The sequence below is a fragment of the Balaenoptera borealis genome (assembly GCF_965194805.1).
Source record: "Balaenoptera borealis genome assembly, chromosome: 1".
In the NCBI taxonomy this organism is placed as follows: Eukaryota; Metazoa; Chordata; class Mammalia; order Artiodactyla; family Balaenopteridae; genus Balaenoptera; species Balaenoptera borealis.
In genome coordinates this window covers 193,517,569-193,634,121 of record NC_138860.1, presented here as the reverse complement: position 1 = coordinate 193,634,121, position 116,553 = coordinate 193,517,569, and the positions used below count along the sequence as shown (strand labels likewise).

Here is a 116,553-nt window from a genome sequence, read left to right as displayed (position 1 = left end):
GTGGGGATGTGGTGTATGATATGGGGCCACCACATACTGGAAAAGGATGGATTGTTTCTGCAGACTGGATTGGGGAAATTGGCTCAGTGTGCTGATATAAAAAGTTGGATCCCTACCTCACACCATATACAATGTGACCTCTGGACAATTAAATATGAAAAGTAAAGTCATAAAGCCAGTTGAAAAAAATATTCTCGTGGGGAATATTTATGTATTCTCTGGATGTGCAAGGATTGCTTGAGACCAAAAAAAAAAAAAAATGCATACAACATATAGGAAAAAAAGGATAGGTCTGATGATGTCATCAAAATTAAGTATTTGTTTTCAACAAAGGACACTGTTAACAATTTTCACAGTATAGGAGAAAATATTTGCAACATCTAGACAGTCAAAGAGGGGCTTCCCTGGTGGCGCAGTGATTAAGAATCCGCCTGCCAGTGCAGGGGACATGGGTTCGAGTCCTGGTCTGGGAAGATCCCATATGCTGCGGAGCACCTAAGCCCGTGTGCCACAACTACTGAGCCTGCACTCTAGAGCCCATGAGCCACAACTACTGAGCCCGCGTGCCTAGAGCCCGTGCTCTGCAGCAAGAGAAGCCACCGCAACGAGAAGCCCACACACCACAATGAAGAGTAGCCCCCACTAGCCGCAACTAGAGAAAGCCCGTGCACAGCAATGAAGACCCAGCGCAGCCATAAATTAATTAATTAAAAAATAAATAGTCAAAGGTATGTATCTAGAACTGTGCTGTTCAGTACAGCCCCACTAAATATATACGGCTACTTAAACTTACGTTTAAATTAATTAAAACTTAAGATGTGGTTTCTTGGTTACACTAGTCACATTTCAAGTCCTCAATAGCCACAATGACTAGTAGCTACTGACTAGACTAGTGACTACTGTGAATCGTGTTCCTCAAAAGAATATGTTGATACCCTAACCCCTGGTACCTGTGGATGTGCCCTTATTTGAAAATAGGGGTCTTTGCAGATGGAATAAAATTAAATTATAATGGATTAGGGGACTTCCCTGGTGGTGCAGTGGTTAGGACTCTGTGCTCCCAATGCAGGGGGCCCGGGCTTGGTCCCTGGTCAGGGAACTAGATCCCACATACATGCCGCAACTAAGAGTTCACATGCCACAACTAAGGAGCTGGTGAGCCACAACTAAGACCTGGTGCAACCAAATAAATACATAAGTAAATGAAATACTTAAAAATTATAATGGATTAGAGTGGGCAATAATACAGTGAGTGGTGTCTTTATAAGAGAAAGGAGACGGAAATTCTGACACAGAGGCTCAGAGGAGACAGACAGACAGGAGGAGGCCATGACGGGTGTCCCTGGAGATTGGAGTGATGTGTCCACTAGCCAGGGAGCCCCAAAGATTGCCGGCCACACCAGACACTGGAGAGAGGCATGAAACGGGCGTGAAACGTTCCCTCAGAGCCTCTGGAAGGAGCCACCTCTGGCAAAACCTTGATTTCGGACCTCCAGCCTCCAGAACCATGAGAGAATAAATTTCTGTTGTTCTAAGACACCCAGTTTGTGGTTTTGTTACAGCAGCCCCAGGAAACTAATACAGCACAGATACCATTTTCATAATTTCAGGAAGTCCTATTGGACAGCACTGAGTATTTGTGGACCTCTTGAAAATCAAGAGGAAAAAGCCACAGCAATGGGAAAACGTACAAAAATTATGAATAAGCAGTTATTCCGCAGGGAAATTCAAATGGGTAACAGGAATAGTAAGTGGTGTGCAGCCTCTCCAGTGATCAGAAGAAAGCAAATTAAAATCAAATCTAGTTACTGCTACACAGCCAACAGATGGGCAAAGGCTACAAAACTGAACAATACACAGTATTTGTGAGAAGTTGCGGAAGTAGAAACCTACCTGCCCTGCTGGTGGGAGTGTTGACTGCTTTGGCCGTTAAGGACAAACTGATAATATTGGTGCAGTTAGGTACACACACCCCTAAGATCCATTGCCCCTCACCTAGAGAAATCCTCACACGGGTCCCTGAGGAGTGTGGATGAGCGTTTTCATGGTGACGTTGTGATTAGCAATGGCAGCTACCTGTGTTCCCTCAGGGCTGAGGACAAGTCAGCCTGGTGGACACACACTAGAAATTGCATGCAATGAACAGAAACAATTAAAAATTTGTGCATTCTGCAACATGGATAAATCTCAAAGACACGGTGTTGAGTAAAAAATAAAAACAAGATCAGCAGCACAACATCGGAGTGGTTGCTATGAGGGAAGAAGGGAATGGGCATGGGGAGAATTTGTCGCACTGGAATCCAAACTGAGCAGGACAGAGACACCCAGGACAAAGGAAGGAGAGAGTCCAGATAAAAGTTGGGGAGGGAAGGAAAGGCAGATCCCAGACGTGTGAGGCCACGTAATGAACGCAGTGGTTAACAGCAGAGCTGGGAAGTTCTGAACGCTATCCCAGCCCACCCACTCCCCACCTAAGAGCGAGGGAAACCCAGCTTCGTTACACGTGACCAAGGAGAGAGAGCAGCGAGTGACTCCCACCCAGACTGCATAAGAAAAAAGAGAAAAGAAGCGTGCTGACATCCCTGTAGGCAGAGAAGACAAGCCAGAAAGGCATGCCCCAAAAACAAGTAGACTTTTTTTTTTTTTTTATAGCTACTTTATTTATTTATTTATTTATTTTTGGCTGTGTTGGGTCTTCGGTTCGTGCGAGGGCTCTCTCCAGTTGCGGCAAGCGGGGGCCACTCTTCACCGCGGTGCGGGGACCGCTCTTCATCGCGGTGTGCGGGCCTCTCACTACCGCGGCCCCTCCCGTTGCGGAGCACAGGCTCCAGACGCGCAGGCTCAGCAGCCGTGGCTCACGGGCCTAGTTGCTCCGCGGCATGTGGGATATTCCCAGACCAGGGCTCGAACCCGTGTCCCCTGCATTGGCAGGCAGATTCCCAACCACTGCGCCACCAGGGAAGCCCACAAGTAGACATTTTAACTGAATATTTCATCATGCTAAACAGAGTTAGGAAAACTATGAAAGTTATGAAAGAACACCCTGCATCAGAAATGGAGGGAACATTTTACTGAGGTCATTAGAAAAAATGAAAGTTTGAAAAGACAGCCGATACAGCATAGAAATGAAATAACAGATCTCTAAAGGAGGGGGGATATCTGGGACCTTGAAAGAAAGAGGTAGTGTGTGTGGCCCTTGGGCTCCTGACTTCAGAAGGTGCAGCCTGACCCCACCCTGGGATGTGGACGCTTCCTACCCTCCTGGCTGGTGCTTGCTGGGGTCACGCTTCCAGTACCCAGAGAGATGCGGCTGGAGGAGGCTCTGGGTGTCAGGGACCCAGGACTCTCTAGACTCAGGCTGAAGTGGCCAAACTGTCCATCCCCCAGGCCAGGGTCTCCAGCAGCTCCCTGGCTGTCCCTGTAGACCAGCTCCAACAGCCCAGACCCCCAATCCTGAGATCACCAGGGAAATGCCAGCCCCACAGCCCTGCCCCAGTGGAGAAATGTTTCCTCCATTGCCCCTGATCCTGCTTGCGCGTTTGTGTGTCCGCCCCCACCCCCTGGCTTAGCGGCCCCTGGGAGTGTGAGGTCCTCACGAGCCAGCACTGATGAAACCAGCTTCTCCTAGGAGGCCGGAGGCCTGAATGTCCGGGGGACCGGGGGAGTTAGCAGCTGCCCTGGGGGCCGTGGGAGGGGCCTGAGCAGGCCGGCCGGCCCGCATCTTACCTGTGGTGTCACTGCTGGGGCCCCAGAGCCTGCCACACAGGGCATTGGGCATGCATCCACAGAATGACCGTGAATCCCTCCTGCTGGCTGAGTGAGGAACACAAGCTGTGGGTCAGCTTTGGGGAGTGAGCAGGGAGTGTGTTTGGTGGTGGAATTTCAAGGACCTCAGGATTCCGAGCAGGGTCAGGCTAGGGATGCAGCCGTGGGCAGGCGGAGCGGGGGTTGTCTCGGCCTGGATGCACATCAAGTTGTGGCATAGACAGGAACAAGCACGGACCACTTACTCTTCTCCGCCTGGCTGATCTCACATAAGCCTCCAATCAGGCCTCTGAGTTAGGTCCTGTGACTGTTCCCACTTCACAGACAAGGAGACTGAGGCACTGAAAGGCTGCGTGGCTCTTAAAAGGCAGGGCCAGGCCAACAGCCCAGGCAACCCTTCAGTGTTTCAGAATCAGAGCAGTTCTTTCTACTCCACGTCAGAAAATCATAAGCTTAAGGAAGTTACCTTCAGGCACCATAAGAAAGACGAAGTCTTGACTGAGGAACAAGGCATCCGGACCCCCACCTCCAGGGCACAGGGAAGCTGCACGTCTACCCACCAGCCACGAGTCAGAGAGAGAGCGACCTGGGGGGTCGGGGGGTGCTCCTCCAGGACGTGGTGGGGACGGAGGACTGGGGGCTCAGTAGGGGAGGAGCCTGGGTGTCCCCTGCACCCCCAGGAGAATGGAAGGGCCACCTGGGGAAGGAGCAGTGCTCAGGGGTGACAGTGGTTCAGAGGCAGAAGTGCTCCTCGTGGACCCCAGCTCCATGCCGTCTCCCAGGCCAGGACTCCTCCGCTGGACCCTGCTGAGCTGGACACTGGGCCTCCGAGAAGCCCTTGAAGGGAGCCCTTGAAGAGGCATCTCCGGAGCAGAGGACTGCGGGTCGGTGCTGAGCAGCCTCAGGAATCGGCTGGTAGGACAGGCCTGTGGCTCTAGCTGGCGGGAGCCCAATCAGGGCCACAGACAGGGCCCCAAATCAGGCGCAGGGCTGGGGGAAGGGCCCAGGGCAGGCCTCCAAGAACTTCACCGTGGCCCGCTGTGAACCCAGCTGCACACAGGAGCTAGAGGATGGACAGCAGGGCACCAGGGCCTGGGACCAGGGCTGCCAGCCCCACCCTTGTGGAAGACACCTGAGCACCTGTCACGGGTGGCCTAGGGCTGCAGGAGGAAAAGGTCCCCCAGGGAGCTAGGCTGCAGGAATTGGAACCCCTTCCACTCCCGCTGGCTGTCTAGACACTTCACTGCACCCCGCCCCCTTGGCGGGAGGGGAGGGATGAGTCACTCCTCAGAGCATGGCCCGCCCCCAGCTGTTTGCTCCTCAGGGTCACAGCCAGCTCCAGGATCTCAAGGACGGCCTAGCCCAGGTGGGGGAGGCCCAGCAGGGAATGCAGGGGGTGACGCAGTGTGTGCCACACACAGGGGCCCCAGGTCCGTCCTCTGGCCCCCACCCCCCAGCTCTAGCACCGCACGGGGAGGCCCAGGCCGGGGAGGGGGCCCTTCTGGAGCCGCTTCACTGCTGCCTGTCACAGCTCAAGCGGGCCATCCCTGAGGCGGGGCTATTTCCAACTGCAGCAGGTGCCGCTCCCTACCCCCGCCCCACAGAGCAGGCCCAGGAGAAGACGCTTGTCCAAGCTCTGAAGGCAGACAGGCCAGCTGGGAGACACCCTGCCTGTCCCTCTGCCACAAGCCGCAAGGGCAGGGTGCCTGTGCTCCCGGCCTGGGCTCACCCCACGTGACCTGGCAAAGGGTCCAGGGCCAACCACTGGGCTGATGCCTGAGGAGCTGGGAAAAAGGGGTTCAACTCTCCCCCTCACCCTTCTCTCCCCCCCTCCCAAATAAGTACACAAGACAGTGGTTTTGGTCTAAGAATGATGGACATTTAGACACTGGCACCAGGCTCACGCCTGACCAGTGCCACGCCAGGGACGGGCAGAGCAAGGGCAGAGAGGTAGGGAGTGGGCGCTGCGGGGGCACCAGCCAGGCTGCTGGTGTGAGGGTCGCTGGTGGCTGCTGGGGGAGGGGGAGTTAGCCACAGCGACTCCAGATGTGCCGGGTCCAGGACAGCCACAGTCAGGGGCTCACGCAGAGCCGGGCGAGCCATGCTTCGCCCCTCCCAGTGCCCAGCATCGTCAGGTGGCTGGCATAGGAGGGAACCTCGGCCAAGACGCTCAGGTCTGCCCGGAGAGGGGCAAGGCCGGCCTTCAGTCCACAGCGAGTGGGTAGGTGGGCAGGGGGCAGCACCCAGCCAGATCCGGGGCAGCTGGCCACTGGCTCAGGGATGGGGTGGCGTGGTGCTGTCCGTCATGCCGTGGTTGAGGCTTGGGATCCAGATCACAGTGGAAGGTCCAGCTGGGCAAGTTGGCATCTATCCTTCACCCTCTGGATACGGCACTGCTCTTTCAGACCAGGCCCCGTGTTCCCAGCCACCTGCCCCCAGTCACCATGGAAAGTCCTCACCAGACACACAAAAGGAAGGGGAGGGAGCCCAGCCCTGGTGAACTACCAGCTTCCCCCGAGGTCAGGGAACACTCACCCCCGGAAACAACAGCTGGACGCTGGGCTGCCTGCTGAGCTAAGTCATGGCTCCCAATTTGTCAGATGCCCACATAGGGAAACACCGCAGGACGCTTCTTACCCAAACTGGATGCTCCTGCAAAGCTTGAAGGGAGGGTCCCCAGGGGGGCTCTGGCCAGAAGCACGCACAAGCTGCCAGTCTCGGGGCCACAGACCCTCTTGGACAGCACTGGAAGGGTGGCGGGCTCCCGCAGTGGGCCCGAGGTACTAAGGCACGAAGCTACCTAAGCCCATTGGGGTGGGGCGGGGAGAGGACAGGCTCCAAGTGGCCCCCTTGAGTTGGCAAAGCACACAGTGACCAAGCCATGACGACAGCCTAGTTTTTTCCAACTCGGCACAGGCTGGAGGCGCAGGGTGACGGCCCGGGGGTGCCAATGGCTCTTGCAAGAAGGGTCTCTGTGTTCTGACGGTCCCCCCCAAGGGCTCTGGAGAGAGGGGAGAGCCCTGCACGTGGCTGGCATCTCCGCTCAGGCCCAAGGGCCAGTCCTGAGCTGGAGTTTCAGAGGCGGCTGCTCAGCTGGAAAGGTCGTGCGGTGATTCCAAGGCCCTGGGAAGGGCCGGCCGGTGCCCCATCTATCTCCAGCAAGCCCTGCGTGGAGATCCTAAGGAGGGAGCAGAAGCGGGGAGGGGAGAGCGGGCCAAGGGCCTGGGGCCTCCCGCACCCTAGTCGGGCAGGCAGAGCCCGGGCTGGCGGGCGCCTCGCGCTTCAGGGCTGCCTGCGCAGGCCCGGGCGCCCGAAGGCCGGGTGCATGAGGTTCTCCGTGATGTAGGCCACGAGCAGGCAGATGACCACGAGCATGACGCAGATGGAGCCGCCCACCGCCGTCATGGCCACAACGATCTCCCGCATGCCGGCCGGCTCGGCGGCGAACTCCACGCACTCGGCGGACGCGACGGGCTCCGGGGCGACGGCGGGTTCGGCGCGCAGCGGCAGCGACTGCAGGCACAGGCGGTAGCGCACGCCGTCGTGCACGTCGGGCAGCAGGTAGTCGCGGCAGGAGGCGCCGAGCAGCACGCGCTCGCACGGGAAGCGCGTGTAGGCGCCGCGCCACGAGCAGTTGAGCGCGAAGGCGCGCACGCGGTGCGCCTCGGCCGGCGCCAGGCGCCACTGCAGCAGCACGCTGCGGTTGCGCAGGACGTTGGCGCGCAGCGAGCGACCGGCCGAGGCGTGCGCCGCGCAGCCGGGCGCCTGGCAGCGGAAGCCGCGCGCCGGGCTGCGAAAGCACAGGCGCCCGCCGCCCGCCTCGGGGCCCTCGGGCAGCACCTTGTAGGGGCACCAGGGCGCGTCGGCCGACGGCTCCCAGCCCGGCGGCGTCGGGGCGGCCGCGGCGCAGGGCGGCGGCGCGCAGGCGGCCAGCAGCAGCAGCAACAGTGGAGCGCGCATCCTGCGGCTGGGCCGGGCGGCGGCGGGGCGCGGGCTCGAGGGCGCACGGGCGCGGGCAGTGGGTCGCGCCGGCCGCACCGCCGCTCCCCGCGCTCGCCCGGCTCGCCGCGCCCTCCGCCGCCGCCCGCTCCGACCCGCCCCCGCGCCCCGTGCGCGCTCGGACCCGGCGCGGCGGCGGAGGCGGGGCCACTCAGCGCCCCGCCCCCCTTAACCCTCGCCGGGCCGCGGCCCCTGCGGTGGGCGGATCTCAAAGGAGAGGGGGTGGCCGCGTGGGTGGGGAGGGGGCTGGCGCCGCCCAGGCGGCTGTGCCCCTCGGCCTGTCGCCGTGTGAGCGCCCTTCGGAGCCCTGCCCTTTCCCTGCTCCTGCCAGGCTTTTCCCGGGCTTTCCCGTGGGCCGCGGCGGGCTGGGGTCTCGAGTCGTGGCGCCCGGGGACAGCTCCGCGACTCTCCTTGGCCACACCTGGCAAGGATGCCGTGCCTCCGGATGGTGGGGAGCAGCGGCCTGGAGCGAGCGCGCGCGGCTCCACGCCGCCCCATCCCAGACCCGCGGTGGGGACCGGCAAAGAAAGGGTCCCATCTGCCGTGACCTGGAGCGGGTGAGGACGGAAACTCCTTCGCCCTCAGGGCTTCTGCTCCTTTAGAGGTGGACAGCGCCGACCTGGGAGGGGCGCCAGAGAGATGAGACTTCCTCTGCTGAAACTATTCACTCCGCACCGAAGAGGCAGCTAGCTACAGGGTGGACCACTCTCGGCTCTAATTAATCCTTCCCCCGCCTCCCCGCAGATATGGCCCTGGGGCAACCCTCCGGATCGCCCGGGAAGAGGGCCAGGGCTGGACAAAGGGAACAGCCCCGCCACAAGCCCACCTGGTGCAGCGGGTGGGCATCACTACCCGGGGAAGGAGGGACACATACCTTCCCGCACTCTGGTGTCCAGGAGGTCTGAGACCGTAGGCCCTCCATCCCCTCCAACCTAACCGTCCCGTGCTCAAGACACCTCTCCAGGACCAGGGGACACCTAGCCAGGCCTGCCTGATGTGACTGGATGTGAAGTAGGAGCACATCATGTGCAGGCAGCACACCTCTGAGCCCTGGGCAGGGAGGCGAGGAGGGGTCCCTGGCAACTGTCCTGTGGGCTGTAGTCTCCCGGCAGCCACTTCCAGGTGCTGTTCTCATCTGGGGGAGAGAGAGGAGGGACTAGGTGGGCTGCAGCACTCACTGAGTCCTTGGTCCCCATACACCCACCCAAGGAGCACCCCACCTCCACCCCCGCCTCACTATTTCCGGGTCATCCCGCCAAATTCCGGGTCAGCACCAGATCGCAAGCCCTGTACCAGAGCCTGAAGCCAAGGGTCAGCGGTCCCCTACCCAGACCCAGCACACCAGCCAGAAAACCCTGCCCCCAACACCAGGCCTCTCCAGCTCCTTGAGACCCCAAGCAGGGTCTCCCCAGGCCGCTGCACCTAGTTGGGGAGGGCTGCGGGCGAAGGTTTGGAGAGAGGCACCCCTGGCCCTGCCCCTGGCTTCTACCCCCTCCCCAGGCAGGGAGGGCCCTGGGCTCAGACTCCTGCCCAGCTTTGTGGGGAACTCAGGGGGCAGAAAGTGACAGTGATCCAGGGACCCCGCGTCCTCACCCCGAGCTCCCTGGGGCCTCGACCAGCTTGCTCACACCGGTTTCCTGGGGAAGCTGAGGTCGCCGCGGCCGCTCTGCCCGAGGGGTAGGGACGGGACAGTGCTCAGAGGGGGCCATGCTCTATGGTGGCCCAGGTCTCCACTGCCAGGTCTTCTGGGCCAGAGAGCAGCCAGGTGACCATTCCACCTGCCCACTCCAGAGAGGAGCTGGGCAGAAACGGGACTGTTCAGAGCTTTTGCAGCTGGTGGGGGGTAGGGGAGAGAATCCAGTTAGATCCAGCCTGAGGCCTCCCTGCGGAGCCTGGTGCCCATGCCCTTAGCCTGTTCTGGGGCTGGGGGCTCACCAGTGCTGAGCTTTTCCTGGTCTGGCAGCTCCTGGCTAGGTGGAAGGGCCAGGCATGGAGTTGCCAGCTCTGCTGTTCCCCCACCTGGGCATTTTCTCTGTGCAGGGCATCTTTGGGCAAAGAGCAGGGGAGGGGAGAGGGGAGGGGGAGGGCTGTGCCCTACGTGTCCCCGTGCAGGATTGGGGAGGGCGGATGTGAGGAAGCTCTGCTTCCCAGCTGAGGGTGCTGGGCTGGTGTAGCAAACTAACTGTCCCCAGAGATCACGGGGGACCCCACCCTTCACCCCACATCAGGCCCCATACCCACCTCTGCAGCTGCCCCTGCCAGTGGCCAGCGGGGTCACCGTCTGTTGTCCTCCGAAGGCCCAGTACCAGGGCTTAGCTCTGTGGAGGGGCTGGAGCCCCCTGTGCCACCAGCCACAGCCTCTGAGGAACGTGGATGGATTCTGGGCCCCTTCCCCTGGCCCCATAGAGACAGCCCATCCCAGATCCTGGATCTACCAGCCCTGAGATCCCCCAGCCAGAGCCCCCTGACAGCTCCCTGCCCAGAAGTAGGAGCTAATGGGGTTTGCAGGAGCATCCAGGGCTGCTGTCATTCCTGCCCCATTAAGGGAAGGTGAGGAGGAAGTCAAGGTCAGTACCCACCTACCCCAGGTAGCCGAGCGTGGCACCAGTGGCCTCCCTCCCACCAGAAAGGGCACGTGGGCAAGACCGCAAAGACCAGATGGCCCACCTTTAAGCTGCTCCCCACCCATCAGGGTAGCTCCCTCACTGCACAGAGACCCTCCTTCTGGCTGGAGCCAGCTTCCTAGGCAATTGCACTGGAAACCAGAGGATGGAGCCCCGGCTGTGCAGACACGGGAGCCGGTGCTGGGCACAGCCAGGCTGGAGTGAAGACAGGGGAGGGGCAGCAGACAGAGAGGGACCAACACGTGAGTTGAAGGCAAACCCAATGCCCCCACACCCCACACCATGTCGCGGGCAGGTGGCACCTTCCTGCCCCACGCTTGTCCTGACTCCCAGTACTAGCGCCTCCATTTCCCTTTGCGGGCCTCTATTCTCTGCTCTCAGGCTTTGGGGCTTTGGGTGGGCTCATCCACCTCGCCCAGGGGCTGGTGGAGCACCAGGCCTGGCCAGTCAGACCGTCCCCTTGGCCTCAAGGCCTTTGCCGAAGCTTACGGGAAAGTGTGGTTGCTCTACTGGCAGAGGTAGACGTCCAGCTGCTGACCGAAAGGTATATCAGGGGAAGAGCTGGTCTGAGGATGAAGCCACCCCCTGAGAGAGGCAAGAAACCTGCCAGAGGGACTTCCCTGGTGGTCCAGTGGTTAAGAATCCGACTTCCAATGCAGGGGACACGGGTTCGATCCCTGGTCGGGAAACTAAGATCCCACATGCCACGGGGCAACTAAGCCTGCACACCGCAACTACTGAGCCTGCGAGCCACAACTAGAGAGATGCCCACGCGCCGCAACGAAAGATCCCGCATGCCACAACTAAGACCCAACACAGCCAAATAAATAAATAAGTATTTTTTTTAAAAAAAAGAAAGAAAGGAAGAAAAGAAACCTGCCAGAGTATTTGCACCAAGTGTCTGGATCCAACCTTGCCTAAAGCAAGCCCACCCCTGGACTTCAAAAGCACAGGGGCCAGGAAAGCCCCTCTGTGCAGACACTGGAACACCAGCTTTCTGACCATTGCAACTCAGAGTCCCACCGAATGCGTGGCCTGCAGGCCCTGCTGACCTTGCCAACTCCACCTCCCATCCCTCCACCCTGACCCCTTCCCTTTCCTAGAACCCCCAGGTCACTCCCTCTGCCTGACGTCCCCTCCCTGAAGACCGGAGCATCTTCCCCCAGCCCCACCCGCCCCCCACCCTGGCTGGGGTCCAGAGGCCCGCCCCCTTCCCCAGCTGTGGACTGTGGACACAGACCGAACCCCAGGGCTGAGCTTCCTGCGAGGGGCCAGCGAGGTGAGGCAGAGACCACAAGGAAGGAGAAACCATTTCTGTGCAAGGAAAACGTGGTTTCCCGGGTCTCCTGTTGGGTGAGCAAGCGGGGGCTCGACGTTGGGAGGTCCAGCTGGGGCTGGCCCTGAGGATGGGGCGGGCAAGGAGGGGAGAGGCCTCCATCCAGCTCCCACAGGGCCAGCTCGGACACACTTCCCTGTCTGAAGGGCTGCTTTCCGGAGGTCACCAGCTGTGTGGTTATTTCCTGGACATTTTCTTTAAATCCATTTACAGGATACATCATATCACAACCACAAATAAAAGAAAAGTCAATGTCAGACGGTGTTGGCTTCTGGGCTTCCTGCTTGGAGGCTTCAGACTGACTGTCAAAGGTTGTCCGCGGAAGCCTCCACGGCCTTCATCCTCTCCGAACCCCGCCTGCCGCCCGAGCCCAGAAGGCTGCTGGCCGCCCCCGGCATCCCTGTAGTCCCCCCCACTCGGGGAGGGGGCGTACAGGTGACTTCACCCAGGTCGCACCTCGCTGGCGGGGGTCCGAGCTCCAGGACCTGTGGGAAATGGTTCCACCCAGCAGGGGAGGTTGGACCAGCCTGAAGCAACAACAGCAACTTCCGGGGAACCCCCTGCCTCCAGACAAGGTGATCCCCCCCAGCCCATCTGGCTGGGAGAAAGAAGCTGGTGTTGGGCCGCTCGGACCCTGAGCACGGAGGTCACGGGGACACGCGGGTGACCGCTGTGTGGGTTGTATGAAAAGGAGAGGGTTCGGGGCGGCAGCTCGTCCTCGGCCCCTCCCGGCCTCGGCGTTCACGGTGTCCTCAGGGGCCAGGAACCACCCCCTCTGCTGCCTTTGCATCTCCGGCTGCCGAAGGTCCTCTCTTCCCTCAGGCCAGCCTTGCTCACACCCCAGAGGACCAGGGGGCTTGGGGGTGCGGCCTGACATCCGGGGAAGGGGGCCTTTTCGGGGCGCAGTGCTCCCCTCTTGGCAGAGCTGGGCTCTGAGAAGCAGGTCGACAAGCTCGGGTTGGTCTCCGTGGGGCTGCGTTTCTCACCTGCGGGACCTGAAGTTGCCTCCAACCACTGGCTGGATGGCCCAGACTGCTGTGTGGCCTCAGGGCTCCAGTGCCCCGTCCCCGGTAGGTGAACCTGGGGGGGGACGACCCACACCCCATGCCCTGTGAGGGGAGGGAGAGCGGAGGGGACACTAGACAGAGGCTGCCTGGGTCCCCGGGTGCCCCAGGCCCCCCTCCCAGTGCACGCTGAGAGCCTTCGTACAACTCACCGCCTGCTTTGCATCTGCAGTGAGGCGGCCGGGGCAGAGGGGACAGGTGGGCACCCAGCCCCCACTGTTTTCCTGCCCAGACATCCCTGCTTCTCTGCTCCCTGAGGACAGAGATGCCCTGGGCGTTTGCAGGCATGTCCCCAGGGCAGAGTGGGCAGGGGGCTGGCACCTGTTTTCTCACCTGCAGAGTCAGGAGAGGAAGGTCCTGGTCTCCAGGGCCCCCGCCAGGGATCCTGCCTGCGCAGCTCGGAGCTCGGGGTGGCTGGCTTCTCCGGGCCCCCAGCAGCTCTGTCAGAGCACAGCATGCTGGGGGCCGTAAGGGGCAGACCCTGTGCCCGAGGCTCCCAGGACACGCAGGACAGGACCTGGCCTGGGACCTGGCTCCCTTCCCTCCCTAGTGTGGATGAGCCAGGAACCGGCAGTACCAGGGGACAGCAGTTGGGCCCAAAGGGACGCCTGACCATGAGCTGGGCAGCAGGCAGGGGCGGAAACTGAGGCTCAGGGGGTCCACGAGGCTGGGACATGGGGCAGGTCCCAGCCGGGGGTCTTCCCTGTGGAGGGACCTACAGGGCTCTCGGTGGGTCCCTCCCTCCCTTCCCGCCCTCCTCACAGTACAGATCAGCACAGGCCTCGGCAACATGATAGCTTTTGCTGAAAATGCATTGAATTGAGCAAAAAAAAGTGGTGAGCAGAGAGTAGAATCTGCTGTGTTGTTTCCAAGGACCGGAGAGGAGGCCCATGTGTGAGGTCACTCAGATCCCCTCTGGCCCGTTTCTGCTTTTGTACAGATGCCCTCATGGAGCCAGTGGTGGCCGAGGGCCTCAAGAAGGCTGGATGAGGGCTGGGCCTTGCTGATCAGCCTGGGCTCAGGGCATCTGCGGCTCTGCTGGCCCTCATCAGCCCGGCCCCTGCCCACCTCGTCTCAGGCCACTTTACTGACTGAAAGCTACCCAGACGCCCTAGGAAATTGCCCATCTTGTTTACATTTTCAAATGTATCGGCATAAAAACGTCCACAGTGCTCTCGTTCTCGCTGCATATGTAATCATCTTTTTCATTCTTAACGTGGAAGAAAAATGTATCGCTCACCACGCCCCATTTGTGTTTAGAAAGGATCTATTTTGCCCTTCCCTAATCTCTGCAGGCCTGTCTTTCTGGAAGGTGAACCGGGGCGTTCCAGCCTCCGGCCCTGCTTAGTTCCCAGCTGCTGCAGGAGATGTATCCGGAGGGACAGTGAGAGGGCGTCTCAGCCGCCCCTGCTCGGCTGTGTCCTCAGAAATTCGGGCTCTGGGAATGTACACGTCTCTCCTCTCCAGTTAGTGTGGAGAATGGGAATAAACTTCTCCTGTTCTCCTTCCAATGCTATAAAGCTGCCCCCGGGCCTGCAGTTGGCACAAAGATGCCTCCTCTGACCCCTGGACTTCCGAGAGTGGACCCGTCTCCCCCCAGATCCAGCCTTCTGATTGGGTCTTTGCCCTGATAACACTGAACTGACATCTCTCAGTGTGAAGCGTCCACGCGGTCTTCGTGGGCACCCCCCACGCTGCTCTGTGACCACAGGGCCAGGACGGTGACAGTGCAGGCCTCAACCTTAGCTTCACTCTGGCAGGATAGACCTTGGCTTCAGGAGCAAGTGAATATGCCGGTAGAGGGCTGACCTGTTTTTTTTTTAAGTTAATTAATTAATTTTTGGCTGCGTTGGGTCTTCGTTGCTACACGCGGGCTTTCTCTAGCTGCGGCGAGCGGGGGCTACTCTTCCTTGCGGTGCGCGGGCTTCTCATTGCGGTGGCTTCTCTTGTTGCGGAGCACGGGCTCTAGGCACATGGGCCTCAGTAGTCGTGGCGCACGGGCTTAGTTGCTCCGCGGCATGTGGGAGCTTCCCGGACGAGGGCTCGAACCCATGTCCCTTGCACTGGCAGGCAGATTCTTAACCACTGCACCACCAGGGAAGTCCCTGACCTGTTTATTTATTTATTTTTGGCTGCATTGGGTCTTCATTGCTGCACATGGGCTTTCTCAAGTTGTGGCCAGTGGGGGCTACTCTTTGTTGCGGTGCGTGGGCTTCTCATTGCGGTGGCTTCTCTTGTTGCAGAGCACGGGCTCTAGGCACGTGGGCTTCAGTAGTTGTGGCACGTGGGCTCAGTAGTTGTGGCTGGTGGGCTCTAGAGCGCAGGATCAGTAGTTGTGGCACACAGGCTTAGTTGCTCCGTGGCATGTGGGATCTTCCTGGACCAGGGCTTGAACCCGTGACCCCTGCATTGACAGGCTAACCACTGCAGCACCAGGGAAGCCCCTGACCTGTTGGTTTTGAAGAGTGTATGAACCTCGTATTACGTGATGCAGAAGAAATTCATTCGAAAACAAAGTCAAGGAAACAACAGGGTGGATCATGCTAGAAGAAGATAATATCACTCTGCTCCAAAGTGTCTCCAACCAGAATTTATCAGCGAAGTGAGAAATTGTTGGGGAGGCCACACAGTTTTTTTAGGTGTCTGAAACATTGATTCATATTGTTTATTTTATTGCTGCATAGTTGATTTGCAATATTATATTAGTTTCAGGTGTACAACATAGCGATTCAACGTTTTTATAGATTATACTCCACTTAAAGTTATTACTGGGACTTCCCTGGTGGTCCAGTGGGTAAGACTCCACATTTCACACTCCCAATGCAGGAGGCCCGGGTTTCATCCCCGGTCAGGGAACTAGATCCCACATGCCACAACTAAGAGTTCGCATGCTGCAACTAAAGATCCCACGTGCTGCAACTAAGACCTGGCACAGCCAAATAAGTAAATAAATAAATATATTTTTTAAAATTAAGTAAAGTTATTACCAAATAATGGCTATATTTCCCTGTGCTAAACAGTAAATCCTTGTTGCTTATCTATTTTATACATAGGAGTTTGCGTCTGTTAATCCCATACCCCTATCTTGTCCTTCTCCCTCTCCTCTCCCCACTGGTAAACATTAGTTTGTTCTCGTATATGTGAGTCTGATTCTATTTTGTTATATTCACTAGTTTGTTTTATTTTTAAGATTCCACATATAGGGAATTCCCTGGCGGTCCAGTGGTTAGGACTTGCCACTTTCACTGCCAGGGCCTGGGTTCGATCCCTGGTGGGGGAACTAAGATCCCGCAAGACGCGTGATGTGGCCAAAAAAATGATTCCATATATAAGTGATAACATACAGTATTTGTCTTTTCCTGTCTGACTTATTTCACTAAGCATAATAATCTCTAGGTCCATCCATGTTGTTGCAAATGGCAGAATTTCAGTCGTTTTTATGGCTGAGTAATATTCCATTGTGTATATATACCACATCTTCTTTATCCATTCCTCTGGCAATGGACACTTAGGTTTGAAACATTTATTCATATTGTTTTGATCACCCTTATGTCAGATGACAACAAATGCTGTGGGATTTTAAAAAATCAAAAAACAAAACTAATAAGTCAACATCTCTCTTTTCAGAAGGGCACCTGTGCGATTTCTTTGTGAAACCAGAAGAAAGCTCTGGAATTCCTTCTCCCTTTGTGCAAAAAGTTATGCTAAATCTCATAATTTTGTTGGTTGCCTCACTTGGAGTCGAAAGTCAATTTCCTTTCACACTAATGTGCTGTTTTTTCCTTGAAATCATTATCGTTAACATTACTCTCCCAGGACGCACTTCTAGGTTGGCTCGGGCTGTCTGTTATGTTCACTCTGTGTCCCCAGCTCCTTCTTCTGTAAACCTGCAGCCACGCCGGCTACACAGGCAGAATCCACTCACTTGTGACGTAGTTATTTTAAAGTGTTGGGCCCGCTGGGCTGGGAGAAATGGGAAAGAATACAGAATGCCCCCCGCCCCCGCCCCCATGCTAAGCCCAGCAGTGTCCTCAGCTGCACCCCTCCCCGACCGGCAGCTGACCACGCCCCCTCCTCCGGCCCACTCCTCCCTGCCTGCCCCCCGCCCCTGCCCACCTCCCCTCCACGCGGCACGTCCTGGGGCTCAGCCCCCCCTTATGCTCCCGGTTTTTCTGCATTTGGGGTTGCTGTTTCCCTCCTGACCTTTCTCTGAGCTCGGTCATGCATTCAAAATGACGCTTTATGTATTTTACATCGTTTTCCATTCCAAAATTCAAACGATTTTCCATCGTTTCACTGAGAAGGCCTTTCGAGTGATCGAAAACACCTCGTTGCTGAAAATGAGGCTCTTCCTTCCTAATCGTTGATTTATTTTTGTCAGGGGCCGACCTGGCTATAACTCGCTATAACAGTGTGTTGGGTGAACCGGCTCCCTCCTGCCCCAGCCCCAGGCCCCGCCGTGGTCCGCGGCGCTGGTTCCCTGCACAGGCATCTTCGCGCCCCGGGAGATGGGGGTGTACCCGCCCCCCGCGTTCACAGTTGCAGCCTAGTAAATGCTCCCCCTCTGGCCTGAGGGGTGCACGTGGAGGTTGTGTGGCAGCGCCCGTGGATGGAGAACCAGCCTTGGGTTCGGCGTCTAGCGTCTTCAGCAACCGCAGGCATCGCCGGGGAGGGGCGCCTCCCTCCGGCACCTGCAGGAGCCCCGGCCCCGCGCCCCGGCCCGGTGCCTCCGGGCGCGTCCGGCAGGGGGCGCGCGGCTGCGGCCCGGCGGGCCCGGCGGCACCGCCACCTGCCGGCCGCGCGGTGAACTGCGGCCCCGCGGCCCCGGCGCTTCCCGCGTCCGGGAGGTGTCGGGGTCCTGGCCTAAAGAAGTACATGGACTGTCACCTTTTTTTTTTTTTTTTAAAGAAATTCACGTTCTTTTATTTATTTATTTATTTATTTATGACTGTGTTGAGTCTTCGTTTCTGTGCGAGGGCTTTCTCTAGTTGTGGCAAGCGGGGGCCACTCTTCATCGCGGTGCGCGGGCCTCTCACCATCGCGGCCTCTCTTGTTGCGGAGCACAGGCTCCGCTGTCACCTTTTTAACCTCCTCTTTTTCTGTCCCTTTGTGTCCTGGGCCCATGTTCTCTCCGTCTTCCCAATGTGTGTTGCTCAGCCTTTCGTCTATAATGTAAGTTGCGCATAGCTTCTCCCAGTTTGGGGCCTTCTGGCCTTGCTTGTGAGGCAAAAATGCTTGATTTTTACGTGGAAAAACTAGCACCCTTTATTTATCAGCTCTGGCTCTGGGGTCATGTTGACAAAAATCTTCCCAGGCCTGAGGTTAAGGAGGGATTCTCCTTTGGTTCCCGCAGTCCTTCCATGGTTCTGCTTATTCTGTGTCTAATTTTGGTCAAACTGGGACTTGCTCGGGATTCAGCCGCATTCCTCACATGGTCCCCTTTCCCCGGGGACTTAGCCGCTCTGTGCACGAGAGTTCCACAGCGTGTCCTGCTCTGTTCCGCTCTCAGACTGCCCCACCCTGTTCTAATTATCCGGGTCTGAATACGCTCTACCCGCTGGCAAGGCGAGTACCCCTTCAGGACTTTCATTTTCCAGAAGTCTTCTGGGTGTTCTTGCTTGTTTTTAAAATTTATTTTATTCAAGTACAGTTTATTGACAATGTTGTGTTAATTTTTTTTTTTTTTTTCTTTTTGGCCACACCATTTGGCATGCCTGCGGGATCTTAGTTCCCAGTCCAGTGATCGAACCCGCGCCCCCTGCAGAGGAAGCTCAGAGTCTTAACCACTGGACCACCAGGGAAGCCCTGTTCTTGCTCTTTTAATGTATGAACTTTACCTACCTTAAGAAAAATGTTATTGAGGTATGGTTTTTTAAGTAAAGTGCCTCCATTTTTAGAGTACAGTTGGATGAATCTCGACAAATGGGCAGCTGCACCACCCACCTCCCACAAAGCCCTGGCAAGCCCTCCCTGCCCACTCCACTCACTGGAGTCTTGCCAGTTCTTGGACTTCACGTGAATGGAATCGCACTGTCCGTCCTCCTCTGTGTCGGGCTCGTTCACTCAGCGTGAGGATGTCCAGACCCTTCAGCTGTTCACTGCCTTGGGTCACCAGGCAGCATCCCGCCACACAGCTCGTGAGTCATCCCCTCCTGCTGCACGCCTGGCAGGGTTGGCCACTCTTGGAAGAGCTGCTTGCTACCAACATGCATGTTCAGGTTTGTGTGGCTCTGTATCTTTATTTTAGGTGAAGACTTGGGTGCGGTGGAATTTAGGGGACATGGGGTAAGGAATATGATTGACGCTGTCACGTCTGCCAGGTCATTTTCCTCAGTGGCTGTTTTATAGTTTATATATTTTATATTTCTACCAGCAAGGTGTGAAACCTCCAGTTGCTCCACATCCTGGCCAACACTAGGTATTTTCGGTCTTTTTAAAGCTAGTGAGTGGGTAGTGATATCCCATTGTGTGTGTGCAACTTTTTATTTTGAAATACTTTAGAATTTCAGAAAAGTTGAAAAATTAGTACAGAGAGTTCCCATATACCCTCCATCCAGGTCCTCCTAATGTTCACAACTAACACAGCCTTAGAACAATTCTGAAAAGCAGGCAGCTACCTTTGACACAACACTAGTAACTATAGGACTTATTCAGATGTTGGCCACTTTCCCACTATGCCCTTTGCCTCCGGACCCACGTTGCGTTTGGTTGTCATGGCTCCTTTGTCCACTCCCGTCAGTTCTGGGTCTTCAGTGTTTGCCTGTTTACTGTGACCTTGACACTTTTGCAGGGCACCGGTCAGCTCTTTTGTTGAATGCCCCTTAATTTGGACATGTCTGATGTTTTCTCCGGATGAGAATGAGCTCATACATTTTGGCAAGGAGCGATGTGTCCTCCGGCATCGTAACGGGGACAACACGGCGTCCATCCGTCTCATGGCCAGTGACGTTAACCTTGATGCCAGGATAAGGTGGATTTCTCCATGGTAAAGTCACTGTTTTTCTCTTAGTCATCAGTAAATATCTAGTGGGGAGATGCTGAGAGATTCTGAAAGCATCCTCTTTCTCATCACACGCCCTCAACACTAATTTCAGCATCTACCCATGGGTCTCGCCTACAGTGATCACTGTGGTGTCTGTCTAATGGTGTTTTCAATTTCTCTCATTCCTTCCATATTTATTAGTTAGAGTTTTTCAGTTAAGGAAGAGCTGTGCCTTCTCCCTCATTTACTTATTTATTCAATTATTTATATCAGTATAGAATCTTAGATATTTAACTTATTCTATGACTTATAGTCCTATATTATCATTATTTATTTTCTTGCTCAAATTGTCCAAGCTCGGCCTTTGGGAGCTATTTCAATCAGCCCCTGTGTCCTTTTAACATACCTCCACTGGGGCTTCCCTGGTGGCGCAGTAGTTAAGAATCCACCTGCCAATGCAGGGGGCACAGGTTCGAGCCCTGGTCCGGGAAGATCCCACATGCTGTGGAGCAACTAAGCCCGTGCACCACAACTACTGAGCCTGCACTCTAGAGCCCGCGAGCCACAACTACTGAGCCCACAAGCCACAACTACTGAGCCCACAAGCCACAACTACTGAAGCCAGTGCGCCTAGAGCCCATGCTCCACAACAAGAGAAGCCACCGCAATGAGAAGCCCACGCGCCGCAACGAAGAGTAGCCCCCGCTCGCCGCAACTAGAGAAAGCCCGTGCACAGCAATGAAGACCCAACGCAGCCAAAAATAAAATAAATAAATTTATTTTTAAAAATACCTCCAAAAAAAAAATACCTCCATTATTTATTGTTAATTTAGGTGAAATTCACAGGACATAAAATTACCATTTTAATGTGTATGATCCAGTGGTGTTTCGCACATTCACAATGATGTCCAATGCCACCAGTAACTAGTTCACAAATGTCATCTCCCCAAAAGGAGACCCCACACCCATTAGCAGTTGCCAGTTGCTCTCCCTCTAGGCCCTTGGATTTATCTGTTCTAGATATTTCATTTCATATACATGGCATCATCAATATGTATTATTTTGTGTCTGGCTCTTTCACTCAGACGAATGTGTTAGAGTCTCCTCCTTGGTGTGGCCTGTGTCGGGGCTGCATCCCTATGTGGCTGAATAATACTCCACTGGATAGATGGACCACACTTTGATTATCCTTCATCTGCTGATGGGCATTTGGGTTGCTTCCACCTTTTGGCTCTTGTGAGTAGTGCTGCCGCGAACATGTGTGCACAAGTATTTGTTTGAGTGCCTGTTTTCAACTGAGTATTTCCCTAAGAGTGGAATTGCTGGTCATTCTATGTTTAAGGATTTGAGGAAGAGCCAAACTGTTTGCCACATCAACTGCACCATGTTACTTTCCCACCAGCAATGGATGAGGGTACCAATTTCTGCAAATCCTCACCAATACTTGTTATTATTAGTTTTTAAAAAGTACTGTAGGGCTTCCCTGGTGGCACGGTGGTTGAGAGTCTGCCTGCCAATGCAGGGGACACGGGTTCGAGCCCTGGTCTGGGAGGATCCCACATGCCGCGGAGCGACTGGGCCCGTGAGCCACAATTGCTGAGCCTGCGCGTCTGGAGCCTGTGCTCCGCAACCAGAGAGGCCGCGATAGTGAGAGGCCCACGCACCGCGATGAAGAGTGGCCCCCGTTCGCCGCAACTGGAGAAAGCCCTCGCACAGAAACGAAGACCCAACGCAGCTAAAATGAATAAATAAATAAATTAAAAAAAAAAAAAAGTACTGTATAGTTATCCTAGTGGGTGTGAACTGGTGCCTCCTTGTGGTTTTGATTTGCATTTCTTTTTTTTTTTAACATCTTTAATGGCGTATAATTGCTTTACAATGGTGTGTTAGTCTCTACTTTACAACAAAGTGAATCACTTATACATATACACATGTTCCCATATCTCTTCCCTCTTGCATCTCCCTTCCTCCCACCCTCCCTATCCCACCCCTCTAGATGGTCACAAAGCACCAAGCTAATCTCCCTGTGCTATGCGGTTGCTTCCCACTAGCTATCTATTTTACGTTTGGAAGTGTATATATGTCCATGCCACTCTCTCACTTTGTCACAACTTACCCTTCCCCTCCCCATATCCTCAAGTCCATTCTCTAGTAGGTCTGTGTCTTTATTCCCGTCTTGCCACTAGGTTCTTCATGACCTTTTTTTTTTTCCTTAGATTCCATATATATGTGTTAGCATACTATATTTGTTTTTCTCTTTCTGACTTACTTCACTCTGTATGACAGACTCTAACTCCATCCACCGCACTACAAATAACTCCATTTCGTTTCTTTTTATGGCTGAGTAATATTCCATTGTATATATGTGCCACATCTTCTTTATCCATTCATCCGATGATGGACACTTAGGTTGCTTCCATGTCCTGGCTATTGTAAATAGAGCTGCAATGAACATTTTGGTACATGACTCTTTTTGAATTATGGTTTTCTCAGGGTATATGCCCAGTAGTGGGATGGCTGGGTCATATGGTAGTTCTATTTTTAGTTTTTTAAGGAACCTCCATACTGTTCTCCATAGTGGCTGTATCAATTTACATTCCCAACTGATTTGCATTTCTGTAATTACTAATGATGTTGAGCATCGTTTCATGTGCTGTTGGTCATCTGTATGTGTTCTTTGGAAAAATGTCTGTTCACCCGGTCTACTCCTCTGTGCATTTTTTAGTTGGGTTGTTTGTCTTTCTGTTAGGTAAGAGTTCTGTATATATTCTGATTAGTAGACCTTTATCAGATATATGATTTGTAAATATTTCCTCCCATTCTGTGGGTTGTCTCTTCACTTTTTTGGATAATATCCTTTAATGCACAAAAGCTTATTTTTTAAAATTTAATTTAATTAATTAATTTTTTTGGCGTCACTGCCTGGCATGTGGGATTTTAGTTCCCTGACCAGTGGTCGAACCCAAGACCCCTGCAGTGGAAGCTCAGAGTCCTAACCACTGGACTGCCAGGGAATTTCCAAATGTACAAAAGCTTTTAATTTTGATGAAGTCCAATTTACCAATTTTTTTCTTTTATTGATTATTCTTTTGGTATCATATTTGTGCAGACTCTTGGTCCTACCCCATTGATCTCTATGTCTGTTCTATGCTGTAACCACACTTTTTTTGTTGTTGTTTTTCTCTCTCTCTTTTTATTTTTAATTTATTTTTTATTTTTGGCTGTGTTGGGTCTTCGTTGCTGTGTGCGGGCTTTCTCTAGTTGCGGCGAGTGGGGGCTACTCTTCGTTGTGGTGCGTGGGCTTCTCATTGTGGTGGCTTCTTTTGTTGCAGAGCACGGGCTCTAGGCGCGCGGGCTTCAGTAGTTGTGGCTTGTGGGCTCTAGAGCGCAGGCTCAGTAGTTGTGGCGCACAGGCTTAGTTGCTCCGCGGCACGTGGGATCTTCCTGGATCAGGGCTCGAACCCGTGTCCCCTGCATTGGCAGGCGGATTCTTAACCACTGCACCACCAGGGAAGCCCCTATAACCAATTTTTCTGTGTTGATCTTGTATCCTGCAATTTGTTAAATATGCTTATTAGCTGTGGTCATTATGGTAGAATTATTTAGGATTTTCTATATATAAGATCAAGTCACCTGTGCATACGGGTAGTTTTACTTCTGCCTTTCCAATTTAGATGCCCTTTCTTTCTTTCTTTTTTTTCTAACTGCTTTGGCTAGAATTTCCAGTACAATGTAGAATAGAAGTGGTGAAAGTACAGTTTACCTGTCTGTATTCATGTTTTAAGTTTTACTACAAAGAACAAGGAAAGGACATCTGAAAGGCCACTGGCTGTTCAGAAAAGTTGGAAAATTATTGGAAAAGAGACAGAGAAAGCAAAAATACTCTATCATGGGACAGAGAGAAACGTGTCGTTGTGATTTTTATTAAATCTGTAAACATCTGTTTAATAAAAATTACGACATGTTTCTCTCTGTCCCTATTTTATTTATGTCCTCTTTTGTAAAAGTCTTACATTTATGGGGGCTTCCCTGGTGACACAATGGTTGAGAATCTGCCTGCCAGTGCAGGGGACACGGGTTCGAGCCCTGGTCTGGGAGGATCCCACATGCCGCGGAGCAACTGGGTCCGTGAGCCACAATTACTGAGCCTGCGCGTCTGGAGCCTGTGCTCCACAACAAGAGAGGCCACGATAGTGAGAGGCCCGCGCACCGCGATGAAGAGTGGCCTCCACTTGCCGCAACTAGAGAAAGCCCTCGCACAGAAACGAAGACCCAACACAGCCACAAAAATAATTAATTAATTAATTAATTAATTTTTTAAAAAAAGTTGTATGTTTAAAAAAAAAAAGTCTTACATTTATGTATATTAAGAGTACAAAATATTATTATTTTTGATATAAAGAGTTAAGAGACAAGATAAATCACTGTATCACAAAACAAAAAGAAACATCATAAAAATATTGTTATATGTTTAGCACACATATTGTTTGTTTAATTAGTCCTACTGTTATTACTAATGCCATGTTAGTCATTGTTATTTTGTTTAAAAATAGCATTTATGTAACAGAAAAGTAAATAACACAGAAGAACATATAGTTTCAAAAAGTCCTGTTTCTCATTTTTTATGTTAAAGTAACAACAGTTGTTAGGGGACTTCCCTGGAAGTCCAGTGGGTAAGACTCCCAATGCAGGGGGCCCAGGTTCGATCCCTGGTCGGGGAACTAGATTCCGCATGCATGCCGCAACTAAGAGTTCTCATGCCACAACTAAGAAGTCCGCATGCCGCAACTAAGAGATCGTGCATGCTGCAACTAAGACCTGGTGCAGCCAAAATAAATAAATAAATAAATGAATGTTTTTTAGACAGTAACAGCAGGTGTTACACTGTGCTGTGTAATTGTTTATTACACGTGGTGTTTCTCACATACGCTGTTTTATGCGTTGTGCACAGTAGTAAACACCGGCAGGGCTGTGTTTCTGGCTGGATGGCTGAAGGTTGGTCGGGAGCAAACCTCAAAGGCACCGCCGCTGGGGGAGCACAGATCTCGGCAGGTGGGCTTCTCTCTGACCCGAGGGCGGACACGCAGGGGCCCCTGAGAGAGGAGCAGGAGAGAAGATGGGAGGGCTAGCCGGGGAGCCCCACAAGGCTCGGGACAGGGAGCAGTGCCCTCATCTGGGGACCGTGGCCTGAGCAGGTCACAACTGGTGCCTCACACTCCAGGGTGCCTGCCCCTCCCTGGTAGGCAGGGTTCGCCCCCCCTCCCCCCTTCTGTTCCTGGAAGGAAGAGGCCCAGGCTTCACTCAAGGGGAGAAATGGAACAGTCCCAGAAGAAACAGGAAAGATGGTCAGCTCTGGAGGGTGGAGGATTCTCCAGCTCCGCTGGGAGGCCTCTGGAGGGGTCTCCAGCCCAGGTACGCAGGGCTTCCATCAGCTTCCGAGGTCGGAGACGCTAGTTCTCCCTGATCTCTGAGTAACTCCACCTCGGGCTGACCTGGGTCCTCCCCAGCAGCTGGACCAACAAGTTCTGGCCAAGGGGATGCCAGCCGGCGGGGCGGCCCTCCTCCCGCTCCCTCCCGGGCTCACAGGTGGGACCTGAGCCTGGGCAGGAGACCCCGTCGAGGAAGCCGGAGCCGCCAAGCAGAGTCAGGCGGGGTCCCTGAGTCCTGGGGACCCCGCACCCAGCCCTAGACCACCTCTACTAAAGGGGGAACCGTCCTCTGCCCTTTTAAAAAAAACATTTATTTATTTATTTGGTTGCATCAGGTCTTAGTTTCGGCAGGCGGGCTCCTTAGTTGTGGCATGAGAACTCTTAGTTGTGGCATGCATGTGGGATCTAGTTCCCTCTTCAGGGATCGAACCCAGGCCCCCTGCATTGGGAGTATGGAGTCTTATCCACTGCACCACCAGGGAAGTCCCCCGTCCTCTGCCTTTTCAAGCCACTTTTATTTGGAGGTGTCCCGACACTCTCAGTTGAGCTGGATCCCAGCTGGTACAGCGGCCCCCTGACGAAGGCTCCAGAGACAGCAGGGAGTGGGGAGACCAACGCAGACAGAGGAGAGGGACCTGGATGAAAGGGGTCAGTACAGAAAGCAGAAGACAGGCCTTTAGAAATCTGTAATTGAACTAAAATGAGAAAAAAGCTGCACTTAGGAAAGAGTACTATCTATGAGGAGAATCAGAAAAAAAAACAACACGAACTCAGAAAGGTAAATAACCCAGCAATTCTCCACGTCTGTGTGGACACTGACCCGTGTCCTACAATTTAACTCAATTTTTTAAAACCAAATGAACTAAAAGGCTTTATTGACATCACAGTATATTCGAGAATAATTTTAAGAGCATCACAGCTGAAAGAGAATGGCATGTTTACCGTCTTGTCATGCACTATTTTTTTGGAAAAAAAAATAGAAAGTAATACAAAGAAATCCTATTAAGTAACTTGGAGCAGCATTTGGAAAAAGTACACCTATTTACAGATTTTTTAAAAATATGGTTTTACCTACATAGTCATAATGTGCCTCCATAATGAGACAAGCCCTTAAAGCTCATGGGATTTTGTAAACATCGTGGCATTCTCACCGCGTCATTTCTCAGCATTTTCCATGGGGAGGGTTGATCATCGTGCACGGGACTGATCCCATCAGGGTTTCCACACAGCTCGTCAGTTCGCTCCCATCCGGACTCCTTCTGTGCTGGACCATTGGTCCATTTGTCCCTCCAGCATCTGTCCCGCTCTGTGTGCCTCAGGGAAACCTGTGATTTCCTGCTTTTTCTCTTTCAAGGCCGCTTCCCTTAGACCTCCTCAAACCTCTGACCCTTGCTCCAGACAGCTTGCTCTCACTGTACAAACAATAAATGTTGGAGAGGGTGTGGAGGAAAGGGACCCTCTGACGCTGTTGCTGGGAATGTAAGTTGGTGCGACCACTGTGGAAAACAGTATGGAGGTTCCTCGGAAAACTAAAAATAGAGCTACCAACAATCCCACTCCTGGACATCTATCCAGAGAAAACTCTAATCCAAAACCATACATGCACCCCTATGTTCATAGCAGTACTATTCACAATAGCTGAGACATGAAAACAGCCTAATGTCCGTCAACAAATGAACGGATAAAGAAGACATGGTACATGTGTACAACAGAATATTACTCAACCACAAAAATGAATGAAGTAATGCCGTTTGCAGCAACATGGATAGACGTAGAGATTATCATACTAAGCAAAGTAAGTCAGAGGAAAAACAAATACCATATGATATCACTTATATGTGGATTCTAAAATATGGCACAAATGAACTTATCTATGAAACAGAAACAGACCCACAGACACAGAGAACAGACCTGTGGTTGCCAAAGGGGAGGGGGTTGGGGGAGGGGTGGAGTGGAAGGCTGGGATTAGCAGATGAAACCTATTATATACAGGGTGGATAAACCACAAGGTCCTACTGTAGAGCACAGGGAACTATATTCACTATCCTGTGATAAACCATAATGGAAAAGAATATTGAAAAAAGAATGCATATATAGATATAAAACTGAATCACTTTGCTGTACAGCAGAAATTAACAAAACATTGGAAATCAACTACACTTCAATTTTTGAAAATGTAAAAAAGTAGGCAATTTGCTCTTGAAACCGGGAGGGGGGCGGTCCCTGTAGGCTCCAGGGCACAGAAGCCTTTTTTTGTCCCCCGTTTCTTGTAGGCAAGACTCCAGTCCATGACCTTCCCTGAGTTCCAAAGGGTGGATTCGAACAGTTGCTAATCAAGGGCGGAGCAGCCAGGAAACCACCTGAGGCAAGATTAAAGGGACCTGAGAAGCTCATCAAGATTCGGAGAGCAACCACCTGAGATGAGATGAGTACAAGCCTTGCACACACCCTGATCTTGTCAGCAACCCCTCCCTTGAAGTATTGAGTATTGATGAGTACCTCCTCATCAAATCCTGCCGGGTAGGGACACATAGATTTTCAAGGCAAGTGTTCCCCTGTGTCTGGCAAAGCAATAAAGCTATTCTTTTCCTACTTCACCCGAAACTCTGTCTCCGAGATTCCATTTGGCACCGATGCACAGAGGCCGAGCTTTCGGCATCACTCTCGATTTTCATTCTGTGAGAGTAACTTCTCCTCCTACTGTGTCCAGCTTTAGTGGTTGGGGATCTTCTCCTATTCTGCCTCATTTTCCTCTTAGGAGATGACACAGTGTGGCGGCTGCTGGCTTTAGAACCGCGCGCAGAACTGGGGGTGCCCAGCTGGTCCTGCGGGAACCACCGCCCCAGGACTGCCTCACCTACTCCTTGTCTGTTTCTTTTTCTCTCTTTCTTTTCTTTAAATTTATTCATTTATTTATTTATTTTTGGCTGCGTTGGGTCTTCGTTGCTGCACATGGGCTTTCCCTAGTTGCAGCGAGCGGGGGCTACTCTTCGTTGTGGTGCGCGGGCTTCTCATTGTGATGGCTTCTCTCTTGTTGTGGAGCATGGGCTCTAGGTGCGCGGGCTTCAGTAGTTGTGGCACGTGGGCTCAGTAGTTGTGGCTGGTGGGCTCTAGAGCGCAGGATCAATAGTTGTGGCGCAAGGGATTAATTGCTCCGAGGCATGTGGGAGCTTCCTGGACCAGGGCTCGAACCGTGTTCCCTGCATAGGCAGGCGGATTCTCAACCACTGCACCACCAGGTAATCCCTGTTTCTTTTTCTTTATGCTCTTCTTTTTTTTGGTTCTAAAGCTGATGTTGTTTCATTTAGGGTTCTTTTCTTTAACCTCATCACCGCCTGCTTCTCTTGTTTCTGTCAGATCAGGGATTTTGCTCTGTATGGATGAATTCATTCACCTCTTTGGTAACCGACAATCCAGGTTGTCACCTGTGTTCCTAACCCACAGACTATATATCGGAGCTTCCTACAGCCCCCTCCTCAGGTTTGATGGATTTGCTAGAGCAGCACGCAGAACACAGGAAACCAGTTTGCTTAGTAGTTCACCACTTTATTATAAAAGGATATAACTCAGGGATGACCAGATGGAAGAGCTGTGTAGGGCAAGGTGTGTGGCAAAGGGCATGGAGCTTCCATGCTCTCTCGGGGCACAACACTCTTCCTGCATGTTCACCAACCCAGAAGCGCTCCCAACCCCATCCTTTTGGGTTTTTATGGGCATGACTGGTTAAATTATTGGCCAGTGGTGATTGAGCTCAATATCCAGCCCCTCCCCCCTCCCCAGAGGTCAGAGGGTGAGGTTGAGTCCCAACCCTCTAATCACTTGGTTGGTTCCCCTGGCAACCAGCCCCCACTCCTAGGAGCTTTCCAAAGACCACCTTGTTAACATAAACTCAAGTGTGATTGAAAGAGGCTTGATATGAATATCAAAATGCACCTTTATGACTTTTTTTTTTAACTTTAACAGACAGAATTATTATTTGTAGTATTTACACACAGTCTTCCATGGTAATGTTAAAGTTACCATTTTCTTCAAATGCCCCTCAAAATAACACACTTTGCCTTCCTAAGTGAATCTTGGACAAGGAAATTCAGTGAAAGTGATCTACTTACGACTGTGTCCCATGTCTCTCTCTCTCTTTTTTTTTTAACATCTTTATTGGAGTATAATGCTTTACAATGGTGTGTTTGTTTTTGCTGTATAACAAAGTGAATCAGCTATATGTGTACATATATCCCCATATCTCCTCCCTCTTGCGTCTCCTTTATGACTCTTCTGACTTAGCAAATTCAAGGGTTTTAGGAGCTCTGTGCCAGAAGCTAGGGACAAAGACCAAAGGTCTATTTCTTATTATAAATAACAATATCAAAGAGCTTAACTAACGAAAAGAAGGGATGGAAGGTAAATTTAAGAGTATCTACCAGAAAAAGAGGTAAACACTAGGTGAGAAAAGAAAATTAGAGGTCCAATCCAAATGTGAGTAATAGGAATTTCATCAAGAGATAACACAGAATATGGAAGAGTCTTGTTCTTTACAAAGTTCCAAAACTAAGGACATGAGCCTGTAGGATGGAGAGAACCACTGTGTGCACAGTCCAATGAGCAAGGCCCACATCAAGGTATATTGTTGTGTCAGTTGAGAACACCAAGGATAAAGAGAAGATCCTAAAAGCTTTGAGAGAGAACAAACAGATCACACACAAATGGACAGGAATCAGGACGGCTTTGGACTTTTTAACAGCAGCCCTGGAAGCTGGGAGCTAAAAACTATGACTTGAAAAGTTTTGAAGGAAAAGTATTTCCAATCTAGAATTCTATATATAGCCTACCATCAGAGACGAGAGTAGAATAAACACATTTCAGACGCACACCCTTCCCAGGAAGCTACTCGTGGACTGACTTCAGCAAAATAAGAGAGTAAACCACAAAGGGGTCCCAGGAAACAGGGAACCAACACAGGAAAAAGGCAACAAATCACAGGGATGACAGCAGAGGAAAGGTCAAGACAGCAGAGCTGTGCGGTGGGTTGAGAAAGCCATCAGTCTGGAGCGAACACGGGCCAGGGGGCTCTGGGAGAGGGACCTCCAGGAATTAAACAGCTCTAAGGTGTTTGAGCCTTCGGAAAATGTTATTGATAGGCAAGTGGCAAGGAAAACTAGCCACGTAAAAATCTAGGCACAAGAGAAATACTAGGTAAGTATGAAGGGAAAAAAAGGTGGTACAAGATGGAGGCGTGCTTTTACACCGTCACCGTGAACAGTCGTGAAAATGTGGGGGTGGGGCGGGCGGGGAGTTGCTTGGAGAGCCTGCTTCCTCCCTTACTTCGGGAAGTCCATAGAAATGTCTATATTTAATACATCAAAAACTAGCAGTCTCTGGTTGAGAAACGTGGAGGTTTCTGCCAGAGGAAAAGCTACAAGGGTTGGAAGTATTTGCCTCTGGGGAGACTGGCACGGGACCGCTGTTGTTCACTACGTCTTAAGTTCTGCGTGAATAAAAAACCATGCACTGGCGTGACTTTGATTTTATTTTTTTTAATTTTTTTAAATTTATTTTTTCATACAGCAGGTTATTAGTTATCCATTTTATACATATTAGTATATACATGTCAATCACCATCTCCCAATTCATCCCACCACCACCCCCGCCACTTTCCCCCCCTTGGTGTCCATACGTTTTTTCTCTACATCTGTGTCTCTATTTCTGCCCTGCAAACCGGTTCATCTGTACCATTTTTCTAGGTTCCACATATATGCGTTAATATACGATATTTGTTTTTCTCTTTCTGACTTACTTCACTCTGTATGACAGTCTCTAGATCCATCCACGTCCCTACAAATGACCCAACCTCGCTCCTTTTTACAGCTGAGTAATATTCCATTGTATATATGTGCCACATCTTCTTTATCCATTCGTCTGTCCATGGGCATCTAGGTAGCTTCCATGACCTGGCTATTGTAAATAGTGCTGCAATGAACATTGGGGTGCATGTGTCTTTTTGAATTATGTGACTTTGATTTTAAGATAACTCAAGTCAAAAGGAGTTGGCTGTGACAACTTCTCATTTCTACGCCCTGGGGGCCCGGCCTAGCGGGTCTCCACAGCAACCGAACGCGTCTCCGAACCCAGGGGCGCCACGTAGGGCAGGGCAAGGGTGACGCACTTCCGCCTCAGGCCCCGCCCCTCCACAGCGGAGGCAAGGCCTCCTGGTTCGCGCATCCCGGGCCCGCGCGTGCGCAGTCTTCGGTAGCCCGGGCGGCTCGGGGTGGCAGTGTACCCGCGCCCTCCGGGCCGCGGCCCCGGGTGGTGAGAGGCCCTAGAGTCGCCACAGCCTGCAGTCCGCATCCCCCTGACGACCTGCGCACACGTTGTCAGACACGAGCCCATCCCCAGTCAGGCGACGCACAGCCGACCCGAACCCTTCCCAGGAAAGCAGAGCTGGACACCCCCACCCTCCCAATCGGGGCGGGACTGGAGCCGTAGCTCACGCCCTCAACCCCGTTACGTCACGGCGCTGCCGGGCCTCCTGGGAGTTGTGGTTCGGTCCCGCCCCCCGGCCACGGTCTCAGCGGGCTGCGGACTACAAGTCCCGGCAGGCCTCGCGGCGGCCCCAGAGCCCCGAGCGCCGGGGGCTTCGGGCGGCCTTGGCCGGTGGGCTCTGGTGCTGCGCTGTGCGGCGCGGCGGGGCGGCCTGGCTGGTTGGCTGGCTCTGAGTAGCCTAGCTTGCGGGCGGGCCGCCGCACACACTGAGGCCGCAGTCGGCCGGCTGACAGACTCGGCTCTTCTTAGGCCCCCGGAGCCCCCGCGCGAAGCAGGCGGGACGCAAACTTCGGGGCAAGTGGAGGGGTAGACAAGGGCACCGGGGCCGGGGACTGGCAGCGGCGGGGGCCCGGGGCGGCTTCCCGAGGAAGGTGACGAATGACAGGGGCGGGGCGGACCCCAGGGAGTGAGGGGAGGGTCAGTTTCGGGGCGGGCACCCTGCCCAGCCTGTCCAGCCCCGCCCCCCCGCAGGCCAGCTGCTCGAGTCCAAGGCTCAGCGCAGGGCCTTGCCGTTCGCCAGCCCTCCGACCCCATCCCCGGCGGCCCCAGACCCCAGGGAGCCCTGCAGGGCAGGAGCCAGGCCCCTGGGGCAGCTCTGGGGTCGTGGTCGTGGGCCCGGGAATGAGCCTGTAGACAGCGGGCGTGTAGATTGTGCGTCTTGGCATCTCCCCGCCGCCGCAGGGTCGGATGGCACAGGGCTTGCGGTGAAGCTCAGGAAGGCTCGAGGCCAGTCCGCAGGTCTCCAGACGTCAGGGCTGCATCCCACCAGTCTCTGGGCGGGCGGGGGGCGTCGGAACAGCTAGACAGGTGAGCTCTTGAGGGGCTCGGATTCTGTCTGATGCTATGTCAGAGGGGCTTTGCTTGTTTTTGAGTGTGTCTCTGGGGTGGTGGGGTGGTAAATAATCCTGCCTCTCTCTCTGAGCTCAGAACCAATAGAGGCAATAAGCAAAGGTGTCAGACAGGGTTCTGGGGGGCCCAACGGGGCTGGGGATGAGGCAGCGTGAGAGTGGGAGCCCTGGCAAAGCTGGTCCTTCCTGGCAGGTGCCCTCGTCTTGCCTTCTCACTCTGGCCTGTTGCTGCAGGTGCAACAAGTATGTGAAGGTTGTGCCCCCGCCCAAGGTTGGCCCTGTGCAGTGGCTGGGTCATGACGCCGCGGTCTGCAGGGTGCCTGAGGGCTTCCATCTGGGTGGCCAAGATTTGGGTGATGACCTCCCTCTGCTTCCTGCGGGCCTTCCCCCAGCTGGTGTGTTTGTACTGGGCCAAGTCGGGTCTCAAGGCTTCACCTGGCCTCTGAGGGGCCAGACTCCCTGGGCACCCAGGATGGCCACCTCTGCCTTAGCCAGAGCTGCCGCGTGACCGGAGACTGTGATTCACCAAGTCTTGCCAGTTGACTGTGCCACACATGGTGTGGATTTAAACAGCATCATCAGCCCAGCCGGAGGTGCCAGGGAAGGAGTGGCAGCCTCTGGTCGCGAGCAGTCAGCACGCAACTTTATTCTTCTCAATAAAGGCAGTTTGCCAACTTCCTAGCTAAATGGGATTTCATCTTTGCAGCTTGCTGAAGTTTTTCCAATGAAATTGTCCAAATAGGGCAAACACCTTATTTCTATACTGTTCCAACATGTGCTTTAGAAATAGTTTTGCATTCCAAGAGCTGGAAGTTTCTTGTGAAAAGAGAAACTAGTAAACCAACAGAGCAGATCCAGGTGTCCACCTGTTTGGTTGAGATGGTAAATGCTAAAAGTGTAAAACTGCCTTTTAAAAACCATGTTTCCCCAGACTTGCTGGCTGGCTACCTGTTTGGTTTGCTGTGTTCTGCGTCGGCAATCGCTTCTAGTTTCCAACAGGAAATCTTGGTGTCTGAGCAAACCCGTGACCCGGGAAAGAGCAGCTAAGCATCCGGGATGTTGACGAGAGGCTGGTGTGTGCTGTAAGGTAAGTGCCGACTGCTCGCACCTGGAGCGCTTCAGGGTCATCGTAAACCCTCATAGTGACGGCCTCGGGGTGTTCTGGTGCCAGCCAGGGGTGGCCTGTGAGCTCTGAGGAAGACGTTAGAGTACGGCATTTCTGGCGAAGGAAGAAAAAGGAAGAACTCTTTGGGTGAATTTCGCACTGAAACGGGGGTCCCCTTCCTCCCTAGCCCCTCAGGGTTTCTTCGCTGCCCCCCTGCTCCTGACCCCGGTCCATTCCCTGCTGGCCACCCCCTCCCCTCACACCTGGGTGGTGAGGTAGTGACCCCTGACACTGGGCAGGCTGGGGACCTGAGGTCACATGGAGCACGAGCGGCCATCTGCTGGGTCCTGGTGACAACAGCGACAAATACCAGGCACGTGGGGGGAGGAAAGTGGCAGAGAGGCCTGGAAAGCCACCTGGCCTGCTTCACCAGGGTCCTACTATGCTGTGCCCAAGCGCTGAGGTCCGGGAGCCAGGAGGGCGAGCAGGGAGGCGTCTCTGGGGGCCCTGCTCAGGCCCCAGGTCGGGCGACGCCAGGCTGGGCGCAGGTGCTGCGGCCGAGGGCCAGCCCCGGGCCCCCCAGGGATGGAGTGTGGAGGGGAGGTGAAGAGAGGCTCCCCAGGCTGTGGGCGCCGCAGGGCGGGATGCTCCTCTCTTCTCACTGTCCTCCTCAAGGGCCACTGGTCTGCGTGGGAGGAACCCCGAGGCTCAGCGTGTCCATTTGGCTCTGTTCCCTGTGGGCCAGTGGGCTCCCAGGAGGGACATCCTTGGGGAGCAGGGAGGTTGCTGGCCAGCTCTGGAGAACTGTCTGGCTGTGCTCAAAATAGGGGTGTGAAGGCAGCAGGTGCTGGTCAGAGGCGCTTCTCGTGACAGGCTGGACTTCCCTGGTGCCCTGGTGGAGCCGCTGCTGGCTGGGACTTGGTCCTGTTTTCCCACGGGCCCTGCTGGGCCTCCTCCACCCCCTGTTCGTTCTCTGCGCATTCCCCTGAGGGCAGAGCCAGGCACGGGCCACGCCTGCTATCCTGCTCAGGGTGTCCACTCCCCGCCCCCTGTCTTGGTGGAGATGGTTCTGCAGCCCGTGGCCAGTGGGTCTGTAGGCCGCCAGGAGGGTGGGTGTGACAGCTGGCCAGGCAGGCTGAGGGGCTGGGCTCACAGGCAGAGGGCGTGCCACTGTGGCTGCAGAAGGACCACAGTGCCAGCTTGTGGGACTGGCGTCCTTTCCTGCCCCTTTCTCTCAGCATAGGGCCAGTTTCTGGCCCTGCAGATGGCGTGCCCCTTGCTAGCAGGGGTCTCTCGTTGGGCCTGTCTCCCCACACTTGTTTGGGTCTGTGCTTGCCTGGAACGAGGTCCAGTCTGACTGGCTCAACAGGAGCGCCTGGGAAGGGCAAGAGGCAGCTCGACACTGCCCACGGGCCACGGCCAATTCTGGAGGCTCCCGGCGGGGAGGAGGGCATGTGCGATCTGGCTGAGGTTGGCAGCCTGGCGTGACAGGGCCTGTGCCCTAAGGGGCAGCGCCACCACTAAGCCACTGGGCCACTGGCTCAGGCTGCGCTGCTCTGCCTGAGTCAGACACGTGTGGCAGCTGCTGACGGAGAGACACCAAGCAGGAGGCCGAGGCCACACGTGAACGGCCTGCCCTGCGAGGTGGTGGCCCACAGGCCCTCAGCCCTCGTCTGGGGCTCACTGGCAGTGAAGAGCCACAGGCAGTCTTGTGTGGCCTTCTTGCTGTGGCAGGAAGCACGGAGAAGCCCTGGTGCCCCATCTTCGCAGGGGCCAGAGACCACAGAGGGGAGGGTGGCTGGAGGGCGGCAGGAGACGGAGGCAGCGTGGCCCCGGGGGGCGCAGCCGGCCAGGTGAACGAGCAGCGAGTGGTTTCCCTGAGGAGACTGGCCATCGGGTCGGGAAGGCACGTCCTTTTAGATCGTCCACCTGCGTCTGGAAGCCCTGGCGGTCCTGGGAGGGGTGAGGCAGGAGCGGTCACAGGCGTGTGCCCGGGAGGCGGGGGGACTTGCAGAAGCCGAGCTGGCTGAGCAGTCCATGCTGCTGAGGATCTGAGGGTCCTTCACTCGGACCCTGGGCTGGGCATGGACCAGGAGCCTCGCCCTGTGGGCAGCCCCCCTCCCCTGCACACGCTGTGCTGGCGCACACCTCGAGGTGGGGCTGGGCAGAGGGTGGCCATCAGATGACCTGTGGGCTCAGGCCCGGGATTCTGAGTTTGGGGCTGGGGGGGGCGGGGTCCAGCTGGAGGGGTGCCGTGTGGTTTTCCTTCCTTGTTGCTGGCTAAGCTCTGGGCTGGCCTGGTGGCCTGTGGCTTCACTGGGCCACTGGGCGCTAACAGGAGCCAGCTGCACCCCAGCCAGCCTCAGGGTCTCCCTCTGGCATTCCAAGTGAGACTGCTGGGTGCCCCAGGCTAGTGTCTCCCCAGCCTCGGGGTCCCATTGCTACCTGAGAGCCCGCTCCACTGCAGAGGCTCAGTCTCCAGAGATGGAGCGGCGACTGCCCCCTCCAGCCCTGGAGCCCTGAGCTCTCTCCCGCATCAGGTCCTGTTGATTTAACATCTTAGGCGTTGTCCAAATCCATTCATGTCATAAAAAAAATTTATTGAGGAATCACATATACAGGGAGGCCCAGGTCATAAATGATCCAAGTTAGCAAAGCGAACACAGGTATAATTGGCACCCAGATCAGGAAGTAGCATGTTCCCTCCGGGCCCAAGCCCCCCATGACCGCTTCCGCCGCTGTCTCGCTGACTCTAGTGCCCTGGATTTGTCTGTCCCGTTGGTGAACTTTCTGTTGGTGGAGTCAGGCACGTGGCTTCTTTCCTTTAACATGCGTTCGTGAGCTTTGCTGTGAACAATGCCCCCTCCGTCAGGGCCTGCCTGGGGTGGCCGGGCCACGCTTCTCTGGAGAAGGACCACGCAGCACTGCCCACTGGGCTGTGGTGGCATCAGACCCTGTGTGTGGTAGCTGCTGGGGGCACCTGTTCCAGCGTTTTCCTGTTTTCTCTTGGGCTGTCTGCTTTGTGCATGAGATCTGCAGGCCCTCCTTCCACACTCCAGGTACAGGGCCTTTGTGGCGTATGTGTGCTGCCTCTGCAGGCTTAAGTGCCGTCCAGCTTCTCAGTTGGCTACACAAAGAAAGTCTGCTTGCTTCGGAAAGTTTTGTTGTCTTACCTTTCATGTTGATGTGTGCCATCCTGGTGGCCCCCTGTACGCCAGCCACTCAGAACCGGATCGGCTAGTGCGGGCAGACCCTCCTCCCAGCCGGGTCTTGTCCCCTGGTTCCCTGGGGACCTGCAGTCCTGTCACCAGGATGGCCCCCACACTTCTGCTCCAACTCCCCACAGCGGCTGGCAGGCCCTTTCCAAAGAGGTGTCCCATCCTCCCTCCAGGACGGGCCCACCTCCGCTTTTGCAGCTGGTCTGCCGTGCTGCTGGCGGGTGGCCACGTGGGCCCCCTTTGGTCCCTACTGCACAGGCCCCCCTCCAGCCCCAGGGCATTCCCCGTGTTCCACCCCACCCCCGTCCCCATCCATCTCTCCCTGGCAGCCCTCTCAGAGCTGGTGCGAGCCCGTGTGGCCTCCTCGGTGTGGCCTGAGGGTGCCCTCTGCCCGCAGGTCTCGCACCATGGAGCCAGACCCCCAGGCGGGCGTGCAGGTGGGCATGCGCGTGGTGCGCGGCGTGGACTGGAAATGGGGCCAGCAGGACGGCGGCGAGGGCGGCGTGGGCACGGTGGTGGAGCTCGGCCGCCACGGCAGCCCTTCGACCCCCGACCGCACGGTGGTCGTGCAGTGGGACCACGGCACCCGCACCAACTACCGCGCGGGCTACCAGGGCGCGCATGACCTGCTGCTCTTCGACAACGCCCAGATCGGTGCGCGTGGTGCCCCGGGGGCGGGGCCGGGCAGAGGGGCGGGGCCGCGCGGCGCCCCCTGACGCTGCCCGCCCGCCCGCAGGCGTTCGCCACCCCAACATCATCTGCGACTGCTGCAAGAAGCACGGGCTTCGGGGCATGCGCTGGAAGTGCCGCGTCTGCTTCGACTACGACCTCTGCACGCAGTGCTACATGCAGAACAAGCACGAGCTGGCCCACGCCTTCGAGCGCCACGAGACGGCCCACTCGCGCCCGTGAGTTCCCCCGCCGCCCCGGGTGTGGGCGCGGCCCCCTGCGTCCTCCCCGCTCATGTCCAGGGCCTCGCAAGCGCACCTCTGACACCCGAGCAGCCTTGGTCCCAGAGGACTGGAGCTGCCTCCTGCTGGCCACTCCCCAGGGTACAGGTCGAGTCCTTCCTGAGCCATTTCCTTGAGGAGTGGCCAGGGTCCTGGTCACGCCGTGGGGCCTGGGCTTTGACACCAGTCCCTATCCCTTGCAGAAGGCAACCGTGTCCACTGAGCAGGTCTGTGGAGGTGGGTGCTGTGGCTGGGGCCTTCTCCGGTGTCCTGGTCCCCTCCTAGAGCCAGGCTCCCCAGGGGTCCCCCAGTGCCGCTGTGGCCGGGGCGCTGAGGGTGGCGTGCCTGGGGCGTGCTGGCGGCGTCCGCGCCTGTGGAGGTGCCGTTGGTCTGGCTGGCAAGCTCCTTTGCTGTCGTCGGGGGGGACCAGGCTGGGCAGGAGTCCACTGGGCTGGGTGGGTGCCCAGAGGTGCACCCCTGTCCCCCGCACTGTTGCCCTCGCCTTCTTGACACCCCCCACACACGGAGGGGAGGGGCTCCACGTCCCAGCCGCCCCCAGCCAGTGTGGCAGCCAGGATGAGCTGTCTGGGCGCCTCTGGCCAAGCCTGCCTTGCTCTCTCCTCTGCTTCCCACGTGCTGAGCTCCCCTGGGCCAGGCCGTGCGCTGAGCTCTGGGGTCAGCTCTAACGGGAGGCAGCAGGTTTGGCGTGACTGTACGTAGAGGGTGTGTGGTGAGGGTGGGCCTGGGGCGCCCTTCTCGCCTGACATCATGAAAGGTCCCCCAGGGACTTTCCTGGCGGTCCGGTGGTTAGGACTCTGCACTCTCATTGCCGAGGGTGCCAGTTCAATCCCTGGTCGGGGAACTAAGATCCCACAAGCTGCCTGGTGTGGCCAAATTGGAAAAAAAAAAAAAAAAGAAATAAGAACGGTCTCCTGGAGGGACCTGGGCCGCAGCCCCACTCTAGGCCCAGTGTGTGGAGGGCACTGACCTGTGGGCCTGGGAGCCGGCGGCGCCCCATCCTCTAGATTCCAGGGGTGGGAGTGGAGGAGCAAGGCCGGCAGAGCAGGGGGCCTGCTCCATCGCGTGGGTGTCCCTCATGGCCTGGGACCCACTCTCTCTCTCTCGTAGGGTCACGCTGAGTCCCCGCCAGGGCCTCCCAAGGATCCCGTTAAGGGGCATCTTCCAGGGAGCGAAGGTGGTTCGGGGCCCCGACTGGGAGTGGGGTTCGCAGGATGGTGAGTGGGGGCCCAGGGTGGGCAGGTGGGCGCTGGGCTGCCACCGGCTATGGCTCGTCCTCTGGCGCAGGCTCAGTCTGCCGGTGGGGCCGCTGTCTCCCAGGAGGGGAAGGGAAGCCCGGCCGAGTGGCGGACATCCGTGGCTGGGATGTGGAGACGGGCCGGAGCGTGGCCAGCGTGACCTGGGCCGACGGCACTACCAACGTGTACCGCGTGGGCCACAAGGGCAAGGTGGACCTCAAGTGTGTGGGCGAGGCAGCCGGTGGCTTCTACTACAGGGAGCATCTGCCGAGGCTCGGTACGGGCGGGCCCCACTGACGCCCACCCAGTTGCTTTCTGTCCTGGCTGAGCCTCACCAGGGGTGGCCCGTGAAGTCACGGAGGGGAGGGGAGGCGTGGGGGCGGAGGGACCCGCGTGAGCTGGGCCTGCCACCTCGCCCCCAGGCAAGCCCGCAGAGCTGCAGCGCAGGGTGAGTGCTGATGGCCAGCCCTTCCAGCACGGGGACAAGGTCAAGTGTCTGCTGGATGCGGACATCCTGAGGGACATGCAGGAAGGCCACGGCGGATGGAACCCCCGGATGGCCAAGGTGAGCCGCCCCACCTGCCGAGTCCCCGTGCCGCCCCTCCCCACATCCTCTGGACCCCCGCCCTCCTGCTCCACCTGGCCACAGCCTCCGTGACCCGCCGCAGTGTATCGGACAGATGGGCACCGTACACCGCATCACGGACCGTGGGGACGTGCGTGTGCAGTTCAGCCACAAGACCCGCTGGACCTTCCACCCTGGGGCTCTCACCAAGGTGCATGGGGGGCCGGGCTGAGCCCCTCTGCTCGCTTCCGTACCCCCTTTAACGTGCTGGCTTGGCCCTGGGAGTGCCTCCCTCGGGCCCTGAAGGAAGAGGGGAGGGCATGGTGGGGTCCAGAGGGGACTAGGTCCAGGGAGAGGGGACCCTGGTGTGAGGCACGGGGGTGGGGGCTGCGGGGAGCTGTTGGAAGCTGGGGCGGCAGGCCGGGCGCGAACATCTGTTCTGAGGGCCAGAGGGGCCTCTGCAGCCTCACAGGCAGGAGGTGGTGGGTTGGGCGTACTTTCTTAGGAGGACAGGGGGACGGGGTGGACCTTGGCCGGGGCTGGGGGCGGGGTGGGCGTGGTGAGAGCTGTCTGGGAAGCAGTATCCCTCGGATGAGGGATGGGGGGGGGGTGGGAGGCAGTGGCGTGTCCAGTGATGGCACCTGGGCTGGGGCAGCGCCAGCACTCAGCTCTGGGACTGCTGGGGCACATCTGCCTTCAAGGGTGGGGGATGGTGGGGTCATAGGACAGGTGGCTTGTAGCGTGAGCTCTGTCTGTACCCATGAGGGCAAGGGCGAGGAGGGAGCTGCTAGGAAAGGTTTGGGGGTGGGGGAGGAGCAGCCCTGATCGCCTCCGTGCTGTTCCAGCCTGGCTCCCGGTCGTCCTGTGGGCCCCCCTCCCCCGAGCCAGGCTAGTCTGGTCTTGGCTGTGCTGCCCGCTCCCCCGCCAGTGTGCAGGGACAGGCCCACCCTGGCCTGCACACCCCCCCAGCTGGCTTCTGTCCCGTCTGGATGCTGATGTCCGCTGCCTCTCTGGCTGTCACCCGCATGGCTCTGAGGCTAGGCCACCAAGGGCTGCCCTGGTCACCTGTCGCCTTTATCGGGCCAGATCCTCTGGTTGTGCTTTCGGGCAGGGGCTGGGGTCCTGTCCCGGCCAGCCTGTCCCGTGGAGCTGGATGGGGGCGCCTTCCTGCTCTACGACCCCAGGCAGCCACACCTGCCCGGGGCCCCTCACATGCTTCTCTGTCACTCAGCACAACTCCTGCTCGGTGGGTGAAGTTGTGCGGGTCATTGACGACCTTGACACGGTGAAGCGGCTGCAGGCTGGGCATGGCGAGTGGACAGATGACATGGCCCCCGTGAGTCCCTCACCCCTACCCCCCCACCCCCAGCTCCCTCACCCCTGGGAGGCCCACCTGAGACCCCGCCCTCTCCCCACCCAGGCTCTGGGCCACATTGGGAGAGTACTGAAGGTTTTCGGAGATGGGAACCTGGGTGTGCTGGTCAACGGTAAGCTGTGGACCTTCAGCCCCTCCTGCCTGGTGGCCTACCGACCTGAGGAGGACGCCAACCTGGACGTGGCCGAGCGCGCCCGGGAGAACAAAAGTGAGGGCGTCCAGCGCGGGCGGCTGGGGGGGTGCGGGGCCGCCCCTGGCCACCACCGAACCTCAGCCCTGCCCTCCCCAGGCTCCCTGAGTGTCGTCCTGGACAAGCTTCGAGCCCAGAAGAGTGACCTGGAGCATCCGGGGAGGCTGGTGGTGGAGGTGGCCCTGGGCAACGTGGCCCGGGCTCTGGACCTGCTGCGGCGGCACCCGGAGCAGGCGAGCTCCTGAGACCAGCCCCCGCCACCCCCCACCCCTGCCCCGGCCCCACCAGCCCCAGCGGGAGGGGCCGGGGCCGGGGGCTAACCCTCTGTCCTCCTGGCAGGTGGACACCAAGAACCATGGCAGGACCGCCCTGCAGGTGGCTGCCTACCTAGGCCAGGTGGAGCTGGTGCGGCTGCTGCTGCAGGCTCGGGCGGGCGCGGACCTGCCGGACGACGAGGGCAGCACGGCGCTGCACTACGCGGCGCTGGGGTGAGGCCTGGCCGGGGCGTGGGGGGCCGGGCCCGCAGGTCCAGCCAGTGGGCACAGCGCCCCTCCTGCTTCCTCTCCCGCCAGGAACCAGCCCGAGGCCGCCCGGGTGCTCCTGAGCTCGGGTTGCGGGGCCAACACTCTTAACGGCACCCGGAGCTCGGCTCTGCACGTGGCCGTGCAGAGGGGCTTCCTGGAGGTGGTGAGGGTCCTCTGTGAGCGCGGCTGTGACGTCAACCTGCCCGTGAGTGCTGGGTCCCCTGGCCTTATCCCTGGGGTCAAGGAGGCAGTGGCCAAGACCTTTTTGGCAAGTGACCACTGGCCCACCACCGGCAGGACGCCCATGCTGACACGCCCCTGCACTGTGCCATCTCGGCGGGCACTGGCGCCAGCGGCATCGTGGAGGTCCTCACTGAGGTGCCGGGCATCGACGTCACTGCCACCAACAGCCAAGGCTTCACCCTGCTGCACCATGCATCCCTCAAAGGCCACACGCTGTGAGTTTGGGGTGGACGCGTGGCCAGCAGCCAGCTCCTGCTGTGCTGCTGGGCCACTCTGGGGTCGCCCCTGACCCCAGACGCGTCTCCCTGCTCCCACAGAGCCGTCAGAAGGATCCTGGCGCGGGCCCGGCAGCTGGTGGACGCCAAGAAGGAGGATGGGTTCACAGCGCTGCACCTGGCCGCCCTGAACGACCACAGGGAGGTGGCCCAGGTTCTCATCCGAGAGGTGTGGATGCAGGGTCCTGGGCGGGCCCGGGGACCGGGGTGTCAGGGCCCACCGGGGTCCCTGGGCTGAGCCTGTGCCCCCCCCCGCCCGCCCCCCAGGGCCATTGTGATGTGAATGTTCGCAACCGTAAGCTCCAGTCTCCGCTGCACCTGGCTGTGCAGCAGGCCCACGTGGGGCTGGTGCCGCTGCTGGTGGACGCTGGCTGCAGCGTCAACGCCGAGGACGAAGAGGGGGACACAGCTCTGCATGTGGCACTGCAGCGTCACCAGCTGCTGCCCCTGGCGACTGATGGGGCCGGGGGGGACCCAGGGGCCTTGCAGCTGCTGTCAAGGGTGAGGAGGCGTGACTCTGGGTGCTTGAGAGGTGGGCCGTGGCACCTGGCTGCAGACCCCTGTGTCCTCTGCCCACCTCCACCTTCGGGGACAGCCCTGAACAGGTCCTCTCAGGGTGGGACAGCCCGGGCCGCAGTGGTTTGCAGGAGGTGTCTTCTGCGACCCCAGTCACTGCTGTGTGGCCAGTGTTCCTGACATTCTGTGCTTCAGACCAGCCTGGGAAAGGGGGCGGGGCGCCGTGTGGGCGGGGGTCGTGTGTCAGGACCCGGCCCCACTGCCGGCAGGGGCCTTTACCCGCCTGCCTCCGGCGGCTCCGGGGGTCTCGGGCGGGGCCCAGGCCTCTGAAGCCCGGTGCCAGACAGGCTTCCTCCAGGCCGGCGTTCCCAGGCGCCCGCCCTCACGGCGTCTGTCCTGCCACCCAGCTACAGGCCTCGGGCCTTCCGGGCAGCGCGGAGCTGACGGCTGGCGCGGCGGTCGCCTGCTTCTTGGCGCTGGAGGGCGCCGACCTGAGCTACGCCAACCACCGCGGCCGGAGCCCGCTGGACCTGGCAGCTGAGGGCCGCCTGCTCAAAGCCCTGCAGGGCTGTGCCCAGCGCTTCCGGTGAGCGGCCGGGGGCCGGGGGCCGGGGGCCGGGGGCCAGCGGCGGGCCCGCCCGCAGCCCTGGGCCCTTTCAAGCCCCCTCTAACCACGCAGGGAGCGGCAGGCTGGCGGGGGCGGGGGCGCGGCCCAGGGCCCAAGGCTGGCGCTCAGTGCCCCAAACACTGTGACCAACCTGCACGTCGCTGCGCCGTCCGGGCCCGAGGCCGCCGAGTGCCTGGTGTGCTCGGAGCTGGCGCTGTTGGTGCTGTTCTCGCCTTGCCAGCACCGCACGGTGTGTGAGGGTGAGTGCAGGGGGCAGGGGCGGGGCGGGGGTGCGGCGACCGGGATGGGGGGCCTCACTCAGCCGTGCGATCCCCCGCAGAGTGCGCCCGCAGGATGAAGAAGTGCATCAGGTGCCAGGCGGTCATCGGCAAGAAGCTGCGCCCAGGTGGGGCTCGGCGCCCACCCCACCCCACCCCACCCCCCGGTGTGGGCCGCTGCACCTCGCCCCGCGGTTCACGGCTCCGTCCCCTGTCGTGGCTCACGCTCCTGCCCGCGGTTCTCCCCCAAGCCTCGGGCCTCCACAGCCCTTGCCTCTGACCGGGACCCCTTCCCGCAGACGGCACGGAGGTGGTCAGCGCCGCCTCCGCCCCCGGCCCACCGCGGCAACTGGTGGAGGAGCTGCAGAGCCGCTACCGGCAGATGGAGGAGCGCATCACCTGCCCCATCTGCATCGACAGCCACATCCGCCTCGTGTTCCAGTGCGGTCACGGCGCCTGCGCGCCCTGCGGCGCTGCGCTCAGCGCCTGCCCCATCTGCCGCCAGCCCATCCGCGACCGCATCCAGATCTTCGTGTAGCTCGCGTCCCCTGCCTCGTTCCGGGGCCACGCCCCGCGACCGCCCTCGCAAGCCCCTCTTCTGTATTTTATAAAAAGATTAACGGACTTTGCGCCTGGTTGCCTGCCTGGGGCGGGGCCGTGGGTCCCCCACCCCGGACCATCCCGACCTGGCCCCCTTCCGCCATTGGCCCAGCGCTGGCCAGAGGCCCCGCCTGGCCCCTCCCGACCTGCGTGTCCTGCTCTTCTTCCCAGGACTCACGGGTCCAGAGTCCTGCCAGGATCCCGGTCTCTGGGCCAGAAAGGATGGGGCCCGGGCTCGCGGTGTCGTCCAAGAGCACTGGTTGGACCGAAACCCCAGCAGCGCCTCCTCCCTGCGCCTGGGGCGGGCTGTGGAGACGACAGACTGGCCAAAGCAGAACCCGGTCTCGTGGCGGGCTGTGCGGTCCTGGCTAAGCGGGGAGTTGGGCGAGGCCTCTGATTCAAGCCAGAAGCCCCGGCAGGGTTTCAGGACCACTGAGTGTGGGAGGTGGAACACGGACCTGGGGAGTAGGGCAGAGCACAGGACGGAGAAGGTCGGTTTGTCGGCGCAAACGTTTAGCCATGGGGGCGGCGGGCACTGCCCTGGTCTGGGCCCCGCGGCCGGGCGCTTTCCAAGAACCACCGAAATGCTCCCCCGGAGTCTCAAGGCTGCCAGCCAGCCACTTGGCGCTGACCCCGCTGGCCCGGCGCACCACTGTCACTCTGGGCTCAAGGCCTGGGTGGAGAACGGGGAGGGCCAGCCCCCCCCCCCCACCTCCCCTCCACCCCCCGCGCCTCCTCTGACTCGGCCCAGCCCCCACCCCGTCTCCCCTCCCCCCGGCCGCTCCGCACCGGCGGGAGTCCCGCCCCGCCCTGGATCCCGGTTCCCCAAGCCCAGAGGCGCCCTCGCCTACATCCCGCCTGGCTCAGCTCCTCTGCCAGGCATGACCTGAAAGCCGTCCCGTCGAGTCTTCCGCCCCCAGGACACCCGGTCCCCCAGCCCCAACCCAGGACCGTTCAGACTTCGGCCCTGCGCGCGCTCGGCAGGCAGCGCCTGGTGGGGATTCCTGCGGCGCCCCCCCCGCCCCTTGTGCGCTGTCCCTATCGCCCTCCATGGGTCCTTCCGCTGGCCCCTGCAGGGCCCCCTCCCTCCTGGCACCCCAAGCCTTGCTCCGCAGGCGCCTCCTTCTCCCTCTTCCTCAGCCCGATACTCACTTGCCACGTCCCCTCCCGTCGCATCCCTCCCCTCTCGCGGGGTCCCTGTCAGCCAACGCCTGCAGGGGACGTGTCCCGAGCTGGCCAGGATGGAGGTCCCACTGCCGGGTCTCATCCGGTGTCCTGGGGGACTCCGTTTGGGAGAAAAGCTGCCAAGTCAGTCAACTCCCAGCGAGTTTGGGGACCCGGCTGACCACTCCTGCCTAAGCCAGAGCCCCCGGTGTCCGTCTCTTCCCTGGCGTCCGGGGCCCTCCTCGCAACCCCCACCCCACCCCCGCCAAGTGACCCCGCCCAGTCGGCCCTGCCCAGGCCACCGCCAGCGACCCACAGGCCCGGGTCCCCGCACCCCAGGCTGGAGGTGTCGGGGGTGCTCCCGACAGCAGGCGGCCAGCTGGTTCCCTTCGGGGCAGCCGCGCGCCCTCCCCCTCAGGGCTGTAACCCGAGCCGCCGCCGCCGCGCTGCCCCGCCGCCTGAGCCTCGACAGCGAGTCCGCCGGCGCCATGGGCCGCGGGGCCTGCGTCCCCTCAGCGGCGTCGGGGGCCCACGACCGGGCCCGCCTGCTCGGAGCCGTGCTGGGCGCGCTGTGCCTCCTCCCCACGCTCGTGCTGCTGGCCCGGCCGGGGGCCCTGGGGAACCGGCCCGTGGCGAGCGCAGCGCAGGTGAGAGCGGGCGCGGGAGCGGGCGGGTCGGCCCCGGCTGCGCGTCCGGGCCTGAGTCGGCGAGTCCGTGTCCGTTGATGGGGGGGCGGGGGGCAGCATCTGCCGGCAGCTCCGCCCACTCCGACCTGGCCTGTTTTTAGTAACGTTTTTCTTTCTGGCTGTTAAGTAACCCTGGCTCGGGGTGGAAAACCAGAAAATGCCGAAAGACAAAAAGAGAGCCCCTCCCTGGAGCGCGCGCCCTCCCAGCCTTCGAGGCCCTTTTCCTCGCGGCTTGGGGCTTGGGGACAGTCCCTGCTGCCTCCCCACGGGGCACTTGCTTCCCTCGAAGGGAGACGCTGTGCCCGCGACCGCGGGTGTGCTCGCCACCCCAAGCCTTGGCCCGCCGCACCCCCCGGCGCCCCGCAGACGCCGCTACACGCTGACCCCGACCCGGCTGCGCTGGGACCACTTCAACCTCACATACAGGTGCGACCCTGGCCCTGGAGGGGGGGCCGGTGCTGCCTGGCTGCCACCCCTGACCATGACTCCCACCCCAGGATCCTCTCTTTCCCGAGGAACCTGCTCAGCCCCAGCGAGACCCGGCGGGGCCTGGCCGCCGCCTTCCGCATGTGGAGTGACGTGTCCCCCTTCAGCTTCCGCGAGGTGGCCCCTGAGCAGCCCAGCGACTTCCGCATAGGTGGGCGCCGTGCCCCCGCCCCCGCCCCGCCCCAAGGCCCCCTTTCAGCCCCGTGCTCCTGCAGGCTTCTACCCGGTCAACCACACGGACTGCCTGGTCTCCCCGACGCACCACTGCTTCGACGGCCCCACGGGCGAGCTGGCCCACGCCTTCTTCCCCCCGCACGGCGGCATCCACTTTGACGACAGCGAGTACTGGGTCCTGGGCCCCACACGCTACAGCTGGAAGAAAGGTGACGCCGGCCTGGCCTCCCGTGGGGCCCCCGCACCACGGCGGGCGCAGCGGGAGGGCTTTGGGGGGGTCATGGCTGGGATTTGGGATCAGGGAGGCGGGCAGGGGCAGGCTGGGAGGAGGTCGTAAGCCTGGGTTCCGGGAGCCCTGAAGCCCCCTCCCCCCACACCGCTGGAGCCGGAGCTGGAGCTGCATTCCTGGGGGCCAGCTCACCGCCTCGCCAGCCTGGAACACTCTTATCTTCCCACGGCTGCCCGAGGGAGGCTCCCGGCACTGCAGCAGCTGTTCGGGCCTCTGGGGCAAGGCCGGCGGGCGGGCGGGGGGATGGGGGGCGGCGGAGGGCTGGGCCGGGTCCCGGGCGCTGACCGGCGGGGCCCGCAGGCGTGTGGCTCACCGACCTGGTGCACGTGGCGGCCCACGAGATCGGCCACGCGCTGGGCCTGATGCACTCCCAGCACGGCCGGGCGCTCATGCACCTCAACGCCACGCTGCGTGGCTGGAAGGCGCTGTCGCAGGACGAGCTGTGGGGGCTGCACCGGCTCTACGGTGAGTGCGGGGTCGAAGCGGGCGGGGTCAGGGGCCGGGGTGGGCGGGGCCAGGGACCGGGGCGGGCGGGCCCTGAGGCCAGGCTGCCCCTCCTGCAGGCTGCCTGGACCGGCTGTTCGTGTGCGCGTCCTGGGCGCGGAGGGGTTTCTGCGACGCCCGCCAGAGGCTCATGAAGAGGCTGTGTCCCAGCAGCTGCGACTTCTGCTACGGTGAGCTTGGGCCTCTCCGGCCTGCGTCCGGCCAGGGCGCCGGGTACTGATGTGGCCTCCGCCCCCCACCCCGTACGAGCAGAGTTCCCCTTCCCCACCGTGGCTGCCACCGCGCCGCCCCCCAGGACCAAAACCCGGCTGGTGCCCGAGGGCAGGAATGTGACCTTCCGCTGCGGCCAGAAGATCCTCCACAAGAAAGGCAAAGTGTAGTGAGTGACCCTGCCTGGGCGCCGAGGGTGGGCGGGGGGACTCGGGACCCTGGCCAGCCCTCCGCCCTCCCCGCAGCTGGTACAAGGACCAGGAGCCCCTGGAGTTCTCCTACCCCGGCTACCTGGCGCTGGGCGGCGCGCACCTGAGCATCATCGCCAACGCCATCAACGAGGGCACCTACACGTGCGTGGTGCGCCGGCGGCAGCGCGTGCTCAGCACCTACTCCTGGCGCGTCCGCCTGCGGAGCTGAGCGCCGCCCGCAGGGCTGAGGATGCTGATAAAGCACTTTCTCTCTCAAGTCTCCTGGCCCTTTCTTGGGAGGGTGGGCGGCCAGTCTTGGCCCACGGGGTGGGGAAGCCTGCAGCCACTTCCTTGCAGGGAGGATGCCGTCCACAGAGACAGGCCGAGAGGGGCTTCTCCAGGCCGGGCCTGGAACGGTGGGTAACCCGAGGCCCAGGTGCCCGCAGCATCACCAGGGCCAGCGCGCTGAGTCAGTGGGGCCGGGGGTCTCGCGTGGGCTCAGGGCTGGGAAGGGGGTGGGCCCTGTGGCTGCAAGGCCTCCCTGAAGGGAGTGGGGTGAGCGGGGGCGGCTGGGGGGGGGAGGCTGGGGGCGCCCGCAGGAGGAACTAGCTCGGTGCAGCTGGGGGCCCCGGGCAGTGACAAGTCCCCTTCTGCCCAAACACCACCCTGTCCAGCCAGACCGTAGCTGGAGGACTTGCGGGCTGCAAAGAGCTGAGCCCACGGAGACTGCCTTTCACCCCTCCCTCGAGTGTAGGGGCGGGGGCTCCCCACCCAGGAGGCCCAGGACCCAGCACAGGACCAGCCACTTAAAGAAGGAAATGCCAGACCCTTCCTCCAAGAATATTTTACTACATCTTAAAACACGTAACCACCTTGTACAAAAACCTGCTGTGGCTGCGAGCTCGCACGCCTGGCTCTGGGGCCCTGGGTGAGGCAGGAAGGTGCTGGAGCAGCAGCCTGAAGATTAAAAAGTACCAAACCCCCCGCAGCTCTGTTCCCAGTCACGGCCAGCACCCGACTGGCATGGCCGCTGGTGGTCACCGTGGCTGAGTGTGTGTGTGTGGGTGTACGGATGCCCGCCCTCTCCTCGCAGGGCAAGTCCGATACATCTGAAAAAGCACAGCCTTTCCTCCCACGGCAAGGAAAACGTGATTTAATTCTACAAATTTACAAGCCAAGATAAAATGAAAACATGGAAAACCCCACGAGGCCAGCAGCCAGTCCTAGACTTGAGGTCGCGTCCACGGCAGCCCCGTGGCAGTGGCGGCACCTGGTCAGGGCAGGACGGGGGTCTGGACCCAGACGCCGCCTCCAGTGTCTGCCGCTGTCCCAGCTGGGCCTCAGCGGTCGGCGCTCCCCAAGGTGGGTCTGGGGTCGGCTCTGAGCCTCAGAACTTGAGGCTGAAGCCTGGGCCCGCGGCCGAGGCCCCCTGGTTCGTGGTTGTGAGGTGGAAGCCTGTCTCCTTCAGGTCGTCGTCACCCTGTGGACACAGCGGCTTCGTGGGGCCCCGGCCGGGCCAACCCCGCCTCGGGGACCCCGCTCCCCTCGCCAGCCCGCCCCTCACCAGCTGGCTGTAGCCCAGGCCTCCCTCTGGTGGCCGGGGGCTGGTGCCCCGCTTCACCCTCTGCTGTTCGCTCTTGGCGGGCCATGTGGGGAACATGGAGGGGTCGATGGGGAGGGGGGTCTCGCGGAAATACTCGTGCTTGAGGCCGTCCTCTGCGCTGACCCTCCGTCCAGGGAAGTAGGTCAGAAACCTGGGAGAACAAGGCACTTGGCAGGGGCGGGGCGGGGCTGGGCGGGGAGGAGGCGGGCTGAGGGCGGGGCGCAGGGAGGGACGCACTTGTTCATGAGGTCGAAGCCCTGGTCTGAGAGCAGAGCCCCGAAGCGCTTGCGGAGGTTGTTATACGGGTACTCGGTGAAGGTCATCTTCTTGACGGCGGGGAGGTCGTTGTAGCCGGGCCAGATTTTCTCACTGGGGGTCCCTAGGTCCTAAAACAGGGCGGCGTCTCAAATAGCCGGGCCCTGCAGGGAAGAGGCACCTGGCCCGGGCGCCTGCACATGTCCCCAGGGGCACCCACCTTGAACACTTTGTTGATTTGATCGATTTCCGACTTCCCAGGGAACAGCGGCTTCTGAGTCAGCAGCTCCCCAAAGATGCAGCCCACCGACCACATGTCCACGGCCGTGGAGTACTCCTAGGGGTCAGGAAGCACTCAGGGGGCTGGCGGGTCAGCGCGCCCAGGGCAGGCTCCTGCACACCCACACTCACCTTGGCACCGAGCAGCAGCTCAGGGGCACGGTACCACAAGGTCACGACCACCGGGGTGTAGGCCTTCAGAGGGGACCCATACTCCCGCGCCAGCCCGAAGTCCCCCACCTGTGAGGACAGAGGGCGGGCTGTGGACGACTCCATGCCTGGGAGCCGGCCCCTCCCCCGAGCCGCCCCCAGGGCTCACCTTGAGGATGCCAGCGTGGCTCAGCAGCAGGTTGGACGTCTTGAGGTCTCGGTGCAGGATCCAGTTGTCGTGCAGGTGCTTCACTCCACGCAGCAGCTGGATCATCAGGGTCTTCACCTCCCCTGGATGGCGACAGGTCAGCACGCGGCTGGTCCCCCGGGTCATCGGCTGCCTCAGCAGCCACCAAGCTTCCAGGCACCCGGCACCGGGGCACTCACACACACCCAGTGCGACAGGGTCAGAGTTCAAGGTCAGCACTCCCGCCCCCAGGCGACCTGAGTGTAGGATGTCCCTCAGGGGGATCTGGGTCTAGGGCCACAGCAACGGGACTGAGTCAGGCCCTACCCGGCAGGAAAGGCTGCTTCATGGTTTCCATGAGGCTCTTGAGGTCGTGCTCCACGTAGTTCATCACGATGTAGATCTTGTCCATGTTGCTGCCCACGACGATTTCCTAGGAAACCACAGCAGGTCCCATGGCCTGGGGGTCCAGGCCAGCCCTGCCACTGCCGGCTCTCCCAAGAGACCTGAAATCCCGGGGCCCAGACATTGGGCGACAGCAGGGACCTCCTAAGTGCGACGGCCACCGGGGTGTGGCACGTGGGGGCCCTGCGGGGCAGAGGCGCGTGGGCCGGCAGCCTCACCCTGACGGTGACGATGTTGGGGTGCTGCGCCTTGAGGATGGTGTTGATCTCCCTCAGCGACGTGATCGGGAAGCCCTCCTTCTCCTTCTCCATTTTCAGCCGCTTCAGAGCCACGATTTCATCTGCAAAGAAAGCAACGTGAAGACCAACATTGAGCAAATATTCTTCCACCCGCACGTTCTCCCTGTTTCATCGCTGTTCCCCCACGATCACGGGACATGGCCAACCGGCCTCCCCCCAGTGCTCAGGGCCCCGACTGCTTCTCTGAGGCCCCGCCAAGGGCGCACACCTGCCTGCGGCTGCAAGCAAGCAGCACAGAGCCTCGTGGTCAGGCCGACTTCTGGCCTCTGGAGGCGCCAAGGGGCCAGCTGCTCAGGTGTGCACCGGTCAGATAAGGCAAGGCTAAGGCCCAGCACCAGGGGAGGGGTGACAACCAGGACAGTAGGGAACTATACCCAGTGACCCTGACGCTGAAGGTGCCGGCGCCCCGTGGTGCTGGCTGGCACTCTGGGCCACCCGGTCCATGCGCCACACCACCCCTTCCCTTTGGGGGACCATCCTGGGACTCGCCCCACCTGTTTTCTTGTCCTTAGCTCTGTACACCACCCCGTAAGTGCCTTCTTCGATCCTGTTCAGGCACTGGAATTCCTCCACACTCCGACAGCCCTGGGAGGAAGCGCCAGCATGAGGGCGCGGCAGCGGGGCCACACCCCAGAGGGAAGCCCCGCCTGGACGTGTCAGGAGGGCCCGCGCAGGGCGCGTGGGCAGCGGCCTGGGAACGCTCTCCTCGCCTCAGTGAGCACGTGCCCCTTCATCCGGAAGCCGGCCCTGGGCAACCCCCCACCCCGCCACCTCCAGCCACCTCATCCTAAGATGAGGCTGGGACAGGGGTGGCCCTGTGCACTGCACCCCCAGCTGGCGCAGGAAACCCCCAGGAGCTGGGGCGGCACTTGGGGCTGGGCCACTAGCCTTGGGGCGCCTGGAGCACCTGAGGCCGCTCACCCTCTGGAGACCTGCCCTCTCCAACCCCCTCCCTCCAGCATTGTTGTTACGGACTTTTCCCAACAGAAAATGTGCGCTGACTCATAGCACTGCCCTCCGACCCCTGCACAGCGACCAGGCGAGGGGGGCAGGTGCCCAACTCAGCCCAGGCCGAGGCAGAAGTGACCGCAGAGCTGACCGCCCGCCAGGCTGCCCGCCCCCTCCACATGGGGCCCCTGGCGGGCGTCCTGGCTGCGGACGCAGGAACTGTCCTCCCCCCAAGACTGCTGGACAAGAGGCCGGACCATGATCGGGGACACGTGAGAGGCTGGTGGCCGGGCCCACCCAGTGACAGAAACCCGCAGTGGGACCCAGCTTCTGCTCTCAGCAACCGGCCCCGTCCATGAGCAGCAAAGCAGAGCCAGGCCTGGGGCGGGGAGGGCACCTGACCTGCAGGGCTGGCAGGTACTTGGGCAGCTCCTGTTTGAGCTCGATGGGTGACAGGGCTGGGGAGTCGGGCACGAAGTCCCCCTCGGTGAGGGCGCTGCTCTGCGGGGTGCCCTCGCCCACCTCCTCTTCCCCCTCTTCACTCTCTCCAGAATCGCGGTCAAATCGTGACTCTGGAACTTCAGAAGTTCAACCCAATTATGAACCAAGAACGAGCAAGTGTGGCTACCCCACCCGTTCTGCGGGGGGGGGGAACAGCGAGTGCAGGAAGAAGCCATATTGAGAGCCCCGGGGGGCCAGGCACGGGCTGCGCCCTGGACAGAGGGCACCGTGTCTTGGGGCCACTGGCCGGGCTGGGACCACTGTGAGCCACTGACTGGTTGCGAGCTCCGAGGCCCGCCCAGAACTTGCGGCCACCGGCCAGAGGGCTTGGCCTGGCTGCCTGCGGAGGCCATGCAGCCCCTGGTCAGCAACGGCCCTATGGTCGGAGCCGAGCTGGCGTTTCCCAGCCTCCCCTGGTGTCCGAGCCCAGCACCCTCAGGATGGCGCTCATTCAGCACTGTCCCTTCTAAGGGATGCCAGCCCCCACGGGCCCAAGCGGTCAAGTGCAGGGTGCTGGGGGAAGCAGCTCCCCGCGAGCCAGCTGGGTCCTGGGACGCACTAGCCAGGCGCTCCCTGTAGCTCCCGGGGCACGACGTGCCTCTGAGAAAGGTTATTTCTTAGGTCGCTGCCCCGCTCACGACTCAAACGTGGGTCAGCACCCAGGTGAGGGGCAGATGAGGAAGAGGTGAACCACCACTCGGGGGGCCTCTCACCAACCAGGACGTGGTTTTCATTCTCTCGCTCCTCCTCTTCACTCATTTCTTCTTCACTCACTTCCTCTGTAAAGGAAACAGATGTCAGCTCAGACCCTCCACAAGCAGAAGCGCGGTCCGCTTTAGCCGACAAGGAAGCAAGGGGCGCCCTATGTCGTCGACTCGGGAGCCTCATGTAAGTCCCAGACAGCCAGGCGTTTTCAATCTGGATATATTTCTACTGAGATTTCAAACCACCCACCTGTAGCTTCTGCGCTCCTACGGGGTTAAACCGCGGGCGGGCGGGCACTCGTGCTCACCGGCTGACTGTGCGGACGCATCCTCGGAGTTGCTCCCGGTCTCCTCCTCCTCCTCCTCCTCCTCCTCTTCCTCCTCCCCCTCCGACTCTTCGCTGCTGCTCCCCTCTTCCTCCTCCTCCTCCTCCTCCTCCTCCTCCTCCTCCTCGGAACCTGACCCTGATTCCGCTGTAGGAAGGAAACGGCCAGCAGTGAGCTTCGCCCCCGTGTGGCCACGGACTTGGGCGGGGCCGGGCGAGCGGCTACCTGACGAGGACTCGGCTGAGCTGGTCTTCCTCTCGCTGTCGCTGATGTCCTGCAGGTCGGACAGCAGGTCTCTCTCCTCCACTTTCTCTTCTTTTACTTAGGGAACAAACCATCGAAGATGAATGTGGGGAAATGCTTTAAACTAACAAGATGCGATGGCGCTTGTCATACGAAGACTAACTTCGGTTTGTACGAGGAACCGCTCACCCAGATGCCTGGGAGGAAAACAACGCTTCAAAGGACCAGTAACAAGCGTTTTCAGCTGGTACACTTATTTCATACACAGTCCCTCTCACACAGCACGCAAGCGTTTAGCGCATCGTGACGTGAAGCAGCAGCCACTTTCTGTGCTAGACGCCCCTCGCAAAGACCACCACACGCTGGCCCAGCTAGCGCTGTGCGGCCTCACCTGGCTTCCGGCTGTCCCCCAGCTCAAACCTCTCTCGAGGCGGCCGGAGTGGGCTCCGACTCCAGTGGCTGGCTTTCACCTTGTCGCCATAGTCCTCTCTCGCTGTCCGGTGATGTGCAGACACTGCGCACGAGAACAGAAAGGAGCTGGTGCCGGAAGCCCCCTTTCCCATGGCGAACACTCGCCTACAGCACCGGAATGGAGCACAGGAAGCGACCAGAGGACCCAGGTGGGCTTTCTAGGCTGCTCTCTATTGGTCAGAAGGCAGGGGCCAGAACCCACCTCTCCAGCCTGGGCCTGACCCCCAGTGTGTGGACCCCAGACACAGCTGTCTGGGCCAGACAGCCCACACCCCAGGAGCCGCAGGGTCGCCCGGCCCCGCCCCTCCTCCCCGCCGGGCCCCGCCCTCACCTCCCCACCGGGCCCCGCCCCTACGTCTCGCCGGCCCCGCCCCTCGCCCCACCTCCTGGCCCCGCCCCCACCTTCCCGCCGCGCCTCGCGCTCCTTGCGCCGCTCCTCGGCGCGCCGCTCCCGCTCCTTCTGCTCCCTCTGCTCCTTCTGCTGCTCCCGCAGCTTGCGCTCCCGCTCTCGCTTCCTTTCTAACTGCTCCAGGCGGTCCCTGCAACCAGCACACGCCACATTTACCCCCGAAACAGGAAGTTCTCCTTTTTGCCCCCAGTGCTTTTGCTCGCATTGATAAACTACTTCTCCGGGCTGTTCAACCCTCAAAGAGCTTTTTAAAAGCAGAACATACACGCATGCGCGTCCTGGGAACCTCGTTCCTAAAGAGTCACACGGCAGAAAGTGCTGTTACAAGGAGGTAACAGCTGCCTGGGGCACAGACCCCACTGGCTCCAGAACCTTCTGCTCGGCAGCTCTACTGAGACTCGCCAAGAGGATTTCCCTCCGTGCACACAATGTAAATCCACCTCTACCAGGAGCCAAGTCTTCCTGGGCCTCCAAGGGGTGGGAGAGCCCACCTGAGGAAGCGCGGGGGAGCCACAGACCTGGGCCCGGCGCCCTGCGGCTCCTGGGAACAGCTGTCGTGCGGGGGTCAGGAAATACCAGTGACCAGTGACCGAAACACGTGGGGTCGGCGGCACCAGACGCCAAAGAGTGGAAACCCATCAGTCTGTTAACTCTCAGGTCCCTACAGGGTTAAGTCCAAATACAACTTGAAAAGCGAACACGTTAAACAAAAAAGGCAGCGTCATACACACAGAAAGGAGCACAAGCGAAAAACGGTGAGCGCGCAACCAGGGCCGCCAGTGCTGCCCGAACAGACGTCACCACTGGAGGGGCCGGACCAAGGCTACTGGGCTCCACACACTATTGTATAAATGCCACTGAACCCAAACTATCCCCAAATAAAAGCGGAAGGAGACCTCCCTGGCGGCCCAGTGGTCAGGCCTCCGCACTTCCAGTGCAGGGGGTGCGGTTTCGGTTTCATGCCGCGCAGTATGGCAAAACAAACAAACAAACAAACAAACAAAAAGTGGAGGTATAACTTACATATAGAATTCAACCAGCGAGCTCAGTTTCTCTGAACACATCCCTGGAATCGGGCAACCATCACAAGCCGGCTTCAGGACACTCCCAGCACCCACTGATCATACCTCCCGCGGCCGCCCCCCGCCCCCCGGCCTCCCAAGCCTGCTTCTGCCTGCTCTGCATCTCCCAACGTTTCTTCTGCTTGCTTTGGGATGAGTTTGCTTTTTTTCTGGTTTCCTTGGGTAGGAGGTTAGGTTATTGATTGGACAACTTCCTTTTCTGCTTTCTGGTTTAGCTGCTTACAGCTGAAACACTTCACTCTAAGCACAGATGGAGCTGCATCCCTAGGTTTTGACACACTGTCTTTGCTCTCATCTTGTTCAAAATGTTTTCAGGGAATTTCCTGGTGGTCCAGTGGTTAGGACTTGGCGCTTCCACTGCTGGGGCCTGGGTTTGATACCTAGTCAGGGAACTAAGATTCTACAAGCTTTGCGTCGTGACCAAAAAAAAAAAGTTCTAAATATTGTTTTTCCTTATAATTTTTTCTTCACGCCATGGGTTTTTCACAAACGGGTTGTTAGATTCCCAACATTTGAGGATTTCCCCAGGTTTTGTTCTGTTGCTTTTTTTTTAATATATAAATTTATTTTTGGCTGTGTTGGGTCTTTTGCTGCACACGGGCTTTCTCTAGTTGCGGCGCGCAGGGGCTGCTCTTTGTTGCGGTGTGCGGGCTTCTCACTGCAGTGGCTTCTCTTGTTGCGGAGCACGGGCTCTAGGCGCGCAGGCTTCTGCAGTTGTAGCTCACGGGCTCAGTAGTTGTGGCTCACGGGCTCTAGAGCGCAGGCTCAGTAGCTGTGGTGCACGGGCTTAGTTGCTCCGCGGCATGTGGGATCTTCCCGGACCAGGGCTCGAACCCGTGTCCCCTGCATTGGCAGGCGGATTCTTAACCACTGTGCCACCAGGGAAGCCCTGTTGCTGACTTCTAATTGAATTCTTCTGTGATAAGAGGGCATACTTTGTATGGCCTCAATTCTTTTAAATTTGAGATTTGTTCCACGGCCTGGCACACGGTCTCTGTTGAAAACTCATCCCAGGAGCTCTTGGGGCGACGCATGTCCCGCAGCTGTGGCTGCAGTGCTGTGTCCACCTGTCCCCCAGCCTCTGTTCACCTGGGAAGGCCTTTATTTGTCCCTCACTTCTGAGGCTGGCTGTGCTGGATACAGAATTCCGGGCTGGCCGGGTTCCTGCCTGCGGCCCCCGTTTCTGATGAGAAGCACCCCGCTCGCTGCTGCCCTTCATGAATTTCTCACTAGCTTCCCCAGTGTGACTGTGACTTTGTACTTATCCTACCTGGGGCTCACTGAGTTTCTCGGAAGATAAAACGGTTTCTGTCAAATTTGGGAAGTACTCATTATTTAAAAGCCACCTCTGTGCCCCCCATCCCTCCCACACGCCACACGTGCGCTGGTACACTGGATGCTGTCCCACAGATCTTGAGATTGAAGATCCTTTCCTCTCTGCGTTCAGAAGGCATGAAGTCTGTTGCTCCATCTTCAAGTTCCTTCCTTCCAAGTCTTCGCCAAATCTGGAAACGCTATTATGTCTTTCTTCCTTAATATGGGGTCAAACCTTCTTATGTCTTTGTATGTCTCAAAACTTCTTGTTGAAAGCTGGACATTCCAGGTAACATCTTGCAGCAACCCTGCACTTGAATTTTTCCTCCCAGTTGTTGCTGTTTAGTAAGCCGCTGGGCTAATAACCCTGTGAACTCTTGTCTCCCTTGTACAATGTGGCCACTGCTGCATTTTTCCATGTGCTCTTTATTTTCAAGCTTGGCTTCCATGGGGTCACCACTTTGTCTGCACAGCTGTGTGACTGGACCACACTGGACAGAGCACAGGGCTTAGCAAACGTGGGTGTGTCATGTGCCAGCAGCCAGGACACTGAAGGCTCTGCTGGCCTCACAGTGGCCTTAGACCCCAACCTCCCAGCTGCATCTCTCACACTCCCGGAGTCCTGAGAACGAAGGCTCTCCTCACACCTGCTGTACCTGCCCTCTGTTCGGCCCCGGCTGCTGGGAGTGTCAGCACCTTCCAGCCTGCTACTTCCCTTCCGCGGAGCAGCCCAGCTCTCACGCTCTCTCTGGAAATGACCGCAGGACCCAGAGGTGGCCCTAGGATTCACACCTGGGCCACGCAGAACAGATCTGGGGTGAACAGATGCTCTCTCCTGGAACTCTAAGCCCACACAGAGGCACCTGGAGACAAAGGCCCAGGAGTCTGGTGTCCCAGCTCCCGGGCCATTTCAAGGCCTTTGGGATTGCCTTTGTTACTTCTCGTTTTGTTTCTTGTTTGGAAGAACCAGAGTCTATTTCTGCTGCGACCCCAGACGACCCTAAGCAACACATCTTGTTGGCCCTTCCTGGACAAGGCCCCCTGGAACAGAGCTGGTGCGGAGCAAGTGCTCAGCACACACCTGCCGAGTGAGCAGACGGGGAATCGCCCACACCCCTGGCCTCCCCGCACTGCCTTTGCCTCAGGACTCATGTGCCGGGACTGGCTGCCCCCAGAATGGCTCCACCCAGGTCTGGACAGCAGCCCTCGCCCTTCTCCCCAGGGGCGCCGGGCTCGGGTGTGGACAGCCGCTCCCCTCCTCCAGCCACCCGCCACCCCTCCCTACTCTCTCTCCTTCCCCCATGGCTCTATGTCCAGCCCAAACGTTTGCTCCTCGCCTCTCGATTCCTCTTGGACCCCCAGCTCCGTCCAGCCGCATCCCTCCCTGCAGGCCCATCTCACAGGCTGAGGCGGGGGCACCGCCAGCAGTCAGGACCCCGCTCGCTCGGGCTGCCGGCCTCACCTCTCCCTCCGGGAGTGCTCCCGCGCCAGCTCCCTCCTCTTCTGTCGCTCCCACTCGCGGCGGGCCTTGTCCTGCTCCTCTCGGTGCCGCTTCCGACGCTCGTGCTCTCTCTCCTTCTCCTTCACTCTGGCATGCTTCCCTAGTGGGAAACAGGACATGTCGTACGAAGAAACTTAACCTCCAGAAACTCAACTTAAAAATACCCAGTGAAGAAAAGAAAAAATATCTAATCATTGACTTGGAGAAACAATCATGACTTTCTGTTAAAAAAAAAAAAAGGATGACAATATAAAACTCTATGCAGTAAGCCTCCAGTTAAGAAAAAAACAAAAATAATGTGATTATCACTGAATAGAACTGTGATCTCCATCTTTCTTTCTAATTTTCTGTATTAAATAAACTGATTAGACTGTATTAGTTTCACGATTTAAAAAGAAATCACCATTTGTAAAGGATACAGGACAAAGCTTATCTCCTTTTAGTTTCTACATCACATTATACACCATGTTAGCCAACTGAGTTTAACAATGAGATTTATATCAGGCCCCAGGCCCAGTTTTCCCAACACCCCTAAGAAGCTCTTAATACTGGTATGAGATCAAACCCATTGTTTCAGTTTTATCAAGCATCTGTTCCTTAGTTAAAGCAGTGTAGCATTGAAGACTGTGTTTTCCCTTGTTGAATTAAGAGAGTTTTGTAGGTAGACAAACTACCCCAGAACAATGCAATGAGGGGGAAACACACAGAAGAAAACACAGAAGGAAAACAGAGTATCTATTCAGAATGATCTACAATAAATTTATTTTTTTAGCTAAAATTTGATTCTCTTCGCTTTCAACTGTGCTCTGGACAAGACAGTAGATCATGAAATAGGAGCGAGGCCACATGTGAACACAACACAAAAGAAAGCAAATGCTCTGTACCCCCTTCTGTGGAATGACTACGATGCCTGCGTTTCTCTTTCCTCTTTTCGTCTTTCCTGTGATGAGCTTTTTCTTTCCGAGACATTTGCTGGGGTGGTTTGATAGCCAAAGAATCATCTTCCTCTCCTCTGAAATAAGACACCACAGCATTACATCACGCCCGAGAAAGTAATGTGAGGAGCACCGGGGTATCGTGGAGTGTCTTCAACCCAGAGAGATGAAGGGTCAGAACAGACAGGTGAATCTCAACCATCAGCTAAAGGATGATGTTCATTATGAAACCTAAGCCCAAACTGTGTATTAAATACAGATTCAGATGGAAAGTGTTAAGTGGGGAATCAGTGTGAAACATGGAACAAAAAGGCCTCTCTGAGGAACATTTAGGGTATTCATGATCTTGGTCGTGGGGATAGTTTACAGGTATATAACAACGTATCAAACCGCACACCTGAAATCTGTGCAGTTTGTCATTTACACCATAATAAAGTTGTTAAAAAAGGTCCCACAATTTTAATCAAACTTAATGATCTCAAAAGGTCATTTAACAATATTTTCAACTGATTATATAACCAAAATCTTGGGAGAATTCACACCCTATGCCTTTTTGCCTTAATTTCCGGTTATGTTGTTTTTAACTGCTTGATGATGGACATGAGAAGAAAACAAGTGAGGACGAAGCACAGCACGGGAAGAAACGTCAGGACATACAGACCTCGGCAGGACCGTTTCTGCTTCAAGGCCTTGCTCCAAGTATCTTTCATCAGCTACTTTGATTTATTTGTAGATAATTTTAGACAGTAATTATACAAATCATCACAAACATACAGCAGAATACTTTAAATGTACCATGTGAATGGTGTTCACTTCACTGCAGAATGATCACAAAGAAAGGAACACACGCTCAGGCTTTTCCTAAGAAGAGGGGAGAGCTGGTAACTGACACCACACAAGAGTCATTTCAATCTAGAGGTAAACCTCAGGTCATGACCTCAAACTTTCAAAATAACACTGAGAAGGGCCAGCCAGGACCACGGCCCTGTCACGGGGCTCAGCCTGTCTCCTCAGGTGAGTGCACCTGCAGCCAGTGGGCTCCTCCAGGGCCACGCTCTCTCACCTGTCTTCCATGGAGTCCTCTCGTCTATACGGCGAGTTCCTTATCGTTATCTCCATGCGGTGGTCCCTCAGCTCCCCCTCCTCAAGGGAATCCCGCTTGGAATCCCGGTCATCAGACTAAGAAGCAAGGAGAAAGTAATTTTCCTTACAGATAAGCCTATTTTTAGTAATACTCAAACCTTGCCAATATCCGAAAACAAACTTTCATACACACTTTGAGTGGACCAATGTTATAAAATATAAAAAACTTTCATTCAAATCCCGTGACATTAGAATTTCATATAACTCTCTGTAACCCAGAACCTGAGAAATTTAACACCAGCGTATATGACAAGGGACATTAAACTCTCTGACAAGTATGTTAGCTATTTATATTAACCAGAACTGAGCCTTAAAGCATATTTTATACACCAAATACTTTACAGTATCTCAAAAAGCACTCATAAATACGTAAGAAAGGTCTGCTGCTAAACTTATCAGAAGAGGCATTTCTTTCAATGCCCCTTATCAAATTACTAAAGTTTTCCTATGTTATTAGGCAAACCAAGAAAGGTGTAAAACAATAATACTAATTTCAAGGAAGCTTCCTACTATACTAAAAATACTTGGAAATGGTGTCATGAATATAATGATGAAATGAGAAAAACAAGCCCAACCGCACTAGTGATTTTAGGTTCAAAATACTTTATTTTCCATGTAGCTGTGGTCATCTATATGCAGCTTTAGTATGTTATCGATCTGCTGTCAATGTAAACTGAGTATTTGAATGTTTTTGTTAATTTTTAGAATAGATTTTGGGCTCACCTGCGACATTTGGAAGTACAAAAGAACTTCACCGAAGAAGCGTTGTTCTAATGGAAAAATGAGGGCAAAGAAATTAAATCTCCTTTAAAAAAAACACTTACTAAAAAAACATGGCTTACGTTTTTTAAGCGTTTTATCTCTGCTTTCTCCTCTTGTTCCTTCCGTCGTTTCTTTTCCTGAAGAATTTCATCTAAAGTTTTCACTTTCCAAGAGTCCTTTTCATCACCCATTTGAGTTAAAACACTGCAAAAAAGACAAAAAATTCAAACTGTGTCAGGACACAGCAAACTGTGGTTTGATGCTATGCTGTTTCTGAACACTTTTGCCTTGCCACTTTTGAGCGTTTCAGTACAAATCTTTGTTAAGAGGGATGGGCTCTGCCAGAAATAAACCCACACACCTATGGTCAATTAATCTTTGACAAAAGAGGCAAGAATATACAATAGGAAAAAGACAGTCTCTTCAGCAAGCGGTGCTGGGAAAGCTGGGCAGCTGCATGTAAATCAGTGAAGTTAGAACACACCCTCACACCATACACAAAAATAAACTCAAAATGGCTTAAAGACTTAAACAGAAGACATGACACTCTAAAACTCCTAGAAGAGATCACAGGCAAAACATTCTCTGACATAAATGGCACCAGTGTTTTCTTAGGTCAGTCTCCCAAGGCAAGAGAAATAAAGCAAAAATAAACAAAGAGAACCTAATCAAACTTACAAACTTTTACACAGCAAAGGAAACCGTAAACAAAACAAAAAGACAACCTACACGACTGGCTGAAAACATTTGCAAACGATGTGACTGACAGGGCTTAATTTGCAAAATATAAAAACAGCTCATACAACTCAACAGCAAAAAACCAAACAACCCAATTGAAAAAAGGACAGAAGACCTAAATAGACATTTCTCCAAAGAAGAAAACAAATGGCCAATAGGTACATGTAAAGATGCTCAACATCGATAATGATTAGAGAAATGCAAATCAAAACTACAACAAGGTACCACCTCACACCCGTCAGAATGGCCATCAATAACAAATTCTAGAGAGGGTGTGGAAAAAAGGGAAACTTCCTACACTGTTAGTAGGAATGTAAGTTGGCTCAGCCACTATGCAGAACAGTATGGAGGTTCCTCAGAAAACTAAAAATAGAACTACCATATGATCCAGCAATCCCACTCCTGGGCATATATCCAGGCAAAACTATAATTAAACAGGATACACACCCCCCCCCTCCCCCATGTTCATAGCAGCACTATTTACAATAGCCAAGATATGGAAGCAACCTAAGTGTCCATCGACAGATGAATGGATAAAGAGGTGGTACATATATACAATGGAATATTACTCAGCCATAAAAAGGAATGAAATACATTTTCAAGGACGCTGCCCGGAGAGAGCAGTGTGTTACTGAGACCATTCGGACTACATGTGCGCATGAACCCCGTTAAGGCCTCTATATAAACTTTCCAGACCCTGGTGGGCAGGTGTGGAGATCTACTCATCTTGTGGACACCCAAGACAAGCCTCTATTACCTCCTATTGGCAGAACCTATGCGGGCGCCAGATGGTGAAGCGGAGACGCAGTGAGCAGCCCCAGCTCCAGCACCCCAGAGTTTGGAAGGATGGGACTGGAACCGGAAGACAACTGCTCAAAGACCACCAGAGCACCCCATTAGGATGCAGAATGTTCTAGGACACACAGAATTTATGGCTATCTTTGGGAAACCACAACTTTCAAAAGTCCACTTAATTAGAAAGACACTGCCACTGCTGCCACGGACTCCGAAGCCATGCTGTACTTGCTCCGTTCTGCCCCAGCACCATGGATGCCCAGGACCCTGCGTCCCAGTATCCACACGGAGAGACTGGACAATGGCAAGTCTCTTTAATTCTGCTGCCAAAAAATCAGTTCATGTGCCTGTAGAAACGGCAAAAACGCGCCCCCCCCCCCCACAAATGCAGTCTCCGCCTCACTTCCAGCCTTCAAATCTCAGGTATGTGTATCTGACTGGCTGAATCTAAATCACATTGAGAACCCTAGTTTCACGGGAGTCTGGGAAACACAGCATTCAGCGTTCCACTCTCTGCCTTTCAGAAAGGCAAACTAGAAGAAGGGTGAAGTGGATATTGGGCACAGGTCTACTGTTTCAATCTCGATAACGATCCTTTGCCAGGTGTTTTTTGAAAGGATTAAATGTGGTAATATGTGGAAGTGCCTATTTCAGTAGCTGCATGTAATAATATGCAATAATCGGGTTCGCTTAAACCACTTATTCATAATTCAAGAATAAATTTGCCATGTCCAAATGCTATACAATTAATATTCCAAACATGAATTCACTATCAATTTGTCCATGGGTACAGTTGGAAATGACCTCTACTTGTCTGGGATTATAACTGTGTATAGAATTCACACCTTAAATTAACTGCTGTCCAGAATGGTAGCCACTAGCCACGTGTAGCTATTGAGCACTTCAACTGTGGCCAGTCTGAATTAAGCTGTGCTCTAAGTATAAAATACACACTGGATTTCAAAGACTTTGTGTAAAAAATGTAAAATACCTCATTAATAATTTTATACTGATTATTATATGGTGAAATAATAATATTTTAGAAATACTGGGTTAAGTAAAATGTATTATTAAAATTAAAAGAAAAGAATGAAATAATGCCATTTGCAGCAACTTGGATGGACCTAAAGATTGTCATACTAAGTAAACTAAGTCAGAAAGAGAAAGACAAATACCATGTGATATCACTTATATGTGGCATCTAAAATATGACACAAATGGGAATTCCCTGGCGGTCCAGTGGTTAGGACTCGGCGCTTTCACTGCTGGGGCCTAGGTTCAATCCCTTGTCAGGGAACTAAGATCCCAGAAGCCACGCGTGGCCAAAAAAAAAAAAAAAAAAGAAAAGACACAAATGAACTTATCTACAAAACAGAAAAAGAGTCACAGACATAGAAAACAGACTTGTGGTTGTGGGAGGGGGAGGGAAGGACTGGGAGTTTGGGGTCAGCAGAAGCAAACTATTACACACAGGACGGATAAACAACAAGGTCCTACTGCAGAGCACAGCGCACTATATACAATTTCCTGTGATAAACCCGTAACGGAAAAGAAGATAAAAAAGAACGTGTATACATGTATGACTGAACCACTTTGCTGTACAGCAGAAACTACCACAACATTGTAAATCAACTATACTTCGATTTTAGGAAAACTGAAAAACTAGAAAGAAAGATTAAAAAAAAAAAAAAGAGTGATGGGCTCTGGAAAATGACCACTTGGATTCCAATCTCTTTGCTGTCATTCCTGTGCTGTACAGGGCTAGTTACTTCATCTCAGCTTACCATTCCGTAAACGGTAAGAAAACCCCCTATATGACAGCATCAATGGGGATTAAACGAGATCACCCAGGTAAAGCTCGTAGCTCAGTACCTGGCACTCACCAAGCACTGTTTTTGTCAGGAGGATTTATTAGAAAGACAACCTGGGGGCTTCCCTGATGGCGCAGTGGTTAAGAATCCGCCTGCCAATGCAGGGGACACGGGTTCGAGCCCTGGTCCGGGAAGATCCCACATGCCGTGGAGCTACTAGGCCCGTGCGCCACAACTAGTGAGGCCGCGAGCCACAACTACTGAGCCCGTGTACTGCAACTACTGAAGCCCGCGCGCCTAGAGACCCTGCTCCGCAACAAGAGAAGCCACCGCGGTGAGAAGCCAGCGCACCGCAAAGATGAGTAGCCCCGCTCGCCGCAACTAGAGAAAAGCCCGCACGCAGCAACGAAGGCCCAACACAGACAAAAATAAATTAATAAATAAATAAATTAAATTAAAAAAAAAAAAGAAAGACGACCTGGGCTGCGTGGGCCACTGGCCCACCGGACGGCTGCAGCCCCAGCACGGGATACGGGGAGGCCTGGGTGGTTGCTCCGAGAGCGCGCTCGCAGACCAGGGCGCGGGTTCCCGGTTCTTGGGGTTCAGTCCCGCTAGCCCGGGGTTCGGCCCGGCAGAAGTTGGCTCGGGGAGCTGCTGGGCCCGCCGCCTCCTCCATTCCGAGTTCCGCGCCGGGCGAGATGGCCGAGGAGGCGGGGAGTGTCGCCCGCCCCGGTCCACGCGCCCGAGGCCCGCCGGGATCCGAGAGTTTAGGTGAGCCGGCCGCGCCCCCCTCAACCCCGCCCCGCCCGGCCCGGCCCGGCCCGGCCCGCCGCCACTCACCCCTACGCCGCCGCCGCCGGACCCGGAGCCTGAGAAGAAACCGCCCGGCGCGCGCCAGGAGCGTCGTCACTTCCTGCATCGGCGCGGGCCGATGACGACCGGGGGCGGGTCCCGGCGGGTCCCGCCTCCCCGTCCCCCCGTCCCCCCGTCCCCCAGCCGCCGACAGCAGACCTGCGCAGAGTGCCGGGCGCGCTAGCGCGTCATTACGGGCCTCGGCGCCGACTGCTGACGGAGCCCGGGGTGCCGGGGCGGGGCGAGTCCCTGCGGGCAGCTCGGGTTCGGGGGAAGTCCGGGCCTGGCCTGGTCGGGTGCCCGGTGCTGCGCCCTTTCTCCCCGTCCCCGTGACCCCGACCCCGGCGGTGGCGCGGTGGACTCCGAATCTTGCCTACGGAAGACTTCCCGCCAGACCGGGGCGGGGAGAGCGGTTGCCACGGGGTTTTAAGCTGTGCTAAGGCGGGGGAGGGGGGCCCTCAAAGTCCGTGCACTCAGGTTCTCCTGCGAAGGGTTTTAAAGACCCTCATCGTGAGGTGCGGCCTCTAACCTGTTGAGGCTCTTAGAATGAAGTTCTCTTCCCTGGCTCCAGTTACTCTGCGGACCTTGGTGGTCACAGAAAACTGGCAGTTCAACCTCGAGAACCTCAGGAAAGAGAACGGTAAACGAATACCCACATTCACTGGACCTGAAATGGAAAATGTAGAAAAATGCGACAGGAAATTGGGGCACAGAAAGGGCGGTGGAATTGGAATTCTTTCTCTTCCCGGAAAGAAATGTTTACTTTCTGTATCCAAGCGCTTGTTTTGCTTCCTGAGTTTTTGGTGACGGGAAAAAACCATTTATTTTACTCCCTTCACGCTGAAAAGGGGTGAAGGCAATAAGAACCCACCCTTGTTCATTTCAGTAGCGCGAACGCTGGGGAGTTACACAAGGAAGAAAAAGTACACGCTGAACATTTATTTTACTTTTGCATAACAAGAGTCCTAGATAGTTGCTACCATGGTGGCTTAATTTAGACAAAAATAACCAGGGGGCATCCACAGGATTCACTGTACAGCATCCATGTATTACCATAGCAGAATTAACAGTGACAATTATTTAACCACCATTTTCTAGAAAGAATTCATCTAATCACATAAATACTGAAATAGGTGAAATACAAAACACTATAGACATTTTGCACAATGTACTTTTAGTTCTCCGCAGTTTTGTTTGGTATAAAGCACATATAATTTGGTTCTGATATAGACAATTACTGATATAATTTTCAAGTTTTTCAGTGTGGGAAAGTCACTCTCACTGTGGCCCTCTGCAACGTGGTGCCCACAACACTGCCCTGGGCGGGTGCAGACACTACTCACACATCTGCAGTCTAGAAATAGCACATCAGCTGAATGCCAGTTTTCCTCTGATGAAAACTGGGGGAAAAAACCCAAAAAAAACCAAAGACTTTGCCAATTAGAACAGTTTCCAACTCAGTTTGGACATCTAGGCATGGAGCCAGTGGCCATCAAACTCAGAATCTCAGCCCTCAGGAGAAGAGGAGGAGATACGACAGAGACAGCAAACTGGAAGGTTTTGCACCCTGAGCTGCAGGGCGAGTAAGCCAAGCGATGGTCAGCACGACCTCATGACTCTGCTCTCGGCTCCTCAGCCGGGATAGAGAAATAGGCAGACTCTTCAGGGGAGCTGGGACGTTCTTATTTATAAACTAAGAAAACAAAGAGGTCCCAACCAGGGCATGTACGTGTTTTGGAAAAGAACAGAGCCCTGAGCACAATGTTGGTCAAAGGCAAAAAGAGAGGAGAGTTTCTACCTGTAATAACATCCTTGTTTAATTTTTCCAACCCAGGGGAACAGTGAAAATACTTTCAGGCATCAGGAAGCACAGCCCCTGGACAGATGTAAAAAGACATGTTGCATTTCTTTGATCCCCTCTGGCCCGTCTATAAATGACCATCCATGGGACAGTCAGCGCCGCACAGGAGGGAAAGCCCACCAGTTTGGGGAAAGTATTTCAAGGGCCGGTGACGAGCACGGCTCCATGTGGATGATATTCCTCATGCAGCAATTTTTTACTGTTTGATTCACAAATTAAAGACACATTTTGGATTGTGCAAGAGTATTCTCAGCTTTCCAAGGCAGATGATTTTAATGCTGATATGCAGGAAATTATGACTATCAGAATTCTTTTTTAAAAAAGCCTTTTTTATGCCACTCAGTAGTGGAAATTTCCTTGAAAGCCAGAGATCTCTACATCTCTAAGTATCAATGTAAGTAAGCAGATGACCAGATTCAGAAGCCTGGTTCAAGCGTTTGTTTACAAAGGCACGGACAACGACCAAAGACACAGGAGGAATGGACCCAATGTAACACTCGACACCCAGTGTCAACACTGGTACGAGCACGCCTGCAATGGTTCAGTGAAAAGAACATCCTAAAAAACTACTAAACAAAGTTAATTTAAAAACGTGTCTGTACGGTTATTAAACAAATGCCATTGCCAGGCTGTGGGTTTTGACTCTCGGCGCAGGGCTGTCCCGGAAACGCCCAACATGTGGACGACTTAGGGGTGGAGATGCAGACAGAATGCAGCTGCAGCACATGTTTTGTGGTCTCCCACCCGGGATGAGGAGAAGTCTCAAAAGCAGCTTTGCTAGAAATTGCCTCATTTACTAATAATTTAGGAAAATCTTTCTTGGTCCTAATATCTTAGAAAATCAAAACAGGATGAGAGTGGAGGGAGGGGCACGTCCACGGGAGGCAGGGACCCAGGTCCCTAACAACACTCGGACACAGGCGGCTGGCACCTGACCACACTCAGATGACAGTCTGCCGTGGGCGACCACAGATGTGCCCCTTCTGTTCACGTCTCACCATCAGCCGTGGGCACAGTGGCCACAGTCTGAGCGCAGAGGCAGCAGCCCCAGGGAAACGGTGCTTTCTCTCTGGTCCTCACAGATCAATGCACCAGCCGGCCACCCCAGCTACCGCCAAAGAATCCTCTTTAGTTTTGTTTTGGGGGGAAGCAGAAAAAGAGGAAAGGGATAAAACCTGGGAAAGTCACACGAGCAACCCCTGCACAGTGAAGGTGCGTGTGACCCGCCGTCCTCTGGAGCAGGAGGTCAGCTTCGTAAAAAGGTTGTTTGTAGTTTAAAAGGCCTCATTTTAATCCATCATCATTACAAGCTTTTTAAAGTTAGCAGAACTTAATGAGATGTAGTTATTGCTCTTTGTTTCCAAGAGATTTGCTCTCCAGGAGGGGCTATTTTATATTTTCCAGTTGAGAAGCCAACTGGAAAACCAGAGAAGCAATCAGGGAGCCCAGGCCCCGAACAGCTGGGACTGTTGCCTGAGACTCAGGGAACGATTTGTGCCTTCGGGTGGCTCTGTCCGCAGGCTGGCTGGAGATGGCCGGGTGGCCAGCCTGCGGCCCCGAGTAGGGCTGCACCCGACAAGCCCCAGAGCTCGAGCCTGGTGGGAGGGAGGGGGCTGCATCCCGATCAGAAATCCCAACAGGCTGCGAGGCAAGGGGTGAAGCGAGGGGTGGAGCCTCAGCCCACCACAGGCCTCAAACACCTGGCCGTCCGTCTGTCTGCTCTGGAGGAGGAGGGCCGGCCCGGGCCGCGGGTCTGACTGTGGTTTACCTGGCATACACGATGCGTTCCAGAAGCCACCTATGCCTGTGTTTCCTTTTAAAAACCTACACTGTCATTTTAAACGCAGCATAACAAAAACTGTACTGTCATTTTAAACGCACTGTCATTTTAAACGCAGCATAACAAAAACTGTAAATATTCCACACTCGTCCTGCTCATCATTCACGAGGGAAAATCCTCAAAGCCTCGTTGATGAGACAAGGCAAGGCTCCTGACCAGCTGAGTGGGGACGCGTGCTCCCCGGGGGCGCTCCGAACAGCCTGCCTCTCAACCAGGGGAGCAGAAGGGACAGGAGCCCCCTCCCTGAGCCAAACACCGCGGGGCGCTGCCCGCAGCCTCGGGCTGGAAACCACGGGGCCTCTGGGGACGCCCCGGCCGCAGGTGAGGGCTGGACCTTCAGGAGGCGAGAAGCTCAGCGCAGCAGGCACGGAAAGGGGTGGGGCCGCCTTCGCTCTGCGAGTGACCTTCCCTAAGTGGTGCTGATGCGGGCAGCTCCGCCTCGGGCGGGAGGCAGGGAGGCCGGGAGGCCGGGGCCGGACACTCCATCCTCAGGAGCAGGGAACCCCGGTCTCTGCACCCCAGCTGTCCCCTCTCCGCTCTGTGCCCCGATGCCGTGGCCTCCGTGTCCGGGCAGTGGGGCAGCCTGTCTGAGCCCAGCGGACAGACTCCCTGACGGCCGAGGAGCCGGACGTACCTCCGGTGGCCGCCGATGGCTGGCGTGGGGAAGCGGGTTCTCTCCGCCGGCTACAAGCGGGGAGGGCGGCCGCTGGCTTCGCAGCTGTCCCCAGCGGTCGTCAGCCACAGAGGAGTCGGGGCCTGGCCTGGCTGCAGGGGTGCGCAGAGGCCGCCGGGAGGAGGGTCTCGCGTGGCTCGGCAACGGCTCAGTGGCAGCTGTGGTCTGTGCCCCAGGGGCTGACGTCTGGGAGCCCGATTCGAGCTCCCCCAGCTCCGACCGAACGTCCCAGAAAAGAGCGGGAAAGGCTGCCCACCCGCACCTCCCACACCCGGACCGTGACCCGTGGAGCCGGAGGCCCCACGCCTGCCGTCCAGGGAGCGGGAGAGGCGAAGGGGGTGCCCCGCTGGCGAGGAGGGGCGTGGTGCGCGGCGCCCCTGAGGCTGCGGGGCTCAGTGGCGTGGCTGGGGGTCCGGGGGGAGCAGCGGCTCCGGGCTGCCGTCCGGGGACTGGCTGGTGGCCGCAGCCAGGCTCTGCATGGCCTCCCGCTGCTGCTGCTTGGCCTTGTTGTAGAGCAGGACTCCGGCTGTCACCAGCACGGTGCCCACGGCTGACAGGCTGGTGACCCTGTTGCCGAAAACGATGACGCTGAGCCAGATGGACAGGGCGTGCTTGACGGTGCTGGCGACACTGCGGGAGAGGACAGCGGGGAGGTCGGCGGGGGCCGAAGGCGTCGCCGCTAACCCCACTCTTTCGTGCTGGGGTCCTTCCTACTAGGAAAAAGGTCACCGAGAAGTAGCGACACTTCCAACAAAAAGCCGAGTCCCATCTTCACACTCAGCATTTTGCCTTATTTTGCTTGGTCCTTTTTTTGACGGAAATATTTCTAAGTAAATTATAGACATCATGACATTTGATCCCTCAGTGCTGCAGCGTGCTCTCCACAGAACGAGGGAGGTTCCTCTGAGAGCACCTGAGAGAACCGATCATTAGGGAGAGGATCTGGGAAGTGACACAGCCCTGCTCCGCCACTGCTGGGACCTCATGAAGATAAAGTGAACACGACAGGGCTTGTCTCCTGGGCTGCCACTGCGGACAACTTAAACTTAATTTTTGTACTTTTCTACCTAAAGTTATTTTCTTTAAAAAGAACTGGTTTGGGGACCGTCCTCGTGGCCCAGTGGTTAAGACTCCGCACTTCCAATGCAGGGGGCCCAGGTTTGATCCCTGGTCGGGGAACTAGATCCCATATCCCGTACAGCAGCCAAAAAAAATTTTTTTAATAAAATAAAAAGAACTGGTCTTCTGTTTTCTGCCTTTTTTTGAACCGTCACTAACAATCACTGAAAAACAAAGTTTCAGGGGTATGTGGATATAATTCCTGGTCCTAAATGGAAACAGGACCGTATGACAGACTGTGACAGCGAGAGCTTCAGGAGACCTCAGCAATCAATCTGCCCTCGAGGGCCCTGCAGGCAGCTCCCCTCCGGGACTCGGGCAGAGGGCACGTGCACCCCAGGAGGCCCAAGGGCAGCGACGCACCTGCTGCCATCACTTCTGGGTACAATCCCGCTCTCCAGTGACAGTTCTGAAGTTAAAGGACAAAGGCCCGTCGGCCCCTACGACACCGTGACGGGCAGGCCCGCTGACAGCACTGCATGGATTTCCAGGCCTGCTGGCAACCTCGGCCGATTCCTTTCTATTTGTTACTGAAAAGGCTCCGGTGTCAAATCACGCTTTCGCTAAGTCAGCCCACTGAGAGAGAAGAAGCCTGTGAGACCTGAGCTCAGTGCTAAGTTACCAGCAGGGAGCCGATGGTCACGTGTGGCTGCTCAAGTGTGAACTGATTAAAGTTAGAGAAATGTCAGACGTTGGTTCCTCGTGGCACCTGGCACGCCGCAGGCGCTCAGGAGCACACGTGGCCTGCGGCTCCCACCCCGGGCGGCCCAGAAGCGGGACAATCCGTCGTCCCGGGAGATTCCACGGACAGTGCTGTTTCGGGCAGAAGTACACTCACACGACTCCAAGGGTTTCTGCTTCTGCACAGAATCCCAGTGCGGATTCCCCTAAAGATCTGCTTCCCAGACTTTCCTGTTCACGTTTCAAACGGCACCAATACAGAACGGCCTAGTAATTACGACCCGTGACCACAGCGATCGCTACATTTGTGATTCCACAACCACGAACACCTCTTATAAAACGTCCAGATGGCAAGCGTTCCCCTCTGCACGTGACCTGGAGGCACTTCATCTCTTGGGAGGTGCGGTCCTTACCTGAAGGTCACGGGGGAGATCCTCCCCATGAGGGCGTAGGCCGTGACGCTCTGCAGGTGGAACAGGACGCCGTCCGCCAGCAGCAGCAGCAGCACGTCCTGGCTGTAGCGGAAGCTCCTCCCGCTCCTCCCGATCACCGGCAAGTCCTGCACCAGAGCCAGAGGGACGCCCGCGGTGCTGACACCCAGACCCCAGCCCAGGGTCCAGCCACACGCTGGAGCCCGGCCGTAGGACAGGACAGCCCAGTTCCACTTGTGTTAAAAAGAGAGGTCTGCGTAGACGCGCACCTGTGCTTCTGTAGGACTGACGGGATCCCACGACACGCGTGAGCACAGGAGCGTGTTTGTGCCCACGCAGACACGTCTGGGAAGCAGCTCCACTTGGAGCGGGCCTGGGAGGGGCTGGGGGACATACTGCTCTCTGTTTCATAAGCTTCTGCCCTGGGCCTTGTTCAACGGTGGTCACGATGTTTTTAAATAACAGTAGTAATAAAAAACAAGTGCTGGGGGGCTTCCCTGGTGGCGCAGTGGTTAAGAATCCGCCTGCCAATGCAGGGGACACGGGTTCGAGCCCTGGTCCGGGAAGATCCCACATGCCGCAGAGCAACTAAGCCCATGAGCCACAACTACTGAGCCTGTGCTCTAGAGCCCACAAGCCACAGCTACTGAGCCCATGCGCCACAACTACTGAGCCCACATGCTGCAACTACTGAGCCCGCACGCCTAGAGCCCGTGCTCCGCAACAAGAGAAGCCACCGCAATGAGAAGCCCCCGCACCGCAACGAAGAGTAGCCCCTGCTCGCCGCAACTAGAGAAAGCCCGCGCGCAGCAACAAAGACCCAACACAGCCAAAAATAAATAAACAAACAAATAAATTAAAAAAAAAAAAACAAGTGCAGGAATTCCCTGGCGGTCCAGTGGTTAAAACTCGGCACTTTCACTGCCGTGGCCTGGGTTCAATCCCTGGTCGGGAAACTAAGATCCCACAAGCCCTAAGGTGCGGCCAAAAAACAACAACAAAAAAGTGCACCTAAAAACCCTCAAAGCAAAGTTTCCGGGAACCGCTCGCTGCAGCTTGGCCCCCGTGGGCACCGGACCCACACAGGACCCTCATGGGTTTGCTTCGCTCAGTCCCCCCCACCCCCCTGGGCGCGTGGCAGCCTCTGCGTGCTCAGCACGCCCGGCGCCCGGGGCTCGCCCCGACCTGGGAAGGCGCCAGCACCGGACTCACCATGAAGAAGATCCAGGCCGGGACGAGCATGGCCACGGCTGCCGCGCTGGTGTAGAACTGCAGCTCCGCGGCCCTGCGGGGACAGGCGCCTGATCCTCTCCCCGCCTCGCCCCCGCCCTCGCCCTCCGCGGAGCCAGGGTGTCCCAGTTTATTTATTTCCTCCCAGATGATACGGACGGCCGGGCCTGACAGGCGACCCACCAGCCACGGGACGGTGACAGGCAGCCTCAAACGAGCCGCCCAAGGGGCAGTTGGAAGCAGGTGGGGTTTTCTCCCAAGTTTCAACAAGGTTCTTTTAAAGGCACCATGAAACGGGAGGGGTCAGGGCACCGGGTGGTCTGGTCTCCATGGAGCAGTGACACTTACGAGAACCTATATTTGTCCCCGCTGAGGAGCTTTTTGGAGAAAACGTTCTGCAAACTAGAACAAAGGAAAGAAGAGGTTACGAGAGGTCAGATGGCACCTCACACGGTTGAAGTGCCACGTCCTCCGGAAACAGGGACACACGGTAGCTCCTTGGGGATGGCCCTGGCGTCTGCTGTGAGCCGTGCTGAGCTGCCCCTTTCACAGATGGGTAACCTGAGGTCTCGGAGGCTGAGAACGTGCCTGAGGTTACCCAGCTCTGCTCGGCAGCGGCCACGGGACAGACAGTGTGAGCACGGGAAGATCCTGGGGAAAAAACAGAGACAAAACTGCTGGCCGGGGGGCTTCCCTGGTGGCGCAGTGGTTGAGAATCTGCCTGCTAATGCAGGGGACACGGGTTCGAGCCCTGGTCTGGGAAGATCCCACATGCCGCGGAGCAACTGGGCCCGTGAGCCACAACTACTGAAGCCTGCGCATCTGGAGCCTGTGCCCCGCAACGGGAGGGACCGCGATAGTGAGAGGCCCGCGCACCGCGATGAAGAGTGGTCCCTGCACCACGATAAAGAGTGGCCCCCGCTTGCCGCAACTAGAGAAAGCCCTCGCACGAAACAAAGAACCAACACAGCTAAAAATAAATAAATAAATAAATAAAGTAGCTATTAAAAAAAAAGAGATAGCCTGTGCAAGGGCGGGGATGGGGTGGGTAGGGCCAGCTCTCCAAGCACCGAGCAGAAGGGGAGAAATGAAAAAAAAACACAAACTGCTGGCCGGGAAGGCCTGCCCCATGGGAAGACCAGACAGCGTCCAGCTTCCCTGGAACCAGAGGGCCCAGCACTCTGAAGAACGACACTGCTCCCTGGACACCGGGCGCACAGAAGCTCTGGCCAAGGGGACCTAAACCAGAGCAACGAGCCCGCTGCAGAGGTTTACAGGCCCTGCGCCCCTCCTAGGGGTTTACGCCGCAGGCCAGTCAGAAACCTAGAGGGAGACTCGTGTGAAGATGTTTCCTGCAGATTTAAGTCATGAGGTCTGGAGCGTCTGCAGGTGAGCGAGGAGGCTTCTGGAGACCATCCTGCGCTCGGAGTTAACAGGCGAGATGCAAACTATGACGTGAGCTGGACTGTGTTTCTGGGAAAGGCTGAAGGAAACACAGCAAAGTGTGAGAAATGAAATTTCTCATTTTTCATTTGTACTCAGCTGTATTCTTCAAAGCCTCCAGACGGGCCTGTTTTTCTTCGGAAGTAACGGCAACAAGAAACCCTCGGATACCGCGTTGCTGCTCTTGCCTCTCTTCTCTCGGAAGCGGTGACGCTGAGAGCAGGCCGTGCACAGGTGCCAGCGAGACGGCTCAGCCACCACTGGGGCGTGACACCCGTCCCCCCTCCGGCGGGACACGGAACCCCACGCGGCACGGGACGCGCCCATCGGACTCACCAGTCCATGATGTTGGTGGACAAGGCGGCCGAAAACCCCAAGAAGTTGAAGCTCATCTCGGTGGCCGTGCACAGCGCCAGGCCGCCCATGACAGGGATGAGCGAGAGGTTGACCAGCAGCCCTGCGGAGCGACAGCACACAGGGGCCGGGCTGCAGTGCCTCGCAGTGGGCCGGGCTACCCCCCGCCCCGCCCCAGGAGTGCTCTGCACGCGGACTTTGTTCGAGTCTTCTCGCTGGAGGGAAAATATAGCACATGCCTCCCGTCACCCACTCCAGAGCCAGGCGCCAGGGACATGACAGCCAGAGCCAGCAGCTCCAAGTCCTGCTCCCTGCACCCCACCCCCCGACCCCGAAGCCTCATCTGCAAAACGAGTAGGGTGAAGGGTGGTCTCCAGGGAAGGCTGGGAGAGGAGGGAGGCCCCAGACCCTCAGGGTGTCCAGCGCTCCTGCCTTGGTTCTGAAATCTAACCCACAGCCTTGCCGTGAAGGTAAAAGGCGAAGTCCATTCGGTGCAACAGAAAATCACGTCATTTTGCACACAGGGCATCCAGCCTCATGTGGTACCTCTGCTTTGATTTCAGACACTGCATTTCATTTATCTTGAAATTCAAAGCAGACGAGGGGACAAGCCTCTCGTGTTCCGCAAAAAGGAGCAGAGGTGCAGCCCTCAGATGACCGTAGCCCCCGCCCCCGCCGAGGACAGCGCTGTCCACACAGCAAACCCACAGGCCCGTGTGGCCTGAGGCCGAGAGCGTCGGCATGGGAGGAGGCCTCTGCTGGATGGCGGACCTCACACAGGGGCCACGGCTGGGAGGCCATCCAGGGGGCAGGCGCCTTCGTGGACTCGGGGCTCTGCCGGGGGTGCCCCACAGGGGGTCACTCCTCTGGGGACCCCAAACCTTGGGGTCCCTCAAGTCCTGGCACCTTCCTCATTCTCCAACGCCTCCCCAACAGACTTCTTTTTGCTAAATTTTATCAAGATTTCCCAACTGTTCTCAGCAAGACAGCTGGTTTTCTACACACGTATCCGCCACAGCTGGAAAAGTGTGACGTTTTTAAGGCCTTGAGATAAATCCCTTCTGCGTGGTTAAGCTTGATGTGCAGACAGGCTGTCTCCTGCCGAGTATGATCTCAGGAATTGCTTTTACACTTTGACTCGATTCTGTTTTACCGTCACCTAAGCGTTTGTGCGGCTCCAAGGGCACGTCTGCGAGAAGCCCGGCTGCGTCCTGTCCGCCTTCATCCTCCTCTCTCCCGGAGGCAGGTGCCGCCTTGTTTTACCTTTGTGTCATTTTCCCAGTTGAAGCAAACACGTGTCTCCCTCTGTGAGCGACCCCCACCCCCGGGGTCAAACACGACGTGTCATGTCCACGAGTCTGCACTCTGCTTGTCTTCACGGAACCACACTCTCTAAACGGTTGGCGGGAAAGTCAGGGACGTGCGTGCAGCTGGCAGCGCGTGCCCGCAGCCCAGGTTGGAGATTTGTAACAAGTCCCCTCTGCTGAGCTTCGGAGAGCCACAGTGGAGGGCAGGAGGGGGTGCGGAGGAGGGGCCAGGGTGCCTGGCAGATTCCTGGGATGGGCAATGGCACCGAGGTTACCTGCCTGTCACTCCTTCACCCAGCTCCTACCATCCCCGGCCTCTGAGGCTAAGAAACAACCAGGAGGGAAGTGGAGGGAGCTGAGCTCCAGGGTGACGTGGGTGGGAGCGGCCCCCGGAGGAGCTGGCAGGCCCGGGCGCTGGGGGCTGCTCACCGGTGTGCTCCCCCAGGACGGTCCGGGACAGGATCACAGTGAAGATGGGGGCCGAGCTCTTCACCGTCTCAGCAAAGGACACCGCCACATTTTTCAGGCTGACCAGACCCAAAACCACTGTTGCAAACCTAAGACAGTCAACAGCGTCACAGGGATGAGTTGGCGCATCTGCAGCCACGGGGCAGACCTGGTAGGAGCCCAGAGGGTGCGCACGTCTGCCCCGCCCCCGCCCGGCCCCCTCCCTCCCAGGATTACCTGATGGTAACAATCAGCGGGGGAAGGTGTTTTACGTGTAAAAAACTCAGACCCTCAACCAGAAACGTTAGCTGCTTACCTCATGAGACCCACGAACAACATGGTCATGATGAAGTTGGGAGGGTAAGAAAGCCGGGTTTTGTGCTGATACAAACAGCAGGGAACAAATATTTTGACACAGCCGATGAGCGTGGTTGACAGCATCTGCACGGCCCCTGGAGGAGGAGACGGGGGGCGCCAGCTAAGCAGAGGGGCTCCGCCCGCCGGGAGCCCCATCCCACCGCCAGCGCCCGCCGGGTACCTAGCATGCTGGGCTCCCCTTCCAGCAGGGACAGGATGTGCTTGTTGAGAAACAGGGTGCAGAAGCTGAAGAAGAACCAGAGTGTGAGGTAGATGAGGGCGCGGGCACCCCACACGCCCAGGTCCGCCTCGATGACAGTCGTCTCGGTGACGGTGACCGTGAGCACCTGCTCGTCGGGGCCACCTTCGCTCTGGCCAAACGCGATCTTCTCACTCCGGTGGCCGAACACGGGGCCCCAGGCCAGGAGCGGCCGTCCCCCCGGCTTCTCACCGGGGCCCGGAGCCAGCTCTGCCAGGGCCGCGGGCTTAGCGGATGCCGACATCTCAGGGGCGGCGGGCAGCGCAGGGCAGGGACGCGGGGACGGAGGCAGCGGCCATGTGGGCGGCACTGGGCGGGGCGCGGGCTGGAGTGGGAAGGAAAGGACGGCGTTGCGTGAGCGGCTAAGGTCCTGCCGAGTTTAATCACCCACTTAGAGTAACTTCAAGACGCAAACTCGGGGTCCTGGCCTTGTTTCCAGCCCCAAAGGAGCGGGCGCCCCGACGGCTCGGACTTCTTTTCCAATAAATTTCTGAGACCAAAGGCTTTACCGGCCTCCGTTCCCTCCCCACACACCTGACCCTCCAGCCAATCCCGGCCCGAACTCCTTCTACAGTACCTGCCAACCCCCGCCTCTTCCAGCCTCGCCCCACCCCCGGGGCGCCCCGCACCCCCCAAGCGGCCGGCCCAGCCTCGAGCTGATCCTCCAGGCTGCCCTCCCGCAGCTCGGCTGAGGCCTGGGGTCTCCGCCCCCACCCCGGAAGTTGTCACAAGTGCTCCGCACCTTCCCACCCACCCTGGGACCAACCAGAGCCGCCAAGGAAGGGGCCCCCTCGCCCCGAGCTCCTCCCACCAGGCTGGCTCTCCCACGCCCTCACCCGACTTCTTAATATTTCATCCAGTGTTTTGAGGTGTCCTTTGTGGGAGGGTTGACCTGCCCCATCAGAGACTCTGAGTTTCTGTCCCTCCATCGGGTTTCGAGTTCCAACCCTTGCGTTCTTCGCGTTCTATTTGCTACCGTTTCAAACTGGCCCGTTTCTCTCAACTTTCGATTCCTTCTTTGCATCGTCTCTTTCACGGTCTAACCGTTCATCACCCAAGCCCTGACAGTACGACCCTCAGCCTCTCAGCGGGTCAGCTGCCGCTGGCTCGAGGGGGCTGTCCGCGTGCGCAGATCCTGGGCCGGGGGACCTCCTCCTGGGCTTGAGGGCGGGCCTTGGAGCGGGCGTGGGGACCACCTCAGCAGGTGCCCAGGAGAGGGTGCTGCTCCCTCAGCAGACCCACACCTGCTTGGCGCTCAGGCCTGCGGCCACGACTTCTCAAGAGAGACCCCTCACTCCCTAAGATCACAGGCAAAGTCCAACCCGGTGTCCCCCGTTTGCTGGTGGGTGAGTGCTTCAAGTTCTGGCCCTTCTTTTTTTTTAATTTATTTTTTTGGCCACACTGCACAGCTTGTGGGATCTTAGTTCCCCGACCAGGGATTGAACCCGTGCCCTTGGTGGTGAAAGCGCCGAGTCCTAACCACTGGACCGCCGGGGAAGTCCCAGTGACGACCACCTGCCCAGCTCAGGAGCCCTGGCCACCCCTCCCCAGTGACACCAAACCGGAGTTCCCAGCCCCCTGCCCCCGCCTCTAGGCAGCCAAGCTGGCTGCCTACGTCCTCGTCCCTCCGATGCTGACATTCGGGGGGCGCTGACATTCGGGGGGCGCCCGTCGTGCTTTACCTTAACTTCCAGGCATGCGTGACCCAGACGGACTTGTGACTCCCCGACCGCACCTGAAGCCAGGCTCCCGGCTGAGCTGCCCCCCGGCTCCCTGTGTCCACCCAGTGCTGTCGGTCACCCCACAAGCTCAGCAGCACCAGCTCCCAGGGGGCCCCCAAGCCTGACATGCACCCCGACCCTCGGGACACCAGGGCAGCTCCCCAAACGCACCCCAGACTACGACGGATGCACGTAGCCTGCCCGTGGGCCCCCACTGCCCCCGCAATACACACGAGCCCTTTGAGCCCTCTGGGCACTGACGGGGCCAGATCTCCGCTAACGCCCTGTCCCCCTTCCTCTTCCCAGCCCGGTCCCGCCGTCCTCTCTGGGCCACACCCTGCTGGGAGCTGTACCTCCGTGGGCTGGACCGGCCGTGGCCCAGCGGGGGTGTGAGGAGCCCGTGCTGCCCCCCAGCTGGGAACAGCGGCCCAGCCGCGGGCGGACGGAAAACACAGGAACAAAGCCCGTGCGTGGCTCGGGGTCCCCGAGAGCAGAGAGGTGGCGCCCCACCCTCGGGCCCCTGGCTGACCCCGTCTGGATGCCCAGCCCTGCAACCGGGCCCCCCCAGGACACAGCTCCCACCGGCCGCGGGGGCTCTGCCTCTCAAGGGAGCCCCCGTCAGGCCTCTCTCTTCAGGGACCCTGACCCGGGGTTTGTCACACAAGCCCCGCCGCCACCACTGAGGCTCCAAAACCGAACCTGTTTGTGAGGTGATGCTCCAGAAGCCCCCCGGGGAGGGTCCCATCGCCTTTCCTCTCTCTCGGCACAAAACGAGGCTGGAGGCAAGGTGCAGGCGCTTCCCCCCACGCTCTCCACTCGGTTTCCGTCTGGGAAACTCACAGCTTCCCGGGCAGCACCGCCAGCCGGGCCTCCGCCTCCTTCTCTGCAGCTCAAGGAGCTCCAGCCGGACGCCGGAGCTCCGCCGCCGAGTCCCGAGGCCCGGGGCGCCCGCTCTCCTTCCTCAACAAGAAGCTGCTTTGAAACAAAGACGGGTCCGTGCAGTTCCACAGCCGCCGCTCACCTGGTGACGGTGCAGTATTTCACTGGATGAACAAGCCACAAGGGACTCATCCCCACTGCTGACCACACCGGGCCCCGGGCCGTCCGCCACGTCCGTCCTGTGCGGGTCGTTCCTCGCGTTTCTGCTGGGTCTCCGCCCAGGGGGCACCCACGACCCCCGAGGTCATCGTGCTGGGCTATACTCTCACCCGCCCTGGAGGTTCTGCCCCGTCTGCCCCGAGGGTGGAGGGTGTTGGAAGCCTCTGAAGAAGCAGAATCCATCACACACACCCCCGCCCAATCAGCACACGAGGCTCCAGCGCCTCCGACTGTCCCAGGCCGAAAGCAGGTGGCAGCACAGATGCAAACAGATTCAGACCGTAACGGTGGGGATGGGACCTTTCAGGAGTCACCGCAAGTGACAGGGAACAACGTAAGAAAGAGTCAGCAGAGCCCATGGCCGGGGTGGCATGGGGACAGAGCGTCCGTCAGATGGGGTCAACGCGGCACTTTTTTGCCAGCAGCAAAACAAAAGCCAAACAGAACCTACGCACCTGTCGACAGGGACGCAGATGGCAGCGGGTGGGGACGGACGCCCCCAGCGGGCAGAGGGAAGCCACACACGGGCGACGGGCAAACCTTACAGCCGTCGGAAGTGCTGAGGCCGAGTCGCGGAAGGAGACACACGACACAGCGCCACCAGCAGCACTTAGGTGTGTCCAGACACGACGTGTCATTAGAAATAAAAGCACAAAAAGTGCTGTTAAGAGCAAAGAACTGGGAACTCAAGCTGGGGGTGGGTGGGCCTGGGACGGGGGACGCAAGCGGGCAAGCGTGGCAGGCATCGCGCTGTTTGCTAGGCTGTTCCGAAAGCTGAGGATTTATACATGAAAAAGAGCCAGCCAGCACCTGGGGAGACAGATGCCTGTTCAGACCAGAGCCTCCCTGACCGGCTGCCCTTGGTGACCTGGTCTCACGTGGCGCCAGGAGCTTTCTGTGTCCTGCCGCAGGTTCCGGACTGGAAGGCAGCAGGCGCTCCGTCACAGACCAGCACTACTGTCCACTGCGTCCAGAGCAGTGCCCAGGGAGCCCAGGACGGATGCTCAGGCTCCCTCCAGCGCGTGACCTCTTCCTGACCATCGACACCCCACAAGCAGCCCACCCAGCCTGGTGACCGAGGACGCGACAGCCAAGGGACAGGCAAACCCCCCGCTTTCACGTGCAGCAGGAGGGGTCGGCAACCTCCGTGTGTGTAGCTTCCGGAAGGAGTCCAAATGCCTCTGGAGTCAGAACAAGGGCTTTGAATGTCTTAAAAAATGAAATCACGGGAATTCCCTGGCGGTCCAGTGGTTGGGACTCGGCACTTTCACTGCAGTGGCCCGGGGTTCAATCCCTGGTCGGGGAACTAAGATCCCACAAGCCACGTGGCCCAGCCCCAAAACAAACAAACAAACAAATGAAATCAACTTCGGAATGGATGGTCCTGTCTTGTTCCTTCTTGACAAGACTCACTAAGTCATACCAGGATTCCTAGTTGTTTGCTTGCTTTTGCTTTGTCAGGCGATGGGGGTCTGAGGCCTGGAGGGCTCCTCCAGAGGCTCCGGGGGTGGGGCTGGGGGGCTGGAATAAGGAGCGGCCACTACAGAGAAGCAGCCGAGACCAGGCAGGGAACGAGGCCCCTGGGCTGTGACGGAGGCCGAGGCGGCAGGGAAAGCAGAGACCCGGGCGGGTGGCCCTCCAGGCCGGACGCCAGAAGACCCTTCTCTGGGGAATTCAACGGGCACAGGATAGACCTTGAAGACAGAAATCAGGGCCCCAAGGACAGGCCTTGACAGAGAAAGCAGCTGAGCAGCCCCGAGCTTCTGGTCACCCTTCAGTGCCCTGGGAGCTGAGCCAAGGCAGGAGACGGGGCAGGGGGAGCCGAGCGCCCACCGCAAGCAGGACGTGCTGCTTTAGAAGTCACCAGAACAGGGTCCCTGGGGATCAAGACCAGGGTGGCAGAAGTGGAAATCTCACCAGGGGCCCCGGGCTCCCAAGAAGATCCGACTCAGGACAGGACTTGACGTGGAGGCTCCGAAGACCCCCAGAAGCACACAGGGGGCTCGAGGTGGCGGGCATCAAGGATGCAGCCACCAAGGTGACCTGGGGTCCTGCTTCTGGACACAGCCCACAAGGGCCAAAGAGGCCCCAGCCACGGCCCGGCCACCAGAAGGAGAGGCAAGGCGCCCTGGAGAAAAGCTTCCACGACTCAGCCTGAGGACAGGTGAGGATCAAAGATCAGAGCCCACCTGGCCGGCAGGCTGCCAGTGGGGGAGGAGCAGCCTCCTGGCTGCTCCAGGAGGGACAGATGGACAGGATGCAGTCGTGCAGACAAACAGACGAAGAAACTGTCAGGAATAAATCAGCGGGATGAAAAAATGGCAAGTCTAGGGAGGAAACGTCCCACTGCTGAATGAAACTACGGTGTCCTCCGACTATTTCCCTGCAAGGTGTTAACTGGTGACCCGGGTCAATCACAACTTTACCCCCCCGAGAAACGAGTGGACGCCCCTCCATGGAGCCACCAAAGTGGGAACCACCAGGAATGAGACAGAGACACCATGTCTCCCTGACCTGAGGCGCTGAACCCAGCACCGCTGCAGTTTCCCTGCCACAAGTGCAGGTCTGATGGTGAGAAAATGCAGGTGTCGAAAGCCGAGGAGAGGAGGATGGACGGCAGAGGCTGAGCACCAGGCCAGGGGCTGCGGATCATTACAGCGTCCACAACGCACAGATCCTGCCAACGCCACGCACCTTTTCAACGTTCACACCCTCTGGAACCAAAAATGATCAAATCAATAACATCTCTAAACCCAAAAATCTCTAACGTGCAATACAGACAGAACTACCCAGACCAAACCACAGCTCGGGTGAGTGACATCATCCCACTGAAGAGCGAAGGACAGGAAGCCAGCCAGTAACCGTGCCGGCGGCGCTGAGAACACACGCAGGCGCCAGACGACACCCCAGGCAGGCGCTGGGCCCGGGGCGGCTTCGCGGAGTCTGGGTGGGAGCTCGAGGTGGGGCAGACAAGGGTGTGCGCTGCGCAGAAGGAGGGGTGGCCGCAGGGGCAGGTGGGGCCGCAGGACGCCTGTGCACGCCGCTGCCCCCTCCCCCCGGGGAGGCCTGGAGGCAGGGACGCCCCCAGCAGCACAGCCGGCTCCTAAGCCTCATTCTCTGCTGGGCCGAACCAGCCTCCTTGGAGGAACCGCTGATTCCAGGGCTGGGGCAGGAGCTGGGCCAGAAGGAGAGGGAGGGCTCCTAGGGCGACGGGGACTCATCAGAAGGACACAGGGGCCAGCATGAGGGATGCAGTTTGAGAGAGAAAGTAAATAATAGCAAAGGGTTAGAAGCCACGCATCCACCATGATCACTAAACGGGGAAAGGAGAAAGCTCTTCCTTCTGGTACAAAGTCAGATGACTGATGCAATTAGAAAATCTCCATTTGGTGACCATGCCCATGATCACACTAACAATCGACTCAGGCTGGGTGAAAGTTTAGAAATAACAGAATATTTAGTCTCAAAGTGTATCCCTACAAGGTACGTGTTAATTACAAAGGGCACTCGACGGAGGTACAAACGGGAGAAGACAGGAAACTTCCTTGAAGAAGGAGGAGAAAGGGGAGGCGCCTATCCAGATAGGAGGATTCCAGGTCACGTGCTGTATCGGCACAGAAACAAGTAAACAAATTGGAACGGAGGCCCAGAGACTCCGCACAAGCAGAATTCTGATCCAAGACAGAGCGGGGTTGTGGCTCGTTGGAGAAGGGAGGCCACTGTCGCTGATACTAGGATGGCCGTTATCCACACCAGAGAAAAGAAACTGGACCCTGATCTCACAATTCTAGACAAATAAGAACAATTAGCAACATCCACAGAGCACTTCCTAGGAACCAGGTAGGGTCTGACCGAGCATTTCACACATATTAACTCAATGAATCTTCACAGCAACCCTTGCGGAGGGACGCTGTCACCCGTGTGAGACACATGAAGTGGGGAAACGGCCTCTGGCCACAGTTCGGGGCTTGAGCCTGGGCAGCCTGGCTGTGCAACGCAGCTGTGTAAACCCTCACGTTTAGAGGAGAATGTAAGAGAATATCTTCCTGATCCTGGTATAGGAAAAGAGTGTCTTTTTTTTTTCTGGCCGCACCACACAGCTTGCGGGATCTTAGTTCCCCGACCAGGGATTGAACCCGGGCCCCAGCAGTGAAAGTGCCGAGTCCTGACCACTGGACCGCCAGCGAATTCCTGGAAAAGAGTATCTTAAACCAATCCCCAAAAGCAATCTCCATAAAAGAAAATATAAATAAAACAGACTATGTTGGCTAAACTAAGAGCTTTTGTGCCATCAAAACGCACTCTAACGTACTGTAACATTAACACACTAAATGACAAAGCGACAACCTGGAGGAGACAGTTATGACGTGACAAAGGAGAGGGAACGAATTCCTACAACTTAATAGGAAATGTGGGCAAAAACACCAGCGCCGGAGAGCGTTTCCAAACGGCCGATAAGCACGAGAGAGGATGCGTATCAGCTCTCCAGCGCCGTGTGACGCGGCACCACACACCGGGCAGCGCAGAGCAACGACACACCTACGACCCCGCAAACTTCTGTGGTTGGGACTCTGGCAGCAGCTGTGCTGGGCAGTTGGCCATCACGATGGCCGAGGCCTCACCCGAAGGCCGGGGCGCCTGCTTCCAAGCCCACACGCGCAGCTCCCGGCCAGCTGTTGGGGGAAGACCCCTCCGCGGGGCCGCCAGCAGTGGGCACCTGGCCCGCATTGGAACGAGCTGGCGGCTGAGAGAAAGTGCCCGAGGAGGCCCGAGTCTTTTTGTAACCTCGTCCCCTTCTCGTTTGCTGGTTTGCTGTTCGGCGCTCATTAGAAGGCCGGCCTCGAGGGGAGGGGCTACAGAGGGTGAGAATGCGGGGAGGCAGGGTCACGTCCGACCACGGGGGTCAACCTCACCAGCGGTCAGGGAGCTGGACACACCACCCACCCCCACTGCCAAAAACCATCAGGTCTAACAACACCCAGAGCTGCTGGAAGGTGTGGATCCAGAGGCCCCCAGACACGGCTACGGGGCGGCTGGTACGAGCACTTGCGGAAATGGTGTGGCAGCCTCTTGCGAGCTACGCACCTGCGCACGCTACACATCAGCACTTCCTATCTCGAGGTTCCCCCAGAGAAGTCCTGCGAGAGCGTCCAGAGCTGGACTGCCCATCACGACGGCTGGGAAGCGCGACCGTCCACCCGTCGGAGAATGAACGTGTGCTGTGGACTTGGCCCAGGAGTGAGGACGAGAAACGCCCGGCAATAGCCACGGCTGACGGCCGGCCAGGTCCTCTCTGCCCGGATGGTGGGCGAGCACGTGACAGCAGCACTTACCACTGGTCACCGGCCACAGCGCCGATCCTGAGCAGAAGCCCCACGCGGCTGTGCTGGGCATCGCACGTGGAGGCCGGGAGCAGCCGGGGGTCAGCGGCCCAGAGCCCAGCAGGTCCGGCTCACCCAGCCCCGCCGAGACCCCAGCTGCCCTCCCCAGCTCCGGCTCGTGTTTCCACCGCCCATTCTACTTTCTCAGCCCCCGTGACTCAAGGTGTCTCCACGAGAAGCAATCCTCATCCTGCGAAAGACCGAAGGTCAGCGGCCCCAATCCGACAACGAAAAACTGACCCCACCTTCCAGGTCGGCCTGGAAACAGGGCAGACCGGGCTGAACGCAGGGCTTGTGGGGCACTGCTCCCCACCCAGGCCCCTGGTGACAAAGGTCTGATATATCACCCTCTCAGATTATAGCACAACTAACAAGAACTGAAACGTAGCCTTTTCCACCCGGCACGGAGTAGGGGGCTCACGAGGCCAGGGTTGACTCTTAACTTTACTCCTGCCCAGAGCTGTCCTCAGAAGAAGGTGCACACGTGGGACTGAAAGGAAACCAGGTCAGCGACACGTAGCAAGAAGCACACCTGTGACACCTCTGTCACGTGCAGGCGCTGAGTCCCCTCCCACGGCTGAATAGCCCAGCCTCCGCCAGCCCTGCAGCGAGGGCTCACGACCCGCGGGGAGGGTGCCTGGCTCTGAAACGGCGGGGGGGGGGGCCAGGACCACCATGGCACATTCGCCACCAAAGGGAAGTTTGCGTGGAGGTTAGTGAAAATAAAGATGTCAACTTTCCCATCCAATTCTGCAGACCCTTAAATTCTAGGGCCTGTCAGCCTGAGGTCAAGAGTCCCTGTTCTCCAACAAACAACTCAAGATGTTCTCAAATGCCTGGTGAGGAAATCTAGGTTGGTTCAAATTGTCAGCAGGGCAGTTTAGATAAGATGTATTGAAAGTCTACAAATTTTATACACTAATTCAGAAATTCCACCTCTAGGGATTTATCCTAAAGAAATAATCCAACAAAGGCCCAAGACTGTACATACAAGGATGTTCAAAAGCTTTGTTTTTAAGACTGAGAAGCTGACACTAGCAAAGTGTCAGATAAGAAATCTGTAACAAACCCTGTCACATAATGGGACACTGTAGCCCTGCAAGTTTTGACAAAAATAGATTTGTCATAGATTAAGTGAGAGCAGAGTTACAAGCCCTCTGCACAGTATGTTCCCGTTTAAAAAGTACAAATGGTTCAGAAGAACACAGGCGAAGTTACCAACTGTGGTCAGCTCTGGGAGCCGAATCTCAGGTCCTCCAAATTTTTTTTTGCATTTTGGCTCCTCTTCATTTTCTAATTTATGTGCACTGAAAATGGATTTCTTAACAACAAGGACCTGTATATAGCACAGGGAACTACAATCAATATCTTGTAATAACCTGTAATGGAATGGAAAAGAATCTGAAAAAGAATGTGTGTGTATATGTATAACTGAATCACTGTGCTGTACACCAGAAACTAACACAACATTGTAAATCAACTGTACTTCAATTAAAAAAAAAACTGTAAAAATAAAGTGGACTTCTTTAATGTAAAAACTTTCCTATTCCCTCCCTTAATGTTCCTTTTCATGCTGTTTAATATTGTTTTATTCTGCTTTACAATGTTACTTACAAGTTTAAAGATTTTTGGTAAAGTACATTGCACTCTACTAAAAAACAAAGAACTTTAAGCCACGAAACAAAGAGTCTGCCTCTAAATAGTTGTGTTTTTTTTTTCCTCTTTTTTTTACAGCAGCGGTAGGTGAGCAAGGTCCTCAAGGCTTCAGAAGATGAGCTTGGGGCGGTGGGGCGGGGGCACTGCCTGGACCCCACAGGCCCCGTAAAACCTGCTACAGGAAAGTCACCGGAGGACTACAGTGAAGGCTTAGCTCTGGGCCTGACTGGGAGTTTCCCACCCCAATTTACAAAGTAACAGTCCGCTAGGACCAGCGCCCGGCAGGATGTTAGTTATTATATAATTTCCAGTTTTCTAAAATCCTGCGTAGAAAGACACCAACTGCAATGAATTTGCGGGCGATCGCGCCCTTTGGTTCCGGATTGGACGGAGCATCTTTACCCGGTTCTTTCGGAAGCGGTTGCACCTGCCGCTCCGAGGCCATGCCCACCTCGGGGGTGCATCGGTGGGGGGGGGGCTAAAACGCAAGGACCCCCGGCCCTATGTCGCCCCTCCCGCCTCTGACAGCCCACCCCCACGACACGGGCGCGGCTCCCCCCACCCGCTCCGGAGACCCCCAAGCCCCGCCACACCCGTGCCCCGCCGCCCCGCCTCAGGCGCCGTGCGGACCCGGGACGGGAACTCGGCGCCGGCCGTGGAGGCCTGGGATCCGAGCGGACGCCTGCGAGGCGGGGCGGGAACTCCATGTGGTCGTCGCTGAAGGAGCGGACCGGTCGTGAAGGCGCGAGGGACGGTGCCCCTCGGCGGCGTCGGACGCCCGGGCGCGCGCGTGCCAAGGCCCTGGGGTGGCCCAGCGGCCGCGCCCGCAGAGGGTCCGAGGGCCGGGGAAGGGAGGCGGCTGGTGGGGGGGGACTTCGGCCCAGACGCAAAGGGCGATCCCCGCAGGCGACCCACCCCGCCACCTTAATTCTGCGCTTCACCCACCGAGAAGCCCCCGGGCCAGACGCCGCGCGGGCCCCGCAGCCTCGGGGACGTGCACCGGGCCCCGGAGCCGCATCCGGGCGGGGTTTCCGCGCGCCGGGTCGGAGGACGCGGTCACCCGGGGCCCCTCCGCCCCCGCCTCCACACGGCGACCCGCCCACGTCCCGGCGACGGCGGCTCCCCGCGCGAAATCCTGCGGGTCGGGCCCGGTGGGCGGGCCCCAAACAGACACCCCCCCCCACCCCGGTCCCTGCGGGCGGTGGGGCGGGGACGGGGGCGGGGCGAAGCGGGGCGGAAGTGCCACTACCGGCCCCGGAAGCCATGAGCTGGAAGTGACGCGTCAGAAGCCCGCCACAGCTCCCCGCTGTCCCGCGGACTCGTTCCGCAGTGTCCTGAGCGTCTGGGCTTCTCGGCCGCCGCTGCTGAGCCGGTGGAGGGGCCGCGCTGCTAGGCGATTCCCCCCCGCTGTCGTCCCCTTGGCACCCTCTTGGCCGTACCACTTCAGCCCAGGCGGGGGTGGTTATGCTGGGTGACGGCGACCCCCATGGTCAGCCCCTTGGCACCCTTCGGGCCGTACCACCTCAGCCCAGTCGGGGATGGTGCTGCTGGGCGATCCCCGTGGTCATCCCCTTGGCACTCTCCGGGCCGTTCCACTTCAGCCCAGTCGGGGGTGGGGCGAAGGCGACCCCCGCAGCCTTGGTACCTTCCGGGCCGTACCACCTCGGCTGGCGCCCCTCGCGGTTTTCCCCCTTGGCACCTTCCGGGCTGTACCACCTCCGCCCAGATGGGGGGCGATGGCGCCCCCTCGCGGTATCCTCTGGCGTACCACTTTAGCCCAGACGGCGACCCCCGCCGTCCTCCCCTTGGTACCTTCCGGGCCGTACCACCGCGGCCCAGGAGGGGCGGCCAGTTCGTGGACCTATAAGCCCCTCAGGGGCCACCCTCCGAGTTTTCGTTTCAAGGGACAGAAATTCCAGCCTCAACACGCCTCCTTTAGAAGAGGAAAGACAGAGGGAGTGTCTGTCTTCCCAGCATCCTAGCATCGGAGGAGCTCTAGGGGTACCTGGACCCCGAGGCCACGCTCCTGGCGAGGGCGCTGATTGGCCAAGCTGTGGGGAGCTCTGCCTGGGGGCGTGACCTCGGCCCAGGTGAGCGGCGGGCTGCAGGTGTGATCATCCTGCAGCGGGGCACCTGCCCAGACCGGTTCTCCTCCCCGCTTACTTTTTAACATAATTTTCAGGAGCAAGGGTACAGCTAATGGGCTCTTTTTTGGTATTTTTGTATATGTATCTCTTCCTGCTTCTCTTTCAACTACAGATTCACATATTACCTGTCTTTCTGTGGTGATTTAATTATCGGGAGAGAGGAAATCTCAGAATGTTAGTGTTAATTGTTTTCTTTTTTAAATTGAAGTATAGTTGGTGTGCAATATCATATGTTACAGGTGTGCAATATAATGATTCACAATTTTTAAAGGTTATGCTCCATTTATAGTTCCTATAAAATATAGCCTATATTCCCTGTGTTGTGCAATATGTCCTTGTAGCTTATTTTATTTTTAATTTTTAATTTTTTAATTTAATTTAATTTTTTTATAGAGCAGGATCTTATTAGTTATCCATTTTATACATATTAGTGTATATATGTCAATCCCAACCTCCCAACTCATCACACCACCCCCCCGCCCCTTTCCCCCCTTGGTGTCCATGTGTTTGTTCTCCACATCTCTGTCTCAATTTCTGCCCTGCAAACCAGTTCATCTGTACCATTTTTCTAGGTTCCACATATATGCGTTAATATACGATATTTGTTTTTCTCTTTGTGACTTACTTCACTCTGTATGACAGTCTCTAGATCCATCCACGTCCCAGCAGATGACCCAATTTCATTCCTTTTTATGGCTGAGTAATATTCCATTGTATATGTGTACCACATCTTCTTTATCCATTCGTCTGTCGATGGGCATTTAGGTTGCTTCCATGACCTGACTATTGTAAATAGTGCTGCAATGAACATTGGGGTGCATGTGTCTTTTTGAATTATGGTTTTCTCTAGGTATATGCCCAGGAGTGGGATTGCTGGGTCATATGGTAATTTTATTTTTAGTTTTTTAAGGAACCTCCATACTGTTCTCAATAGTGGCTGTATCAATTTACATTCCCATCAACAGTGCAAGAGGATTCCCTTTTCTCCACACCCTCTCCAGCATTTGGTGTTTGTAGATTTTCTGATGATGCCCATTCTAACTGGTGTGAGGTGATATTTTCAGGAGCAAGGGTACAGCTAATGGGCTCTTAAAGCCTACTTTTTGGTCAAACTTTCACATATTTTTCTTCACATTATTTTAATAATTTTATTTTTTATTTTTATTATTATTATTTTTTTTAATTTTTGGCTGCGTTGGGTCTTCGTTGCTGCACGCAGGCTTTCTCTAGTTGCGGCGAGCAGGGGCTACTCTTCGTTGTGGTGCGCGGGCTTCTCATTGCAGTGGCTTCTCTTGTGCGTGGGCTTCAGCAGTTGTGTCTCACGGGCTCTAGAGTGCAGGCTCAGTAGTTGTGGTGCACGGGCTTAGTTGCTCCGCGGCATGTGGGATCTTCCCGGACCAGGGCTCGAACCCACGTCCCCTGCATTGGCAGGCGGATTCTTAACCACTGCACCACTAGGGAAGTCCCTCTTCACATTATTTTAAAATTAATAACATTTTTCCTTTAGATCTTGGCCAGAGGGTCAGTCAGTTAATTAACAGTGGTGTCTGCCCACCCCTGGGCGCGCACAGGCGGGGCTGGGGCCGCGAGCTGCAGTGCAGTGAGTTACTTGTGGTGATCAGTGAGTTACTTGTAGTCAAGTAATTTCAAAACGAAATGTATAAAAAGTATCAAAAACTTTATAGCACGGCTTCCCTGATGGCACAGTGGTTAAGAATCCACCTTCCAATGCAGGGGACATGGGTTCAAACCCTGGTCCGGGAAGATCCCACATGCCGCGGAGCAACTAAGCCCGTGCACCACAGCTACTGAGCCTGCGCTCTAGAGCCCGCGAGCCACAGCTACTGAAGCTTGCGCGCCTAGAGCCCATGCTTCGCAACAAGAGAAGCCACTGCAATGAGAAGCCCGCGCACCCCAATGAAGAGTATCCCCCGCTCGCTGCAGCTAGAGAAAGCCCACGCGCAGCAACGAAGACCCAATGCAGCCAAAAATAAATACATAAAATAAATAAATTAAAAAAAAAACTTTTATAGCAGAATCTTTCTTACATTTTATCTGAGACAGTGCGTTTTAACAATTCTGAAATGATGTCAGGGGAACCTAGGCGCCTTCCCCTCCTGGACCAGGCACCCCAGCATGGAGGACAGTTTGACCCAGGCCTCCAGCCACTGCCCGAGGAAGCCTTTGCTCCATGGTCACACTCCCAGAGTTTGTATCCTGCCCCTTTTTCTTTGTCCTGTTAACAGTTGTTCACCGAAAACAATAAAACAGCCAGTTATTTTACCAGCAAAACGGGTTGGTTTGGCAGCAGCAAAGAAGTGAAGTTCAGGACAGGCAGCTATGGTGAACCACAAGCAAGTCTGGTGAAGCAGAGGAGAAGGGCAAGTTGTTATAAACAGTCTACTGGAGGAACTGGGAGGCATGTGGTGGCTTTTCATTGGCTGAGAGGCCGCCAGGCGGGGGGACATCGTCCTTCCTCCTGCTGGTGGCAGTGAAGTATCTGCTTCTGGCCGCAGATGCAAGGGACTCTCCGCCTGCTGGGATCTGTGTTGAGGCCCAGGGACACCTGCCTGAGAGCTTCCCCTTCTGGCCTCCCGACTGCATTTTAGTTGAGGTTCCCCTTTGTTAATTTTCACATAATTCTTCTCTAAACACCGCAGGAGACACTGCTGCAGGTAGCGAGTCGTTTCACCGCTGGGCTGTGTCTGACTTCCAGTATCAGGGAAGGGGTCTGAGTGGTGTTACTTGCATTTGCTGGAGTTTCCACTTCTTCCTTTGACTGGATTCCAAGCAGCAGAATTTGGGGTTGAAAGACTTTAGACCGGCCAGGATTCTTCACACCCTTGTCAGCTTCAAATGTGACCATTTCAGCCTCTTTGCTGATTTGCACATTAGACACAAATCTGTTAGGAAGCGGCTCTCGTGAAGGAGCCCCGCGCCGGCCAGCCTGCCTCTCCCTATGGCATCTGCCGGCCTCTCCCAGTCCAGCCCCTCGGCCCCTAGCCCCCTTCTCACAGGCTTAGTCTGCACCTGGGCCATGGTCTGACGTGATGGCTGCAGTCAGGTGGGGTGGTGACCTGCGGGCCCAGAGGAGCCCAAGTTCCCAGGGGACGGTGAGGACAGCAGGAGGTGTGGACCTGGGCCTGGGAGCCCGCAAGGCCCAGAGAGCGGGGTCCCGGGAGGAAAGGTGGGGGCACCCTGCTCGTCCCTCCAGCCCCACCGCCAAAGTCGCCAGGAAGCACTGACCCGCACGATGCTGCTTCCTGGGCGCCCGGCCTCCTGACGGCAGCCCCTCGCTGGGCCGGGGGTGCCTCCAAGCCCACGTTCCGAGGGCTCCACGTTAAGCCCCAGGGGTTCTCTTTCTTTTAAACAATCACCATTCGTTAGGCCTCACCACCCCTCGGGGTGCTCTTGGGCGCCCTTGCTTGCCCCCCGTAATTAGCTTGCTCTGGGAGAAAGGCGGGTGGAGTGGTCAGCGCTGGGGGGGCCGTTGGAGCTGCCAGGGCAGGAGCGGGGGCGGGGGCTTCAGGCCGGCAGCCCACGTGGGCCACTGGGCACCCAAGGCATCGGGAGCTGAGTCTGCTCCAGGCTTCTCGGGGTTGGGGGGAACCCGTTATTCGGTGCACTGGGAAGGGATTTCGCAGATGTAATTACGGTCCCGAGCGTGTGGCCTTCAGACCCACCCAGGGCGCAGTGCCCGGAGGAGGGGATCCTCGGCAGCAGGCGAGGCCGGTGGGGTCTGCCTGGGCCGGGCCCCTCCAAACTCAGCCCTGGCCCGCCCGGCAGGGCCCCTGGCCAGCCCCAGGTCACTGGGCTGTGGAGTCAAGGCCTCTGGTTCCTTCCTGAGTGTCCTTCCCAGGCTCTGGGTCCAGCCGGGATGCCCACAGCCTGGGATGGCCAAGCAGCCTTTCTGGACGCTGCCCCTGGTCCTGTGGGTGATGTCTACTCACCTGTCATCCTGGCCATCACCTCAGCCGGCTGCCCCTGGGGGGCCAGAACCCCATCCAGTGTGAGGGCTGTGCCCGAAGGCCCCTCAGCGAGACCTACTCGGGGTGGGGCAGCGGCAGCCGCTAAGGCCTCTGGGACTTGTCCACTGAGCAGCAGATGGGGAAACAGGGAGTCTGCAGCCAAGGTCGCTCAGGTTCGCGACACCTGGGCCCGAGCCCAGACAGACCCGACCCCAAACCAGAGATGTGCACCCTCCCTGGCTGCCCTTTGGGTACCCCTCCACACACCCTGTGGCGTGACCCCTGCCTCCCACCCCCACTTCAGCCTAACCTTGGGGCTCAGCCTCTGGACTCCACGGGCCGGGGTCACTGGCAAAGCAGGGAGGGCACCTAAAGGCTCTTCCCCCTGGGGCTGGGGCCAAAGGTCATGCAAGCAAAACCACAGGGCTGGGGAGCCGCCCCCTTGCTGCTTCAGGCCAGCGTCTGGGAGAGTCCAGGGCACCCACGGGCCTCACCGAGCTCCCAGGAAGCCGGCTGAGGTCAGGCCGTGCCTCTGTCCCCGTGGCTGCCTGTCCTGAGCTTCTGGGGGCAGGAGGCCCTCCCCGCAGGGTGCGGGGCGCAGACCAGCACGTCCCGTCTGTCCTCCGCGGGCTCCTCCCCCTCCTCGGCCTCGCCCACACTGACCTCACCTCTTCCACCAACTCCTCAGCATTTCCAGATTCTGAGGTGGCCCAAGCTCTGGCCTGGACCTTTCTGGGGTGAAATGTGCAGTGGCCAACCCCACCCCCTGTGGTGACTCGAGTTCACGGTCCCCCCCCCCCGCCGCACCCCCCGTCCTCTGGGCTTCTCCAACAGACCTCCACACACCCCGCCACTCGGCCTCCATCTCCACACCTGCTCTCACCCCCAGCTGGCCCCCCAGGCAGACTTCCCAGGTGCTGGTACCCAGTGGCTCCCAGGTGTGGGAACCTCGGCAGGACAGGCCCCGGCCACCACGGGGCAGGAACTGCTGGACGCGGAGCCTGGCCCGAGAGAGAGGGGAGGCCAGCTGGGTGGGCGCCCAGCGCTGAGGCCTTGGGTGAGGTCTGGCCCTGGCGCTGCTCAGACACAGGCCAGGAAAGGCCAGAAGAGGTTTCCAAGGCCACTGCCCTGAAGACCAGAAGCTTCGAGGGACCTCAGGCCGGAGCCCACAGAAATGCCCCACCGGCCAGGTCAGGAGACGTCTTGGGTCCCCTGTCCTGTGGCCTCTGGGACCTGGGCTCCCCATCCCCTTCAGTGTGCTCCACAAAGCCCAGAAGGTCAAGGTTCAGGGGTCCACAGCCTTTGCCAAGGAGTGCGATCCTGTGGGCAGTGTCTCTGTCCACGGTGAGCCTGCCCCTCTGGCCCAGAGACGCCAGCTGGCCGGGCTGACCCCTGCCCTCAGTAGACAGACGCTCTGTTCCTGGAGCAACAGGGCCTAGCTTGGGGTCCGTGCACAGCCACCTCGAGTTCGGAGAGCCCCGGGCCCCAGCAGCGCCCCCGCCCTGCCCTGCCGCCCGGGCAACTGACCGTGGCCGCAGCCACCTCCCAGCAGACACGCTGCCCACCCAGCCCCACAGCGGAGGGACAGCAGATGCCTCCCAGCCGCCAAGACGCCCAGGCAGGAAGGGGCCGCGCCCACACGTGCGCCTAGATCCCGACGGGCAGGGCGGGGGCCGCTCCGCTGCCCGGGGGGCGTCCACCGTGTCCGCCGCGGTGGCCTCGCAGCAGTGCTCGCAGGGGCGCTCGTCCCGTCTCTTGCCAGGCTCCGGCCCACAAGGCTGTGTCTGGCACGTGCTCTGGCTCCCGGCAGAGCCCGGCCCCACCTCTGCCCAGGCCTGGGAGGGAGGGAGGGAGGGAGGCCCCGAGCCAGAGCGGGCGGCAGGGGAGGAGGGAGGCAGGAGCTCCAGGCCGGGCCACGCGCCCCACCGGCCTCTGCAGGACCCACTCCGAAGCCCGACCCCAGAGCACTCGGGACAGGACGTGACCAGGGTTGGGGGGGGGGGGCTGCTGGAGCGCGACCCCCTACCCACGGGTGTGCCAAAGGCAGGCTCAGCGCATCTGGACTCCCCAAGCCCGGTCTACCCTCCTCAGCATCTTGGTGTTGGTTACAAAGAACCAAATAAAGTTGTCACTCGACCCAACTTTTTAAACAAGCCTGTTTATTGAAAGGATCTGAAAATAGTAATAAGGCTTTCAACATTTAACAAATTTTCAAGATATTAACAATATGAAACATTAAGAATTGACTTCAAAAACCCAAAGTTTCCTAGGTCATTCCCTGTCACGCTTCAGGGCTTGGTCTACACTGGCTCTGTTGTCTGAACGAGTAACCTGCGTTCTGAATGCCACTCTCTTCTGGACCTAAAGCTGGGAGTGTCACCCCCTCAGCCCATGGGAGGCTGGGCGGGCCGCCCGCTGTGCCCGAGCTCGCGGGCAGAGGGTGGGAACCGACCTCCGTGCCCAGCACCGGCTGAGCTGCCCGGATGGGCACGTGGGGCGACAGCACTTGATACACACACACGGATGGCGGCCACGGTGCTCAGGCCGCAGGGCCCGCCCTGGAGACCCCGGATGCCTTTCCATCGGCCCGTGACCCTCCAAGCGGGCAAAGTACAGCGCCCCCCAGCCCCTGTCCCTCCCGAAGGGAGTCCAAGAAATGACAGGCCCCCATCCCTTCTGTTCTGGCCAATTTAACAGGAGAAAATGCAACTCAGAGAGAAATCAGTTACTCAAAAATAGGAAGCCCGTTAGGCGACAGTAAGCGGGGTCAGGGCCACACGCCCCCCGCGAGCCACAGCTCCCACCAGACTCCAGGCGGGCCCAGCCCCAGGCAGCCGGCGATGGAGGCGCGGGGGCTGGAACGACGAGCGTGCCCTCGAAGCCAGGCCCCCGGGGAGAAGCAAGAGCAGCAGCGACACCTTCCCAGCCCGCCGCACGCCAGGCGCTCTGAGCAAGAGTCGCCCAACTCTCTGGATGGTCACGCGGGCTGCACAGAATGGTCCCACTTCACAGCACAAACTCCCTTCCCGCCAAAATCTCAAAGTGTACACAACAAAATCTGTACGTAAGCACTTTCAGAAAGTTTAAAAGAATCTCTAAAAAGTAGACACAGGATCGAGAACACCTTCCAGGGTGGGGAGGTGCGTCCCTGCTTCCCGAGGAATGTGTGCGGTCTGAGCCCTTGCCCCGCCAGTGCCGGTCCCCCTGCAGCGGGGAAGGAGACCGGGGCCTGGGGACCCATCTGTCCTGGCAGCCAACCTGCTCTCAGCAGAAGCGTCCCCCCAAGTGGCTTCAGGGGAAGTCGTGGGAGCTGAAGGAAGATTTTTGGCTATGAGACATTTATTTTCAAGACCATAGGATAGACCCATTCATTCTGATCCCCTCTGAATTTCAGTAGACTGATTTATGGAAGTTTCCTGACAAGGAATTACAAGGAACCCACCAGGCTCGGCCGTCCCTGCCTGGGGCCGGGCTCTGACCACACGCAGGGTGGGTGCGCCTGGGCTGACCTCAGGGCTCCCGGTCTGCTCACTTGTTTAGAAATGCAGGAAAGTCAGATTTAAAACGTTAAAAACAGCTGATCTGGTCGACAAAAGGCAGACTGCAGGCCCTTCCTCTGGCCAGACAAGTGGCGCGACACCTGCCACTGGCGCTGGGCCCGTGACGCTCACGGCGCGCGTTCCGGTCCGCCCGTCCCGAGCGCAGACGGCAGGACCGTAGGCCTAGCTCCCCGCCCGCCCCGCCCCAGCCTCCTCGTCCGCGTCCTCCTCGTCCTCTGGGAAGTGGGCTTGCTTCTTCCGCACGTTCCAGTGCAGACACTGTGCCAGGCTCTCAAACCAGTCGCTCACAGGGTCGCGGACACAGATGGAGGGGAGCGGGTAGCGAGAGGTAGTGATGCTGATGCTGAAACAGGAGAGATGCAACGTGGCCCCTCCTAGAGCCGCCGAGCACCCGGCCCGTCCCCCCAGAGCAAGACCCCTCCCCCCAGAGCAAGACCCCTCCCTGGTCCAGCCGGGGACCGTCTCAGCTCTGCTCACGCCACCTGCTGCAAAGCCTGGCCCCAGGTCCTACAGTGCCCTGGGGGCCTGGGCACCTTGTCGCTTTCCGGTCTGGTCCTGAGAACAGCCAGGAACTGGGGGCTCAGTGGTGCTCTTGTGCCCCCCAGGACAGAACCAGGGACCCCCTCGACGCACCCAGGTCCACAGAGGGACCCCAAGGAGCAGGGTGGCGGAAGGATAAGCGGTGGGAACGGCTGGCAGGGCGCCGTCACCCCAGGCACAGATCCGTGACACGATCTCTCGAGAACCAGGGACGGGCCCTCAGCCCACCTGCCCCACCCGCTGCAGCCCCGTGGCCGACACACCTGTCTCCGTGGCGGACCTCCTGTCTCTTTCGTCCATCGAAGGACACCCACACAGTGTTCCTTGCTTCCGGCGACAGCATGATCTGACGGGTCAAGCAGGACAGGTGTGGGCTACCTGAGCACAGCTGAGCGCCGTGGACCCTACCCCAGGGGGACAGCACTGGCCAGGAGGAACCTCACGGGCACCCCCAATGCCCACCACGTGCCAAGGTCAGTTCCAGGCTGTGAAAACATTAACTTGCGTTGTGCTGACCCCAGCCCCAGGGGCCTGGCTCTAGCACCTGCCCCCCCACAGCTCTCTGCGTCTAGCAGACGCAGCCCCACCCACCAGGGCTCACACCAGGGACTCACTGGTCCGGGGGTGGCCTGCAGTGGGGGGCAAGGGGCAGGGAAAGAAGAGTGGATGTGGAAGGGCGGCAGGGCCAGTCAGACGCCAGGACGTGCCGTGGGGGACACGCCGGGCAGCGGCCGTTCCTCACCTGCTGGCCCCCATCCCCTCCAGCAAGGACTGTCCCCACCCACTCAGGCTGAGGGCCCACCTGAAGGGCTGGCCTGGCTCTCAGCACCACCCCCGCCAACCGGACCCCTGGGGGCGCAGGCCACACGACGGAGACCAGGAAGAACAAAGCCCCTCCAGCACCCAGCAAGGCGGGAGGTCAGCACCGCAGGCCCCGCACTGGCTCCAACCGACAAGGGCAAGGGGTGGGCTCCGACCTTCAGTTCGACCCCCGCAGGAACCACGATGGGCCGGAAGGATAGCGAGTGGGGGCAGATGGGCGTGATCATGATGGCCGGCACGTTGGGGTGGATCATGGAGGCCCCGGCGGCGGCTGCGTACGCCGTGCTGCCCGTCGGGGTGGAGACGATCACGCCTGCGGGACAGGCTGAGGGTCACGGTCAAGCGCCCGCCCCCACCCCGCGTGCAGCCCCCAGGCAGGCCTGACGCCCACCTACCGTCGCCCTGCACCGTGGTGATGAGGTGCCCATCCAGGTAGACGTCCACGTTGGACAGGTATGAGGATGGGCCTCTGTCGATCACCACCTCGTTTAAGACCTGGGGGTGAGGCCACCGCAAGCTGAGGGGGCCGGGCAGCACCGAGCTGCTCCTGGGCTCCCTGGAAGGTCCCGAGGACAGGGCTGGGGGTTGTCCAGCCCAAAGCCGCCACCCTGTACCCCCTGCCCGAGGGCGAGGCCCTGAGCCCTGTGGGGGACAGGCCCACAGACCTGGTACTGCATGACCTGCTTCCCAACCTCTGCGTCCAGGGCCGCGGCCAGCACCCCGTTCTCGCTGATTCCGTTGGGGACGGCCACCTTCTTCCCTCGGAGCTCCTTCACGACCCTGACCTTCAGCCGGCTCCGGAGAACAACAGCTGCGTTCCCTGGGGGCCAGCAGGGGTCACACCCAGGGAGGTCAGCAGGGATGGGGGTAGTGGTACTGCAGGAAAAGAGACCCTCCCATCGACCAGGGACCCCCCCTTTCTTCTCCCAAATGGAGGGCAACACCCTGTGCTTCTGTGAAAATCAATTCACTGCAACTCGACACGTATGGTAGCCTAAACCCGTGATCAGCTCAAACTTCTCACTGTTAAGAAAAAATGTCTGACTCGTTCAAAATTTAGAATTCTCTGAATCCCGAAACACTCAAGTGGTGCTCTTTACCTTGTTAAAGAAGCCCCCAAATCACATAAGACGATCCCACGTGCAGAACTGCTTGTGGGTTCTGGAACATTCTGACTCACCCTGTATCACCTGTGTAACTTGGGACTGAAAGTTCTCGAAGTTGAAGGGGGTCAGGAAGCCCAGGGAGCCCAGGTGGAACGCCATGACCGGAGGCACGCTGCCCTGTGAGCCAACGAGGCAGGTCACTCAGCTGGCCAGCCCACTCGAAAGCCACCCGAGCCATCCCCAGCCCGGAGGAACCGCACCCCAACCACCCCCGGGAGGGGCGGGCACGGGAGTGCAGGGTCGGTGCCTGGTGTGCTCGGCGGGGCTGCCGTGCTGCAGTGGGGCAGGGCTACTCGGGGTGACCGCTCACGGCCCGCCAGGAGTCAGGCAGGCCAGGGGAAGAGCGGTGTGGGCAGCTGATGAGTAACGGAGGCGGCGGGACAGACCAGCCCACCGGCCACGGGAGGCAGGAAGGAGCGCTGGGGGCAGGACGCGGGGCCCGGTCACACGGAGACCACGCCCAGCAGGCGGGAGGGCGGGGAGACCGCGACAGACCCGCTGGAGAGGAGTCGGGGCAGCCAGGGGCAGAGGGCCTAGGATGGGCCTCGGGGACCCTAACAGGCTGCACTGCAGGCCCCGAGCACCGCTTCCGCTGAGGAGGGAGGAGCGGGCGGCTGAGGAGGGGCTCCCACAGTGGGAGGCGAGGAAGAAGCGGCAGCTCTGCGGAGGCGGAACGGCCCCAGGACCCTCGCCCTCATCCTCTGCCGGCCGCGAACGCTGCGGCCTTCCAGCCCCACTGGGCCCTCCCCTCCTTCCCTGCTGGCTGCCCTGCCCACTTCCAGGCGGCGCTCTGGAGGCCACACCTGACCTTCTAACACACCTCGGCCGGGTCCCTCCAGGGGCCCTGCCTTGAGGAGCGTGAGGGTGGGCTCCCGGGCAGACCCTGGTGGTCTGGAGCCTCCACGGTGCTCCCCCGACCCCCGGACACTCGGCCTGCAGCCACTGCTCTCACCGGCCCCGGACGTTCGTCCACCAACTCGGCCCCATATGCCGGCTCCTCCGGGGGATGCCCCGCCCCAGCCCCGCGTGCCAGCCCCGCCCTCAGGCCCCCCTCTCCGGTGCACCGTCTGCACCAGCGCCTCGAGGTGCGTGGAAACGCCTGGCCTGTCGCAGTGTCTAGCACCGGACGGCAGATGCAGCATTTGGTATCGTTTGCAAACTTGCTCTGTCGCGCCTCCCCTCGCCGCCCCCAGGCGGCACGCGGGGGCCTCACCTGGAAGAGCGACGAGGCGTAGAGCAGGGTCCCGTCTCCTCCCAGGCAAACGATGAGATCAATCTGGTTGGAGATGTCATCGTAATCTAGAACACGCGGCGGGCACAGAGGAGCCGTCAAGCACCCCCGAGGCTGCCGGGCACGGCCGCCTGCGCGAGGCCCCACGGGACAACTCGCCTTCTCTGAAGGTGCAGAACTTCCTCTTCACTGGCCCGAAGCGGTCGTCGCTCACGATGGCGGGGTCCTCCAGAACCTTCTTCTCCACGTACACGATCATGTTGTTCTCCTAGAAGGGACACATGGGTGAGTCAGCCCTGCCGGTAAGAGCCAGGTCAGGGCGGGCCGGTCTTCACGAAGCCTCCTTCCTGCCTTGCTGGGCCCTGTACGATGCTGGGTGGGGGGTGGGCGGCGGCAGCTCTGTCTCGTGGGCAAAGTGCAACCGTTTTTTCACTCCACACGCTGCTGAGCTGCTGGAGGCTCGGTGACGCTGGGTTACAGAGCCTCCTGACTTGAGCAGCCCCAGGATCAGAGCCCTGGAACCCCGGGCGGGAGCCGGCTCTGACCCCAACCCCGCGGTCGCCCCTGCTCACCTCCATCAGGTACACGCAGAGCTCCTTGAAGGGCTGGAGCAGGCTGGCGTCCCGGATCTTCTTGATGACCAGGACGCTCTTTGGGGACTTGCTCCATGTCAGCCGCTGGCTGGCAGGGTCCTGGATGTGCCTTTGAGGGGAGACGCACGTTCGCACTGGCCCTGGCCCGTCCCCGGGGTGTGTCTCCTGCACCAGCGCGGCCGGTCCGAGCTGGGGCGGGGGCTTGGCGCTCTCAGAGCAGTGTCCTCCCTCTGGCTGCCCGACTGCACCCCTGCCCGCGGCTCCTTTGGAACAAGGCTCACTCGGGGACCTGCCGCAGAGGAAACCCCACGCGCACCCGGGCCCGCCGATGGGGACTCTGTCCCGGGGGACCCGGGCCTCCTGCTGGCTCGTAAGGGGGGCACAGCCCCACGTCCACACCACTGTGTGAGCAACTCAGGTGACCGTTAACTTTCACAGTTCAAAGCCACCCGGTTTTAAAGTCAATGGCAGGATTTGGGGCAGTGAGACTGCTCTGGAGATTTCAACGGTGGGCACGTGTCGTCGCGCGTCTGTCCAAAGCACAGGACGCACCGCACGGAGGGACCCTGGTGTCAACTAGGGACTGTGGGTGACACGATGTGTCAGTACAGGTTCATCATGTGTAACAAACGCACCCTCTGCGAGGATGTCGATGAGGGGCTGGCTGGGGGGGCGGGGGGGGGGCATGAGAAATCTCTGTACCTTCTCCTCACTGCTGGAAACCTAAACCTGCTCAAATAATAAAAGCAAAAACCAAAAAAAGTCAGCTGGGCCTGCCTGCCAACGACAGCCCTGCAAGTCCTGTGGCACTCGGCCTTGGCCCCTAGCGCTGGAGGGCTGGCACGGTCCGCGGGCAGCAGGTCCTCCCGGAGGGGCGGGGGTCCCGAGGCTGAGCCCCGCCAGGACTCCGACCGCTGTGGGCGCCCGGTCGGCACCCGCCCGGCCTGGCAGCACACCCCTCCGCCTGTTGGGAAACAGTCCTGAAGGCTGCAGGCAACGACTTCCCTTCTGATGCAAGTTCCCCGGTCAAGACACCTGCTCCAGGTCACGCCTTGTGGCCGCGGCCTCCCTGAAAACCTGACGACTCCACCAGCAACTCTCCAAACCATGACGTGAACCATTAAAAGAGCAGTGGGTCCCTGGCCCCAGGCTGTGACTGCCTGACCATCACTCACCCTTTCCAGGCGTTTCTGCGAGGGCAGGGGTCACTCATGACCTCCTCTGCCAGAGTCTCCACCAGCCCGGGTCACACACGCGGCTCAGCGGAGGGCAGTGCTCGGCGCCCAGCATCTCAGTCACGCTTGACTAACAGCAGGAGTGCCACGCAAACCAGCACCCCACCAGACTCCCCAAATGTGCAACTGCACCAGAACCCTGCTTGCTGTGCCCTCAAAACTGAAAGCAAAACACACTGTAACTTGTTAAAGGCTGTACAAAACAGCAAGTCAAGAGAACTTCCTACAATGAAAAATCAAACCCAACAAACTGTACTTGCTCTTCTCGACTGTTCACACCATCCTCGTCTAGTCGCCTTTAACAGCAGAGAGACCAGACCTCAGACGCCGGCTCTTCACAGGCTGGCCGGCAAGCTCTGCCGTCCTGGGCGGTCAGGATGGGCCCCGCTCAGCCCCGCTCAGCCCCGTCCAGCCGCAGACACCAGCGCTGGGCTGCGGAACCGGCTTGGCCCGTGGGAGGGGCCCGCAGGCGGAGGGGCGGGCACTCGCGGGGCCTCTCGTCACTCCACCTGGCCCCGGGCCTGGAGGGAGGGCAGGTGGGTCGGCGGGAGTCCGCCTGGCCGCCGAGGTGGATGACGAAGCCCCCCCGCCACTGACCAGGTGGGCCGGACGCACAGCCCTTCAAGACCCGAGACTCAGCCGCGCCCAGCCAGAGCCACCGCAGCGCCACCGGCTCGTCTCGGGTACCAACTGGTCACTTCCTGTTGGATCACTGCACAGAGCAGTGGCGGCCCCTCCCTGGCACAGAGGCTCTGGGGGCTGGACGGGAGGCAGGGATGCCTGACGGCTCGGCGGGGGACCCAGCTGAGCCCTGTCTCAAAAGCCAAAGGCGTCAGATGTTGGCAATTCCACATGTTTCAACATAATAGAAAACACACATTCATGGTGAGGTCTGAGAGAATAAAGTAGGAAGTAAATCTCTTGCAGTCAACTCCTCTACAGTATGTTCCTTTTCAGCATCAGGGGAAAGTCAGGTTAGCACACAATCCCTGCCCCACCAGCCACGGTGTTGGGAAGGCCAGGGACAAGATGGGGAAGTGGAGTCCTGTCCTCCCAGGGCAGGCAGCCCACAGGACTGTGCCGGGCGCAGGGCCTCGGAGACGCTTCTGGAGCACCTGCCGCTCTGCTCGGAGCACCCCTCCCCACGATCCCACCTGACCTCGGGGAGCAGCTCAGATGCCATCCCGAGACCCCACCCGAGGTTCACGAGGCCAAAACACACACACACCTGTGACATGGGCTGGGCTGGGAGCAGGTGACAGCCAATCAAGGCTGAATGGCCAGAGGCCACCCAGGGCGGCGCTTATGCTGAGCTGTGAGTGACGAGGAGGGAGCGGCACTGCCAAGACCAGGGAGGGCAGGGAGGGGCCCCCGGGCAGCGGTGAAAGGTCAAGGCAGGGCAGTCTGGGGCAGTGCACGCAGCAGGGCGTGGGGCACCCGGGGGGGCTGGTTACCAGTGTGGATGCTGAGCGGAGTGCAAACGTGGGGCACCCGTCCGCGTCCCGCAGCAGCGACTAGAGAGCCAGGGCAGCACCTGGACGGTAGAGGCACTGACACCAGTTACCCCTGTGCCCAGGCCGCCCTTGGGTCACCAGGGTCCACACAGCACAGCAGCTCCCGGGGGCCCGGCACCGTCCGCCCACTGGGCCAGCGCTGAGAACGGGCAGACGGCTGCAGGCAGCAAGGCCCCCCAGACGGTGAGTCGCAGAAGCCCACCTGGGCCCTTGGTCTGAGCCCCGCAGAAGGTGAACCCTCCGCGGCTCCCCAGAAGGAGGGGCACAGACGGCCCCCTCGGCGTGAGCCCACCGCCGGGAACAACGGCAGCGCCGGCCTGGAATTCTGCTGTTTCAACACAAAGCTCTCGTGGCCACGAAGCCATTTGAGTGTTTTCTCCCCTGAGACACACACGACACAGGGCAAAGGAGCAAAGCTTTCCCCTCTTTGGAACCCTCCAGCACCTGGAGGAGGTGCTGGACGGGTAGAGAAGGGAGCTGGGTTCAAGTGTCCAGTGAAATAACCCGAACTGCTTCACTTCTAAACGGTTTCTCAGCCAGCACCGCACGGCCAGGGGCCCCCAAGCTGCACTGCCCTCAGGCTGTCGCTAAAATACAGAGCTTACGCAGAGAAAAGAAAAGGAAAAAAAAAAAAAAAAATTGTGCCCGCAAGGCAGGTTATCTCTCAAACAAGTAAACTCGGCTTCTCAAAAATGCCAACTGACATCTCTGCATTTCAATAATAATTAAGAGAAACATATTTGACACAACAAATGCATTAGCATGAAATACATTATTTTTCTCTCCTAGAGTTTTTCCTGTAAAAAACAAATTAACTCTAAATATGAGTCGAGGCCCCTCTGACCCACCGCGCCCAAGGAGCAGGCCGCACCCACTCTCTCGCCCCGAGCGAGTTGGAGACGGCGCCGCGTGGCCTCCTGGGGCCTCAGAAGCCGCCCGACTCACTCACTGCCCCTCGAGCCAGAACCTCCCACAGTCCAGTGGCCCCTGGACAACAGCCCAGTGGAGCAGCCCAGAAGACTCACATGATGGTCTGGGGGTTCTGCAGCACGCAGGCCTTTGGTCCAAAAGTGGTCACTGGGCATGGCCCGTGTAGCGAGCGGGTCCTCCTGTGGGGAGAGGCACAGGGCAGGGGCCGTCAGTCGGCTGAAAGACACACACGTGTAGACAAGGCACAGAATGTGTTAGACTCTCCAAAATATTTTTAATCCAAATGACGTAAACTCCGTCATCTGCCCAGCACCCATGTGACAGTCCTGGAAGACCCTGCCCTGATCCCCAGAGCTCTGGCTGGAGGACTACACGCTGTCCGTGCAGTCGTTAGAGGGGGCACACTTAGAAATACTCCTTAGAACAAGGACCCCAAACCAGTGCAGGTGCCCAGGCCCCACCCCAGAACAAGGGGATTCAACCCAGGGGAAGGGCCTGGGAATCTGAATTCTTGTCTGGGTAAGTCTATTTGAAGACAAGCTTTTGGGTCTATGCTTGGGAATCAAGACTTCAGCAACTATCCCCAAGTCATCCAGATTAAGATTCTAACAAAAATACTCATTCTGAGTTGTGCTGTCAATAAAAACTGATAGCACTTGAGTGACCCAACATTTCCAGTAACTGAAAGGTGACTCACAGGGCAGTGTGGCCAGCACACGTCCTGGGGACAACACCACCAGGTGGCCCTCCCTGTCCTCTCCTCAGGGTCCAGCGCCAGCCCTTGGGAGCCACGTGGACGCCCCACGGTGACATGCGGATGTGTCCACCGTCACGCAGAGTGCCAGCTCCAGTGGCATCACGGTCCCTTTCTTTTTTGTTCTTTTCTGGCCGCACCACGTGGCTTGCAGGATCTTAGTTCCCCGACCAGGGATTGAACCCGCACCCCCTGCAGTGCAAGTGCGGAGTCTTAAGCACTGGACCACCAGGGAAGTCCCCTCATGGTCCCTTTCTGCACCAAAACTACTGGCACAAAGATAGCCAAACACAGATGGCAAACTTGCTTTTGTCTCTGACTGCCCATCTCATGGTTCAAAGAACTCTCCAAATCCCAATGCAGACAAAACAGATTTTCTACTGTGTCCTGAAGGGCAGCCTAGCCCAGGAGAGCCCGAGTCTGGTCAAGGGCTCCCTCCCTGGCTCTTGAGAACGTGCAGGGAACGGCTGCGAGCCACGGCTGGGGCCTCTGGGGACTAAAAGATTTTGGGAAATGCAGTTTAGACCAGGCTTTTCTAAGTCAGTGTTCCACTCAACCTTGACAGCGGCTGTGGCTGCACGTCCCCAACCCCCCTCCTGGAGACACCCACATGCAGAGGCCACCTTTGACCTGCTACCCCCACACCAGGTTCAACGCCCTTTCGGGCGCAACACCCCACAGAGCCAGCAGCCAAGGCCGCCCGCCCGGAGACGCACCCCCTGCAGTGCCAGGGACACCAACACGGGAGGACAACACGACTCTGCACGGAAGCTTCTGCTGGGAGCTGGCTGCCCACTGCCCACTGGGCCCCCTGCATCTGCGGCAGTGCCGGCTCGGGCAGCTCCTCCCAAAACCCCGGGTGGCGTTCATGGCTAAGGCCGGCACTGCCGCAGCCCTCCCGGCACCCCGACGCCTGTGCCAGAGCTGGTGCTGCAGCGGGCGGCCCCGGTGACGCTGATGGCACATGGGCCCCACCCACACGCCTCCACCTTGCGCAGTGTGTGGGCACGGGGGGGGCCCCTCTGGGAGCTGTGGCAGCGAGCGCGCCCACCCCTCACGTGTCTGAGCGCCCACGCAGGCCCAGAGGAAGCCTGGTACCTGAACTCGCGGGTGCTGGCCACGGCGGGTGCGGCCGACAGGCTGCGGGACTTGGCGCGGCCCCGGATGGGGTGGCCCATGCCCCAGTCCTCGTCCCCGTGGCACGCGGAGCAGCGGTAGGAGGCCGCCTCTGCACGCAGCTCCTCACTCCCGTGGACTTTTTCTTGTTCCATTTCTGTAGTTGATGGACGAGGAGGACTTCGGCCCGAAAACCCCAGATGCCTTGATTTAATAAAATACAGTAAATATCTGTGTACAAAACAACGTATACACACACCTACACCTGCCCTATCAGGGGAAAAATGACTGATGTCCAACTTACCAAAGGACTTGGCAAATAGTCTATTTCCACCCCAAAGATATTTAAGAACTCGGGAATCTACCTGTGGTTTTTAGTGAATCCAGAAGAGCTAGGGGTCTACCAAGCTGGGGTGTGGCCATGTGCCAGGGGGTGCACACTTTCATGAGAGAGCAATCACCATCATGCAGTCTTAAATGCCTCTCGGCCCAGAAAATCTGGATACATATACTTGATAAGACCACCATCAGGCACACACTGAACTCCATGTCCTGCAAACAGCCTGCGCTTTAATCCAGTGCCAATGAAACACTGGCCAAAACCGATGTACTTGGTCCTCAAAGAAAAGTTCAACTTCTAAATACTAGTAAAGATAGACACTCTCATCTTCTAACCACAACACAGTAAAACAGGAAAAGATGGAAGCAGAAACAAAACAACAGTCCTCCAACCACTGGGGAATGTTTGAATTTTCTCCTAACCAACTGAGGGCTCAAAACAGGTATCAAAACCACCGTGACGGTGCATCGAAAAGGTAAGCATGAACCCAAAGTCCATGCCCCCCGTTGAGCTGTGCTGAAATCCTTGAGAATTAGGAGTCATGAGCTAAGGCCTAAGTCAATGAAGCTAAAAAAGGAATAAAACAAGCCTAAGAGGCGCTTCCCTGGTGGCGCAGTGGTTGAGAATCCGCCTGCCAATGCAGGGGACACGGGTTCGAGCCCTGGTCTGGGAAGATCCCACATGCCGCGGAGCAACTGGGCCCGTGAGCCACAATTACTGAGCCTGCGCGTCTGGGGCCTGTGCTCCGCAACAAGAGAGGCCGCGATAGTGAGAGGCCCGCGCACCGCGATGAAGAGTGGCCCCCGCTTGCCGCAACTGGAGAAAGCCCTCGCACAGAAACGAAGACCCAACACAGCCAAAACTAATAAAATAAAAAAGTAAAAAGAAGCGTAAAGGAAGATGAGTCGCTCTCTGATTTAAGACTCTACAGCTATGCCAATCAAAAGACTGTGTCGCTGGCGCAGGCAGACACAGGCCAACAGAACAAGGACACTCAACTGATTTCTGACAAGCGCACACAAGCAATTCAATGAAGGAAAGAGAATCTTTTCAGCAGATGGTGCTGGAGCCATTCTACATCCACAGACAAGAAAGTAAACCTCAGCCTAACCTTCACACCTGAAACAAAAATTAACTCAAAATGGATCAAAATGGATTACGTTAAATATAAAACATAAACTATAGAACTTTTATAATAAAACACAGGAGAGGGAATTCCCTGGTGGTCCAGTGGTTAGGAGTCCGCACTTTCACTGCCAAAGGCAGCGGTTCGCTCCCTGGTTGGGGAACTAAGGTCCCGCAAGCTGTGCGGCATGGCCAAAAATAAATAAATAAGTAAAACACAGGAGAAAGTCTTGGGGGCCTAGGGCGAAAGAGAATTTTTTTTGTACATGATATAAAAAGCACAGTTCATAAAAAATAAAAAAACCTGATAAACTGGGCTTTATTAAAATTAGAAACTTGCTCTGTGGAAGGCCCTGTTAAGAGGGTATAAAAAACAAACAAGCTACAGATGGGGAGAAAATATTTTCAAACTAGATATCCAACAGAGGATTCGTATCTATAAAATATAAAGAAATCTCAAAATGTCTGGTAAAAAACCAGATAATCCGATTAAAAAATGGGCAAAAGAGAGGAACGGACCACAGGGGAAGCGCCCGGGGTAAATAAGCACGTGAAAAGACGCTCCACATCATGAGCACTTAGGAATTAAATCAAAACCACAATGAGACGTCACTGCACACCAATCAGAAAGGCTAAATAACTCAAAGCCGGAGAGGTTGCAGAGAGACGCCCACTCACACGTCGCTGTGGGAACACGAAAGGTTCAGATACTCTGGAAAAGTCTGACACTTTCTTATAAAAACTAAATATGCAGCCCAGCAACTGCACCTGGGCATTTATCCCAGAGAAATACCTGATGTTCACATACAACCTGCACATGAACGTTCACAGCAGCTTTTTCTGAGACAGCCAAACACTGCAGACAGCCCAAGTGTCCCCCAGCTGGTGAGCAGACCCAGCAATCAGAGGGAGCAGACACTGACACTGACACTGCAACAGGCTGGGTGACCCCAGGGCCCTCTGTGGGGCGAAGAAGGACAATCTCATATGGCCACATGATAAACGTTCCTATTTACACAACTTTCTTTTTTTTGTTTTTGGCCACATCACGCAGCATGCAGGGTCTTAGTTCCCAGACCGGGATCTTAGTCCCCCTGCAGTGGAAGTGCGGAGTCCTAACCACTGGACTGCCAGGGAAGTCCCTTCCACAACTTTCTTGAAGTGACAAAATGATGGCACCGTGAACAGATCACTGGTTGCCAGGGAGTGCAAGGAGGCCTGGTGGGGCCCCCTGGCATGACGGTCAGCTCTGAGTCTGCACTGGCGGTGGTGGTTATGCAAACGTACACACAGGGGAAAACTGGTGAAAGCTGAGTAAGGGGTGTAATGCAGGTAACAGTGTTTACGTTATTGTGCTGTTGATGAGGGGATAACACTGGGAAGCAGGGGGAAGGGTGCAGAAGTTTCTCTGTACTATTTTTTACAACTTTCTGTGAGTCTATAGTTATTTCAGAGCAAACAGTTAATAAAAAGGGATAAACCAATCAAAACCACAAAAGGCAAATGTATTCAAAAACTATTACAAATTATCTAGGAGCTGTTAATATTTACTTACAAAGAGTAGTTTGATGACTAAGTAATAAACTAACTTATAATCATATTGGGACTTCCCTGGTGGCGCAGTGGTTAAGAATCCACCTGCCAGTGCAGGGGACACGGGTTCGAGCCCTGGTCTGGGAAGATCCCACATGCCGCGGAGCAACTAAGCCCTTACGCCACAACTACTGAGCCTGCGCTCTAGAGCCTACGAGTCACAACTACTGAAGCCCGTGCTCCACAACAAGAGAAGCCACCGCAATGAGAAGCCCGCGCACCGCAACGAAGAGTAGCCCCCGCTCGCCGCAACTAGAGAAAGCCCACGTGCAGCAACAAAGACCCAACGCGGCCAAAAATAAATAAAATAAAATAAATTAAAAAAAATAATAAAGTAATCATATTAAATATGAAAACCAGCTTTTAAAATTTATATCCACAGTGTATTTTGTGACAATGGCGAATCATGACTCACATTTAATCCAAGTTTATTTGCTATTTTAACATTTTAAAAGGATGAAATTTTAACTCCATCCAAGCTCACTGAAGTTCCTGACAGCACAAATCTAATTTTTAAAAAACTTCTGCATTGGGAAGTTTTAATAGGAAAAACGTGTTGGAGCATAATAACAAAGTATGCAGACATAAAGTAGTTCCCAAAGAGGTGGGGACGCCAGCCAGTAGAAGTCGCGCATACGAATATAAACACAATAACGTGATGTCCGCTGCAAGCCTCGACACGCGCCTGTTGAAGTAAGGACAAAGCAAAGCTTACCACTCATCAACACGGAGAGGCACCTATTACACTGCCCTCCTCCCGCCAGTAAGTGATGTCCGTGCCGGCAAGGACATGACAGAACTGGGCGCACACACCGGCAGAGCCCGGCCGCGCGAGGAGGAGAATCAGGGACCCGAGGGGGCCCCAGGGTGGCGGGGCCGACGAGGAACACAGGCCTGTGCGCTCTGGGCTCCTGGCTCTGCCGCACACAGCCCCCCGGGCACCTCTTCACCAACTGTCTGCACACGCATCTGCCCGTTCCCACGCAACGAACTCGGAGCTGTGCCGTCACGGGTCAGGAGGCGAGCCGGCAGCACCAACCCCAGACCGCCCCGTGCCGGGGCCAGGCCCGCAGAGAAGCCCGACCCGAGGGCGAAGCGGAGCAGGGCCCTATGGTCCTCCCCCCACCGTGTCCTCAGCCCGCCTTCTGTCTGTGGAAAACCTTGAGCCAAAGAATAGGTTTAATCAGAGAAGAGAGAAAATACAGAACAGAGGAAAACAGTCAAAGGAGACCAAATAATAATAGGGCAGTCATTAGGCAAAGTCAAGGACCTCTGTTCCCCCTTAAGGGCCATAGGTAATATTCGGAGCCCTCCCCTGGGAGCCGTCTTGTAGACACTGAAACCCCACCAGGTGGAAGAAGTGAACTATATGAGGACCAGGCTGTAGCCAAGACATAAGCTGCCACAGAGAACTGGCCTCAAGGAAATGGCAACAAACCGACCCTGGCACTGAAGAGTAACTCTACCTAAAACATCGAGATGACGCTGCTCAGGCCACCGATGACCAGCTTCAAGACGACCGTCAGAGCTGACTGCATTGTTTCTGCATGAAGCCCCCTCCCTCTGTCTATAAAAGCTCTTGCCGGCTGTGCGGTGGGGGGGGGGGGGGTCGGCCTTTGGACAGGCAACCTTTCCTTTTCTACCAACACCTGTCTCTCGAAAACTGGCTTTCCAGCGGCGAGCAGCCAGACCTGGATTCGGTAAGAGATTTTGGCGCCCGATGGTGGGGCTGTGCTCTCGCAGCGTCTGCCTTTCCTGGGCCTCCCTGAGTAGAGCCACGGGCTACGGCAAACACGCCGGGATAAGCCGCGACGAGCCAGCTGCTTGTGGCTAGCCAGCCCCGAGGGGGATTTTAGGGGACGTTCCCAGCAGCTGCCGAAACCATTTGTTTCGGGAATCCTCCCTGTTTCTCCCATGCTCAGCACTGGCTGCCAACTTTCGCTTTTGGTTGGTGGAAATGAAACGTGAGTTTGGGACGAGCTCACCAGCTCCAAGGCCGGGTAAGTCCACCGGTGTGCACCCGGGCAACCTTCCCATTTGTGGGCGCTAAGTGCTATTTGGGCATTTTTGCCAATTGGTTCTGATGTCTGTCTACCATTGAGGGAGGACCGTTTGTGTTGGGGAAGTGTTTGTTTGGGATTCCATACTGGTCATCCTTTGAAGAGGATTTGCGACAGATCTGTCTTTTGGTGTGTGAGCATGTATCCCATCTATGTGATTGGTATCTTTGATGTCTTATGTCAAATGGGAAATTCAGGCTCAATTCATTAAAAACAATTTTTTATCTACGAAATTATGACAAAGAAAAAGAAAGATGATTTTTTCTAACCAACGTATGGCAACAGTATTCTTTAGACTCCAAAGAAAACTGGTTAAGATGAAACTCTTTTGAAATTCCCAAACTGATTCGTTTGCATACGCAGTTAGAGAAAGCTAGCTTGATAAAATACTGTTTTCAGAATTCTGACCCTGAGAGACCAAAAATATGCCTAGGAAAAAACTTGAAGTTAACTCTTTTGTGTCCTTGAAATACAAACACAGCCCACTTTGCCAGAGACTTCAGCCTTGGGTTAATTAGTAAAACTTCAAGACAAAAAAAAGGAGGGGGAAAAAAAAGCCTTTTAAAATTGAGCGTGTAAATTTGACTATTAGGACTGTTATTCATAAACTGATAAGTTTAATTGCAATGCCTAATTCATGAAATGTAAAAAGATGAAACAATGAGATCTCTGTCTGGATGTATGTATGTATGTCTCAATATGTGTCTTTGTCTTTGGTTAATTTGCAAAGAGCTCTATTTAATTGGCTTAAAAAGAAAAAGTAAGCACTTACAAATCAAACAAATCTCAATTTACCTACTTCCTGACTTCTTGCCAAGACTAAGAGGAAAACTAAAGGTGTCTGGGTTTCTTAAACACACATCTTGTACCACATTAAAGAGAAACTGTGCTATGAAAAAGTGTATGTTTTTAGAGGTTATGGAATATGTTCTTAAGTTTGCCCATCAGAAAATACTGATATAACAAACAGCTCAATTACCTGTTTCTTGGTTTTGTTAAGGTTTTCAAGGGTTAAAAACTGTAATGTGTAAAAATGATAAGGGAAGCATTTCAGTGTGTAAAGCAAGTAGGATATGTGTTGTCGGAGAAGAAAAGTATAAAGAACGGAGATATTTTCGTTGAGGAAAAATGACGACAATAATTTTGTCTTACAGTTGGTTGGATGGGAAAAAAAGGACAAATTTGTATGGATCCAAAAAGTGATAAAATGTTTGTGAGAAAGTAACTTTGAGAAAAGAATTTTGTATGTTGTTAGGATTAAGATTAGACTAAATTTAATTAAGTAAATGAATTTTGTTATTAACAGTAAACTGATACAAGACTAAATTTTGTTTTCTCTCTCTGTTAAGAGAAAAATATTTTTTCTAAACTAATTAGGATTATTTGGTATGTTAAATTATATGGAAAACATTTGATAACTTTCAGACCTTACTGTTGAACTGAGTAAAAAATTTAAAAATTCTGATGGAAAGCTATGTTTTGTTTCTAACCATACTTTTGACCCCGATGTTCAGGATGGTAAAAATTGTCCAGTGAAGTTGTCACAGAGTATAACTACTCATGATGTGTATGCTGGCTCTAAGTTTACTGCTTAAAGCACATGTACAATGTTTGTGTGAGAACTGGGTATAAATGATAAGATGTATGGCCTATAAAGCGTTTCCCGATTAACGTACTTCTGAGCCTGTTCATGATATCTGATTCGTTTTCCCCCACTGTGGACAACTAGGCAAATATATAAACAAAAAGAGGCCTAGCACCGAGGGACATGAATGGACCCAGAGCAGGCAACTGATCCACTCTGGCTACGTTGGAAAAATATATTGACTATCAGTGCTTTCTATGGAAAGAGTTACAATTAAAAGGGGAAAATGATGGAGGAAATTTTCACATACTGAGGTATGGGGAAGTCATTCTGGCTTACACAGGATTTCATTTGAACTTTAGGCTAACCAAAACAGCCTGTTTATGGCCTATTAAACATACACTGTACATCTGCTTTAACCATTAAGAAACAATACATTCAGAGAATAATACGAAGACGCATTTTGATTATTATCTTCATTGTAAAATGTCTACCAATTTTCAAATGCTTGTCCAGGTACTATGACAAAATCATCAAGGAGAGAGGTAATGTTCTCATAATACAAAATACTGATGCTAAGCACAGAGCTTGAAGTTATTTCCAATTCTGTGTCCATTCCCCAAATTAGGCAGGACTATGCCCCACTTCAGCAAGAAGTAGCCAAGAGGGGTCATCGCCCCATTCCCTCAAACACTTGGGGAAAACTGAAACAGAAACGGAACTAAACCCGAGCTCCCCTGCCAAGTTGATGACTAACCTCTCTACCCCAAACCTTATTCCCCTTCCTGTTCCGTACCCGTCCCTCCCCAAGACTGAGGAGTACCAAAGGAAAGGGGGATTGAAACGGAGCAGGATGCTATGGTCCTTTCCCAACCCCCTGCCCCGCCCCGCCCCTCCGTGTCCTCAGCCTGCCTTTTGTCTGCGGAAAACCTTGAGCCAAAGAATAGGCTTAATCAGAGAAGAGAGAAAATACAGAAACAGAGGAAAACAGTCAAAGGAGACCAAATAATAGGGCAGTCATTAAGCAAAGTCAAGGACCTCTGTTCCCCCTTAAGGGCCATAGGTAATATTCGGAGCCCTCCCCTGGGAGCCGTCTTGTAGACACTGAAACCCCACCAGGTGGAAGAAGTGAACTATATGAGGACCAGGCACTGGCCTCAAGGAAATGGAAACAAACCGACCCTAGAACTGAAGAGTAACTCTACCTAAAACAATCGAGATGACGCTGGTCAGGCCACCGATGACCAGCTTCAAGATGACCGTCAGAGCTGACTGCATTGTTTCTGCATGTAGCCCCCTCCCTCTGTCTATAAAAGCTCTTGCCCCCTTTTTTGGGGGGGGGAGGAGGGCCCTTGGACAGGCATCCGCCCTCCCCGGCCCCCCCACTTTGCTGGCCTCCGAAATAAAGCAAACTTTCCTTACCTACCAACATCTGTCTCTCGAGAATTGGCTTTCGAGCGGCAAGCAGCCTGACCTGGGTTCGGTAACAAGGGCAGCACCCCCGGTAAAGAACCGCCCGCCCCTTCGTCCTGCGGGTTACCGGGGCCTCCTCTCCAGCGCCCAGCGATCGCCCGGGGCGCCGCCGCCGAGCCCACCCCACGCCCACCTGCACGGCAGGCCCGGGGCCGGCGTCCGCGCTACCGCACCTGCCTGTCCGGGTCCGCGGGTCCCCGCGGTGGAGCAAAGGTCACGGCCGGAGCCGAGCGCGCCGTCCAGCAGGAAGTGAGGACCACCCGGCTCAGGCCCCGCACCCGGCGGCGAGGCGGCCCCCACGAGGACCAGAGCGCGCCAGACGGGGAGGCAGTGACCAGGGGTTCCGGGGTCGTCGGGTGGGCGCTGGGCTCGGAGCGCAAACGCGCCTTCCGAGGATAAATAACGCGACGCGGACCCCTAACTGACCGCTCCGCGTGAGGGCCGGACCAGCCAAGCCGCCCCACAGCGCGGACGCGGGGGGCGAGGTCCGGCCGCCCGGACACCTGCGCGGGCGCCCGGGGCAGGGGGCGGCCGGCCGGTGCCTCCCCCCTCCACACCCCGCGGTAGGCAGGGCAGCCCCCGTCCCCGCGACCCCAGCCCCGCCCCCACGACCCCACGACCGCGGGCGGCGGGCCGGGCCGAGGGGCCGCGCACTCACCGTTCGCTCGCCGGGCTGAGCCCGCGGGTCCCGCCGCCCCGCCGCCGCTCGCCGTCGCTAGCCGGTCCCCGGCGCCGCGGCCGCCCCCTGCCCCATGGCCGCCCCCTGCCCCACGGCCACCCGGCCCGCGGCGCCGGCCCGCCTAGCATCAATGCCGCCACGCCGCCAGTGCGCACGCGCGCCCCCGCCTGCCGCGCGCATGCGCCTCCGGCACCATACGCAAGCGCTCCGCGTCCGCCCCGCCCCGCGCGCTTGGGGCGGCCCGCACGGACGCCGGGCCGGGACTAGGGGCGGGGCTGGGGGCGGAGTGGAGGCCTGGCGGGTGGGGCGCGGGGGCAAGGACCGGTGCCGGGCTGGGGGCCGCCGGGTGGGGAGGGGCGTCGGCCCCAGCAGGACCCCTGTTTCCCACTCACCACGCTGTGTCCCAAGCACGTTCGCTGGACCCGGGCCCCGCCCCCATCCGCCATCGCCCCTCCATCCTGCGGGTCAGGTTGGCTGGCAGCAGCCGTCGCCAGTGGTGACACCGTCCCCCGCGGCCTCCGTAACTACCAGGGTGTGGCTCTGCTTAGAAGGAAAGTGTTT

General features: G+C 57.3%; 6 protein-coding genes across 32 annotated transcripts; 2 read left to right on the top strand and 4 right to left on the bottom strand.

The window, feature by feature from the left end:
- Nucleotides 1-5,622: 5,622 nt before the first annotated feature.
- FNDC10 (fibronectin type III domain containing 10) lies at nucleotides 5,623-7,867 on the bottom strand. Its single transcript, XM_082403957.1, has one exon. It carries the CDS (start codon nucleotides 7,723-7,725, stop codon nucleotides 7,048-7,050), a length of 678 nt encoding a protein of 225 aa, XP_082260083.1. The 5' UTR covers nucleotides 7,726-7,867; the 3' UTR covers nucleotides 5,623-7,047.
- A 23,921-nt stretch (nucleotides 7,868-31,788) lies between these two features.
- On the top strand, nucleotides 31,789-44,311 carry MIB2 (MIB E3 ubiquitin protein ligase 2). Of its 4 annotated transcripts, none has more exons than XM_082404563.1 (20): nucleotides 31,789-32,030; nucleotides 33,516-33,671; nucleotides 37,305-37,561; nucleotides 37,644-37,815; nucleotides 38,986-39,092; nucleotides 39,196-39,390; nucleotides 39,536-39,678; nucleotides 39,794-39,889; nucleotides 40,910-41,014; nucleotides 41,099-41,261; nucleotides 41,343-41,476; nucleotides 41,583-41,731; nucleotides 41,816-41,972; nucleotides 42,065-42,225; nucleotides 42,328-42,454; nucleotides 42,553-42,786; nucleotides 43,209-43,387; nucleotides 43,481-43,668; nucleotides 43,749-43,814; nucleotides 43,986-44,311. In XM_082404563.1, exons 3-20 carry the CDS (start codon nucleotides 37,315-37,317, stop codon nucleotides 44,222-44,224), a joined length of 2,862 nt encoding a protein of 953 aa, XP_082260689.1. In that variant the 5' UTR covers nucleotides 31,789-32,030; nucleotides 33,516-33,671; nucleotides 37,305-37,314; the 3' UTR covers nucleotides 44,225-44,311. The 4 variants fall into 4 exon arrangements, with proteins under 4 accessions (XP_082260689.1, XP_082260690.1, XP_082260688.1 ...); XM_082404562.1 differs by having other exon boundaries at nucleotides 31,790-32,030; nucleotides 39,782-39,889; XM_082404565.1 differs by lacking the exon at nucleotides 39,794-39,889 and having other exon boundaries at nucleotides 31,790-32,030.
- A 439-nt stretch (nucleotides 44,312-44,750) lies between these two features.
- Nucleotides 44,751-48,267, top strand: MMP23B (matrix metallopeptidase 23B). Of its 3 annotated transcripts, XM_082404797.1 has the most exons (9): nucleotides 44,751-44,777; nucleotides 45,869-46,097; nucleotides 46,426-46,562; nucleotides 46,634-46,773; nucleotides 46,838-47,005; nucleotides 47,386-47,550; nucleotides 47,649-47,759; nucleotides 47,842-47,968; nucleotides 48,045-48,267. In XM_082404797.1, the coding sequence occupies exons 2-9, from the start codon at nucleotides 45,939-45,941 to the stop codon at nucleotides 48,217-48,219; spliced, it is 1,182 nt and encodes a 393-aa protein (XP_082260923.1). In that variant the 5' UTR covers nucleotides 44,751-44,777; nucleotides 45,869-45,938; the 3' UTR covers nucleotides 48,220-48,267. The 3 variants fall into 3 exon arrangements, with proteins under 3 accessions (XP_082260923.1, XP_082260922.1, XP_082260921.1); XM_082404796.1 differs by lacking the exon at nucleotides 44,751-44,777 and having other exon boundaries at nucleotides 45,100-46,097; nucleotides 47,885-47,968; XM_082404795.1 differs by lacking the exon at nucleotides 44,751-44,777 and having other exon boundaries at nucleotides 45,106-46,097.
- An 860-nt stretch (nucleotides 48,268-49,127) lies between these two features.
- On the bottom strand, nucleotides 49,128-65,796 carry CDK11B (cyclin dependent kinase 11B). Of its 4 annotated transcripts, none has more exons than XM_082404602.1 (20): nucleotides 65,692-65,795; nucleotides 61,588-61,711; nucleotides 60,666-60,781; nucleotides 59,552-59,679; nucleotides 58,629-58,767; nucleotides 54,764-54,900; nucleotides 54,282-54,404; nucleotides 53,873-53,968; nucleotides 53,630-53,794; nucleotides 53,331-53,396; nucleotides 52,519-52,694; nucleotides 51,663-51,753; nucleotides 51,088-51,209; nucleotides 50,792-50,897; nucleotides 50,447-50,568; nucleotides 50,260-50,367; nucleotides 50,069-50,185; nucleotides 49,831-49,979; nucleotides 49,555-49,744; nucleotides 49,128-49,470 (listed from the first exon to the last, which is right to left on the bottom strand). In XM_082404602.1, the coding sequence occupies exons 2-20, from the start codon at nucleotides 61,696-61,698 to the stop codon at nucleotides 49,378-49,380; spliced, it is 2,355 nt and encodes a 784-aa protein (XP_082260728.1). In that variant the 5' UTR covers nucleotides 61,699-61,711; nucleotides 65,692-65,795; the 3' UTR covers nucleotides 49,128-49,377. The 4 variants fall into 4 exon arrangements, with proteins under 4 accessions (XP_082260728.1, XP_082260729.1, XP_082260730.1 ...); XM_082404603.1 differs by lacking the exon at nucleotides 65,692-65,795 and adding an exon at nucleotides 61,469-61,515 and having other exon boundaries at nucleotides 61,588-61,665; XM_082404604.1 differs by lacking the exon at nucleotides 49,831-49,979 and having other exon boundaries at nucleotides 65,692-65,796.
- Nucleotides 65,797-66,627: 831 nt separating this feature from the next.
- Nucleotides 66,628-90,383, bottom strand: SLC35E2B (solute carrier family 35 member E2B). 15 transcript variants are annotated; one of them, XM_082404651.1, is made up of 10 exons: nucleotides 88,507-88,777; nucleotides 85,858-86,095; nucleotides 83,039-83,238; nucleotides 77,628-78,030; nucleotides 77,406-77,541; nucleotides 77,072-77,199; nucleotides 75,318-75,438; nucleotides 73,887-73,940; nucleotides 73,521-73,593; nucleotides 66,628-70,707 (listed from the first exon to the last, which is right to left on the bottom strand). In XM_082404651.1, exons 4-10 carry the CDS (start codon nucleotides 77,947-77,949, stop codon nucleotides 69,814-69,816), a joined length of 1,728 nt encoding a protein of 575 aa, XP_082260777.1. In that variant the 5' UTR covers nucleotides 77,950-78,030; nucleotides 83,039-83,238; nucleotides 85,858-86,095; nucleotides 88,507-88,777; the 3' UTR covers nucleotides 66,628-69,813. The 15 variants fall into 15 exon arrangements, with proteins under 15 accessions (XP_082260777.1, XP_082260775.1, XP_082260780.1 ...); XM_082404649.1 differs by lacking the exons at nucleotides 85,858-86,095; nucleotides 88,507-88,777 and adding an exon at nucleotides 89,001-90,383; XM_082404654.1 differs by lacking the exon at nucleotides 83,039-83,238.
- A 5,435-nt stretch (nucleotides 90,384-95,818) lies between these two features.
- Nucleotides 95,819-116,133, bottom strand: NADK (NAD kinase). Of its 5 annotated transcripts, none has more exons than XM_082398013.1 (12): nucleotides 115,972-116,133; nucleotides 107,120-107,341; nucleotides 105,363-105,446; nucleotides 101,568-101,697; nucleotides 101,155-101,263; nucleotides 100,978-101,063; nucleotides 99,779-99,881; nucleotides 99,291-99,418; nucleotides 98,994-99,093; nucleotides 98,754-98,923; nucleotides 98,040-98,122; nucleotides 95,819-97,579 (listed from the first exon to the last, which is right to left on the bottom strand). In XM_082398013.1, the coding sequence occupies exons 1-12, from the start codon at nucleotides 116,118-116,120 to the stop codon at nucleotides 97,399-97,401; spliced, it is 1,545 nt and encodes a 514-aa protein (XP_082254139.1). In that variant the 5' UTR covers nucleotides 116,121-116,133; the 3' UTR covers nucleotides 95,819-97,398. The 5 variants fall into 5 exon arrangements, with proteins under 5 accessions (XP_082254139.1, XP_082254140.1, XP_082254137.1 ...); XM_082398014.1 differs by having other exon boundaries at nucleotides 98,754-98,911; nucleotides 115,972-116,132; XM_082398011.1 differs by having other exon boundaries at nucleotides 99,264-99,418; nucleotides 115,972-116,131.
- Between the last annotated feature and the right edge of the window lie 420 nt (nucleotides 116,134-116,553).

Bases quoted from the DNA above. Each gene is read 5' to 3' on its own strand.
- FNDC10 (XM_082403957.1), bottom strand. From the start codon at position 7,725: ATGCGCGCTCCACTGTTGCTGCTGCTGCTGGCCGCCTGCGCGCCGCCG.
- MIB2 (XM_082404562.1), top strand. From the start codon at position 37,315: ATGGAGCCAGACCCCCAGGCGGGCGTGCAGGTGGGCATGCGCGTGGTG. The intron at 43,669-43,748 runs GTGAGTGCAGGG...GATCCCCCGCAG, and splicing joins GCACCGCACGGTGTGTGAGG to AGTGCGCCCGCAGGATGAAG. The intron at 43,815-43,985 runs GTGGGGCTCGGC...CCCTTCCCGCAG, and splicing joins CGGCAAGAAGCTGCGCCCAG to ACGGCACGGAGGTGGTCAGC.
- MMP23B (XM_082404795.1), top strand. From the start codon at position 45,528: ATGGAGGTCCCACTGCCGGGTCTCATCCGGTGTCCTGGGGGACTCCGT. The intron at 46,563-46,633 runs GTGCGACCCTGG...CTCCCACCCCAG, and splicing joins CACTTCAACCTCACATACAG to GATCCTCTCTTTCCCGAGGA. The intron at 47,006-47,385 runs GTGACGCCGGCC...CGGGGCCCGCAG, and splicing joins ACGCTACAGCTGGAAGAAAG to GCGTGTGGCTCACCGACCTG.
- CDK11B (XM_082404602.1), bottom strand. From the start codon at position 61,698: ATGGGTGATGAAAAGGACTCTTGGAAAGTGAAAACTTTAGATGAAATT. The intron at 51,210-51,662 runs GTGGGGCGAGTC...CTTTCTTTGCAG, and splicing joins AGCTAAGGACAAGAAAACAG to ATGAAATCGTGGCTCTGAAG. The intron at 50,569-50,791 runs GTAGGGCCTGAC...GTCGCCATCCAG, and splicing joins GAAGCAGCCTTTCCTGCCGG to GGGAGGTGAAGACCCTGATG.
- SLC35E2B (XM_082404640.1), bottom strand. From the start codon at position 78,634: ATGGAGGGACAGAAACTCAGAGTCTCTGATGGGGCAGGTCAACCCTCC. The intron at 78,031-78,541 runs GTGAGGGCGTGG...TTCCCACTCCAG, and splicing joins ATGAAATATTAAGAAGTCGG to CCCGCGCCCCGCCCAGTGCC. The intron at 73,941-75,317 runs GTGAGTCCGATG...CCTTTGTTCTAG, and splicing joins TCCACCAACATCATGGACTG to TTTGCAGAACGTTTTCTCCA.
- NADK (XM_082398011.1), bottom strand. From the start codon at position 116,120: ATGCTAGGCGGGCCGGCGCCGCGGGCCGGGTGGCCGTGGGGCAGGGGG. The intron at 101,698-105,362 runs GTGAGTCTTCTG...CTCCCCTCAAAG, and splicing joins CAGAACCCCCAGACCATCAT to GCACATCCAGGACCCTGCCA. The intron at 101,264-101,567 runs GTGAGCAGGGGC...TGTCCCTTCTAG, and splicing joins TCTGCGTGTACCTGATGGAG to GAGAACAACATGATCGTGTA.